General features: G+C 40.5%; 4 protein-coding genes across 5 annotated transcripts; 1 reads left to right on the top strand and 3 right to left on the bottom strand.

Annotated features, from left to right (window-relative positions):
• Positions 1 to 8,355: 8,355 nt before the first annotated feature.
• fabp2 (fatty acid binding protein 2, intestinal) lies at positions 8,356 to 9,970 on the top strand. Its single transcript, XM_061730427.1, has 4 exons — positions 8,356 to 8,513; positions 9,097 to 9,269; positions 9,462 to 9,569; positions 9,763 to 9,970. The coding sequence occupies exons 1-4, from the start codon at positions 8,447 to 8,449 to the stop codon at positions 9,811 to 9,813; spliced, it is 399 nt and encodes a 132-aa protein (XP_061586411.1). The 5' UTR covers positions 8,356 to 8,446; the 3' UTR covers positions 9,814 to 9,970.
• Positions 9,971 to 11,538: 1,568 nt separating this feature from the next.
• On the bottom strand, positions 11,539 to 54,265 carry usp53b (ubiquitin specific peptidase 53b). Its single transcript, XM_061716919.1, has 17 exons — positions 53,851 to 54,265; positions 52,440 to 52,625; positions 52,046 to 52,206; positions 50,062 to 50,154; positions 49,756 to 49,890; positions 49,312 to 49,425; positions 49,113 to 49,195; positions 44,994 to 45,099; positions 40,598 to 40,744; positions 39,761 to 39,910; positions 39,483 to 39,651; positions 35,162 to 35,284; positions 34,291 to 35,017; positions 18,609 to 18,670; positions 17,100 to 17,178; positions 14,165 to 15,003; positions 11,539 to 13,418 (listed from the first exon to the last, which is right to left on the bottom strand). The coding sequence occupies exons 2-17, from the start codon at positions 52,531 to 52,533 to the stop codon at positions 13,342 to 13,344; spliced, it is 3,159 nt and encodes a 1,052-aa protein (XP_061572903.1). The 5' UTR covers positions 52,534 to 52,625; positions 53,851 to 54,265; the 3' UTR covers positions 11,539 to 13,341.
• A 1,876-nt stretch (positions 54,266 to 56,141) lies between these two features.
• myoz2b (myozenin 2b) lies at positions 56,142 to 63,896 on the bottom strand. Its single transcript, XM_061716906.1, has 5 exons — positions 63,739 to 63,896; positions 60,762 to 60,931; positions 60,360 to 60,453; positions 56,988 to 57,150; positions 56,142 to 56,905 (listed from the first exon to the last, which is right to left on the bottom strand). The coding sequence occupies exons 2-5, from the start codon at positions 60,918 to 60,920 to the stop codon at positions 56,680 to 56,682; spliced, it is 642 nt and encodes a 213-aa protein (XP_061572890.1). The 5' UTR covers positions 60,921 to 60,931; positions 63,739 to 63,896; the 3' UTR covers positions 56,142 to 56,679.
• Positions 63,897 to 71,289: 7,393 nt separating this feature from the next.
• synpo2b (synaptopodin 2b) lies at positions 71,290 to 88,215 on the bottom strand. 2 transcript variants are annotated; one of them, XM_061716886.1, is made up of 5 exons: positions 88,126 to 88,215; positions 82,260 to 82,508; positions 81,115 to 81,441; positions 79,052 to 80,316; positions 71,290 to 72,837 (listed from the first exon to the last, which is right to left on the bottom strand). In XM_061716886.1, the coding sequence occupies exons 2-5, from the start codon at positions 82,480 to 82,482 to the stop codon at positions 72,295 to 72,297; spliced, it is 2,358 nt and encodes a 785-aa protein (XP_061572870.1). In that variant the 5' UTR covers positions 82,483 to 82,508; positions 88,126 to 88,215; the 3' UTR covers positions 71,290 to 72,294. The 2 variants fall into 2 exon arrangements, with proteins under 2 accessions (XP_061572870.1, XP_061572862.1); XM_061716878.1 differs by lacking the exon at positions 71,290 to 72,837 and having other exon boundaries at positions 76,970 to 80,316.
• Between the last annotated feature and the right edge of the window lie 32,062 nt (positions 88,216 to 120,277).

The following is a 120,277-nucleotide window of genomic DNA, read 5'->3' as shown; positions in this document are numbered from 1 at the left end:
TATTATATACTTTTACTTTGTGTGACTGTGGCAACAGACAGAGGAAGCTAGATAGAAACAACCTGTTTTTTTCTTTAACCTTAAGCCCATAACTGATGCTATTTCTGTCACACAAAAGGCATTTAAATTAAATTTCTCTTTCCTCTTTCCTCAACCATTGTCTGAATATCTTGACATCCTGGTTCAATAGGTTTAAATGATTTAGATAAACTGCCCCCTTACAAGGACATGAAATCCTGAAATCCCACAACACAATTAAATTCACAATAATTCATTAATTATTTGCCCCAAAAATTATTCGTTTTTAACAGTTTATGGTACCATGAAAGTTTTTTTTAAGTCATTCTTGCACATATATCTATATATCTTTTTTACTTCATATCCTTTTTCACATCTTTTACCTGGGCCCTGAAGTGTGCAGGCAGAAATAAAAGTCAGCAGTAATTAGACTATAATACACACAGAAAAAGCAGTGATAAGCAGCACAAAATGAAAACATGAAAAAAAGTATTTTCAATTATTGCCATTAAGTCAAACAATCTTTACCTTTAACTTGATCTGTTAAGCACCAACTCACAACAAAAATAATCTTAAGGCGCTATACACAGAAGATAAGTGCAATTCAGTCTAAACAACAACTCTTCTAATTCAGTCAATGACTTTTATCCCAGTTCATTCCAGCAGAGTCCAGTTCCAAATTTCATATAAAAAGTTATGTGGATGGTTTCTGAACTGATTATTTAAGTGGCATTTTCCATATTTCCTATTTATCAGTCCTCCATAGAATGTAGCACATTACAGAAAGTGCCATTGTGCATGCGATGGATGAGTGTAACAGCTGGACCTCCTATGTGTAGGAAGATTTAGACATTCTCTTATCAGAGCTGTGCTGAAGTTCCATACATTTATGCAGATGTTGATAAATACTACCTACCTAAATATTGTTCCTCAGCATGAATACTACATGGCAACAGTATTCCCAACAGTAGCATTTGAAAATATTTTAAGGATTTAAAGTGCTGTCTTGGCCCATTAAGTCTGATTTGATCTTCTGTTGAAAAATAAGTTGTCACTCCTTCTGCAGCAGTCAAGACATCCGTCAAGAATCCGCTGTGACGTCCAGTGCTTTGATTTGATTAGGTGTTTATGGTGGAGGTCTACACAGTAGGAGGCTGATTGCTGTTGTGGATTCACAATATTTGATGTATTTACAGGATGCAGTATAGCACTGCAGTGGCCTGTCTGTGCTGTACTCTGCACTTCACCTGAATATGATTTAGTTTAGCAGAACCTCTTGATCCTGTACAGGATGTAGAGCCTTATTGTTTCTTATTTTTCTTTTATTTAAATATATACTTATACCATCTGCTTCTATAATATATTTTAACTTTGTATGAGTGGCAACAGACAGAGAACGCTACATAGAGAGAACCTTTTTTTTTTTTAAGTTAACCTTAAGCCCATAACTGATGCTATTTCTGTCACACAAAAGGCATCTAAATGTCTCTTCCCTAAACCATTGTTTTCTGAGTGTTCTGTTTCGGAATGTCTTGGCATCCTGGTACTATAGGTTTGGAAGGAAATTAAATGATTTAGATAAACTGCCCCTTTCATCAAATCATCTTAAGGCACTATACGCAGAAGAAAAGTGCAAATCAGTCCAATCAACAATACACACTATCCCCTTCTAATTCAGTCCGATAACTTTTAATCCAGTTCATTCCAGCAGAGTCCAGCTTCAAACTTCATATAAAAACAGCCTAGCCAAAGACCCATCAGATTGTATCAAATCTTCAGCCCCCCCATCCCGAGCAAGCACGAGGCAAGCGGGAGGGAAAAAACCTGATTAACAAGGTTAAAAGAGCTCCAGCAGAGCCGGCCTCAGGGACGTCGTCTCTCTGCTGCTTTGGAGTCTCAGAGGACGAGAAAGAGAGTTTAACCAACACAGAGATAAGGCCAGCGGGATCTACCTATGAGGCACAAAACAGAGCATAGTTAACAGAAAAAGGAAGACAAAAACAGTACAGAGGGAGGAAAGAACCATAAAGTCAAACTAAAAGAATAGCTTAAGTTAATCCTAAATAAATGTTCTATCAAAAATGTAAAGTTTTAGGCTTAATCTTAATGTTATAGAGGGTGTCTGCATCCTGAACACTAATGGTTAGAGGTGGGTGCAATTCATCGATGTGTCGATGCATCGCGATGCGTCACGTGACGATTTGTAATCGATTATGGTCCAGTAAAAAAAAGATTTTTTTTTTTTTTTTTTTTTTTTTTTTTTTTTTAAGTTATCCTATCCAGATTCCAGACTGAATAAGCTGCGGAATCATTTCATTTTCAAGAATGCACATTTCTTATTATTCACTTGAAATATGGCAGATATGTTTACACTAAATAAATTTGATGGAAGTACATATCTTGTTTACTTGAATTAATGAACTCATTAAATCCAGGGCTTGACCGTTTTCAGTGTTTTCCACCAATAGAGGGCGCTCTCATGCAAGTGCAGCTTTCCCTGGTCAAAGTTAAGTAAGTCAAAGAGCAAATGTTTACAAAGTCATAAAATAAATTATTTTGTGTCTTTGAAAAATACATGACACATGTTCAAACAACCTTGTTATTTACTTAATGAGTGTTGTTAGAGGAACTGAGTTAATTGATTGGCTATTTATTTACAAATGTAGCCACAGATGAAGACAAAATCAATCTTGTATGGAAAAAAGCATTAAAAATCACAATAATCGAAGAATCGTGGCACCAATAATCGAATCGAATCGACAATCGTTAGAATTGAAGAATCGAAGAATCGAAGCTCCAATAATCGAAATCGAATCGAATCGTGAGGTACCCTTGTTTGCACACCCCTACTAATGGTCTGAGCACCTCAAGAGAGGAGCCTGGTAACTGAAGGCTCTGCTTCTCAAAAGTGAAACCCTGTTGGAATAATATGTAACAATCAGAACATTTGCAGTTTGACACGTATGCCACAAAGTCATTAAAAAAAAGTGAGAACAGTCTATTGAAGCGAGCCGTGTCTCAGTGACGGACTGTAGATCCTGATTCAGCCCGTCAGAGGAAGAAGGAATAAGTAGGTGAGATGTCAGCAGATCAAAAGTAGCTCTGTTTTTGTTGTGACAGTCACTTTAATGACCAGAAAACTCCAGATATAAACACAACAATACAAAAATGATGACTGTAGAAGCTGACTACGAATTCCTCAAAACTTTAGTTGATATGCACACATTTCTTTAGAATCCTTCTAGTGACATAATTATGAAATATATTCTGTGGTGACCGGTTAGTAGTGAATAAAACATTACATCAATCGTTTATGACCACAAGTTAGTGTTTGATCCGAATGTGTTAGTGTTTGATCCAAATGTGATAAGAGAGGGCAAGAGATAAGAGGCTAATTTTGTTAGAGCTACACTGAAAGACCTTTGTACCTTATCACACATATCACACATTAACCTTAGATCAGTGACAATTAATCTCATCTTATTGATCATCTTACGATGATTAATTGAGATGATATCCTACAGTCTTCTGCCGGTAAACTCAGTGTAATCATCAGGCAAAAAAACCTCAGTTTAAACACTCTGGCATAGTGTTTACTGATCTTACTCTGCAGCCTTTTCTTGTTTTACATAACTCTAGTTTTGCAGCCTACTACAAAGGGATGACATCATGCACTGTTGGATACCTTTGCCCCAGTTACCTTTTTAATCAGTGGGCAGAACATTCATCATGTACTTGAGCTCATTAAAAAAAACTTAACATAAGCCACACAGGAATAAGAAAAAAAAATCCCACAACAATGCAATAGTAGTTCAAAGTGTTTGTTTTTTTTTCATTTCATTTAATCGTATTTTAATTAAGAGCAGGGATCCATCAATGTCTGATCTTTACAGCACATTTTTTTGAACAAGGTCACCATCGCTAAGTCGGATCACATACAAACACGGGTAATTCAAGGTCACTGTTACGCTCGTTAGGAGTGGCCAACACACAACAAATAACTGCAGCACCAAGGTTAGTAGAGCTCTATGAGGTCACACAGTCAGGAATACATCTGCTAAATTCATTGTTAATGAATCCGGCATCTGGAGAAAACTCACTGAAAACTTTCTCCTTGAAGAACTCTGGTGCTGCCTGCAGTTTGATGAATATGCTGTGAACCAATCAGAAGCTATTGGGTGGAAAAACAGCAACAACAACAACAAAATAATAAAAAAAAAAAACATACACAAACCTCATGGTTTAAAAGAAAAGTGTTAAAAAAACAAGCCTCCCAGCTAAAAAACCTCGTCCCATGTGTAGGACACTGTCAAGTGTATTTACAGCTGCATGGCTTCCACACTGGAAAAGGGAGGACTTGACAGACTCTGGACTTCACTCGTTCCCCAAGTTTATTTGACATAAACAGGGTGAAGTTTCACCGAGGGAAGTGGGAAACATCCTCTCGATTCCTTGTATGTCTGACATGTGAAGAAACGACAATAAAGCTACTTTGACTTTGACTTTGAAGAAGTATGAATAAGTAAAAAAAACGGCAGTCCGTTTGATTTAAGTCCCTTTCCCATGCGTTTGGGTTTTCTTTAAGTTTGTTTTTGTCTGTTTCCACAGCTGTCTTCAGCGCAGTTGCACATACAGTGAACTGAAAGTGTCCCTGTCCATGCTGCCGATTAGAAAATTGCGCTCACCTGCTGCCACGGGGCAGCCCAGCCCCTGTCACATGCACGGGCATGGATCAGGCATGGATCCGCACATACAGACACGGTAATGGCAGTATCATGGTTTTAACCGGTTTTGCTGCATCTGGTTCGGAATGGCTCGCTCTTACTGAGAGAGTGATGAGTTATTAATTGGAGCAGCAACACAAGGTATTTCAAAGTGCTTTACATTGACATTAAAAGCGGCAAGACATAATTAGACAGTAAATAATTTGACATAATTAGACAGTAAATAACAAATATGATTAAATAAGATGATAAGAAAAGAAGTAAAATAATAAAAAGCACAAGCTGTTAAAAATAAGGGCAGTAGAGTACAGCAGGTAAGTTTAATTTAGGGGTACGCTTGAGTAAACAGTAATGTTGTTCGGCCTGATTTAAAGGAGCTGACAGTTGGAGCAGACCTCAGGTCTACAGGAAGTTTGTTCCACCGGTGAGGAGCAGAATAACTGAACGCTGCCTCACCTTGCTTGGTTCTTGTTCTTGGGAACCACAACAAACCAGATCCAGATGAACCTCAGGGGTCTGGGAGCTTCATAGGGAACTAACAGATCAAGCATGTATTTTGGTCCAAGACCATCCAGGTCTTTGTAGACCAGCAGTAAGATTTTAAACTCTATCCTTTGACTAACTGGAAGCCAGTGTAGCGGTTTCATGACCGGTGTAATATGGTCCAGTTTCCTTGTGTTTGTAAGGACTCTGGCAGCGTTCTGAATCAGCTGCAGCTGCATGATTGATTTCTTGTTAAGGCCTGTAAAGATGCCATTGCAATAATCCAACCTACTGAAAATGAATGCATGAATAAGTTTTTCCATGTCTTGTTTAGACAGAATACCCTTAATTCTAGCAATGTTTTTTAGGTGGTAATAGGCAGATTTGGTGATAAACTTTAGATGGCTGTTGAAGTTCAGGTCTGAGTCAATAATTACACCAAGATTTCTGGCTTGATTTGTAGCTGTCAATGACATTGAGCCAAGGTGAGCGCTGATCTTTTCCCTTTCATTTTTAGGGCCAAAAATGATCACCTCTGTCTTTTCTGCTGGAGAAAATTCTGGCACATCCACTCATTGATTTGGTGAATACAGTTACTGAATGAGAGTAGGGAACTGTAGTCATGTGGTGACACTGAAATATAGAGCTGTGTGTCATCGGCATAAGTATGGTAGGAAATGTTGTGATGTTCCATAATCTGAGCTAGGGGAAGCATAGATGTTGAATAGAAGCGGTCCGAGAATAGACCCTTGAGGAACCCCACATGTGATCTTGGTTCTCTCAGACTCATGGTTTCCTATTGAAACAAATAAGGCCCTATCATGCAAGTAAGATTTAAACCATTGAAGCACAGTGCCGGTAAGTCCCACCCACTTTTCCAATGTGCTGAGAAGAACGTTATGATCAACTGTGTCGAATGCAGCACTGAGATCCAATAATACCAAAACAGAGGATTTGCCTGCATCATTATTCAGATGAATATCATTTAGGACTTTGATGAGTACAGTCTCAGTGCTGTGGTGTGGCCGAAATCCAGACTGAAATACATTAAAGAGGTTGTTTTGCATCATAAAAGCATGGATTTGCTGGAAAACGACCTTTTCAATGATTTTCCCCAAAAATGGCAGATTTGATATTGGCCTATAGTTACTAAGTGTTGTAGCATCCAGATTAGATTTTTTTAGAAGAGGTTTTATTACTGCAGTTTTCAACGCCTGGGGAAACTTGTTTGAAGAGACGTATTTATTATCTGCAATACATCCGGAGCTATGCAGTTTAAAACTGTTTTGAAAAAGTTTGAAGGCAGAATATCAAGTATATAATATAATTCTAAATCTTAACAAAAAGTAGGTCATATTGCAAGACTATGACTCTAAGCAGAAAATGTTGCACCAAAAAATATCTATGTAGTTATTATCTATGTAGTAAGAGGAGAACAGTTCTCTAGGTTCATCCGTAGGACTAATCTGTTCTTACTCGGTATATACAATAGTCATAGCTGCACAAGGAAGACACAACAGATAATAAACATACATTTTCAGTTATGTCATAAAGCATAATTTTCTTTCAACAAGAATAGATAACCAAGAAAATAGTCTCTTATCTAAAGATGTATACGGCATTAGGTATAAGAACTATGAAATACAATAAATACAGAATCTCTATGAGGACTTTGAGAAGCCACATTACAAATGTGAATGAGAAATATAAAAGTTCGAGGCACCACATTTTCTCTAGACGTTCATACAGAAACCACGAGTTGTTTTAAGAGCCTTTCAAGCTTATCTCTTTGTTTCATCTGGATTTATTCTCCTTGTTCAAAGATCAGGATAACAACCCTGTGATTCTAAGCCTCCTTCTCACCTCATAGGAACTCTGTAACTGTTACACCTGACTGGATGCAACAGAGAAAAAGCCAGATGGCGTAATAGTGCCCGTGCAACAGCAATAAGACAACAGGGCAATACTGTATTTATTGTACGAATACACTTTGTGTCCCTCAGTGACTTGGTTTTTTCTTTCATCAACTATGTTATCATGTGCCATTACAGACGACACTACAACTCCTATAAACCTGAGATATGAAAATGTTAGAGATCAGCGTCCTTTGGACTTAATCAAGATTTGTCAAGTTTAACTGTCAGTTTCATCACTTCTTCATGGTGATAAGCTTCTGATAAGCGCTGTGCATATTGAATTGAAGGCCAAGCTTTGAATAAAAAAATTACCTTAAAAAAGAACTCAAGTGGACATGATTTTCAGGAAATTATCTTATCTGTACAACATGTAAAAGAGTTTAATATTAACCTCAGATGTCAAAGGTCTCCTTTATCTGTAAACGTCAAATTTAGGTCAAAGGTGTCAAAAGAAAAGATCACAGCTATTGTTGTTAGTTGTCAAGAACCTGTCAAGAAGCTGTGGAATAAAATACTAAGAAATGATGGCATTATTTATAGATGGTCACAACAATAAGCCCCAGGGGATATCTGCCTTTAAAACACCGTGCAACTACTTGCTTTTCAAACTTCCCCTCAGCAATCTATCAGCATTTGAACCTTTACTTTACTTAAAGGACCCCATGAGCACGATTTCTGCCACTTTCACACATGATTGGTGACTCCTGCTAAACTCTTGGGAAGAAGTGATATAAAAACAAAAAGAAATCAGTCTGAACTCAGACAAAAGATAATGGTTGCTCCAGGGAGAAAAACAGTGAGTGAAAAAATTATGATGAACTGGCTTCTTGTGAAGTGGTTGTTTCATGGAAAACTGTTGCAAGTGTGTCGTCAGAGAAGCTCTCCAGTGCTTATGCAGTGGCTCGTCTAACCCAGACTGGTAACAATGAGCCGAAACATGCATCAAAGTTCATCCAAAACGTTTTGAAGGTCCTGGAGAGCCCAAAACTCAAACTCAAATTTGGAGATTTGGACAGTTGGAACAATCGGCCGTGGAAGAATTGACGAAGAGACGTGTGCCAACTAAAATCTATTGTGCTTAACGTACGCCAACACCTTCCGTAAACACAAAGACAAAAGTTCAAAAGGTTCACGCCGTAATTCAAAAAGCGTCGACACTGGCTAAAGAAAACATGAGCTTTAAACAGCCACATCATCAGTGAGATCAATGAAGAGATAAGAGACGGTGCAGCTTAAATAGGAGTGGAAGGCACGGAGAGAGACATTCCTCTCTGCAGAGCGGTCCAGATCAACCTCACAGTCACCATGACCTTCAACGGCACCTGGAAGATCGAGCGCAATGACAACTATGAGAAATTCATGGAACAAATGGGTGAGTGCTGTTGAACGTGACATAGTGGCCTTTGTGCTGTTTAAATGTTTTAGCTGTTGTTTTTATTTTTTTTATTTTAATAACATCTGACATTCGATGCATGAGTAGGAGTATATATCTCATCACTATACATACCATTGTGTGACAAAATTACTAAAATATAATGAAAATTGGTTGATTTTAATTTAAAAAAGCAAACCAATTTTCCTCCAATTACTAGATTATTATTCAGCCATTTATAAAATGCAAGTAGGCATTATTAATATATCATATTTAATGATGACTGGTGTGTTGAGGTCAAAATAAGAGCGGGAATTGGTCATCATATTTACTTTAATTGCACAAAAAAACATTTTTTTGAAGAAGTCTTTAAATGATTAATATGTTGACTGAGTCGAAAGACAATTGAAAGAGGGTTGCATGATGACCTACTGGGCATGTTTGTGATTTGGCTTTGGCTTCTACTCACCATCTCCAAAGACACAAACGAAGGAACCACCAATGTACGAAGAGATTTTATCCTGGCTGACTTCCTGTCATTGTTCAGATCCGATTGAACATTATTCACTGTGTCTGTTCTTAGGAATTAACATGGTGAAGAGGAAGCTGGCTTCTCATGACAACCTCACGATAACCATCGAACAGACTGGGGAAAAGTTTCATATCAAGGAGAGCAGCAAATTCCGTAACCTTGAGTTGGACTTCACCCTGGGGGTCACCTTTGAGTACAGCCTTGCAGATGGGACTGAGGTGTCGGTAAGCATCCGCTGCTGCAGCATCGTGCTTTAGTATTATTTCCCCAGAGATGTATCTTAACAAGCCTTTAATGTAATTATTCTTCTTCATCTAAACATTTGAACTGTGTTTTCATTCTCTCAAGAACTGCAACGAATGGCTACTTTAAAAAAACAGTATATATATAAATTCATTTTTTTCTGTCTCTCACAGGGTGCTTGGACCATGGAGGGTGACATGTTAAAAGGGGTTTTCAACAGAAAGGACAATGGGAAAGTCTTGACAACAACCAGAATCGTCCAAGGAGATGAACTCACCCAGGTAGAGTTTTAAATTAAATTCAAATTAAAGCAACAAAATCCCAAACACTTGGGAAACCTTAATGGAGGAAAGCAGATAAATTCAGGAAACAGTTTTATGTGTCAGTTAACTCAGTTAACTTATATTGGACAAAGCTGTGTGAACCAGATACATAAACTATGACGTTAACTGTATCGGATCATCTCTCCCACAGACCTACAACTACGAAGGCGTGGATGCAAAGAGGATTTTCAAGAGGAGTTAGACCAAGCAGCTCTACGAAGCTAAACTGAGAGATGTTTGTTTAATCTCAGAATTACTTACATTATTGGGATGAATTGTAAACTACTTAAACTGCAAAAGGTGCTTGATTTGTGATGCATTTTTATACCTGCACAAATAAAGTCATGTGTCTATTTTAAGATTTTGTTTTTTTTGCATTTTGTTTGTGAAAATGATCATTCCCAGTCTCGGGAAGCTTTAGTGCAGTTTAGCATACACATCAATCTTAATTTGAGGGATGCAATGTGGAAACCTTTCTTCTTATTTGAATATTGAACCATCCAGTGTGATCAGAGCCTAAGATTAAAAGATATGTATCGATGCCAACTATCAGTGTTTACTAGACACAGGAAATTATCAATTCTTCTCAAACATGCCTCTGGAGAGTATAAAAGTTTTACATAATCACCACCAGCAGTGGGTCCAAGATAGATGGATTTATCCAAACACAAAACCTCAAATTATGTTTAATTAAATGGAGCTGTCAATCATTAAGCTTCCAGGCACAAAACAGCACGAGAAAAACTACTGAACGGCCAAAATTGCTGTTTTCAGCTCTAAAAGTCACCTCTGAAAAGGAATTCAACACAATGCAGACACACACACACGAACAACAATAGACATTGTTCAGTGTTGCTGTTGATATGTTATATTTATACTCAAAGGTTTGTGGCGTCCCCTTCTGCTGTCTTTCATTCATCTCCTCACCAGAGAGAGGTTCATTCAGAGAAACAAAGTTTCACCAAAAACATCCAACTGATGAGACAACTTTCTGAACGTTAACCAAAACATGTGTGCAAACAAGAGAGTTTTTCTTCTTTTTGCTTCAAAAACAAAAAATAAATTACAGGGGCCATAAAAGATAATGTGATTAACAATAATGTGATCTGGTCCATAAACTTGAATTTAATTTGAATCTTATCTAATATGTTCACAATATTTGATAGGTTTATAATGTGTTACTTTAGACAATGAATTTACCGATATTAAAATGACAGTGATAAATGTGTCTTGTGACAAACAGCAGTAACATATTACTCTGTTCCAGTGTAAGTGTGAACACCAAATCAGTTCATTTGAAGACATTCTTCTTCAGCGCCATTCAACCCGTTTAGTTCCTCGTGGAACTTGGAAAATTAAAAATAAATAAACAAATCATGACAAATGTTAATAGGTGCAACAATTAGCAGATAGTTAGTCATTATATATATATATATATATATATATATATATATATATATATATATATATATATATATATATATATATATATATATATATATATATATATATGTAAAACTCTTTAAGAAACAACTCAACTTGTTCGGCCTTACAAGGAGATGCCTGGATAAATGGTCCTTTTTATGCACTTTTTGTACACTTACAAAATAAAAGAGGCTTTGGTTCTGTAATAACCCTGTTCACACTATCACTTACATGGAACCACATTTTTGAGTCTTGTCAAATGCTTGAAAGAGTCATTTATATTCGATGGCCCCAAATGCGAACATTAATTCCTGTTTTTCTGCAAACACATAATCCACTCTCATTCAAAACTGCTCCAATTTACATCCGTTTGGCCCTTTTAAGAGCTTTTACACTCCTCAGCATCTAATAATAGACCCGGGGTTGTTTTAACTCCGGCATGTTCCTGCAACACAAAGACGACACACACCCACAACAGATTTATTGACTGTGTTCAGTGAGGAGAGTTGCTAAATACCTGGACAAAGGTTACTTTGAGCAGATATGACATGTGCACAAAATGTACGATTAGGAAAAGACTTAGCAGTTTAGTCAGCAGAAATTACAAACTTTTATGTACAGTATATTTGAAAGGGGAGCAACATTTATTTTTTACATTTTACATTGGAAATGCCGGACAAACGCAATACAAAGACTTAGAAAAAACACCAAAATGTGCATTTCAAGTCATTTTAAAGTACAGCAAATTTAGTGAATGCATAGCATGTCTTGAACAGTTAGGTGTTTCCCAGTGTGTTGATTCTATTATATACATACTTGAAATGCATAAACAATACTCAGTATTCTTGTGTGAGGAAGAGAAAAACATTCAAGTGTTTAAATCAATCATGGTTAGAAATTGCTACTTGATGAATTCATTTTATTACAATTAAATAGAATCCCATATAATGTTAGGTAAACTGGACTAAAAAAGTCCAGCATTTTCATGCTCATGCTCACGCTGTACATACAGCTAGTATGATCTTTAAAGGCCACATGCAGGTTTGAGATTCAGATGATTATTGTTACCAACAAGAATACCGGTGTGTTAAGTTGCACGGTTAGTAATTATGTCAGACGTTTCGGTTACATCATTATGGCATCATTATGAAAACACCTGCAAACGTAGACTTTGTTCAAATCTGTCTACTCAAAGAGGAAGACTGGAAAAGGTTTATATACTCTGACATCACTGTGAATTACAAAAGAAGGATTACAAGAACCAGCAAATCGAAGGTAGAATACACAAGGTTGTGTGACTGTGTACGGTGACATACTGAATAGCCTGAGGGCTGCCCCATCTACAGGATCACATGCTCTAAAAACATTATATTTTGTAAAATGCCATAAACTGAATGCAGCCATGCAAAAAAAAAAAGAAAAGAAAAGAATACACATTTTAATAATCTAATTTTCATATAAAAAAGGGGCATTCACTTTGCATCTCGTTTTATTCTCTTTGTCAAATCACAATCTTTGTCGACAGATTTCCGCGGCAAGACAGGGTGACTTGAGACGGCTCACAGTCATTCATTAACACAAAAATGTTATAAAACAGATAATAAATTATAGCACTTGAAACAAATCAGTAACCGAATGTGGATTACTGCTGCATTATCTATCAACTGAGATAAAGCCCAGAGTGTGCCTACTTATTAGTTTACCATGAAATAAATAAAAAACAACATTTCCAATCCATTTCCTCTGACAGGTGATCTACCTTTAATCTACCATTGATGAGGCAAAACATGGTTTTATTTTGTGTTTTTTGAACACATAATTTATAAAGACTCTTATAACATATCATTTCATCTTATAAACCTTGTAATTGTTTCGCAGACCACACCAACGTCTGCGAACCTTCATAATCTCTCAATGCTCACCTGGAATCTGTTTAGATACATCGTCGCTATGGCAGCACTTTTGCAGAACTATTGCACAAATTATAAAATATACATAATAAATATATATTTCAAACTGGACATGAGGTGATTAAAAAGAGTTAGAAAAACTAAACAACTCTTTGTGCAAACTGAAAAAAGATTTTGGTTCACAGCAACACTGTGGGACAAAAGGAAGATATGTGATAGTTGATCATCCATCAAACAAACGCATAACAGCATTTAGAGTTAGGCTTTACTGATGTGACAAGCTTGCATAAATAAATGTTACCCAGTTTGGAAATGTGGGGTACCAAACATACTTCCATTCTGTAAACTCTTTGGCATCCAGTCACACCGTCCAGCCGTGTAAACAAAGCTCACAATCATAAAAAGCCACGCTGGTCCAGTCCTTTGGCTGTCACTGGGTTCCATTTTGCAGTGGGCTTATTGCTATTATGGCCTGTAGAGAAAAAAAACAAAACATTCTTGTTAAAAGTGATTTTATGACTGTACTATGCACATTCATTGACACACAAAGGAACAAAATGAAATGGCGTGCGTCCGAAATCACATACTTCCACCCTAATGAGTATGCAAAATGAGTGTGCGAGATTTTTTAGTGTGTCCGAAACATTAAAACGTTCTCAATAGTATACTCTATCCATACTCATTCCGGAGAAATTTATTAGTGTGGATTGATGGACACTAGCCGAACAGAAACTTCCCACAATGCAATGCAGCGGCGTTTGGTTCCTAAGTGATACGTATATGTCATAAGTATAATATTAAGTATAATAATATTATTATATAATATTAATATTATAATATTTGTATTTAATAATATTATATAATGTCATCTTGTTTCGGCCAGAATAAACGGGAAATAGCGGAGCGGACCGCTGCTACCGCTGCTACCGCTGCTACCGCTGCTACCGCTGCTACCGCTGCTACCGCTGCTACCGCTGCTACCGCTGCTACCGCTGCTACCGCTGCTACCGCTGCTGTGACAGGTTAACAACCCCCCCCCCCCCCCCCCCCCAGGAAGTGACGTGTGCGCTCTTAATAGTACGTCCAAATTAATGCACACTACTGATATTTACTCAAAAGTGTGCCGAATTTAAGTATACTTTTTAGTATATACTTTTTAGTATGGCATTTCGGACGCACCGATGGTGTTATTTTGACTTTTGTTCTAAGGAGACTTACTTGTTTCAGGTCTGACATTTGGCACGTCTTGTGAGTGGGATTCTGGGGGGAGCGTGTGGCTGTTATCTCTGCGCTCGCTGGCAGTTGCTGTCCGTGGCACTGTGGCAGAGAGGACAAGAGGCCTCTGGTTGTGGTACTTGAGACGGTATGTTTCCGTCATACAGTTGTCCACGTTAAAGTATGTAGTCAGAGAAACCTCTTGAGCTGGCGCTGCCTGCTCCGCCCTGTACGCAGCAAGTCTTTCTTCACTTTCACACGATGACTGAGTACTCCTCTCTGGGTCAGAGCCCGACTTCGAACTTGCATCCGAGAAGGTCCGTAGGCATGACATGTCAGGCTTCCTGCGAGGACTAATGTAGGATGTGGATGGGAGGCGAGGACTTGATGGAAAGGGTTCTTGAAGCATCCTGGGCCGAAAAGTGGAGTGGCCTGCTTCGCCCTCGTGAGGAGGCATCCGCTGGGTGGAACGGAGGCTGGGCGACCCTGTTGTACCAAGCTGGCGCTGGCTGTTTGGCTGGAGAGGTTCTGCCGTCCCGTTGCTGGGAGTGTGGTATGGCAGGGGTGTGTTGGAGCACTGGGAATCAGATGTGACAGCCTCGCTGTTACTGGAGAGGTAAGTGCTTTCCCTGTCCTCGGGCTCGGAGAGGGCCAAATCATCAGAGCTGTTCCATTCTGAACTACTGGTTTTCATGATGTGCCTCGGAAATGTACTTTCACCACCGTGTCCTCTACAGTTTGTCAACTCCTGTTGCTCGCAGTACTGCCAGTTATCTGGACCAGCAGAGCTCTTCTCTGAAGACACCACTTTTCTGGAGCTGCTGGTGTACTTTGATTTCCGTCTATGAAGGAAAAACAGAAACGATGGAAAGGACCATTAATATTTTCTTCACATGCAAATTAATAAGTATCGAACATCATTTAAATTGTCTTAAGCTGTAATGTACCCATTTTTCAGGCTGTCTAGCTGTGATTTTTAATAGCTGGATGATTGATTAAACATTTAATAAAGGTTTTGGATTGTGCAGTCACACAAGCATTAATTGTACAAAGACTGCATCCAAAAATAAAGAGTTTATTATGGTACTTGATCATTATGAATAGGTATTCTGTCAAATTCATAACCAATAAGATGGACCAAGTTGAATTCAACATTACCTATAAATGATTGGTAGCTACCGTTGTTGATTGTCCTATCACCTCAGATCTGCTGCAGACAGCAGTGTAGGACTGCAATTAGTCATGGCTAGCGTGTGTCAGCCACAAAGTGAAGGGTTTGGAATCTTTGGAGATGGATTCTGCTGTGATGATAACCTGCATGTCACATGATGCATCTGCATATCACATCCTAAGTGATGTGTTAGCTGTGAGGCTCACTAACAAATATTTGTTGTAATTTTTTGCCCCACCTACCATTGTAATTTCAGTTCTTTGAGGGGGGTTACAAGATGTAATTGTTTATCTCATTATCTGGAGCTTTTGATTTAATTATCCTCAATTCTTTCTTTAGTCTTTAGTCTTTATTTTCTAGTTTCTTCCTGTTAAAGGAGGGTTTTTCTTTCCCACAGTCGCCTGGTGTTTGCTCTGGGTGGGGGATTGTATCATAGAAAAGTTGGTTTCCTTAGCGAAGCAATAATTAGGGCCCGAGCACTGACAGTGCAAAGGCCCTATTGTATCTGTAGGAATTTTTGTTGTTTTTATTTAAATTTTTCTTCCGTCGAAATGAGGGCCTTTTTACCCCCCTAAATGTGCCCCAAAAGTCACCAAATTTTGCATGCAAGCCAGGCCTGGCAAAAAATGTTATATTTAATGGTTTGCATTAATGGGCGTGGCCTAATGGCTCAACAGCGCCCCCTAGAAAACTTCGTGCCTCAAGCCCCACAATACGGTTTGACGTACATGCACGAAATTCGGTACACACCTGTATCATGTCACAACTTAAAGAAAAGTCTCTTGGAGCCATGGCCGAAACCGAACAGGAAGTCGGCCATTTTGAATTAATTGTGTAGTTTTGGCGCCATTTATGCCATTTTCAGGTGTCGTACTTTCACAAACTCCTCCTAGCAGGATCGTCCGTTCGACATAAAACTCGCTCAGGAGACACAAACGACGTTAACGATGAAAAGTTATCAAAATCGTGAGTTTTGGTGAAATGGCTTGGCCATGGCGCCGCGTAAAACTCCTATTTTCTGCCGTATCTTTTGAATGGTTTGACATAAAGAGACGTGGGTGGTGTCATCGGACTCGGTTTTGAGTCCTTGAACAGAATTGGTGCAAATTCTTCTGATTGGTTGATATTTGATAGTCCCTATTCTCTGCCATAACTTTTTAACGGGTTGTGATAAAGACATGTCACCTGACTCGGTTTTGAGTACTTGACCTTCATTAGCATGAATTAGCCCCGCCCCTTCTTCTGATTGGTCGATATTTGATAGTCCCTATTTTCTGGCATAACTTTTGAATGGTTTGACATAAAGAGTCATGGGTGGTGTCATCAGACTTAGTTTTGAGTAATTTATTGGTGAAAATTGCACGCACGAGGGCCTGTTCATCACTGCTTGCAGCTTTAATTACTATTGTTATTTTATTGGCTTTGTATTAAATGAACTAATTGGGAATGAGTTGAACTGTTGTGTTGAAGTGCCAGGAGATTACATTTCCTCTGATTTGGTGCTGGATTGTTGTGTTCAGTATTGGCCTGTGTTCTGTCTGCCTCAAGTCACCTTCTAAAGATGTCATGTAATCAATGCTGTTTGAGTTGTTCTTTCACTTTCTTGCATAATATAGTTTTTACACATTTATGTTCTTCATAATTACAAATCTTAAATTCCATACCATCATGAATAAAGTTAACAGATATTACACACACCTGAAAAAAATTAAATAAATACTATTCAATTGAATAGTGAATTGTATTATTAACAAAAAAAAACATTACCTTGAACTTGGACTGTATTTCAGATGTGAAAGTGAAGCTTGGTCGTACTTTTTGCCCTGAGATTTGGCTTGATGTTTACCTTTAAAAAACAGATGGAAAACACTGAGAGAATAAAGGAAACATATCTAAATAGCCATCCTCTTTTGGAAGAAGCATCTGTCATTCAATTATAGTTTGGGACATGTGAAAAGCTTTTCTTTTTTTGTCTTTTGAGCCATCTTTTTCATTATTAATTGAGGTTACTGCAATCAATATAACATACAATATATTTTGTATAATAGCAATTTTGAGACATATTTTCCCAGAATCCTGAGGGGGAAGAAGAACCTTAGAGGCAAGTCAAGCTATACTGTATACTGTATTTTCAATCCAATTAATCCTTTTTGCAATTCTGCTCTTTTTAGTCTATGCTATTATTGCTGTCAATAACTTTGTATGTCTCTTTTTTTCTGTTCATGTCGCAGCAGGAATCCCTGGACTAATCTCTTTGTGTTTGTTGGCATCTCTTTCCTGTCCTCTCACCCCCCAACCGCTCGAGGCAGATGGCCGTCCTTCCTGAACCTGCTTCTGCGGAGGTTTCCTCCTTTTAAAAAGGAAATCTCACCCTCGGCTATCGCATGCCACCTTGTCCACGCTCAGGATCAGCGACTGAGTCAAACTGAAAATTTCATACAATATTTTGGTTTCTTTAGATGGACTGATTATTGTGATATGAACAATAACTACTGAATTACATTATATTTAAGTTAAATTGTACTGAATTGGCTTACTTTCTCCATAAAGCGCTTTGAGGTGACTTATCTTGTGAAATGACACTATATTAATAACCTGAATTGAGCTGAATTCATCTCATATATCACATCATAGGAACTTTTTTTTTCTCAGAATTTTATCAATGATTAAAGCCAAAACACTTTCCCTAACTATGAGCGAGGTATTCACACATCAAATTATAAACATGGACAAAATAACAAACATCTGACGTCTGTTGTGGTCCTCTCTGGACACAAGGTGGCAGCAGCTAAGAGTCAATCTGGCTGGATTCTCTCAAAGCTGGATGAATCAGTCAGCATGCTCAGACCCTGCAGGAGCACAGCAAGAGGCAGCGTGGTGCTGAATTCCTTCCTTTTAAAAATAGATGTGTGTATATTTTTTTCTTCTTCGCTGTTGCCCTGGAGAGGACCATGCAAGGACAGAAACTTTAGCTGTTGTTTGGAAACGCTGCCTGTTGAGGCACACAGCCTTGATAAAGCGTCAAGTGCAGCAACAGACGGATATTCATGACAATGCCAGCAGCCATGTCCAGCTGCGCTATCTGAATGAGCTTTGCAGGATTATCATCAGATTAATACCAGTGCAAGGCCGGCTGGGTGAGGAGGTTAAATAAGCAAATCCAAGTTCAGAAATCAACAGACAAGTTGTTATAGTGTCCAACTACATTCATGTTATCAGTGTCAGATGCAGATTCCTCACGTTTCCTGAAAACATACATTGAATCTTGATACTTACCATTGTGTAAAGGTGAGGATGATGTACTTGATTTTGCGCTGTCTCCCTTTTGATGCAGCTCGCTAAAGGTAAAGGAACACAATTAATCACATTCTTATACGTATTCCCTTACTGCCTGATGTATTCAATTCAATTCAATTCAATTTTATTTATATAGCGTCTAATACAACAGAGTTGTCTCTAGACGCTTTACAGAGACCCATACCCAGAACATGACCCCCGAGCAGATATTACATAAACAATGGCAGGTAAAAAACTCCCCTAGTGGGAGAAAAACCTTAAGCCAAACAGTGGCAAGGAAAAACTCCCCTTTAGGAGGGAAGAAACCTTGAGCAGGACCAGGCTCATCAGGGGGGACCCTCCTGCCGAGGGCCAGACTGGTGGGTCAGGGACGGCAACAGCACAGCAGGCAGGTGGAAGCAGCAACGGGATGACCGGGGGTGGGGACCGCAGGCCAGCACACAGCTCCCGAAGCTCCGGCCCAATCAGCAAGTCCCAGGTTGGGGTGCAGGGTCAGGAAAAGACTTGTGCTCCGTAATGCAAGCTACAAGCCACCCACGGCCACCTGCAGGACAAAAGAGAGAAAAGGGAGGAGAAGGGGGGGGCAGCAACGGGATGACCAGGGGTGGGGACCGCAGGCCAGCACACAGCTCCCGAAGCTCCGGCCCAATCAGCAAGTCCCAGGTTGGGGTGCAGGGTCAGGGAAAGACTTGTGCTCCGTAATGCAAGCTACAAGCCACCCACGACCACCTGCAGGTTCCGGTGTCCGGCAAAGGATGCTGCAACATGGACAAAAGAGAGAAAAGGGAGGAGAAGGGGGGGCCAGCACAAGAAACTACAGGAGCGACTCTGACACACTAAAGTTTACACTACCTAGAGATTTACCAACACCAGCTAGAGGTTTACTAAACACTAACTATAGGCTTTACTAAACAGAAAGGTTTTAAGTTTAGTTTTAAAGGTGGAGGTGGAGTCAGCCTCCTTAACCCAGATTGGAAGTTGGTTCCAAAGTAATGGTGCCTGATAGCAGAACGCCCGCCCTCCAAATCTACATTTAGATACTCTAGGAACTACGAGTAAACCTGCACTCTGAGAACGGAGAGCTCTGACAGGAACATAAGGCACTATCAGGTCTTGCAAATAATGCGGAGCTAAGCCGTTTTGGGCTTTATACGCAAGTAATAAAATTTTAAATTGGATTCTGAATTTTACGGGTAACCAATGGAGCGACGCTAACACTGGAGAGACGTGGTCTCTCCTGCTAATTCCTGTCAGTACTCGTGCTGCTGCATTTTGGATCAGCTGGAGCCTATTCAGCAAATTACTTGGACATCCTGCTAACAACACATTACAGTAATCTAGTCTAGAAGATACAAACGCATGAACTAGTTTTTCTGCATCACTCTGTGAGAGGATTTTCCTAATCTTTGCAATATTACGGAGATGGAAAAAGGCTATTTTACAAACCTGATTGACATATGGTTTAAACGACAAATCCTGATCGAAAATAACACCAAGATTTCTCACAGTTGCACTGGAAGCCATCGCAACACCATCTAATCCCTTCCTAAGATGAAGGAATGTATGAAGGAATATACACAGAAAACCATGATTTAAAAAAAATGAATAGTGTCAATATCCATTGCAATTAAAACTACTCAAAAAATTTTTGAAAGATTTCTAATTAATATGTTTCGTAGATTTATAAAGTCATGAGTTAATTCGATTTATTTTTTCTGTTTATTGTGTTTATTTATTTAGAAATGTTTGAATTGTATAAATCTTTTTTACTATTATTGTTTTTATTCTGGGGGTGGTGCAGACATCTCATGAAGGTATGTATTAAATATGCAGCATCAGGCAGCCAGAAAGTACTTGCAAAACATGAACACAGATAAAACTAAGAAATAAAAAAATAAACATTTATGTCTGGTAATAAATGCTGTAGTTTAAAAAGGACCGGTTGGCTCAAGATGCTGGAGATTTGGTGAGAAAGAAACTTTTAAATATATAACATGTTTAAGAGTTACATTCAATTTTTACCACAAGTTAGCTATCTAGTTCCAAAAAATGTGTTTAAGCATTATATTCAGTGGGTAAAAAAGCTTTTTGTTTTTAATACCGTTCAGTGTAATATGTATGATTTAATACATGACTTCTTGACATGTCATGATCTTTTCAAAATGTAAAAAAGTGGAACTTCTGAATATTATAACCGTCATCAATATTTATGTCAATAATGTTTCAGTATTCCTTTTTAAACACATGGGATCCCAACATATTTATTCCCTCTCTTTTACATCTCACTTTCAGCAACTACTGAAAGAAAAAGTTCAAGTTAAAATGGGACCTTTTTCACCACTTTTTGAATTTTCTTTTCTAGACTCAAATGTTGTATTTCATTTTAAAGCCATAAAGATACAAACGTCAGTTACTCTATGCAACGTCAGTTACTCTATGCAAACGTCAGTTACGTCACTGCAAACATCAGTTACTCTATGCAAACGTTAGTTACGTCACTGCAAACATCAGTTACGTCTATGCAAACGTCAGTTACGTCTATGCAAACGTCAGTTACTCTATGCAAACGTCAGTTATGTCTATGCAAACGTCAGTTACTCTATGCAAACGTCAGTTACTCTATGCAACGTCAGTTACTCTATGCAACGTCAGTTACTCTATGCAAACGTTAGTTACGTCACTGCAAACGTCAGTTACATCTATGCAAACGCCAGTTACGTCTATGCAAACGTCAGTTACTCTATGCAAACGTCAGTTACGTCTATGCAAACGTCAGTTACATCTATGCAAATGTCAGTTACATCTATGCAAACTTCAGTTACGTCACTGCAAACGTCAGTTACATCTATGTAAACATCAGTTACGTCACTGCAAACGTCAGTTACGTCACTGCAAACGTCAGTTACGTCGCTGCAAATGTCAGTTACGTCGCTGCAAACGTCAGTTACGTCTATGCAAGCGTCAGTTACTCTATGCAAACGTCCGTTATGTCACTGCAAACGTCAGTTACGTCACTGCAAACGTCAGTTACGTCTATGCAAACGTCAGTTACGTCGCTGCAAACGTCAGTTACTCTATACAAACGTCAGTTACGTCACTGCAAACGTCAGTTACTCTATGCAAACATCAGTTACTCTATGCAAACGTCAGTTACGTCGCTGCAAACGTCAGTTACTCTATGCAAACGTCAGTTACGTCACTGCAAACATCAGTTACTCTATGCAAACGTCAGTTACGTCGCTGCAAACGTCAGTTACTCTATGCAAACGTCAGTTACGTCGCTGCAAACGTCAGTTACGTCACTGCAAACGTCAGTTACGTCACTGCAAACATCAGTTACTCTATGCAAACTTCAGTTACGTCGCTGCAAACGTCAATTACGTCTATGCAAACGTCAGTTGCGTCGCTGCAAACATCAGTTACTCTATGCAAACATCAGTTACTCTATGCAAACGTCAGTTACGTCGCTGCAAACGTCAGTTACATCTATGCAAACGTCAGTTACGTCACTGCAAACGTCAGTTACTCTATGCAAACGTCAGTTACGTCGCTGCAAACGTCAGTTACGTCACTGCAAACGTCAGTTACGTCACTGCAAACGTCAGTTACGTCACTGCAAACATCAGTTACTCTATGCAAACTTCAGTTACGTCGCTGCAAACGTCAATTACGTCTATGCAAACGTCAGTTGCGTCGCTGCAAACATCAGTTACTCTATGCAAACATCAGTTACTCTATGCAAACGTCAGTTACGTCGCTGCAAACGTCAGTTACATCTATGCAAACGTCAGTTACGTCACTGCAAACGTCAGTTACTCTATGCAAACGTCAGTTACGTCGCTGCAAACGTCAGTTACGTCACTGCAAACGTCAGTTACGTCACTGCAAACGTCAGTTACGTCACTGCAAACATCAGTTACTCTATGCAAACTTCAGTTACGTCGCTGCAAACGTCAGTTACGTCTATGCAAACGTCAGTTGCGTCGCTGCAAACATCAGTTACTCTATGCAAACATCAGTTACTCTATGCAAACGTCAGTTACGTCGCTGCAAACGTCAGTTACATCTATGCAAACGTCAGTTACGTCACTGCAAACGTCAGTTACGTCGCTGCAAACGTCAGTTACGTCACTGCAAACGTCAGTTACGTCACTGCAAACGTCAGTTACGTCACTGCAAACATCAGTTACTCTATGCAAACTTCAGTTACGTCACTGCAAACGTCAGTTACTCTATGCAAACATCAGTTACTCTATGCAAACGTCAGTTACGTCGCTGCAAACGTCAGTTACATCTATGCAACGTCAGTTACGTCTATGCAAACGTCAGTTACTCTATGCAACGTCAGTTACTCTATGCAAACGTCAGTTACGTCACTGCAAACATCAGTTACTCTATGCAAACGTTAGTTACGTCACTGCAAACATCAGTTACGTCTATGCAAACGTCAGTTACGTCTATGCAAACGTCAGTTACTCTATGCAAACGTCAGTTATGTCTATGCAAACGTCAGTTACTCTATGCAAACGTCAGTTACTCTATGCAACGTCAGTTACTCTATGCAACGTCAGTTACTCTATGCAAACGTTAGTTACGTCACTGCAAACATCAGTTACGTCTATGCAAACTTCAGTTACTCTATGCAAACGTCAGTTACGTCTATGCAAACGTCAGTTACATCTATGCAAATGTCAGTTACATCTATGTAAACATCAGTTACGTCACTGCAAACGTCAGTTACATCTATGTAAACATCAGTTACGTCACTGCAAACGTCAGTTACGTCACTGCAAACGTCAGTTACGTCGCTGCAAACGTCAGTTACGTCGCTGCAAACGTCAGTTACGTCTATGCAAGCGTCAGTTACTCTATGCAAACGTCCGTTATGTCACTGCAAACGTCAGTTACGTCACTGCAAACGTCAGTTACGTCACTGCAAACGTCAGTTACGTCTATGCAAACGTCAGTTACGTCGCTGCAAACGTCAGTTACTCTATGCAAACGTCAGTTACGTCACTGCAAACGTCAGTTACTCTATGCAAACATCAGTTACTCTATGCAAACGTCAGTTACGTCGCTGCAAACGTCAGTTACTCTATGCAAACGTCAGTTACGTCACTGCAAACGTCAGTTATGTCACTGCAAACATCAGTTACGTCACTGCAAACATCAGTTACTCTATGCAAACTTCAGTTACGTCACTGCAAACGTCAGTTGCGTCGCTGCAAACGTCAGTTACGTCGCTGCAAACATCAGTTACTCTATGCAAACATCAGTTACTCTATGCAAACGTCAGTTACGTCGCTGCAAACGTCAGTTACATCTATGCAAACGTCAGTTACGTCACTGCAAACGTCAGTTACTCTATGCAAACGTCAGTTACATCGCTGCAAACGTCAGTTACGTCGCTGCAAACGTCAGTTACGTCACTGCAAACGTCAGTTACGTCTATGCAAACGTCAGTTGCGTCGCTGCAAACATCAGTTACTCTATGCAAACATCAGTTACTCTATGCAAACGTCAGTTACGTCGCTGCAAACGTCAGTTACATCTATGCAAACGTCAGTTACGTCACTGCAAACGTCAGTTACTCTATGCAAACGTCAGTTACGTCGCTGCAAACGTCAGTTACGTCACTGCAAACGTCAGTTACGTCACTGCAAACGTCAGTTACGTCACTGCAAACATCAGTTACTCTATGCAAACGTCAGTTGCGTCGCTGCAAACATCAGTTACTCTATGCAAACATCAGTTACTCTATGCAAACGTCAGTTACGTCGCTGCAAACGTCAGTTACATCTATGCAAACGTCAGTTACGTCACTGCAAACGTCAGTTACTCTATGCAAACGTCAGTTACGTCGCTGCAAACGTCAGTTACGTCACTGCAAACGTCAGTTACGTCACTGCAAACGTCAGTTACGTCACTGCAAACATCAGTTACTCTATGCAAACTTCAGTTACGTCACTGCAAACGTCAGTTACGTCGCTGCAAACGTCAGTTACTCTATGCAAACATCAGTTACTCTATGCAAACGTCAGTTACGTCGCTGCAAACGTCAGTTACTCTATGCAAACATCAGTTACTCTATGCAAACGTCAGTTACGTCTATGCAAACGTCAGTTACTCTATGCAACGTCAGTTACTCTATGCAAACGTTAGTTACGTCACTGCAAACATCAGTTACATCTATGCAAACGTCAGTTACGTCTATGCAAACGTCAGTTACTCTATGCAAACGTCAGTTATGTCTATGCAAACGTCAGTTACTCTATGCAAACGTCAGTTACTCTATGCAACGTCAGTTACTCTATGCAACGTCAGTTACTCTATGCAAACGTTAGTTACGTCACTGCAAACATCAGTTACATCTATGCAAACGTCAGTTACGTCTATGCAAACTTCAGTTACTCTATGCAAACGTCAGTTACGTCTATGCAAACGTCAGTTACATCTATGCAAATGTCAGTTACATCTATGTAAACATCAGTTACGTCACTGCAAACGTCAGTTACATCTATGTAAACATCAGTTACGTCACTGCAAACGTCAGTTACGTCACTGCAAACGTCAGTTACGTCGCTGCAAACGTCAGTTACGTCGCTGCAAACGTCAGTTACGTCTATGCAAGCGTCAGTTACTCTATGCAAACGTCCGTTATGTCACTGCAAACGTCAGTTACGTCACTGCAAACGTCAGTTACGTCTATGCAAACGTCAGTTACGTCGCTGCAAACGTCAGTTACTCTATGCAAACGTCAGTTACGTCACTGCAAACGTCAGTTACTCTATGCAAACATCAGTTACTCTATGCAAACGTCAGTTACGTCGCTGCAAACGTCAGTTACTCTATGCAAACATCAGTTACTCTATGCAAACGTCAGTTACGTCTATGCAAACGTCAGTTACTCTATGCAACGTCAGTTACTCTATGCAAACGTTAGTTACGTCACTGCAAACATCAGTTACATCTATGCAAACGTCAGTTACGTCTATGCAAACGTCAGTTACTCTATGCAAACGTCAGTTATGTCTATGCAAACGTCAGTTACTCTATGCAAACGTCAGTTACTCTATGCAACGTCAGTTACTCTATGCAACGTCAGTTACTCTATGCAAACGTTAGTTACGTCACTGCAAACATCAGTTACATCTATGCAAACGTCAGTTACGTCTATGCAAACGTCAGTTACGTCTATGCAAACGTCAGTTACTCTATGCAAACGTCAGTTATGTCTATGCAAACGTCAGTTACTCTATGCAAACGTCAGTTACTCTATGCAACGTCAGTTACTCTATGCAACGTCAGTTACTCTATGCAAACGTTAGTTACGTCACTGCAAACATCAGTTACATCTATGCAAACGTCAGTTACGTCTATGCAAACTTCAGTTACTCTATGCAAACGTCAGTTACGTCTATGCAAACGTCAGTTACATCTATGCAAATGTCAGTTACATCTATGTAAACATCAGTTACGTCACTGCAAACGTCAGTTACATCTATGTAAACATCAGTTACGTCACTGCAAACGTCAGTTACGTCACTGCAAACGTCAGTTACGTCGCTGCAAACGTCAGTTACGTCGCTGCAAACGTCAGTTACGTCTATGCAAGCGTCAGTTACTCTATGCAAACGTCCGTTATGTCACTGCAAACGTCAGTTACGTCACTGCAAACGTCAGTTACGTCTATGCAAACGTCAGTTACGTCGCTGCAAACGTCAGTTACTCTATGCAAACGTCAGTTACGTCACTGCAAACGTCAGTTACTCTATGCAAACATCAGTTACTCTATGCAAACGTCAGTTACGTCGCTGCAAACGTCAGTTACTCTATGCAAACGTCAGTTACGTCACTGCAAACGTCAGTTACGTCACTGCAAACATCAGTTACGTCACTGCAAACATCAGTTACTCTATGCAAACTTCAGTTACGTCACTGCAAACGTCAGTTGCGTCGCTGCAAACGTCAGTTACGTCGCTGCAAACATCAGTTACTCTATGCAAACATCAGTTACTCTATGCAAACGTCAGTTACGTCGCTGCAAACGTCAGTTACATCTATGCAAACGTCAGTTACGTCACTGCAAACGTCAGTTACTCTATGCAAACGTCAGTTACATCGCTGCAAACGTCAGTTACGTCGCTGCAAACGTCAGTTACGTCACTGCAAACGTCAGTTACGTCACTGCAAACATCAGTTACTCTATGCAAACTTCAGTTACGTCACTGCAAACGTCAGTTACGTCACTGCAAACGTCAGTTGCGTCGCTGCAAACGTCAGTTACGTCTATGCAAACGTCAGTTGCGTCGCTGCAAACATCAGTTACTCTATGCAAACATCAGTTACTCTATGCAAACGTCAGTTACGTCGCTGCAAACGTCAGTTACATCTATGCAAACGTCAGTTACGTCACTGCAAACGTCAGTTACATCTATGCAAACGTCAGTTACGTCACTGCAAACGTCAGTTACGTCACTGCAAACGTCAGTTACGTCTATGCAAACGTCAGTTGCGTCGCTGCAAACATCAGTTACTCTATGCAAACATCAGTTACTCTATGCAAACGTCAGTTACGTCGCTGCAAACGTCAGTTACATCTATGCAAACGTCAGTTACGTCACTGCAAACGTCAGTTACTCTATGCAAACGTCAGTTACATCGCTGCAAACGTCAGTTACGTCGCTGCAAACGTCAGTTACGTCACTGCAAACGTCAGTTACGTCTATGCAAACGTCAGTTGCGTCGCTGCAAACATCAGTTACTCTATGCAAACTTCAGTTACGTCACTGCAAACGTCAGTTACGTCACTGCAAACGTCAGTTGCGTCGCTGCAAACGTCAGTTACGTCTATGCAAACGTCAGTTGCGTCGCTGCAAACATCAGTTACTCTATGCAAACATCAGTTACTCTATGCAAACTTCAGTTACGTCACTGCAAACGTCAGTTACGTCACTGCAAACGTCAGTTGCGTCGCTGCAAACGTCAGTTACGTCTATGCAAACGTCAGTTACTCTATGCAAACGTCAGTTACGTCGCTGCAAACGTCAGTTACATCTATGCAAACGTCAGTTACGTCACTGCAAACGTCAGTTACATCTATGCAAACGTCAGTTACGTCACTGCAAACGTCAGTTACGTCACTGCAAACGTCAGTTACGTCTATGCAAACGTCAGTTACGTCGCTGCAAATGTCAGTTACGTCGCTGCAAACGTCAGTTACGTCACTGCAAACGTTAGTTACTCTATGCAAACGTCAGTTATTCTATGCAAATGTCAGTTATGTCACTGCAAATGTCAGTTACGTCACTGCAAACGTTAGTTACTCTATGCAAATGTCAGTTATGTCACTGCAAATGTCAGTTACGTCACTGCAAACGTCAGTTACATTTTATTTAACCTTTATTAAACCAGGTAGTAGCCCATTGAGATCAAGGATCTCTTTCACAAGGGTGACCTGGCCAGGAAGGCAGCAGTGCACGTCAAAAAAAATAAAATCACAAGGTTAAAAGACAGAATACAAAACAATAACAGAGGAACAAAGTAGCAATAAAATGATAAAACCATGTCTTATAAAGTGCAGATGCATAGGAGGTCACAGCCAGTTAACAGTAGGTAATCACATCAATCATATAAAGTGCAGATGTTGAGGAAGACATAACTACCATCAGGTACAGAGACACTGTCCAATGCTTTCACGCTCTAGGTCCTTCAAGATCGAACCAAAGTCATTGAAGGATATCAGGTCCGTCAGTTTAAAGTCTTTCTGAAAGGTGTTCCAAGCAAAGGGGGCAGCGAATTTAAAAGCTCTTTTTCCCAGCTCAGTGCGAACACGCGGAATAATGAAGTGCAAAGCATCATGTGAGCGCAGGCCATAATGGCTTTGGCTTCTATGGAGATATGTACATAGGTAAGCAGGGACCAATCCTAGAAGGGTTTTATAAATAATGCGCAACCAATGCATACATCTGCGTACATATAAAGATGGCCGAGCAGATTTGGCATACAAGGTACAGTGGTGGGTAAGATGTTTACAGCCAGTGACAAATCTCAAGGCACAATGATACACAGTGTCAAGTGACCGCAGACACTGGGCAGATGCATTCATATACAATACATCACCATAATCCAGCAGAGGCAAGAATGTTGATGTTACCAGATACTTCCTAGCACTGATGGAGAAGCAGGCTTTGTTTCGAAAGAAGAATCCTAACTTCACCCTGAGCTTGGAGACCAGATTTGCAATGTGGGATTTGAAGGATAATTGGCGATCGAGAAGAAAGCCCAAGTACTTGACACTGATTCAATTTCTTTTCCTTGAAAAGTTAAGATGTTAGGAAGATTTGGTGGCAGTTCACTTCCATTCGATAACAGCATGAATTTGGTTTTGTCTAAGTTTAAAACCAATTTTAGCTTCTGCAGGCGAGACTGTACAACATCAAACGCAGATTGTAAAAAGTCAAAGGCCTGTACAATAGATGACGCACAACAATAAATAATAGTATCGTCAGCATAAAAGTGATACATAGCATTTGATACATTTTTGCAGAGGATATTGACATAAATAGAAAACAGTATAGGTCCTAACACAGAACCCATCTATGCAAACGTCAGTTACGTCGCTGCAAACGTCAGTTACGTCGCTGCAAACGTCAGTTACTCTATGCAAACATCCGTTACATCGCTGCAAACGTGAGTTACGTCACTGCAAACGTCAGTTACATCTATGCAAACGTCAGTTACGTCTATGCAAACGCCAGTTACAACTATGCAAACGTCAGTTACGTCGCTGCAAATGTCATTTACTCTATGCAAACGTAAGTTACGTCACTGCAAACGTCAGTTACATCTATGCAAATGTCAGTTACCTCACAGCAAACGTTGGTGACGTCTATGCAAACGTCAGTTACGTCTATGCAAACACCAGTTACAACTATGCAAACGTCAGTTACAACTATGCAAACGTCAGTTACAACTATGCAAACGTCAGTTACGTCGCTGCAAACGTCATTTACTCTATGCAAACATACCGGTAAGTTACGTCACTGCAAACGTCAGTTACATCTCCAAAAAAGTGGACCACATCAGTCCAGCTCTGAGGTCTTTACCCTGGCCAGACTTTAAATTTCTGATGGCAGTCTATAAAGCTCTGAATGGTCTAAGACAAAAATACATCAGTGACCTTCTGACCCAGTATGACCCTTCCAGACCCCTCTGGTCATCTGGATCTGGTTTTTTTATCAGTTCTCAGAATCAGAACCAGATATGGAGAAGCTGTGTTCAGCTTCTATGCTCCACATCTCTGGAACAAACTCCCAGAAATCCTCAGTTCAGCTGAAACACTCAGGGCCCGATTTACTAAGATCCTAAATAAAGAGTACTAAATTGCGTGTGCACTGAAAAAGTTTGCGCGTGCTGTTGTTGTGTGTTTTGCGGGTGATCAACTAAGATTGCGTGCGCAATTGATAACAGGTGCAAACCTCAGTATTTAAATGAGGTGTTGCACGTCTTATGGTTTGCGGTGCAAACTTTGCGCCATGGAGAGTCTGGATGGAAAGCAGGATATAGTTGCAAGCGCAAAATGAAATTTGACGAGTTGGAGTTAGAGATATTAGTGGAAGAGGCAAATTGTTGTGCCGTATTCAGCACCCCTGCCGTGAAAAGCACCCCCTCGTATATTCAATGATAAGTAGACCAAGAAAAAAAACAACACACTGACACTTCAATATATTTATATATACACACTCACACAAACACATACTTAGGAGTTTATATTATATATATTTACAAATATTATGGAAGACAACACAGTAAGCAGGCTATTAATTAATGACATCAATAACCATTCACCCGATTTTTTTTTTTTACCCGAATCCATGAGCGCATTTAAACATGAATCATTAACACAAAACTGGACGCTAAACAGAACATGGACAACACAACATGAACAGAACACGGAATGAGAATATCATTTTTGTCAGACGAGGGGGTGCTTTTCACGGCAAGGGTGCTGAATACGGCACAACACCGGGGTATGACTGCAGAACAAGTATAGGCGCACAATGAGAAACACTTTTTTCTCCATGAAAACACGTGATTTATTTATTATCACAAATAAAAAAATGAATGTGCCTCCTGTGGCAACCTTTTGCTGAATAATACTCGATTTAACATTCAAATAAAATATTTCTCCTTTTGCATGTGGAGATTAGCACCTTCCTTTCGAACGTATTAAATACAGACGCAATCACAATCCACGCAAAAACTTTCAGGCTTGGTAAATCTCATTGCGCGTGGAAAATGGACCAATTTGCATCTTTCCCTCCCAGTATTTAGCGATTTCTGGCGGGTACGCCCCATATTGATTATTCATCAGGGCAAAAGTACTAAATGGATTGCGTGTGCTATTTTGCGCATTTGAGAGACGCAGTCCTCTTTGCACGCTGTTAGTAGATCAGCTGGCACTTTGGTTTGCGGGTGCTGTCAAGTTTGCACACATTTTTACACACGCAAACCTTTAGTAAATCAGGCCCTCAGTGTATTTAAGTCCAGCTTATTAAAGACACACCTGTTGGGCTACGTCCAGTGATCATGTGAACTCTGAACTTATAAATGTTTATGAACATTTGGTGAATGTGTAAATTCAACTTTTAAACTGGTCAGCCGGAAATCGGCTCTAATGTGCCTCCTAAAAGGGCCGCCTTGTCAGAAACTACAAACCCCCAGCATGCCAAAAAAAAAAAGCAAAAATTAGGAAAATCCTCTCGCAGAGTGATGCAGAAAAACTAGTTCATGCGTTTGTATCTTCTAGACTGGATTACTGTAATGTGTTGTTAGCAGGGTGTCCAAGTAATTTTCTGAATAGGCTCCAGCTGATCCAAAATGCAGCAGCACGAGAACTGACAGAAATCAGCAGGAGAGACCACGTCTCTCCAGTGTTAGCGTCGCTCCATTGGTTACCTGTAAGATTTAGAATCCAAAAATCCAAAATGGCTTAGCTCCGCAGTATTTACAAGACCTGATAGTGCCTTATGTTCCTGGCAGAGCTCTCCGCTCTCAGAGTGCAGGTTTACTCGTAGTTCCTAGAGTATCTAAATGTAGATTTGGAGGGCGGGCGTTCTGCTATCAGGCAACACTACTATGGAACCAACTTCCAATCTGGTTTAAGGAGGCTGACACCACCTCCACATTTAAAACTAAACTTAAAACCTTTCTGTTTAGTAAAGCCTATAGTTAGTGTTTAGTAAACCTCTAACTGGTGTTGGTAAATCTCTAGGTAGTGTAAACTCTAGTGTGTTAGAGTCAGTAGTCATAGTTGCAGCACAAGACTATAATAGTTAGTCTCAAATATAGCTTTGCGGTAGATATGCTGCTATAGGCTTATGCTGCAGGGGGGCACCGACATGATCTGCCTCTCACCATTCTTCTCCTCTCCTTTTCCCTTCCTCTCTTCTCCATTTCCATTTTCATTTATTATAAATATCTCATAGCTATCATTTTTGTCCATCGTTCCTGTAGTTTCTTGTGCCGGCCCCCCTTTTTTTCTCTTTTGTGCATGTTTGCAGGCCGGAGCCTCGAGAGCTGCGTTCTGGCCTGCGGTCCCGATCCCCCCCATCCCCGGTCATCCCGTTGCTGCTTCCACCTGCCTACGTGGATGTCTGCTGTGTGCCGCTGACGCCCCCCCCCCCCCCCCGATCATCCCGTTGCTGCTTCCGCCTGTCTGCTGTGTGCTGCTGACGCCCAAGAAGTGGACCGGCCCCACACGCACCGGGACGAAGTGACAGCCTCCGCGACCGGGGGGGGGGGCACCAGCAGCCGTACACTGCACCACCGTCCCCTTTTGATTTCAGAGTCGGGAGGAGGAGCGGGAGAGATGGGAGACCGCTTGGATCCGGACTCCGACCGAAAGAACCCGGCAGGAACCCCTGACCGGCACCCGGAGACTCAGAGGAGGCGTGAGGTTTTGAGGCCTGAGTGTACTAGTTTAATTTAGAGCATTGCAGAGCTACATCTGTGTTCAGAACTGAGATTACTGCATACATGATTATCATTGCTATCATTATTGTGTTCGATTATTTTGTAGTCGCCGTTTTCTGTAGTTATTCACGTTTGAAACGCCCGCGTTTGCCATCCGGTCTGATTGCACGTGGCGAGAGCCCCGCCATCTTTAAATACCGGCCACGCGTAGTCACGTTGTTTCGAACCACAGAGGTGATCGTGTTTATTATTGTTTGAGTCCATGCATTTAACTTTCATTTCATTTTTATTGATTGTTGTTTTTCTTGTTAGTTAATGGTTTTATGTTTATCGTAGTGTGCCATCAGGATTTATTTTGGGTATTTATTTACATCTGCTGTGGTAACCGTATGTAAATAAATTCTGATTGATTTTTAATGAGGAGTTGTTTGTGTTTCATACAATTTTGGTCACATTGATTGTTTGACACAGCCAGTGCCGAACTAATTATCTTCAATTGTTATTCCGTAAGTGATAATAAGATTTGCTTTTCTGCAAAATAATCCTAATCTCTGAGACAGATTTTCTGCTGTTAAAAGTTATAATTTTCCTGGTTAAGGCCCAGATGGTGCCCTGAGGATTATTATCATTTTGATAATTCAATTTGATAAATAGTCGACTTTATTAATTATTAATAATTGTGAATACAATTATTAAGAACCTTCTGATAACTGGACAGCTAAACTACGCTGTGGCACAACACACCTATTTTCAGTTGCCTTTGAATTAAGCTCCAAACCTGCACTGATGCTTTTAAACTTGAGTTCAGATCATATCTTAACTACTGATTTTATCTTATTTTTATCTATTGTTCTTATTTCCTTCTTTTTTGTTTAAATTTTAAATCATGTTTTTATTTGTGTTTTAATGTCTTTGTAAAGCACTTTGAATCACCTTGTTGTTGAATTGTGCTGGAGAAATAAACTTGTTTTGCCTTGACTTAAACCCTAACACACACATGTAAATTGTATGCTTGTATCAGATGGTATTTTTTGTGCATAGAGTATGTGTATTTGTGTGTTATGTCTGTCTCTATGCCTGAGTTTTCTCCAGGTTTCCAATTTCCTGTCACAGACTAAAACATGGATGTTAACTGGGGGATCTACTTTGACTGTAAGTGTGAGCTGCACAGTTGCTTGCTTTGGTTGTCTTGGTGTGGCCTAACAACAGACTGCTGGACTTGGATAGCTTGGATCAAAATAAAATCTGGAATATAAAAATTATGAATGCTTGCATGCGATTAAACAGCCACTGTAGTTATTCACAGGAATCCCTACAATCTCCCTCGAAGTGAACTTATCTCTCTCTTTTTTTTTCTTCCTCCAGAATTGGCCTTAAGTGCATTAAAAATGAAGTGCATTCTGAAGCAGTTTGAGAGAGACGACACCAGCCGCCAGGAAGCTGAATAAAAGAAAGTTAACAAAACTACTACTGTATATATAAAGAAAAACAAGCCCTCAAGCTCCTTCTCTATCTGTCTGGCCTGTTCTGTTGTTTGTTGTTTGTGTCAATGTTGGCTCTGATTGCTTGTTATTTTTTATATGTGAATTTTATAAAGAATGTTCTAACCATTGTTTTTGAAATCTAAGTCACTCAAGTTCCATTTATACATTATATCCACTGAACTAATCCACCGTCTTCTTACCTTTGCAAATGTAGCTCGGGTGTGGATCTCTGTTCTGGTCTGATAGTAAACCCATCGACCCCAGGTGAGTCAGGATTGGTGGAGCCGCTGCTGAGCCTGTCGCTGCTCTCGTACCCTGACTCTGTTCTTTGAATGGTCCAGGTGTCGCTTCGCAGCAGAGTTTTGGGGCAGCCTTTGAGTCGGCCGCCCCTCTGTTGGCTGTTCTTGCTCTCCGATTCTGCAGAGCTGTGACTCTCAGTCTTGTGCCGCTGCTCATCCTCATAAATCGTCATCAAACACTTCTGCCTCCGTTCTTCTGTGGCTCTTGTGTATTCCCGCTCACAGTCTCTGCTTTGTTCAGTTCGCACTCTTTCCTGGGACGAGGACTTGCTGCACCGGGGGCTTTCTTGTTGCTGCTGACGCCGTTGCTCCAGTTCGTTCAGTACAGTGTCCACATTCAGCACTTCCCGGATGGGTCTCCAGGTAGACTTGGACTTGGTTCTGCTTCCCCCACTTCCGCCTCTTTCCCACTGTTCGTGACAGCTCTCCTGATCGTAGCGACCCGGGGAAGTGCTGGTCCTCCGGCTGTGCCCGCCACTCTGTGCACCGCAGGACTGTCCGTGTGGCTCCTGGGAACCTCGGCTTAAATGGTTAGATGGCTTTTCTGTTCGTGGATGACTTCTTGCTTTCTCAACGGGAGGCCGCGGCCCATTCTCTAGTGGAGATGACGGTCTTGCATGTATCATGTCTCAGGAGAGAGGACACAGATCATTTATAGATTGAGAGTTATTCTGATATTGAGCTTATAATTGTGTGTTTACTAGCTTTTGTCAACTAATGTTTTCTTCCTAACGAGAGTACAATACAAGTGAATGCAAACACATTGTGGTACCTTTGTGTTGTGGTGGCTCAATTCTTTGATGTCCTCTGTCTTTTTTTATAGTGTCACCAGGCCTCTGCAGATTCTCCATGAAAGGTTCCGGGAATTTGTTAGGACTACCAAACGGATGTTTCACTGCGGGGAAAACATATGTCAAAAAGTAGATGAGCAGTTGTTCCACTTTTCCTTTTATCACTCAGTATCATTTTTTGAGCCTTGGCGACATCAGCTTGGTCCCTTTGCTTGGATTGGGCTGTTTAAAATACTCAAATCATGGTTTTATTTGAATATCCAATTGCTGTTCAATCAGGATGGAGCTTTAAAGTTTTTTAAGACTTCAGTATTTTTCTATATTTCATCATAAAAATGCACCGTCTTTTTTATTTTCTAAAAGTAAAAACAGTGGAACCCAATTAAACGAAATCTGTAATCTGTTACCGAAATCTGTATCTGTAAGTGGCAAAATTACATCTGCCTTTGCTTTCAGTATCTATGAGATTTAAAGAAGTTAATGTTTCTAGGAAATGTTGATGAGTCTCGTGCAACAACTTGGAGTAACTTAAGCTCATTGTTGTTACCTGTGCATGCTACATCTGTTGCTTGTTTACCTTTTGATATATTTGGCATAAGACTGTGCCTAATCAGAAATAATGAAGGCTCACCGGGAGACATTGAATCGCATTGCCATTTAACAGGGGAAACAACATAGACAGATACACAAGCATACATTATTGACCCCGTGGCCTTCCTCTGCTCACGTTTCTGGACGCTGCAAATGACATGTTTTACTGTAAGTTAATGCAGGCTGCACGACATCCAAAGTAAGAAACTCATTCCCAGCTCTACTGTGGGTAACTATAAGATTTGCTCATTAAAAATTCCCTCACTGTGAGTCAAAATCGCATCTTCTGCATAATATGAACTACTTTTGACTTATTTATTAACAATTAAAAACATGACTATAATACCTCCAGAAACATTCAACTCTATGCTCTTAAACCTTAAAACCAAAAAAAAATTCTCGTGAATTTGACCATGTGAAGGTAAATGAATGAATTCAACCGATTGTGCCTGACAGAATGATCCTGGAAGTTAGCATGCAGGATCCCTGAAGACAGCACATGGCTTCTGTACACACGTGGTACTCACAAATTGGTAAACCACCAAAACATAGAACTCCAGAGGACTTACAATTCAGCATACAGTAGGAGTTTTTATAAGGTTCATAGTCTATAGATTCAGATCTTAATACTCTGCTTGCACAACTGTGCCATTTCATTGAGTCTGATTTCACCTTTAAAGCATCACAAATGCCAAAGATTCATATTATTATTCAGATTATTTTGCCAGCTTTTTTGCCAGTTGTAATATTGGCGCTTTGTTCCCGTAAATAATAATCAAACACATACTTTTGTCTTATCAGTTTCAAATTCTCAAAGTTTTTTTTGTGCTCTCTATATTTCTCACAAGAACCTTGCAGCGATGGTTGACGTCAGTCATTTATTACAGGTTTTGATGGCGCCACAGTGGAGCTTGCCAGTGTAACATCTCCAATCTCCATCTTGCTGCAAATGGGGCAGGAATGCAAGAAAGAAAGCAAAGTCTCCCAAAAGAACAGATGCTGCATCATTAACTTTGGTAAAACACGCCACTGCTGCTTGGTCTGCCAACCCTGCGGTGTGTTTCTTTCTCTGGTAAGCAGGTCACTGTGAGGAACGCAAACCACGTAAACTGCAAGCATCCGCCCCGAGATGTGCCTGTTCATCTAACAGCTGCTGTCTTTTACGTCACTGCCTCTTCCCCCCTGTTTTCTAATCTATTTGAACTTACTTCATGTTTTTAAAACCGAGAACAAAAGTATGTATCAAATGAATCCCTGAAGCCCTGTCTGAAACATGGCAAGAAAAACTGCAAAAGCTGCATGTATTTATGTGCTTATAAGTGTCACAACTGCCGTGATTAAGCTGCAGTATTATGGATTTACAAATATGCTCATGTAGGCTAAAGCTCACATTCAATTTCTCCTGAAGGAGAGGCCTCCAAGATTCAGACACACCTTTGTATAACTAAAGCAGCTGCCAAGTAATCAACTAATGCACACATGCGTCATGCCACCTAAAGTAATACGGAAACTGTGTTATGCAAATGTATTGCCAAGAGACAGTGGTCTTTGTTTGCTGCAGTTGTGACAGTGGACATGAGAACAATGCTCACTTCCAGCAGTAAACCTCAAAATACAATCCAATTTAACCGGCAGATGATATGCATAATACAGTTACTTACAGTGATTGTCATAAAAGCAAGAGTCCTGTCCCATGCCAAAATATCTAGGCACCACATTAAAGTAAAACAATCCATCTAAAGAGGAGAGACATCACTTCCAAAATAAATCAAAAGGGTTCTAGATAAATGGAGGTAAACACTGGAGGCATCAATGGGAGGAGGGAGGACTGCAGAACCAGAGCATGAGTGCATTTCGTCACAGGACCGGGGATTAGGGGGAAAGGCGTGGGCGGTAATCTGCACGCAACAGAGGCATCATCCTCATGTGGAGTTCAAGCCAGCATATAAGACCGGATCCAGATCGTTCCCCACGACCGTGGTTTACCAACTCAGCCCCAACTGTAACCGCGGCTGGAATTTATTAGAGCGAAATCAACGCCGTCAAAGATGCAGAAAAAATGAGACGTTAATGATACTTTTGCACAGAGTGGTCAGATGTTACAGTGGGTTAGGGTTCTAGGAAAGAAATGATTTGACATATTTAAGTCCCACAAGATTCTGATGTACATCATGCTAATATTAGTTCAAACAACCTTGTTCTGAATCCACTATTGACTCTGATTCAGGGATGTGTGTTAAAAGTACTCAGTAATTAACAAACTACGGGATTTAGAGAAAAAAACCTTGTCTCAAGCATGATTGTTGACATATAATGACCATGTAGTTACATAACATTCTTATTTGTTTTCTCAAAGCACATGGTCTTGCAGCTGGTGTTTACTACACGCAAAATGGCATGGATCATATTCATTCTCTATGGAAAGAGAGGCAGCGTGCTCAGCCCAAATGCAAAGCATCTCAGAAGGGCAGCGCATCCTGGGCTTGGCCAAACTTTATAAATGTAAATGTGTCCAAGGTCCAGGTTGAAAGTGGGGCCCCACTCTCTACAGGAAGCGTGTGACCTCCACTCTGCACAGCCCTGACATGTTACCCGGACCATAAGAGGGATTAGGGCTAGGGTAACATGTAACTCTCTTGAGTGGTTAGGGTTAGGTCTAAAGTGGAGAGCCCTACTTTCATCGTAGTCTGCAGCCAGATCCTCTTAGCTCTGGTGGTATTATCAGAATGGAGTATGTGAAAACTTTGATCCGCATTAAAAATCAAGGAGGAGAAGCTAATGGTGGGCATGGCAGGTTTTCCACTTCTTTATGATCCCTCACTGCCCATCTATTGGGACAACGAGGCTTGGATAAAGGCTGTCAGATTGTGAGCAGAGGTTCTGCTTAAATTCGTTGCTTTATAATTATGCATTACAACAAGAAGTCATCCATCCATTATCTATGCCCGCTTTATCCTTTGCAGGGTCACAGGGGTCTGCTGGAGCCTTTCCCAGCTACTTTCAGGCAAGAGGCAGGTTCACCCTGGACAGGTCGCCAGTCTATCGCAGGGCACACAAAGCCAACATTGGAATAGACAATGATCTAAATTTCGAAGTACAAGCCTCTGAGGAGCTGTTGCATCTGCATGTCATGCATATGTTTTATACACTCCCTCCTTTCATACTTATGCATACTTTTTATCTCTCATACATGAGAGATAAAACAGAAATATGTGGTACAAAACGTGGAACATTGAGCTTAGAGAGCAACTAAAAGTTGTTTTAATTAATTTAGCTTTTTTTATAATAATTAGTTTTAACTAATTTGTAACATTAACCTGGGTTCTTTTGTGACCTTGTGTACAATTTATTTGTTGGTTTATCAGTCAAGAAGTTTGCAAGCTTTGTGACTCAGAATCGTAACACTGGCTCATCTAGAGAGTAAATTCATTGTTAAATCTGATTAAGTTGAAGGACAGAGTTAAACTGAAGTCCAGCTAATTATAAAAAGATTTTAAACATACAAATGCCACCAAATCGTGGGTATTTTTAAAGGAGAAGCAATTGCCTGTTAACTAAACCTTTCACAATTAAGGATATATCTTTAACAGTGGTGTCTGTAAACACATACATCTTAATAGCTGATGTAAAGTAAATAGAAACACAACAAATTTTGATTCTCTGTGACGTGTGCAAAGGTTAGTCAAGCTGATAGCTGGAGGATGGTCTTACTAGTCATGTCACCATTGACTTGGGCTTTGTAGCGAGGACACATAGTGGTCTGTCTTGGTGCATCTTCACTGGACACGGGACTCCCTTCAGGATTGGTGTAAAACAAAAGTAACGGTTGGAAATGTCCCCTGATACATTTAGAGGCAACATCTTTCCATTTGGATCCAATCTAGTTTAAAAAAAAAACAAGAAAAAAAGTCTTAAATTCATGTAACATGCAGTTACAGATATAAGATTTCTGAAAAGGAATGAAGAAGTTTGACAGCAGAAATCCTAACCTCTTTAACGGTGGCATCATCAAAAAACATCCACTTTGAAGATTTGGTGTGGTAGGCAAAGGCTGAGTAATGTTTACTTGAAAAACAGATCATCCCAACCAGATGCAGTTCGCTCCGCTTGGCAGTTTCATCGGTGACTCGGTTGAAAAGCTGAAACGGCGTGTATTTGATCACATATGAATATGACATGATTCCCGCCAGATGCCTAATCATGAAAAATAATGTCTCTGTGTTTCATTTTTTTCTTTCCCAACAAACTTCCCAACAAACTATATTTCCCAGTAAACTTTATCCTTCAAGATTAGTTAGTTAGTTAATATTTATTTATTTCGGTCAATCACAAACAAAAATCAACAAACAAGATAACACAGGTTTTTCCCTGGTGAACATTGTGATTATTTGACCGAAAAGGTCTGGGCTTGAAGCATAAAGCTTATCTTGCCCACCTTTTAACTGAATACAAAGTATACAAAGTGTATACAAAAAAACAAAAAAAACAAATGAAGTATCATAAGTCTACACAAAATAATAATAATAATAGTAATAGTAATAGTAATAATAATAATAATAATAATAATAATAACAATAATAATAATAACAATGATGACGATGCTGATAATAATAATAATAATAATAATAATAATAATAATAATAATAGCAATAATAATAGCAATAATATTATAATAGCAATAATATGATAATAATAATAATAATGATAATGATAAGATAATGATTATCATCAATAATGATGATAAGATAATTGAATGATACACTCCCATTTGTCTTCTGGTGCTTATTAACAGAAGATAATTGACATGAGACCTTCTGAGCTCTTACCCCGCACAAGTTCAGACGTGGACCGAGGGACTTGATGACATCATCTGTGAGATCAGACTGCTCAGCATCCCATACGAATCCGATGGTCACGATCTCAGGACAGTTCATGAGAACCCGACGGATCTTGATACTCTGACCGCAGTCGCTCTGCAAAAAACATGAGTGACAGCAGAAGGAGGTGAATAATATCAGCATTAAGACATGAGACGGAAAAAGTCCTGCATACTGGAAAACGAGACACAGCCAACCAGTCTGTTGTTTTATTATACAAACTGAAATCAAGTTGACTGAGAAGCAACTTCAAAAGCTCAAAAATACATCTTGTTCCAATTAAGTCAAAGTCATCAGCTTTTGTTAGGCTCTTTGATCTCTTATTAGGATACAGGAATAAAATCTAAAGTCAAAAATCCCCACACGCAATTATTCCCACAAGATCAACAAGACAAAAGATATCACTAAAACAGATGTTAAGATGTGTGCAGAAAGGTTAAAAAAAACGAATTTCCATGTATGAAGAACATGGTGATGATTTCAGATGAATCGTGAAGGTGTGATTTGTTTTCTGGCAGATGCTGTTCTGCTAACATAAAATTTACTGAACCAAGATCACAGCTGGAAAGAACAGGGATTAAAATAAATCTTTTTATTTGAAGGTTTGGCAAAAAACTCCCAAGTACATTTCATCATATATCAGAGAAGCTCTCTTTGTGTAAGACTGACTGAAATACATCACAAACAACATTTCACAAAAAGTTGGGAAACTTTGTATATATTGCAACAAAAGAAATTGACACAAGCTGACACAATGCTTTGGTCGAAATATAATAGATTTCCCTTTTATTTTTCCTTTTTAAAGGAGCTTGAGGCTCCTTTTAAGAAATGAGACTCTCTAGCGCCACCCTTCACCACGACGGCCGTCGGGGTTACTGCAGCCAACATTGAAGCCGGCACGGGAGAACGGGGAGAACGCGCATGCAGCGTCATGTGACGTCACATCCGCAGCCCAGCGTGGGAAATTCGGGACCGAATTGCAGCACATTTTGCAGCACACAGCCTGTTCAAGGCAACGGAGAGATACACTAGAGGGCTCATTCTTTTGGGTTTGGAACGCTTCATCTGACATTACTAGAAAACTTAAAACGTATACGGATTTTTTTCATAAATCTTGCCACAATCCAGCCTCAAGCTCCTTTAAAGAAACGTCCACCTTTTTTCATAGTGACCACCCCCACAATCCATTCAATTATCTTTGAAGGACATCATCCATCCATCCATCCATTTTCTGCCGCTTATCCGGAACCGGGTCGCGGGGGCAGCAGTCTCAACAGGGATGCCCAGACTTCCTTCACCCCAGACACTTCCTCCAGCTCTTCCGAGGGGAGTCCGAGGCGTTCCCAGGCCAGCCGAGAGACATAGTCTCTCCAGCGTGTCCTGGGTCTTCCTCGGGGTCTCCTCCCGGTGGGACATGCCTGGAACACCTCCAGGAGGCATCTGATACAGATGCCCAAGCCACCTTAGTTGACTCCTCTCAATGTCCGAGCTCCTCCCGGGTGACCGAACTCCTCACCCTATCTCTAAGGGAGCGTCCAGCCACCCTGCGGAGAAAACTCATCTCGGCCGCTTGTATCCGCGATCTTGTCCTTCACCACGATGGTCCGGCACACCGACCGCATAACTGCGGACGCTGCACCGATCCGTCTGTCACCGCTCCATCGTTCCCTCACTCGTGAACAAGACCCCCAGATACTTGAACTCCTCCACCTGAGGCAGGACTTCTCCACCCACCCGGAGAAGGCACGCCACCCTTTCCCGGTGGAAAACCATGGCCTCGGTTTTGGAGGTGCTGATTCTCATCCCTACCGCGTCGCACTCGGCCTCAAACCGCCCCAGCACATGCTGAAGGTCCCGGTCCGCTCCTGCTCCGATCATACAGAGACCGGACAGCCTTTAATAGAGGGCCCCGGACCCCCCACAGAATGGCACGAGGGGCACGGTCAAAGGCCTTCTCCAGATCCACAAAGCACATGTAGACTGGTTGGGAAAATTCCCATGAACCCTCGAGCACCCTGCGGAGGGTATAGAGCTGGTCCAGTGTTCCACGACCGGGACAAAAACCAGATTGTTCCTCCTGAATCCGAGGTTCAACTATCGGCCGTATTCTCCTCTCCAGTACCCTGGCGTAGACTTTCCCCGGGAGGCTGAGAAGTGTGATCCCCCTATAGTTGGAACACACCCTCCGGTCCCCCTTTTTAAAAAGAGGGACCACCACCCTGGTTTGCCACTCCAACGGTACTGTCCCCTTCCTCCATGCAATGTCGCAGAGGCGTGTCAGCCAAGACAGCCCTACGACATCCAGAGACTTGAGGTACTCAGGGCGGATCTCATCCACCCCCGGTGCCCGGCCACCGAGGAGCTTATGAACCACCTCAGTGACCTCGGCTTGGGTGATGGATGAGCACATCCCCGAGTCCACACTCTCTGCTTCCTCAGTGGAAGGCATGTCAGTCGGGTTGAGGAGATCCTCAAAGTATTCCTTCCACCGTCCGACGATGTCCCCAGTCGAGGTCAACAGCTCCCCACCCACACCGTAAACGGTGCTAGCAGAGTACTTCTTCCCCCTTCTGAGGCGCCGAACGGTTCGCCAGAATTTCCTAGAGGCCGACCGAAAGTCTTCTTCCATGGCCTCACCGATCTCGTCCCACACTGTACCTAGGCTGGAAGCTCAAACCTGCACACGCAAATTATACCAGAAATACTTGACAATTGATCTGGTGCGGGTGGTGACAACATGGGACCACAGATAGGACTGCTGAAGTAAAATAAAGCCCTCCAGCAGGTTTTATCAATCAAAAATGTAATTATAAATCTTCCGCAATATATGGGCTTGACCCACTTTGTTAATTTAGAAGTGGCATTTCCTTGCTTCAGACACCAAAATACATTCTCTCAAGCACAGAAAAAATGTGTTCATGTCCCATTTTAAACTTTTTTGTCACAATATGACTCACCAAACTCTGACAGAGAATAATCCATCAGCAAAAATTCTAAAAGTAAAACGACAAAAAATGTTTATTGCTTATATTATTTATTTATCTATTGTGTGTTGCACTGGTAGCACGTTCGGGGAGTCTAAGCATGTTCAAGGACAAAAACCACTTGTATGATGGACATGCCCTCAGGATGTGCGAGAACCCATCATGCTACAAAAGCTCAGGAGGATGTTGAAAAATAATAGTCACTGAACACAGTCTGCATCTGGAAGTGGGACCTGGAACTGTGTTATGATTTTGTGTCTGTTTAGAATCTCTGCTGTTCATGGAGCACTCGCTCATTTCAGATGGACAGAATGATAGTGGACTCCCGTTCTGTGGTCAGACAATTCTGCAGATGGAAGGTTCTACATACCAAAGATGACAAAGATCATGCAGCCTGTTATCTGCTTATGAAGAGCATGGATGTGCAGCTATTCCCATGGCTTAAGTGATGAGTAAGAGGTGAATGCAGAACTGTACAGTATACTGGAAGATTGGAAACCTGACTGGCCTCATTCCACATCTGTCTGTTACTGATCATGAAGGAAATAATCAGATGAAGACTGCAAACCTTTGAGCCAATCAAATCCTTTATGCAGCAAAAATGGACACAAATCCGTATTGTAAAACTGCAACAATTAGTATCCAGAGTTTCCAAACGACTGAAAAGCATTATTTAAAATATGTTTAAGTAATAAAAAGGTGAACATATCTCCCTCTCAGCTTTTTTAAAGGTGTGTTGCTAACTTCAAATTGTAGATATGTTTATCTATATTTATATGTTTATTTTCCAAATAAAAAAAAGACAAGAAAAAGAAAAGTCATAACACCAATCACTCAGAATTATCAACATTAAGTATATTGCAACAAGCAGAAAAGCACCAGCAAGCTTATATCACCAAGCCAGTTCTGCATTTGGAAGGGTTTCAGGAAGATACATGGGTCAACAGGAACTGAATGCTGAGCATCACTAAACTCATGCACAATAAAAAGGAAGAAAGAGGTAGCAAATACAGATGAGAGGAATAAAAAACTGTGGATAAGCCCCTTGCTGCTATTTATATCCTTGCACTAGTTTGGCACCGTCTCTTTCCGGCCGCTTCAAGTGCAGTGCCACAGAGGAAACACAGAGTGTACAATACACTATTGCAAGAATAATTTCTGTGTCCATCTGATGGTAACATGTTAACCGTTAAACCAGTCCTCTAAATTATTCATTAATTGTTGCATGTGAGGAATGAGCTTTTACTTATGTATGAACTCAACCGGTTGTTTGACAAAACGGAGCAGGAAAGAGTACTGAGCTGACAAGTAAACAAGTAAAGTCTTGGGTTAAAACAAAAGACATTATGTGCATCACCTACCGGGCAGCTTCGGAGGTCGCCTGTGTTGTTTGCAGCTTGCAGCAGTTCTCCAAACATGTCTGGCCTGAACCTCTCGTTCTTTCCCAGCATGCGATCAACCTGTTGGCTGTGCATGAAGAAAGGCAATGTGCAGATGAAGATGATTTTTCAACATCTAAATTTACTTGATATTTTACAGCAACACTGCTGAAACATCCCATCACAACGGAAACATCTGTGAAACATCCGCTGTGATACCAGTGTAAAAAACATAATAAAATCACCTGATAACAGTAAGTCTTAGTATAAGGCAAATGCAAATGCAAATGTGGATTTTGGAGTAACCAAACTTCTTTAGCAGTAATGGAATTTGTAGAAAACTTAGCAACAGCTATAGATGATTAACTATATGTAGTAGGTGTTTTTGTTAATCTAATTAAGGCGTTTGACAAAATTAATCATTCTTTACTTTTGCGAGAAAATTTCAGTATGTAAAACTAATTAATACTGTGTCACATTTTAGAAAAGTTACCTGTGGTGTTCCACAAGGTTCTGTATTGGGACCCAAGTTATTTACATTATATGTAAATTACATTTGTACAGCATTGAATGAGTTGAAATTTATTGCATTTTGCAGATGATACAAACCTATTTTTTTCAGGACCAGACATTAAAGAATTGTTGAAAACAGCATGAAGGGAGTTGATTATGTTAAAAAAAATGGTTTGATACCAATAAATTGTCATTAAATGAAAACAAAACAAAACAAAACTTATGGTGTTTGAACTTATTGTGAAATAAAATTGAATTGAATGGGGTTGAAATTGAAAGAGTCTATGAAACGACATTTTTGGGAGTAATTATAGATCATAAACTGGAAGCCACATATATATTATGTTAAACAGAAATTGTCTAAATCTATTGGTATTATTCACAAAACAAGAGATCTGTTGGACAGAAAATGTCTGAATATATAGTATATATATTATATAATAATAAATAACGTTTTGTATCGTGACAGTACCAATACATTATTGATAGTCATTAGACACATTCAAATTCATAGATATTGTCTATTTAAAAACATTGAAACATAGAAATATTGTTTCAAGTAAAAAATAAAAGCTTTCATATTTCTCTTCAACTTTTTTTCAAATTTAGAGAAACAAATTATAATTTAAGAAGGCTGTGGGTTTTTTGAAACATGTCACGTGAGGACTAATGTTGAATAAGGTGTGTTTCATTTTTAGGAGTCATATTATGGAATGGTCTGAGTGATGAATGGAAATTGAGTAGATCTTTGTTGATCTTAAGGAAAACATTAAAAGGTAAAATAATTGGGGATTACAAGATGAAATGATTAGACTATAATTTGACTAAGCAGAGTCATTTAGAGTAAATTTTCTTTTCTATTTTTCTTTATTTTGTATTATGACTGGTAGATTGGGTTATCTTTTAGGAGGTTTAATTTATTAATTTATTTATATAATTTATTTAATTATTTTAAACATGTTTGTGAATTTTGGATATAAGCATATTTATCAAACAGAAAGGGTTATTAGAGGGGGAAGGGGTATGAATAAATACGTTTTGCTTCTTCATACCCCTTTTCAGACAGTTTGCATCAAACAATACGCAAAACTTATGATTAAAAGAGAAGGGTCTAACGTTGGCACAACTGTCAGTTACGTCTAAAACACAACTTTAAATCAGCCATAAATTTTCCATTTTAAAAGATAAAACATAACTATGCATTCACTAAAGTAAAATGTTTGCACTGAGTTTGTCCAAGTCAGCATTAACTGTGTCAAATATTCTTACCTCTTTTCTCTTTTCAGACTGTAAAAAATATCTAATATCTAATACCTATGAATATGCATTCCCTTTCATTTTTAACAATTAACTTTAACTGGACATAACTACGCTTAATTGCAGGACAGACAAATGAATGACAGGTCTGGAGTAGCTTCTGAGATTAAATTTAGCATAACTAACCCTGTCAATCAAACCTGAACTCCATCCATTTACTCATCTTAGTTGGGGTCATGGAGGCGGCAGGCTAAGCAGAGAGGCCCAGCCCTCCCTCTCCACTACCACTCTCTCACCCTATCTCAAAGGGAGAGTTCAGCCACCCTGCAGAGGAAACTCATTTCAACCACCTGCATCTGCAATCTGGAATCTGTCAGTCATGGCCAGAGCTAAAGATAGGGACGTAGAGCAACTTATAAAGAGAAAGCCTTGCCTTTCAGCTCACTTCACTCTTCACTTTTTGGCCCAGAGGGAGAACCATAACATCTCTCATCACTACAAAAGAACCATAAAGAGTACTATTACTATAGACGGTTCATCTATCGACGGTCAATCTCCCACTCGGCCCTTCCTTCACTCATGAACTAGCCCTGAAATACTCCTCCAGTTGAGGCAACACTTCAACCTCTGAGGTGAAGACTGTGGCTCAATTAAGGCAACAAGACAACGTCATCAGCAAAAAGACATACAGTATAGCCTCATCCTGAGACCACCAAAACGAGTCAGGAACAAAACCTCCTCCATTCTTTGGCTGTGCTTAACCTGGACTCCTTTATGTTTATATTGAGCAAGAAGTCATCACTGATCATATTTACTTTGTAGCATAAAAGGTGTGCATGGCCAGTGGTATCTGCATGTATTTCACAACTACCAGCTGGACGTCCTTGTGTTTTTCTTTAAGTTTAAAAACACAGAAAATGTCTTGACTAACAACAGCTGGGAAATTAGGCCAAAAAAAATAACACCTTGGTACTTTTGGGCAGCTTTGGTGAAAGTAAATAGACCCAATGACTAGAAGTTGTTGATGTGTGGGGTCCAGCTAGGTAGGAATGGTAGTCTACTGGCTACAGAGGTGGGGTTGGGTCTGGACCCGGGTTAAAGCCCCAGAATGGCAACTAAGATGAACCAACTTGGGCCCCTGAGCAAGGCCTTTAACCCTAATTGCTCCCCCGGGCGAAATGGTGTGTTTGTTCTCTCAGATGTAAGTCGCTTTGGATAAAAGCGTCTGCTAAATGCCAGTAGTAGTTTTTCGCAGAGCACTCTGATGAAGGAGGAAGTAACCGCAGAAACATGTCAGGTTACTTCATGTCAGGTATTTAAAAAACCTAAACAATGTTAGACTTATGATGTTAAACTGAGGCCACTATGATGCTCATTACCGCCACACATGGCATAAACTGGTATTACTGGACGGACAGAAGTTACTTATGGCGCTTTTCCACTAGTACCTACTCAGCGCGCCTCTACTCGCCTCACCCCCGTCTTGCGCTTCTCCACTAAGGGCCGAGACGGGTAGAGACCGGCGGAGTAGGTACTTTTTCTGTACCTATTCTGCCGAAGTTCTAAGCGGCTGAGTCGGCCCTGTATCTGACGTCATCACACTACACGCCACCAATTGGTCGGGGGACGTTTGAATCAGGAAGCGGGGAGTCAGCGCGAGAGCGGCCCGCTTCCTCATTTTATCAGACAGGCAATGGCAGCGCAAAAGTCTGTTTCGTGATCCAACTCTGAGGTGCAGATGTTCATAAACCTGGTGGCTGAGGAGAGAATTAAAAAGGGATCTAGACGTTAAGGAACGACCAGATCTACCCGCACTCGGTCACTTCCCAGCCGCTCGCGGCTCTCAGCTGATTTCTCATTAGCGCCGACGAACAACATTTTTAAAAAAAGCGTCGCCGCTTGAAGCTTCTTTCACTCTCATTTTTTAACTTGATATCGAACACAAGCCACAGACCCAGCAGCACATATATCATCTCCTCCAGGTTCTACATCTTTAGCGTTGTTGTCTTCTCTGTTTAGATCACACAATCAAATACGTCACAGCAGCTTCGCTCCAACCCGCCCACTTCTCACCTGGGTGTTGAAAAACAAACGAGGACGAGGCATGCGGAGTCGGGGCGCGCTGAGTAGGTACTAGTGAATAAGGGCCATTATTTACCACGTTAACTCATTTGATTTCTCAGCAGACAAATACACAGTCATCATTTTTGTGACATGACTGCACTTATTTTTTCTCGCTCTCAATCTTGATCTTTCTAGGTTATTTGGGGATATTTTAACCTACAAATCTTACACATTGTTCCTTTAAAGGGCAATCAGTTGAGTACTCACCATAAAGAAGTGGTGGAGACATAATGTACAAATTCTGTGAAAGGATGTGGGTCTGAGGATGCACCGCAACAACGGCACACAAACTGCAAAAGAGAAGCAGTGAGTTGTTTTACTGTGTACATGTTGCATTCACACGCTATTAAATGACATGCGTATTTCAGAGACGTGCTAATTTCATGTTTTGGAACATGTTTGCTACCTGCTCATAGAGCATCATTGCAAACTTCTGATGGGTAATGCAGGATTTGGATGAACAGGCATCAGTTGACGTGTCAGAAACTATGTGCAAATGGATCCGCTCCAGGATGTTCTCCTAACATGCATGAAACAAGACAAAAACCATGCCAGCATTCAACATTTTCTGATAAAAACATTACAAATCAGAACAGAGTGATAGCTACACAAATACAGCATAAATTATTAGTTTCTGAAGTAATTATATCTTCCCCATTAACTCAATAAGAAGAAACAAAGATAAAAGCCTTCAACCATCTTAACAAGAAAATGCATCTGCACACAATGTTATTACAGTGCTCAGTGTTGCTATTCATTGCAAGAGTGGTGGGAGAACCATAACATGAAGCAATCATGGGAAGGGTTCATTAAATATTATTTTTGACTAAAAGCCAAAGCCATATCATACAAAGCACTCAGCAGCGTCATCCATCAGACCGAGCTGGAAACGCTGCTCATCCTTAAAAGTTTCAGCGAGGGCGTTACGCAGGCTGTCGGAGGGAAGCACACGCTCTCTGCTCTGCTGAAACTGGCTGAATATACTCTGAAAAGGAAAAGCAATTATCCATCGATGAGATGTCTATTCGTCTACAAGCAACTCCATTTAATTGCAGAAATACATGACCAGTTCGATCAGGGTGAAATTGAAAAAAAATACTGACTTATTGAGACAAAGTGAAAACTTTTTTTTAGAGTAACATTCTGCGTATTGTACCTTCAGTGCGCAGAATATGCAGGCATCACCGAGACAAAAGTGACCTGAGAGCTGCCTCAGACTTCTCCTGAAAATGTCCAGCTGCCAGAGCACCTGTGAACGTTTGACAACAAACACCCTTCAAGATCTGAAACTAAAATCTTCTCATTCAAAGACTTGACAAGCTCTATAATAATGATACTTAATAAAATTGCCTCTATGAGAAAAGTCTGCTGAAGATATTAGACAAATCATTTTTCAAGGATCAAGATTACGTGTATATGTGGATGGTCTCGTAAACCTGCCAGATGGTTAATCGTTTGAATCAACTTAAAACCTTCTCTTTGCATGTTCTATTAACTCTTTCCTCTGATCTGCATGTGATTGGTCCTGCCTTTAGAGGGTCAGCTAAAAGGTTAAACGGAAAATGACTTCCAAATCAAATCAGAGGAAGAGCCTGTTAAGAATGTCATGACTCAAAGAAGACTCATGGACAAAATGAACTCAATCACAGAACTAAAACAAAATAAAATGAAAACATATCTGGTTAACTGGACAGATTTGTTTGTACAAATGCTACTTAAAACAGCTATAGCTAGTGCTGCTGCATTGTGGCTGAATCTGGGCCCATTCACTAATTCAGCGGCTTTGCCTTTCCTCATTTCTTCTAATTCAGCAGCAGGATGATGCTGTTTTAATTGTGTGATTAAGTTAGTTCTTTTGAATCATAACCCAAACTCTTTCAAACACTGCAAGCCTTTGTGGATCTCTCAGCTGCCAATCATGACTGTAAAGTCGCCAGAGCTGAATACGACTTTTGCTCACTGGCTGATCAGCAGTCATGGCTGATCAAGCAGAAGATCAGCTGATTCTCCTGGTCACTGGTCAATCGATCTGTCCACCTAAGCTCTTTTATAATGTGTAAGGTTTGCAAGTGGGGTAAAATCCACCGAACCTGGAACACAGGAGCTTAATCACAGTAGCTTTTACTAATTTACTACACACACCAAATCACAGCCTGCCTGATAAAAATTACTGCTGAACTACTAATGAACAAAGTCAAAAACAAGCCACTAAACTGGAACCGTGCTACAGTTTATCATTTGTTTTCAGATTAACACTTCATCTTTAATCAAGTGGTTGAATACTGCGGAAGACATAAATGCTAAAATGCTGACTTACAATTCATTTTACATTTGTAACTACATGAACTAAACTCAAACTTTATTTATTTATATAGCACCAAATCATACAATATAAATGCAACACATGGTGCTTTACATGCAGAATAAAATAACAATCAAAAACACAATTTAAAACATCCCATACGACCCCACCGCCCACGCGTACGTACACACACACTCACTCACACTCATACACAAGTGCACACACTCACACGCCCACACACACACACAGTAAGTGGACTGGTGACATGGCTTAGCACTAACGATCCAGGTGAGGAAAAACACTACCTATGGGTGGCGGTCCACACTGAGAGGCATCACCGACCACGACCACAAGGAGCATCGCCACAGAGACCCCCCCAACCCGGACAGACCAGGGCAGACCCCACACAGAAGGTGGAGTCCCACCCCCAGCTACCCAGGCCTGAGGGATCCCCATGACGACACCCCCATGGGCGGAGCAGGCACACCTCCCAGTATGGAGGACCCCCCTGAGGAAACACTGGAGCTAAAAACTAAAAAAGAAATCTATACAAAACTTAAGATGAATAATAAATAACATAAAATAAAAAGTCACTAAAATGGATTAAAGTTTTAAAAATAATAACAAAGCTAAAGAAGTAAACACAATAAATAGCTGAAAAGACTAGGTAAATGAGATCAGATAAAAGCCAAACTAAAAAGGTGTGTCTTGAGCCTCCTTTTAAAAATATCAACGTTCTCTGCGGCCCTGAGGTTCTCTGGCACTAAGTGAAGCACTTTTTTATTACTTTAATTTCTTCATTTATTTAGAAAGTATCAACGATTCCAGCGGCCCTCACCTGAACAGCGCTGTTCAGGAAGCAGCTGTTCTGCCCCGGCTCGTTCAGCAGACCCTTGGTGAGTGCGAGAGAGAGCATGCTCCCAGGCTGGTAAGACTTCTTCAGGCCTCCTCCTGGTCTCTTGAAGATCTTCACCCATGCCATGGAGTTAGAGCCTGCAGCTAATGAGGGAAAACTTTCAAAATGCATCACCTGTGTGTTAATGCTGTTTAACGTAACTATTTTCAAGCAACTGCACATACAAATATGCAGTGTTCACTTTCATGACATTAACTGATACATTCACCACGCAACTGAGGCCCCACAATTAATCCGTTCCTCCTCAACACAATCCAATGCATCCTTTAGCCCTATGAAAAGTGCAGCGAGATGCCAGGCAGTTGTTGACGTCTACCTTCTCCAGAGTCGGGGGGAGACTTGCTGCAGCTGGACATGCTGGGACATGGGAGCTGGTGCGTTGGTCTGGCCATGGGCTCCATCCGCTTCATCCCCACGCACCTCCACAGCGGTTTGTGGAAAGCATCGTCAGGATCAGCCACAGGGCAGCCTCAGGCATATGTTTCTAGACATTGAATGGAACCTGGTCCAAAAAGGGAAGGAAGGGAGAAGATGAAAGTGTATTACGATCAAAATTATTAGCTGCCCTAACCAAAAATGTTCATAGTTTGGTTCCAAAATTAAAAAAAAACACATTGTGCCATTCCCAGAAGATATATATATATATATATATATATATATATATATATATATATATATATATATATATATATATATATATATATATATATATATATATATATATCATATATCATATATTATTGATGTGTTAATTCGATACACAACAAAAAAGTATGCAATGAGTGAAATTATTAACCCTCTTGCAATTCATACTCAGTTGTGAAGCCGTTGTGACTTAAAACTGACAGTTACAATAATAAACATTGAATATTGTTTTACTGTGTAAAATCTTTTAAATAATATAATCATTGCTCAGTTTCTTACAGAAATCTTCCATATCTTGTGGGGCTAATATATTTGACAATATTTAACTTCACTGTATGAATGAAGCTCTTTTAGACCTGTGTATATCTGTACAACACCGAAGGACAAAATAATAATATAGCCTACATACAGTATATGTTAAGATGAACGTGGGTATTTTTATGGCTTATAATTAACACAAACATTAGGTTACATGATAACTCCAGACGCAACCTTAAATGTAAACACGCTGCTCATTCCTTCCCCGCAAAATCAAAACATGGCTTGAATCCTGTCGTCAGTCCAACATGATGGCACACATGCACGTGCAAAAAGGTTTCACGCTTAACAGTAATTGAATGATCTTATCGTCTTGCACTTTATGCTTTTTCGGTTTCTCTACATGTATGATGTTCATATCTGCATGTATGTTCATATTCAAAGGATTCACCTGCGTCTGAGCACAAGCCACGTGACCTACAGCCATGCAACATAAGAGAGGGCAATTTTGTTGTCAGGTTCAAGCGGAGAGCATGCACGTTTTGGCAGAACGGGACTTGATGTCCCGATCCGTGTGTTTGCCTGCTTTAAAGCTGATTTATGGTTCCGCGTTACACCAACGCAGCATTCGCCGTATGGCTCTGCGTCGATTTAACGCGGAACCATAAATCAGGCTTTAAAGCCCGTGCAGGCTCCGGCCAGCGCGCTCCCACAGCAGGGGAGACACACGCAGCCAGCGCTGCAGCATCCTCAGCTCAGCAACACCGCACAGAAATGCCGCAACTTGCATTCAACACCTCGAAAAAAACAACGACTCCCCTCACCTTTAAAGATGGTCTGCAACTGGAGGTTTCAGGGCGGTCCAGCTGTCAACGCGCAAATCCCTCGACCTCCCCTCCTCCTCCTCCTCCTCCACCTCCTCCTCCTCCTCCTCCAGATCCTGAAAATTCAACTGGCTGGAAAGGACTGCAGATATGTGAGAAACGCACTATCCGAGCAGCGCTGCCAACTCCTGCGACGCGGACAGCCACAGTCTCAGTGGGATTCCTCGCAGACTGCGCTGTTTGGGTGGAAATGCCTCCCCTTTTCCACACACGCGGCTCTGATGAGGATGATGAGGATGATGATGATGATGATGATGGCCTGTACTAAACTGAACGTCCGACGCGGATTAGTGATGTTTTGGGACTTGAGGGGTCAAACTCCGCCCCTAGTGTAGCCTGAAGTTACTACTGCTGCTGGACTGTAATCTTCCATGCCTGCATGAGGAAGGTCATGCTTCCAACTTGTCCTGATGATGATGATGATGATGATGATGATGATGATGATGATGATGATGATGAAAGAACACATCACATGACTCGACTGGTTTCATAATCATGCAGCACTGAGGGGACTAACCCCTTCCTGATTTTTTGTATTTTTTTTATTTTTTACCTGTCACAGTAATGTCATATCAACATATTAGTAGGAGTTTGGCCCACAAAAATGTTAAGTTAACACTGCATAAAAACATGTATTGCTTTCACAGTGATGCCCAATGTCAATCAGTTACTATACAGGTTTTTTTCATGCTGCATTTCCAAATTATAAGACCTCTGCCTGTGGAAGTTCCTGCTGCAGTAAACAAGATGGGGAATTGAAAGAAAATTTGGGCAGATGGAAGACCTGGCAGGGGAAAGGCTGCAGTGCTTAGCAGGTTAGAAGTGTAGACAGGAAGAGTGAAACGGGCTGATGCAGAGTGGAATCAGCAGAAAGTAGCACTAATTGGTACGTCTTTTTCACCTCGACTTTAGCTCATCTGCTGATAACAGGGGACCGTTTTGATGTGATGATGCAGTACATACACTGTTCTTTGACCAAAACGTGCCAGTAAATGAAAAGAAAAGGCAACTGAGATGAGCGGTAAATAGATAAAACTACCACCCATCTGATTTTGGTTGACCACAGCATTTAATTGGATTTATTAAAGTCTGTTTGCATGTGTAAGGTGTAAATACGGCTGCATGATTATGACACTATTAGAAACAGTATTATGCATATTTGTAATCTTTCTAAGCAAATGTCCTTTGGGAAACTAACAGAATTTCTGTTTCTATTTTTTTTTAAACAAAAAAAATGAAGCTGCTTCATGTTTCCCCGGCTGAATCTGGCACGGCTGAACTTTTACAGATAAGCTGTCAAACTCAACGTTAATGTTCTTAAAGTTATTTTAGGAGATGGATGTGTCTGTTTTCTTTCATTCCAGTTCTCTTTGAAGTATTATGTCTCCCTGCTCTTGTGAGTCTGTGTATTTACACCTTAATAAACAGCTTTACAGAAACTTCAGGCCAGTTTCCTTGATCTGAACAAGCTTCCTCTTCTACAAACTTCAATCGGCTGGAAAAAATAAATAAATTCGCTTTCAGATCAGTGTCACACACTGACATCTGTAAACACCATCTACAATCCCTAAAATATCCAGCAAAAAACATAAAACTTGTGTAATTTATTTACCATGTCTGTTTTTCTCTGTTCGTAAACTGACTGAAACATAATATTCCTTTCATTTCTTTTTCTGTCGTGAAATACATGTATAGGTTGGATTAAACCAATTAATCATAACGTGTGAGGGCTGCATGTGGGATATAAAAGCCATTTAATTCCATGTATCAGACGTAACTGCAGTGCACAGTTTATGCAACATAGCTTGACAGTGATTCTTTGGACACCCCCCCCACCACACACACACACACACACACACACACACACACACACACACACACACACACACACACACACACACACACACACACACACACACACACACACACACACACACACACACACACACACACACACACACACACACACACACTCCACAGAGTGTATTGTATATCATGCAAAGTGTTGCTGTCTTTTAAGTGGAGACAGAGCAGAGCAAGTTTTGTTTTTTTCCCACTACAGTCTATCCATGCTATTGTGTACTCTATACATAATTCTGATGAAGAGAATTTGACTATTTATTGTTATGCAGTATGTAAAATATAAATTTGAAGGATGTCATGTAGTTGCTGCCTGTAAATGAAGGCGGGTTCACTGCAAATGCTTGCTTTTATAGGTCAGAGTATACAAATAATTCAGGTTATTTTATTGTTTTTTTTTGTTTCTAGTCATAAAACATACAGTGCATGTGCATTTGTCTCTAATATATTTATTACACAACATTTATTACACAACACAAAAAAATAAATCATTGTAAATTCAAAAGTCTATGGTTGGGAGAGGCAGCATTTCTCTTATCACTGAAAAAAGATATCTCATCAGAACGTTGTTCAGGGTCGTTCTGGCATATTTTCACCAGATACGATTCCCTACATGTTCCTGTTTCTGTCTTTTTTCATTAATAAATATGTGTCATTCTTTCTGTACATTATATATGCATCACTTCTTTTAAATATTGTTAAGATTTACAGCTTCATTTTTGATTGTTGTCTCATAATTGTCTCCAGATACATATTTTACAGAGTGTAGTAAACATACTAATTTCCTGCAGAACAAACACATTACATCTTTCGTCCATAGTGAGAGATTAATTACAGCTGCACTACAAACTGAAAGTTTTGCTGTTGCAGGCTGATTCAAACCGCTACTTCAAGATCCAGTCAAATCATCTACAGGTCATCGGACTCTGGGGCATTGACGGGCTCCAGGGTAATGGTGGGTAAGATCAGATGGGAGCCCTCGGATATCCATCCCTGGGCTGTCCTGTTGAAGGTGGGCCGCTTCATCCCCGGATCGCCGAGCTCCGGATACTCTGGTGGATTCAGATCGACCTCGGGGAGCTTGAATGTGATTCCTCTGGGAGCTTTGCAGAAGCCACCGTAGGGAGTGGCACTCCTGTAATCAGATCAACACATGAACCACACTCTGGTGTTACACCTTGTATTAATCCACTCAGCTACACCCGTAGGTTCCCCACCGGTTGAAGCTTCTGTATTCAGGCTGATCTGCTTGTGGTTCTGGCTCCGGCATTCTGAGATTGACAGTTTCAGCGAGGCCGGGGTCACGGAGGATGGCCTCCTCCCATGGGGAGTGATAGGACTTGTGCATAGTGGTGCTGTTTGACTTTTCCTCAGTTGCGCCTGATGAGGGAGGGAGAAGATAAAAACGAATATATCAACGAGAGATTAGACTGGGAAACCGGGTTCTAATATTAAAATGCTGCGATCTGTCAGCTTGGCTTGCTGTTAGGATCTTACAGTTGTTGCAGAGCTGTTTTCCTTCTTTTTTAACCAAAGCGGGCAAGATTAAGAATAGATACTGCACTTTGAAAACACTTAACACAGAAAGACTGAGATGTCCGTCATGATGATCTGAGGACTTAAAATAGCATTTAGTATCTGTGCTCATCATACACCTGAAGCATTTTAGAATAAGAATGGGGGTATTTTTTGCTGTTAAATCTTCTGAAAAACACAATGAATTATAGTGGACAACATCGTCATAGAACCTGAAATAAGTCCCCACCAGGGGCGTCACTAGACTTAAGACTGTACTGGGGCACAGCTGGGGCACAGAGAATTCATGCGAGTGCGCGGAGCGCACGAGCAAAAATTTTTTAGCACTTATTTATAATAAAAAAGCTGAAATGGTGCTTTAAATCAGTGTTTCCCAACCCTGGTCCTCGAGGCAACCCTGTCCTGCATGTTTTAGATGTTTCCCTGCTTCAGCACACCGTGATACAAGTAACTGTGTCATCAACAGAAGTGTCAAGACCTTGATGACGAGCTAATTAGGACCATTAATTAGAATCAGGTGTGATGATGCAGGAAACATGTAGAACATGCAGGACAGGGTTGGAGACCCCTGCTGAATACAATCATGTATTGTCCTAGTGGCGTTTCAACTTTATTCAGAGGCTGTAAATCTCCAACATTGTAGTGCATTATCAATTTGTCTATACCTGTTACTGGGAAATCAGACCTCTTGGTCTTTCTGGGAACTTTTTTGATTGTCAAGGACTAGCAGATATTTTCTCCCACTGGACTGATGCTTTAATTCCACATGACGTTTCAAATGTGAAGTTGACGAGGCAGACGTTCAGACTTGTTTTCTCAGACATAATCTTCACAGAAAGGTTAGTTTCCTACCGTCAGACTCTTTGGGAGACGATGTGTAAAATTCCCGCAGATAATCAGTACTCGAGTTGTAAAAAAAAATCAGGGGGGATGGTGGATTTTATCATATGGGGACAGATAATTTTTGCTCATTACAAATAATATAATATATTACAAATAATAGCACTGACCAAAACACCTGCAGGAATGACATAGCAGCAGTTAAATGCAGCCTTCTGTAAGCTTTAAATATCCACTGGGCTTACATCAAATACATCAAAACACAAAAATAAAAAACAGTTTTCTGAACTTATCAATATGACTCTGTCCTTCACAGGATAAGTAATAATGGAGCACTGCAAAAACTCAAAATAAGAATATGATTTGTTCTATTTCTAGTTAAAATTTCTCATTTCAGTAAAAAATCTTATTACACTTAAAACAGGACTCATCACTGGAAAAAAACAACAATTTTCACCTGTTTCAAGTAGATTTTCACTTGAAATAAGTAGAAAAATCTGCCAGGGGAACAATATTTTTTTTGCTTGTAATAAGAAGATAAATCTTGTCCCACTGGCAGATTTTTCTACTTATTTCAAGTGAAAATTTACTTGAAACAGGTGAAAATTGTCAAATAAGTTTTTTTTATGGTGTTATTTTTCTGGTGATGACTCTAAATGTTGAAATAGCAGTAAAACCACATTCATTGATGAAATTACATAAGGGATGGAAAGGGGGGATGACAGTTTTACAGGGGGGATGATTTTTACTGTTTTTATTTCAGGGGGGATGCCATCCCCCCTCATCCCCCTTCAACTCGAGTACTGCAGATAATGACAAGCGGATCATCATCTGACGGCTCGCTGACGCTGCGTCTGCAACGTCTCTCTCTTCACTGGTCAAGGCTGATTTATGGTTCCGCGTTAAATCGACGGCGCGGACTACAGCGTAAGGTACGCGGCGACGCGAACCATACGGTCCGCACGCCGCGTATCCTACGCCGTAGGCTCCGCGTTGGTCTAACGCGGAACCATAAATCAGCCTTCATTCGTAAAGACTGCACCGGGCTTGTCGAGCATTTTAAATATGCGCGCTGCCCGCTGGTGAAATGAGAAGGATTATTCGTTCATTTGAATGCGTTCATGCACAACACTGGTGTATTCTATGTGGAGTTAAAACTCCGAAATTCATTTTTTACTGGTGAAATTTTTACTGGGGCACTGCAGATCAATACTGGGGCACGTGCCCCAGTAAAATCTGTCTGGCGACGCCGATGGTCCCCACCCGCATTAAATAAGCAAATAAGAGCCTCACAGTAATGTTTAATAGTAAAAGTTGAATGATTTCCATATACATAATGCAAGATAACTCAAACAATTGGTTCTACACAGCTTTGTTGCTTAAAAAAAACAAACTCTGATGGACAAAGTAATCGGGGAAAAACCTACTAGGAAGACTGGACTCAGGGGCAATGGAAAAAGATCGTGCAGTGAAATTTACTCTGGTCAAGAGTGACTAGTACATCATGATAAGCAGAGTTGCACATAAAGTGATGCATCCATCATGCCATTGCCTATCCTGCCCACCTGCATGGGTAGTATGATAATCTGGGGTGCTTCAGTTGGTCAGATCCAGGCTCACCAAAGGCAGGGTCCCAAAAAAATGTTATCTGAATATGTTGTTTGTTTGTTTAGCATAAATACATCGCAAGATGACAATGCTGGAAAATGGTGAAATAATGGCTTGGATCACATATTTGAAAACATGGTTTGGCCACCAGACGCAGCGCCAGTCTCGCTGGACGTGCTGAAGAAGAATCCTCACAGTGGTCCAACTCTTTCATCGTCAGAGCAAGGTCTTGGTAGGAAATTAAATTCTTGATGGAACCAAATGTTGTGACACGGCATATTCCTCTTTAGATGATAAAATACTAGTGTGACTTTTCTTTGTCTTTTTTAGCAAGGCAGTGCAGTTGCCAAACACGTCAAAGCAGCTGTCATGACTGTGTGATGCAAGTTGTCAGTTTTATAACCGCATGCCATAAACAGTACCTGTTTACTGCTTGTATGCTGCAGCATACAATCTTATGTTCTGAATAATAATACCCACACAGGAAGGTAATGAAGTAAATCAGTGTTAATGTTGGCTCATTACATTTTTACTATATGATTTCTCACTAATGTAGTAAATCCTAATGTTCCGTGTTGGATTAAACAGCCTTAAAGAGTAATTACCTGAAGCAGTATTTTGTGCATTAGCAGCGTCTCCGTCGGCTGGTGGCTCCACTTTAATTTCAACACCATGTGTATTCTGATTCAGAATATCATTCTGTAAAACAGAAAAAAGAACAACATTTTAAGTGCATTTGTACGTTTGGCTACAAGAACAACAGGCAAAATGATATTGTTTTCTCTAGATTTTTACAGACACACGCAAACACGAGTAACAGCACCACAACACTTCAGCATATGCTGATAAATGGAGGGCCGCCTCCTCCACAAAGGGCCTCAGCAGCCTCTCAGAAGATTTGGTGCTATCACTCATGCGTCGTAACACTTTTATTTATTTTTTTCAAGAGCACACTAGCTGATAAGTTTTCTGAACATAGAGTGCTCAAAGTAGGTCAGCTGACTTACACTCAGCAGTGCATTGGCTTCATTTTGAATACTTTCAAATGTGTATTTCTCAGATCTTCTCTGACGCATTTTGAAAAGCCGGGAACCTCTGTTGGAAAGCAGAGACAACTCCTCTAACATGATGTCTTTTGGAGTGCAGAGTTTCTTCCCGAGATCCATGATGGCGTGTCCTGAAAGGCAAGAAAGTATAAAGTTATGTGAACTTATAAGGAGGGCTAGGGGCACGGTGGCGCAGCTGGTACTGCAGCCGTCTCACAGCAAGAAGGGTTTCCCGGGGTTCAATTCCCGCCGGGGACGCTGTGGGTGCTGAATGCGTGTTAAGTTTCCCCATGACTTCGGCGCCCACACCCTGGGTGGGGTTGGTGAAAGGGCCTTTCTGTGTGGAGTTTGCATGTTCTCCCTGTGTTCCCTTGGGTAGCTAATGTGAGCTACCCTCACAAAAACATGCAACAGTCCTGGGCTATACATGCCCCCTCTGGCCAGCCGGGGGGCCAGATGGGGTGGGGAGGATCCGGCCGGAATAACGTGATCCTTCCACGCGCTACGTCCGGCCAGAGAAACCCCACCCTGTCTGGTGAAAAGAAGTGGCCTGCTCACTCCTCAGGTTAAGGAGGAGACCTGAGCTCAGTGCAGGGCCCTCCCGGGGTTGGTAGAGGGAGCAATGCCCAGGACTGTCACTTAGGTAGGAGCAGGGGTGATATAATGGGGAAAAAATTGGGATAAAAATATTTGAAAAAAAAGGATGGCTAGAAGAACTTGAGGGGATGGTCTGTATTATCAGTTTATATTATCGACATATGTTTAATGAACAAACATGCACCACAACATATCTTCCAGTTAAAGTGTAGCCAGAAGTGTATCAGTTGTTAAACCCAAATGGCAAAAAAATGCAACCAGTAAATAGAAGAAAAAGGTATATTTCTCCCCAACCATCTCTGGGCCTCGAGAGGCTCATGCGTCAAAAATGATATTCAGTTACGGATTCTATGTGTAGGGAAGAGGATTAGGGCCACTGAAGAAAAAAGAAGAAATTTCTGAGAAAAAAAGTCATAATTCTGACTTTTTCTTTTAGGAATGACAAAAAATCCTCCCTAACAAATTATTTTTTGTTTCAGGTTTCTGAAAAAAGTGAGAATTCTCAGATTAAAGTCAGGATTCTGACTTTTTTTTAGAAGATTAAAGTCAGAATTCTGAGATTGAAGTCAGAATTATGACTTCTTTTCTGTATCCGTATATGTGACACATGTGGATTTAGCTCTTTGTTTGTTGACTGCTGTGTGAAAGTTTTTGAAATCAGAGGACAAGTTCAGGGTTTAATTCAAGATCAAACAGTTGACAGACTGGTCAATAGTTAACATTTCCCCCCCTAGCTATCTGGTGTGTCATCCTGATTCAGATTTTAGAGCTGGATATTACTAGATAGATGGCTTAAAACTACCTACTGATGCCCTCTGATTTACTGCTATAAGTTCTGCAAGTTTAAGAAAAATTCATAGATAAACTCAAAGGAATTGCTAGCGTCATCTATTGACCTGCTGTGGAAATGGGTTATCATTGCAATAGGGATTTATTTATCGGTACGGGATGTTTCCACATGCAGAGACAGAATGTGCACCAGCTGTCGCAGACCTTCACGTTACAGAAACAGCCTTACAGTTGGCCTGCACTGCTTCCCGCCCCTCTCCCTCCCACCCAGAAATAGACCTTAGAAAAAGGACAAAGGATTAGTCATCCTTGGTAGTAAACCATCATATTCTTTATTTATGGCAGGTGCTGAAAAGCAGCTTTGACATTTTGAACTTAAACCAGAATGGATATTCTCTGGCTGCAGTGTTTTTGTATGTCTAGCTTCAACAGTTTACACCGTACTGCTTGTATCAAGGACCGCTCTGCATATAGCTGCTGCTATTTCTTCCCCTCTACAGCTGCCATTGTACACAGCTGTGACATTGTGACTTTGGAGAAGTTGGCGGAACTCGGGAAGACTGGAAACACTTAGGACAAAGGATGTAGTTGCTCCAAGAAGTTATAAAGAGGCTGTGAACCAGTAGGGCAGTAGTGTATTGCTAGTTTATCTGTCGATATGGTTGCTGCTAATCACAGGGTTCGCTGTTTGTCAGAGAATGGGAACCTCCCCCTAAATTTGAACATTTGAATTTATATCAACATGAAACAGAGACTTCAAAATGACCAAACGCAGAATGGCTTTAATTGTGCTATTCCTGTCTGTGATATTATATCCCAGTTGTTAAAACTCTCTCACTATCTTTTTCAGCACGTCTTAAAATTGAAATGATGATTTTGACAAGGCCTTTTCCCGTTTGCAATAACTTTGCAGGTGTCACATTTAACGCTTACAGTGTCTTGCATAATCCACGGAGCCTCATTTAAGTTGGTTTCCCTGATGTGTTTTGATCTCTGTTGCATCACTTTTAGAGCGTGTGATCTAATGTTAGCGGCATCTCTGTTGAATGCTTGTCAGGATAAATCGCTGGTGTAAAGGTCAAGGATGCATTGTGTCACAAGTTTGTATGATTTCCTGGGGTAATGCAAGTGCTTTACTTCAATGACAACTGTGTCAAGGAAACGGCTCGAACATGTCTAGAAAAACTCAATTATGTTGTTTTTTGTTTTTTTCCTTTGTTGTTAAATGCAAAACTTGATGCAGGTTGTACGCCTGCATTCAATGTTGAAATTTCAATTGTGCTCTGAGGTGTTGACTTTGCAGGAAACGTAGTTGTAAAATGTCTTTCCATCCAAAAATCACCAAAAATGTTAAGTTATATAAAAGGTACCTGATGAACTGATTACATCTACCGTCATATGAAAGTTTACTCCCACAGTTTTTAGAAAGATTAAATGTTATGTACAGGCAAATATGTTTTATCACCATTTACTGGCCTTCTTAAGTATTATAACATAAAGTCAGTATGATAATCAGATAAAACCAATGCACCTGGACGAGGCTGGTTCATACCTGTGGTGGTGTCCCTGCGGTGCTACCTGTATCCTTGAAAGGGGAGACACGGAAGACTCCGGGGTCAACCCACGATAGGTAGTGTGATCTTTCCTGATCTTCACACTCCCGGACACTAAAGCCAAACTGTGAGTGTGTCTCTGTGTCTGTTGTGAGAGGAATGTAGCTTACATCAATAGGCTAAATTTAACCTGCCAAACACTCACAACCACTCTCAGACACCATGTGGCGCGAATAGCAAAGACAAGAGACGATGGGCAGTGCGTACATGTGTCTACGCTGATGTTGTCGGGGACGAGGAAGCCCCTCCTGAGAAATATTCCACTCCTTCTCGTATGAATCCTCAAAGTCAACAGGTCTTCTCTCTCTAATTTGAAGGAGTTGCACTTCTTATGCCATGTCAAACCCCCAGTTAACATGGTGTAAGGAGTGCAACTCCTTCAAGATAGAGAGGTCATTTGAACCAGGCACAGCTGCAGCTTCTCTGCTAGGTTCCTGATATTGTTTGTAATTACTGACTTCAGATAATGATAAACAGATAAGTGAGGGGTGATAAAGGGATGATGGCAGACCACCAAACAGATATGGCAGTCATTATTCTGGCAGTTAACCCCTTTAATCATGCCTAAAAGGAGCAAATGGAAAGAAAAACTACCTCCCTCTGCACTTTAGAGCATAGTTGGGTGTCTTGAATATACACCAAATCGAAAACTGTGATTAAAACACAACTCTGTCACTTAGTTTAAGTCAGTTGAACTGGAAAATGTTAGTTTTATTGAAGTGTTCACATGTGCAGGGCTGAGTGACATCACAGACCCAGATCAGAGGAAAATGACCCAAGTTCTGCAAGTTCTTTATTTCCATTCAACTTGACATCATGCTGGATTTGCTGTATCTCTGAAGTGGAGGTGAAAATACATAACAATGTTTCTGGTCATCCTGTTGGACACTTTAGTGCTTATAAAAGAACAGTCATAGTCAATATAGATAGTATTTAGATCAAAAGATGACACAGTACATTATTTACCTTTGGGAGCAGATGATTAATAACAACCCCGCTGGGAATGGCATATTCCTTTGGTGGTACAGCAAGCTGATAAAATGACATGATTTGTGAAAACGACAACAGAGGACCATCTGAATTAGGTAGCTGACAGACTAAGACTATACCTTTTATTAAACCAATTGTATTCCGCTTTCCCTTCTTCACCATTGAAAACCTTCAATCCCAACTTTGAACCCTTTTTGGGTTAATGTAGATCAATCAACTCTTGTTAAGTTGGAAGGAGAGACCGTGTTGAGAGTCTGCTTACGGCACTGTCTTGCCGGTACCACCAGGGTAGTATAAGCATAGAACATTTTAATCTGGGTCTGTGATGTCATAGTATCCAGGGGCCTTATTTATAAAAGCGTGCGTAGGATTCATACTAAAAGTGTACGTGCGCTCAAAAGCCGAAAATGGCGTGCAAACAAAAAAATCCTGATTTATAAAGCCGTGTGCACGCACATCTGCACGCAATGTTCCCTTTATAAATCACAGTCCATCTGGAATGTTGCGCACGTGAATTCGCCTCGTATCCCGCCCTCTACATGCCCACTTTATACCATGAATGGTCAATGCAAAGTACTTCATGACTGTATTTGCATATAAATGAGCCTGCTGATCATGTGCATCGGCTTCCTGCAGTCTGTTTCTGCGCCAGGATGAATGAGTCATGTGTCGAGCAACCGTGCCACTAAATTTCATGGAGACCAAGATCGAGATGTTGTGGATGAGGTGGAGTCCAGGAAAACAACATTATTTGGTGGTCACAGTAGTGGCACCACTAACAAAAAGAAAGCGAGTGAGTGGCAGCACGTCGTTGCTGCTGTAAACGCCGTGAGTGCCACCGACAGATCTGTGGCAGAAATAAAAAAGAAGTGGTGCGATCTGAAGGTGGAGGCCAAAAAGTGATTGCCTGCCAGAATCTGATTTCTCCCCTGACAATGGGTCTTTTTACCTGCCAAAAATTGATTGAAGGCCAAATACAGTTAATGAAAGGTTGTTTCTACCTAAATATGATTTGATCTCATTCTTGAGCTTCATAATATAAACACTAGCGCTCACAGGATTGCTTTTAACTCTTTTAAAGGACCATTACAACACAAAATAGGCATTTTCACCTGCCAAAAATTGATTGAAGGCCAAATACAGTTAATGAAAAGTTGTTTCTGCCTAAATATGACTTGATCTCATTCTTGAGCTTCATAATCTGAAAATCTGACGTTTTAGCGCTATCGCTCAACGGGCTGCTGTGCGCGCTCCCGCGGCCAGCAATCAGATTCTGGCAGGCAATCACTTTTTGGCACGACACCGGCACGGCGTGTCCTGGCACCTGCAGCACCAGCAGCACCAGAGAGTCCCAAGCGCATGGCGCAGCTGGAAGTGGCCGTGTCCTGACTGACGCTGTGCTTCAAACACAGAGGGACACGATCAGCGCTATTATATCATAAGTCTGATATGTGATGACATTAAAAGTATGACATGAATCTGGCTTCATTTCACCACCTCACCGTCTGCGTCGCCAGTTCCCCATATCTTCAAAATGTTCGTTGGTTATGGAGGCAAGTTCAGCCAATCCGGTCTCCCTGAAAGCCTTAGTGCACTCCCCTATCCAATCCTCCTCTTTCCCCTACACCAAAAATGTGATAGTTAAGACCTCACTGAGGATCTGGGTCCAGTTTAAGCGCTATTTTGGCCTACAGACTCCCTCTGTTTATGCACCACTAGCAGCTAACCATGCTTTTCCTCCTTCCCTCATGGACAATGTTTTCTTAAAGTGGGCACATTTTGGTATTCATAACTTTAAAGACTTGTATATTTATAATGTCTGCTTCTTTTCAGCAACTTACAGATCATTTCTCACTTCCTAAGCATCATTTCTTTAGATATTTACAAGTCTGCAGCTTTGTTCATGACTCATTTCCTAGCTTTCCTAATTTACCCTCTGACTCAGCTTTGGATAGTTTCCTGACACCAATCCCAACTCTTAAAGGCTCTATCTCATATATCTATAACCAAATTAATCTTTTACAATCAGAGCCCCATGGCTTAATAAAGTCACTTTGGGAGGAGGATCTGGGGCTCGCATTATCAGAGGAAGTCTGGACAGAGATCTTGAGACTGGTACATAAATCTTCTATTTGTGCAAGACACAGTCTTATTCAGTGCAAAATTGTACACTGTACCTACTATACTAAGGCTCGACTGGCTAAGATTTATGATAATGTAACTCCGTCTTGTGATAGGTGTCAGCAGTCTCCTGGGAACTTAATACACATGTTCTGGAGCTGTCCTTCCCTTTATAAGTATTGGACTAAGATTTTTAATAGCCTGTCAGAGGTAGCTGGGGAAAAATTAGAGCCAGATGCTTTAAGTGCACTATTTGGGGTTGTTTTTTTTTTTTTGTTTTTTTTTTTTAAATTTAAATAATAATACTCATTACATTTTTTATATATATATATATATATATATATATATATATATATATATATATATATATATATATATATATATATATATATATATATATATATATATATATATAGTTTTTTTTTGCAATTGTCCATTTATGTCTTGGTTTTATTTATTTTATTTATTTATTTTTTTTATTTTTTTTATTGTGGTTCTAGTTTTATATAGGTTGTTCGGGTATGCTGCAATACGTAAGTGACCACTGTATTTTTCTGTTGTTTTTTCCTAAAAGAAAAATGTGTGCTTAATTTGCTAAATGTTTTGATATAATTGTATACATCTGCAAAACCCAATAAAAAAAGTTGGAAAAAAAAATGTTCGTGCGCTAGGATCAAAGTTTGTGTAAGGATACGCACATTTTCCCGTTACGTTTTTTTTTCCCCTCCTTGAACCGCCACCTTACTGTGGTGGAGGGGTTTGTGTGCCCGAGTGATCCTAGGAGCTATGTTGTCGGGGGCACTTTCGCCCCTGGTAGGGACTCCCATGGCAAACAGGTCCTGGGTGACGGGCCAGACTAAGAGCGGTTCACAAGCCTACCATGAGAAGAATGCAAGCAAGGACCGTAACGTCGCCCGGATCGGCGTCACCGGGGCCCCGCCCTGGAGCCAGGCCTGGGGTTGGGGCTCGTAGGCGAGCGCCTGGTGGCCGGGTCTTTGCCCGTGGGACCCGGCCGGGCTCAGCCCGAAACGGCGACGTGGGCCCGCCTTCCTGTAGGCCCACCACCCGCAGGAAGGACCATGGCAGGCCAGTGCAATGTGGGCTGGGTAGCAGTCGTGGCGGGGTGCCTCGACGACCCAATCCCTGGACCAAAACCCTCACAGTGGGGACATGGAATGTCACCTCGCTGGGGGGGAAGGAGCCAGAGCTTGTGCGTGAGGTTGAGAGATACCGGCTAGAGATAGTCAGGCTCACCTCCACACATAGCTTGGGCTCTGGAACCCAGCTCCTTGAAGGGGGCTGGACCCTCCACTACTCTGGAGTTGCCCAGGGAGAGAGGCGGCGGGCTGGTGTGGGCTTGGTTATAGCCCCCCAGCTCAGCCGCCATGTGTTGGAGTTCACCCCGGTGAACGAGAGGGTCGCCTCCTTGCGCCTTCGGGTCGGGAAAAGGTCTCTCACTGTTGTTTGTGCCTACGGGCCGAACAGCAGAGGGGAGTACCCGGCCTTCTTGGAGTCCCTGGGAGGAGTACTTGATAGTGCTCCAACTGGGGACTCCATTGTTCTACTGGGGGACTTCAATGCTCACGTGGGTAATGACAGTGATACCTGGAGAGGCGTGATTGGGAGGAACGGCCTCCCCGATCTGAACCCGAGCGGTGTTTTGTTGTTGGACTTCTGTGCGAGTCACAGTTTGTCCATCACGAACACCATGTTCAGGCATAAGGGTGTCCATCAGTGCACGTGGCACCAGGACACCCTAGGCCGGAGGTCAATGATCGACTTTGTTGTCGTTTCAGCTGACCTTCGGCCGCATGTCTTGGACACTCGGGTGAAGAGAGGGGCTGAGCTGTCAACTGATCACCACCTGGTGGTGAGTTGGATGCACTGGCGGAGGGAGAGGTTGGACAGACCGGGCAGACCCAAACGGATTGTGAGGGTCTGTTGGGAACGTCTGGCCGAGCCCTTTGTCAGGGACATCTTCAACTCCCACCTCCGGGAGAGCTTCTCTCGGATCCCGGGGGAGGCGGGGGACATCGAGTCTGAGTGGACCATGTTCTCTGCCTCCATTGTCAACGCGGCGGCTCGAAGCTGTGGACGCAAGGTCTCCGGTGCCTGTCGTGGCGGCAATCCTAGAACCCGGTGGTGGACACCGGAAGTACAGGATGCCGTCAGACTGAAGAAGGAGTCCTACCGGGCTATGTTGGCCGGTGGGGCTCCTGACGCAGTAGATAGGTACCGGCAGGCCAAGCGGGCCGCGGCTCGGGCAGTCTTGGAGGCAAAAACTCGGGTCTGGGAGGAGTTCGGGGAGGCCATGGAGGCACCGTTTATGGTGCTGGTGGGGAGCTGTTGACCTCGACTGGGGACATTGTCGGACGGTGGAAGGAATACTTTGAGGATCTCCTTAACCCGACTGACATGCCTTCCACTGAGGAAGCAGAGGGTTGGGGCTCGGAGGCGTGCTCATCCATCACCCAAGCCGAGGTCACCGAGGTGGTTCGTAAGCTCCTCGGTGGCAGGGCACCGGGGGTGGATGAGATTCGCCCTGAGTACCTCAAGTCTCTGGATGTCGTAGGGCTGTCTTGGTTGACACGCCTCTGCGACATTGCATGGAGGAAGGGGACAGTACCGCTGGGGTGGCAAACCGAGGTGGTGGTCCCTCTGTTTAAAAAGGGGGACCGGAGAGTGTGTTCCAACTACAGGGGGATCACACTTCTCAGCCTCCCGGGGAAAGTCTACGCCAGGGTACTGGAGAGGAGATTACGGCCGATAGTCGAACCTCGGATTCAGGAGGAACAATGCGGTTTTCGTCCCGGTCGTGGAACACTGGACCAGCTCTATACCCTCCGCAGGGTGCTCGAGGGTTCATGGGAATTTGCCCAACCAGTCTACATGTGTTTTGTGGATCTGGAGAAGGCATTTGACCGTGTCCCTCGTGCCATTCTGTGGGGGGTGCTGAGTGAGTATGGAGTCCGGGGCCCTCTACTAAGGGCTGTCCGGTCTCTGTATGATCGAAGCAGGAGTCTGGTTCGCATTGCCGGCAGTAAGTCAGACTTGTTCCCAGTGCATGTTGGACTCCGGCAGGGCTGCCCTTTGTCACCGGTCCTGTTCATAATTTTTATGGACAGGATTTCTAGGCGCAGCCAGGGGCCGGAGGGGATCCGGTTTGGGAACCTCAGGATTTCATCTCTGCTTTTTGCAGATGATGTTGTCCTGCCCTCCAGCATGTGCTGGGGCGGTTTGCGGCCGAGTGCGACGCGGCAGGGATGAGAATCAGCACCTCCAAGACCGAGGCCATGGTTCTCGACCGGAAAAGGGTGGCATGCCTTCTCCGGGTGGGTGGAGAAGTCCTGCCTCAGGTGGAGGAGTTCAAGTATCTCGGGATCTTGTTCACGAGTGAGGGAACAATGGAGCGTGAGATTGACAGACGGATCGGTGCAGCGTCCGCAGTAATGCGGTCGATGTACTGGACCGACGTGGTGAAGAGGGAGCTGAGTCGAAAGGCGAAGCTCTCGATTTACCGGTCAATCTACGCCCCTACCCTCACCTATGGTCATGAACTTTGGGTAGTGACCGAAAGGACAAGATCGCGGATACAAGCGGCCGAGATGAGTTTCCTCCGCAGGGTGGCTGGACGCTCCCTTAGAGATAGGGTGAGGAGTTCGGTCACCCGGGAGGAGCTCGGAGTCGAGCCGCTGCTCCTTCACATTGAGAGGAGTCAGCTGAGGTGGCTTGGGCATCTGTACCAGATGCCTCCTGGACGCCTCCCTAGGGAGGTGTTCCAGGCATGTCCCACCGGGAGGAGACCCCGGGGAAGACCCAGGACACGCTGGAGAGACTATGTCTCTCGGCTGGCCTGGGAACGCCTCGGACTCCCCCCGGAAGAGCTGGAGGAAGTGTCTGGGGTGAGGGAAGTCTGGGCATCCCTGCTGAGGCTGCTGCCCCCGCGACCCGGTAACGGATAAAGCGGGAGAAGATGAGTTTTTTTTTTTTTAATCCCAACCTTTGCGTAGAAGGTGGTGTGCGCATCTTTCAAGCCCTGTTTTGTGCGCACGCAAGCTTTATAAATGAGGCCCCAGGTAATTTGAAGAGCTCACTAAAGGACAACTACTCTGACACAGATAGCCCCAGACAAGCTGGTGGGATTATATTATGCCAAGGTTTTTGATTTGTGCTTGCAAGGAAATGAATTTAACCGGTTTAATCAAATTACCCCTTTAATCATTACTGTCAAACCAGTTTTTTAAAATGCTATTTAAAATGGTAATACTCAAAAAGTTTTGAATTGCAATTGTATGTATTCATACTGTGAAATACCCAGCTACCTACAACCACAACCAGCCAAACAAGAAAATCACCAGTCTTCCTTTCTTTTTTCTTGTATTTAATTTAATTTGAGTTTAACGTGCAAAAAGCAGCAAACCAGGAAAACCGCACAGGGTTAAAGCCCTAGTCTTTTCTGAGCAAGGAGCATATGTAGTTCTGTGTAACACCACACACAGTATATATGCATGCAAGATTAATTCTTGTTAACTTGAATACACACATTATGATAAGGATAACCTCACAAGTGGTTCATCATGGATCATCACAGATGCGCAGGTTCCTTCTGGGTTTTCTCTAAAGCGCTGTAGCACGAAGCATTAAAAAAATAGATGTTTACATGACAGTCTACTACCCACTGCAGCGAGAGAGGCAGATTCATACAGAGGGCCAATTTGGCTTATTTTGTAGGATGATGTTGCAGATAGATAGAGAGATCAACAGGAGTGTATGCACACATTATAAGTATGGCATCAAACATGTTGATATAATAACTTTTTTTTTTCTTTCAACCATCATCTTAAAATCCCAGAATGGGTCAGGAAAAGAAATGTTTAGAAGTGAAATATTATCCTTGGTGACAACTTAAACCTAAAGTGACTTTACTTACTGCCTCCAAAATGCCAGTTTTGCGCTATTTCTCCCATCCCTACACTCTTTTTCGGGTCTTGTCACACCTGCTATCAACAGTCTTAAATCATTTCCATGTGATTGTCTACATTTGTTCTAAGACAAGTCTCTCATCAAAGTGGTTAAAATATCTCACAGCAGCAAAAGCGAGTTACCATGCTTTCAAACCAACACATGTCACAAAAAGAGCTACCATGGCTGATTAAATAACACGTCATAAACTGATTAAATAGGGCCAACATTTCAGACCTTTTCCATTAAAGTGCATCCTCTCATTTTCATTACTCCAGAGAAAACGTGGGGCATCTCTGTGATGATTTTGTACACTTTACTTAAGCATCTAAACCCTAAAGCATTATGTGTGTGTGTGTGTGTGTGTGTGTGCTGGTGGGTCTGTAATTATCTGATGCATGCCTGACTTCATCTAAGTGGTGTTATCTTGGCTGCACTGCACTGAGCCAGTGGGAGTACTTTGTTGGACTTGAGCCCTGTGCTGCGTTCCCAGTACTGGCCCTGCTGGCAGGCCTCAGAGGCTGGCCAGGTCTGAAGGGAGGCCCGTCAAATGCTTGCTTCTCAGATGAAAATGTCCTGCTCATGGGCAGAGCTTGAGAAGCCGGGACTGCAGGAAGATAATGATTCCTCCTGACTGCAGCTGCAGAATCAAGAGACACCCTGCGTTTCCATTCATCTGGCGGCTCTGGCAGAGATCTGTGGTGTGCTGCAGCTTTAACAGTAGAAGCAACAGATGATGGGAAGCTCTGAAAACCGAAAGCTTCCTCCACGGAGCCGAGGGGGCTCTTTGACGCAGCCTCCCATGGTGTCGGTGGCTTGCAGACTTGTTGTGGAAATGATGTTTGCCTCTGAGTAGACAGAAAAGACGGCTGGAGTCCCAGTGTGCTTGCAGGTGACAAAAATCCGGGATAAGGCCCCGAACTCGGCCGCCGAGGCAGACTCAGGGAACAGCTCCTGCCAAAACCCTGAAACAAAATGCAAGTATTTCTTTACTACTTCACCAGCAACTTTTATAGACTTTGCTGCCACCCTGTGGATTCATGGAAGCTGTATCAACTAATACTAGTCTGGTTTTCAACGATTTATTATGAAACACAATTGATGAAGAAAAGAACACAATATCATATTGTAACAGTAATTAAGTTACTTTAAGCTAATGGCAAATATTTTTAGACACTTGTGTGCCACTTTGTGCATTAATTATTGTGGATCTTAAAAGCCTGTTCTGCTTTTGTTGGGTGAAATGTTTAGTGGTTACACTGACATGATCTAAAACAAATTTCAGATTTATCAACAATTTTGACGATTGAGTTTTCGGATCCAATTAAAATGTTTGTGTGAAATATTGGTAAGATCCCAAAATTCAAGTTGTAAATCAGCATGTGTGACAGTAATGACAGTAATACACAAATGGTAATGACACAAATTACAACTTACCTGCAGTTGATTCAAACACCTTGAAATAGGTACAATAGGAATGTTTGAATGTTACAACTGTCCCTTCTCCCCCAGAAAAACTGATAAAAGTGAAGCTTGTGTGGGAGTTTAACTTATTTAGTTTCACTGTGAGTTCGAGAATAAAAAGGATTTTTTTTTTTTGCTGTTGATTGCTATTAACACTCAGACTAGTAATGTTTTTGATACTGATTAGATTTCTACTCTGGTGAAGGACTGATGAATCATTTTTGGTATATGACTATTTGTCCACTGTGGTTGTAGTGATAGTGTTGCCATTACATATTCAAATAAAATGTTAAAAATCTAAACATACGCATTCACCCTAGAGGAATTTCAATCAAGGTTCAGAAAATATCACAGCACTGAAACCGCTCTCACTAAAATAATCAGTGACCTCAGACTGAACTCTGATGAGAATAAGGTCTCCATCCTTGTCCTGCTAGATCTCAGTGCAGCAATTGATCATGACATTCTAATCAATCGTCTTGAAAAGCTTGTTGGTCTCTCGGACATTGTGCTGAAATGGTTCAAAACGTACATCAGAGGGAGGAAATTCTATGTTAGACTAGGAGGCCGTATGTCTGAGAAATATGACAACTACTATGGAGTTGCACAAGGAAGTTGCCTAGGTCCATTACTTTTTTCCCTTTACATGTTACCTCTGGGTGATATTATCAGAGAACACAATGTAGGTTTCCATAGCTATGCAGATGATACACAACTGTACATATCCGCAGAACCAAATTATACGGCAGCTACAAACTCCATTACTAACTGCCTATCGGCAATAAATAAATGGATGAGTAATAACTTCCGGAAACTAAATGAGAACAAAACTGAAATTGAAGTGGATTAACTCCTTGGATTAAATCCGAGGTCACAAGTCTTGGTGTTATCATAGACTCAGAATTGAATTTCAACTCCCATGTAAACAAGGTGAGCAAAGCTTCCTTCTTTCATCTAAGGAACATAGCAAATAAATAATACATCAAAATGATGCTGAGAAGCTAATTCACGCCTTCATATCTAGCCAGTTAGACTACCGTAATGCACTTTTCACAGGTTTCCATAAAAACCACAGGGAGACTTCAGCTCATCCAAAACTGCAGCTCGACTGTCAACAAAAACCAAAAAGAGAGAACACATTAGTCCAGTCTTATCTACCCTGCACTGGCTCCCTGTAACATTTAGAATTGACTTTAAGGTTCTGGCTCCTTACATACAAAGCCCTAAATGGACAAGGACCAAGCTACATCACCAACATCCTAATGAAGTACGGTATGTTCCAAAAAGAACCCTGCGGTCATCAGCTGCTGGGTTATTAGAAGCTCCCAGAAACAGTCAAAAGAAGATCGGTGATGCAGCGTTTGTCAACTACGCCCCAAAACTATGGAACACACTGCCCAAAAACATCAGGGAAGATATCTACCGACATCTTCAAAAGACAACTTAAAACCTATCTCTTCACTCAAGCATTTAAGCATGAGATATCCGGGTGACAAACCGCGCCTTAGTTGCCACTTTCCTTTATCTATATATCATTGATTTTTACTGTCTGCATTACTTTTATACTTTTAAATGTTTTTATATGATAATTTTTATCTTGTACTCTTATTTGTTGATATTTTTATGTTTTTATTTTTCATTTGCCTACAACTCAGTGCAGTATTTTTACCTTTTTATATTCAACATTGCTTTTATCCAATCTTAGTAGTTGTTCTGTGGAGGAATTTCGAACTGAATTTTGTCAGGGTTATGTATTATATCACTGCACTTAAGTAATTGTGTTTTTTGTTTTTATTTGCTGTTGTTGTTTGTTTCTCTATTTCTCATTGTTCTTGACATGTTTGTATTGTTACTGTGAAGCACTTTGAGCTGCGATTTTCGTATGAAAGGTGCTATAGAAATAAAGTTTATTATTATTCAATTGCCAGGCTTCACTTGGATAAGGGATTTTAATCTCAAGTGAGATTCACACCTGGTTAAATAAAGGATATAAATAAGTAACTAATGTACAGCTCACCCAACCTCCCTAGTTCATGTTGTGTATGTCTTTTCATTTATTTATTTAGTTGAAGATAAACTTTGTGATGATGTTGATAAAACCTGAAAATACAAAACTTCATAGCAGAGTGTTGGCTTTGGGTTGAATTACATTTCACAGGTTTATTTGAAAGTGGTGGCTCAAGCACCACAGAGAGGGAGAAAAGCACGTGGTAAATGTATAAAGCTAGTTTCATGACAGCCATGACATAAATGACAAAATATACTACTGTAAAAATGTAAAATATTGAAGTAACGTTTTACTTAAACATTTTGACCAGGGGTCTGCTGTCCTTCATGTTTTAGATGTTTCCCTGCTTTAACACACCCTGATACAAATGTCAAATTAACAGACTGGAGTAAACCCTGATGACAAGCTAAGGATGATCATTAATTGGTATCAGGTGTTAGAGCTGGGAAATATCTGAAACATGCAGGACGACGGACCTCGACGACCAGAACTGAACACCTCTGATATAGAGTTATCAGCGAGAATAATTTTTCATTATAATAAAAAAATGTTTTTTTTATTCAAAAAATGTTGTATAATTCATTATTTTGATTATTACTTTTTTAATATACAGACACACTGTGGACTTTAGAAAGTTAATAATGGGCTTTTTTTTCTTCTTTTGAGAGAGGTTCTTGGTAGAAAAGTACTCATTGTTATTAATTACTGAATTACTGTAATACATTTAGCAACACCGGTTTAGTTTTGAAACAAGTTTTCTTTCTTTTGGGGAGGGTATTCAATACAAATTTATATCCAATTCACTGAAAAAAATAGCATTTGATTCTACTCACAAAAGGTAGTAATTATTATTATTTTAAATGTAAGAGCATTTGGAGGATGGGGGATTGGGGAATGAACTTTAATAACATATTTTTTGTCAGTGAGACTTTAGGCAAGGAATGAAATAGTTTTGTGAGCTGGTGAGGAATTAACCGAAAGTATGTTTTCTTAACACATTTTTGGCACTTTCCTACAAGTACCGGTATGTAAAAAAATAAAATGACCGAGTTTCACACTTTTTAAATTCAGAACCAAACATGGCTTTTCAAAATGCCATGAGACAAACATACACACGTGAACATTCAAATCTGAAACAAGGACTAAAGATGAAAGGAGCAAGGTCAGCCATATCCGTTTACTGTGAAAATTCTCTCATCAAATGGATCTGACACCCTTTGCATTTTTAGCCATTTCCACTGGTACAGAATGGACCGAACCAATTACAACAGGGTCGGGGTGGTGTTTATGGCAATAGTTGCTCCACAACACGTCGTTTTAGGACTCTTCTGACGATACTAGTCAGATTGTCACTGTGCCTACATCACAATTTCAGTTTTTCTGACTAACTTTATGCCCACCCAGTGGCTTCCAATGGCAGCTTCTTGTACTTATGTTGGTCCTGTCTCCTGGGAATCAAAGTTGGGACCAAATGATTAGGATGGCTGACCAGGCTACCTCTAAAAGCTGATGGTGGAGTAAATGTGAGCAGACTGTATGGAATTGTGAGAAAGATAAACAACAGAGCACAACAACCCAGAACAGTTGTAGGAAATGCTGAAACACAGATAGAAAGTAGACAAGTGCAGTGGGACGAAAAAGAAATTTAATAGCATGACTGTGCTGAGTAGAAGAAGTGCAATAACAATGATATTTTAGAAAGACAAAGACATAGTGACAACAACAATACAGCAGTTTTTCTTGTTTTAATCTTGAGTCTCTAATAAAATTGAGAATCAGTGGTGGAACATTCACATTCATGTCATATTTAACTGATGCTTTACTGATGTTTTCCATCGAGGATGAGGATGACTTTACTCACTTGGAGTAAGCGACTTTAACAGATGGTTTCAGAAAATATATTAAAATTAAAAATAATAATAATAATGATAAATAAAGTCACCTGGGTTACTGATCACAACAGTGATCCTTGTATCTTATCAAAGTCTGGAATGAGACTGAAGGCATCTAAAACTGTATACACACAAATTAAGTGCATAAACAGGTTTCCCAAATGCAATAAATTATTAAAAATATTCTGTAAATATGACTACAAAAATTAGATATTTTTAAGATAGAATTTCAACTGACTTGGATTTAAGTGTAATAATAATTTGTATTATTAATTTTGTGTCTTTGGTGTTGTATGAGGTTTATGTGATAGCTAATGCTACATCTTATTGCTTAGAAAAAGAAAAAGAAATGCAAGAGGCATCAGTTTATTACTGTAAACCTCTCCACATGATTGCACATGTAATGGTAATTCCTGAGAATCACTTTTCATTATTTTATCTCACTTTCTTAACTTTTCAAGTCCACAGAGCTCCTTCCAAGTTTCAGGAAAATAATGTTTAAAGTAATTATTAGTATTTTCCAGATAATAGGAACTCTGTCTATACGTCTACATTGTCGTATCGCATTCTTTGAGACGAGTCCTCAACCAATCAACTCAAACCAAAATAAACTCAACTGCAATTTAAATTGCATTTACCTGACAATTTTATGCATGAAGCTGCGTATTTTAAATCACATTGAATGAGGCCTGCATTTAGTGCAACAATATAATAGTTTCAACCTGTTAAGATGTTTAAAGTCACAGATGTAAGGATGTGTTTGTCTCAGGCTACTCCAAAGCATGACCATATACAGTCTTAAAATGAATTAAGCATAGCGACCGGCTTCCACTGTTTGCCTGTCACTGCTGGTTTCTTGGCAGAAAACTTTGGCCGCGGAGCCATTTGACGTGCGCCTCGAGCAATAAGAGATGCAGGAGAGAAAGCTGAAGCTATGCTGTCGCCAAAGGATGAGTGCTTGGAGGATGTGCTTGCAGGTCGGGGGCTTTGTGCTTGCTTGTTGCTTACGCGCTGAGCTGCAGTCGTGACTGTGAGCTTTTCATCCAAGTGCTTGTCTGTCGAAAGCAGCTCAGGTGATCTTGTGATTGGGGCAGAGGAAATATGAGGACTTACCCGTCCAGAAGACTTAGCAGGAGCCCCTGCCTTGTTTTGAACAGCTATCTCAGAGGTATTATGAGAAGATTGAGAGGAAACAGATCGTTGTTTGCGGCTTTTGATAACATCAAATTTCGACACTGGTTTAGTTTTGGGGCTCTGAACCTCAGGGATTGCATCATACTTGAACAGTGAAGAGTCCAACTGATAAGGCTGATGTTGCATAATTTCTAAGGCATTGAGCTGCTTCGGAGCTGATTTTGGTTTCTCTTTGGTCTTGAGCTTTGTATGGGGGCCTGTGGAAGGGGGCTGCTTGGCTGCTGATGGAGGGTAGAAAGGAGCAAGAAGAGGATTATATCCCACTGGAGGAGGAGCTCGAATATTTGATGAATATCTCCACGAATTAGGGAGGGACGAAGACGGGGAGGGGGATCTTGCCTTATTAGCCTGTACTGTTTCAGCGTCAACAACAAACTTCTGCATTCGGGACTGTCTCCTGGCAAACAATGCTGCACCCTTTCCCACCAAGGCGGAACCATCAGCAGACTGATACATATCTCTATCTGAGACTCTGCCTTTTAGAGACGCTTGCAAGGCCGTTGTTGCGTATAGCTTCCCTGGCTGTGGTGGGCAAGAGACAACTGAGTTTGGAGCGCTGCCTGACATATCTATCGAGGGTAAACGTGGGCTGTAAGTCGGACTGTGGGCTTGCATACTCACAGGGGATCGTGGCTGTGGTTGACCTGAGCTATTTGTGGTTGGCGGAAGATGAAGCTTAGAAGAAGAACTGAGCGGAGTCCAGACGTTGGCCGGTGTTTGAAGTGATGCCTGAGTCTGATCTGATGCCCAGTGGTTAGCCATCTGTTGCGGCTGAACCCAATCTTGCTTCTGTAAATAATGCTGACTATGAGCTGCTACAGGACTATGGGAGGGCTGTGAGATTGGACTTCTTGGGGGAATATAGGGCTCATTGGATGTACTCCTCATCCAGGGGAGGGAGGCTGGATTGATGCTTGGTTTTGGGGCGACTGGAGGGGGATTCTTGAGTTTCATCGCCCTGGGTTGCATGAAGTTACAAGCCTCAGCACCCAGACTGAAACAGTCATCCTCTGACTCAATGTAGGACCTCCTATCCCCTTTGTTTTGAATGTGAGAACCTGATTTCTGCGCTGACGACTGTTTATTAGCAGATCTCCGTTTTGACTCCGGCAAAATGCCGGTCTTGATGGCCGGCACAGATATTCGCTCATCCCTTGAGGCTATGATGTCTCCAGTTGGGGACCAAACTTTTGGGTGGGTGTTTATCGGGACAGGTACCTTGAATCTTGGCTCGTGCTTCTTTTGGACGGGATCTATTCCATCGTGAAGTCCCAGGAAAGGTTTTGCAGTTCTGTTTGGCACCAAGGGTTTTGGCATGTTGGAAACGTTGTTCATCTGTTGAATATCTTCATGGTATTCTAAATACGTCTTGAGATTATCATCCATGTATTTGGTCTCTTCAGCATGCACATACATTTCTTTAGCATCATAGATATTCTGCGCTACTTGACTTTGTTCTTCGCGGTCTGACACAAGTCCATCCATTCGTTTTCGTCTTTGGGCAAACATAAAACCTCCCTTTCCCTTTATCTCTGGTAGTTCTTGCATTTCTTGAAAACTTTCCCAGTTCTCACTTAGATGACGTTGCTCGTAATAAAGACAACGGTGCTCCTCTGGGTCAGAATCCCCCGAAGCCTCAACGTTGCACCCAGCCCCTCTACCTTCGTCAGAGTTCCCCTCTACTTGATCTTCGCTGTCACTTGCAAGAAAACCAGTTCCATAACTCACGAGTGTGTAGTTCTTGACCCTCTGGCGGCGTTTTTTAAACAGCAGGGCTCCCTTGTTTTGGGGGTTGGGTGCATTGGTTAGGAGCTGGGCAATTTGTTTGCATTTAGACTTGGTCTCCTTTACATGTCTCTCTGATTGGCTCTCGTTCCGTCTGAAACCTGAGACAACGGGTGAGAAAAAGAGCGACAGAAAAAGAGAGAGAAGGGAAGGAAACATGAAAACATAAAAATAAATACATTCAATTTTTACCAAGCATTGTTTTTATTATTTCTTTTAGACCGTTAAAACATTCCCGCAATTCTATAGGTAATCGCACGGTGAAATAACTAAGTTACAGTTAGTTTCCCTGTAATTATTATTTGAAACTACCATGACAAGTAAAAGAAATTTTAAGTTTCCCCCTGCTGAAGCAAGCGCTCTAATAAAAGCATCATATTTACTTACAGCTACCCCTGGGGGGCAAGGAAAGTGAGGAGCTCACTTTCCATTGCAGTCAACCCCTACGATTGGAAAAGAGATCGGGTGACAGGCCAGGGTGACACATGTCGGTGTCTGTCAAATCTGCTTCTGCCTGCCTCATCATATGGTCATAATTTATTCTTATCCTGTCAGACTAGACCTGTCAGCCATGGGAATTCTCCCTCTAAGTCCACCTCAAATAGACTCCATGCTACAGCATGAAAATGGCTCCACCTGTGTTGTTACACACACATTATTCATCAGTTAAACCAAAGCTCTTTGTTTACGAAACACCTGCAGAACATACATGAGTAAAAAACATTTTTAAGTTAATTTTTATCTAAGTGGCTGCACAAAATAACCACAAAAAAAAAAAACGAATCTAAATCATACACAATAATTCAAATTCAGAAAGAAAAACAGCCTTCACTGTATGCTGTGAAGCGTGCTTTGCTGGCTTCATTGAAATTTAAAGAGAGAAGAAGATGGGTACTTACGTGTGTGCCTTACTCTGTGCCTGCCGGGTCTGCACGGATCTGTGTCAGACCCTGACTTCTTCTTCTCTGCCTGCTCAGCACACTCGTCTGAAATTCCAGAGAAGACAGAAGCAGGAGGTGCTTCACTACTCCCTCCTTCCTCTGAGGACTCGACCCTCCTGCTCCCAGTCTGTGGGTCCTGCCTATTCCTGGTTCCCTGGGGCTGTTCTGCGCACAGGGTCAAGGCCTGGGTCACATCTGCACCGCCAAGAGAGGCGGAGGAGGAGGAGAACGATCGGGAATGCTGCCATGATGTTTGTCCAACGTGAGGTTCAGGTTCTGGGGGCTCTGTGTTTGAGGACATTAACAGTTGTAAGGGGTGGATTTGATTAGGTTTTGTAGTGAACGCAGATGATGCATAAAGGTATATTTTAACTTCTCCTTGGTACAAAAAACATGTATTCAATCAATTTTCATTCTGTAAAAAAAGAGCCATAAGAATAATCAGTAGAAAACGATATAGAGATCCAACAAATCCATTATTCTTTCAGTTAAAATTGTTGACATTTCATGAATGAGTAGTATTCTGCAAATTATGTTTAAAGCTCATAAAAAAACTTTACCAATCAACATTCAGAAAAGATTTAAAAAAAAGAGAAAGCAAGTATAACTTAAAAGGAACAGAGATTTTTTTTAAACCAAAATTCAGGACTAAATTGATGGAACGTTGTGTTTCTGTGAAAGGAATCAGTTTATAGAACAATCTGAATAAAGAAAACAAAGAATCCAAATCAAACATTACATTCAAAAGAACAATTAAAGCCTGTATGTTAAGTAAATATAATTAAATATGTTAGTTAAGTTTGATTGACATAGACGGCGGTCATTTTATTTTATTTTAGTTTTTTATTCACTTAGTTGTTGTTTTTTTAATTTTTAATTTATGTTATTTGTGAAGTTATTTCTTGGAAAAAGGGGCAGATTAGATAAGATTCTTCTTCTTTCTGCTCCCTTTTCATTCACAATTTATGAACATTTGTATTTGTATTTGTATTGAATTGTTCGTTTTATTTTTTGAATGAAATAAAGAATAAAATGAAAATGAAATGAATGAATGAATAGAGTTGTTTATATCCCATTGTGTCATAGGAGGGACTCTTGCTTACCTCCACATTCCCAGTCTTGTAACTGAAGAGCCTCTGGAGACTCAGGACCAGACGTAGGGTTGTGAGGAGACTGCGGCTCTAAGTGGTACCTATCGTCACTGTCATCATCTTCGCCATACGAGCCTGCCAAGGACTCTGAGACACAAAGTTCCTGAGAGGCATCTGAACCCGAGGGGGGAATAATGTTTTCACTGGTGTCCAGGCTGTCTTCTCCTGGTTCCATCTCTACGACCGTTTCACTGCAGATACCTTTGTGAAAACAAAGACAAATCTAACTTAAATCCCAAAGAACATCCTCTCAAACATCCTCTCAATCTTATCCAATATTTTGAGGAAAACATAACCCATTTAGCAAAATGTATAATAGATGAACAAGAATGCAGGCTACAATTCACAAAATAAACGCTAGAAAGGTCAGATCCCATGATTATTTTTTTTTTCATTTCTGTTTAATTTTTCCTTTTTTTTAAGCGTTTAGCAATCCTTTTTCATATTAGAGGCAATTCCCTTAGTTATTACTCTCCCCAATAGGAAGTGCAGCTATGCCCAGACAGTTTCATCAGCGCTGCAACTGCTCTACATGGAATGGTATGTAATGGCATGCCATGGGGAAAACAGCATTCACGTCCAAAAGCATAAACAAATCATTTGGGTGTCTGTTTTCCGAACTCCTGCTTACACAGTGGGGTTTCTTCTACTCCACGGTTCCCATTTGTCACTGCAACAACCTTCAGCGCTGCAGCGGCTGTCAGCATGTCCATTTAAGTCTTGCATTTCGGGTGATATTTTTTTGTTTATATGTATTGCATTGATTCCCCCTCTTCCCTTCTGCAAGGTGATGTTTTTAAGCAACATTACTCCAGAAAGTCATTTATTCGCTTAAAGTGAAAAACTGTTTGGCCTGAAGTCAGATGGGAAAAAACTGAAGAAAGAATCGAAGGGCAAAGGAAATGCCTTTTAACGACTTAAGGAGTCTTGTATGCAAATAGACATGTCTGCAAATCCACCAGTAGATGGTGCAATTTACCTTCAAAACAACATAAACAGTTGGTGTTAACTGGATTTTTGCATATTTTATAATCTGTTTGAAACATTACTTGAAACATATTCATTGTAACTTTGACTTCTGACTTCATTATATATATTATAATGAGATATATATATATATATATATATATATATATATATATATATATATATATATATATATATATATATTATTATGATAAATATATTTACAAAACCCTTTTTTTTATCTCCCCTAAACCCTCCACATTAAGAAAGACAGTCCATTAGCTGTCTACTTCCTTTTATCACGTGCATAAAATGTGTTTTTTGCATTGCAGTGTTGTAAAATGCATTTCCCTGGAATGGATGCCCCCTTGAAAGCAGCATATGTTGCATACAAGTCTCGGTGAACATTGCAGTCATCATCACAGAAGTGTAAATGGTCTTGTCACCACCACGTGTTTTCGCCATGATGAGTGATTATTTTCACCTGTGCTCATTACCACACCTGTGGCTATTTATACAGGTTCATTTCTCTGTATTGCTTTAGCCCTGATGAAGGCCAGATAGGCCGAAACGTGTTGGCAGCCGTCTTTGAATAAAGGCTTTTTTATCTCTTATCTACCTCATCTCGAGTGCCTGGATCTCTTGCTTCTATTTTTCCACATTGTCTCCCGGGTCCGATCCAAGAGCACCATTTTACAGCGGTCACACCCTAACGAGCACCCGGTCGACTCTTTTTCTAATACTCGGGTATACCACAATTTATATATATAAAATTCTTAATATTAATTTGTGCAACCTTTAACTATGTCAAGTTTTTCCTGTTTTCTTTTCTTTCATATTAAATAACAAGGGTCCAGCTGAAATTTTTTTTATTGAGTTCAAGGGGTAGGAGTTCATAAGTTTTTTAGTTCTTCCTACTCCTTTTTTTTTTTTGAGCATAACACATTTGCTATTATATTTATCTATTCTCGTCTACTTTGTATACGATGGTACATTTATTAATTAGTAATTATTATTGTTCTTTTTTATGTTATTTATTTATTGTTCTGCTGTTTTATTTATTCTTTTATATTTTGTGCTTATGTTCGAAATAAAACGTATCAATCAACAAAAAAAAAAAGTCCAAATAGTTGTTTTCGTCTTCGGTCTGAAGCAGAAATCCTTCCATTTGTCATCATCCATGTTTTTCTGTATTGATTTGAGATTCATTTTTTTGGCATTTTACTTTGTTCTTTAGTTTTTGTATTGTTTGTGACATGTTTTTTTTTTTTTAGTCTGTGTCCTTGTGTGTTTTGTTCTTTCTTGACTTCCCATGATGTTGATTGTTTGCACCTCTGTCTTGTCAGCCCCTGTGAGTATATATTTTCTTGAGTTTCCCTTTCTTCCCACTGGTCCATTTCGTCTTACCCTTCCATTTGTATGCTTGTCTCCAGTCATCTAAATAATCATTTAGCGTTTTGTTGTTTTCAGTTCAAAGCCTTTTTGTAATAATTTTCTGTATCCCTGTCTGAGCAGTGATTTTTGTTAAAATAACAGACTGTACTTACTCTTACGGATCTCCTGCATTCGGGCCATCTCAAGTCACATCATGACAGCATTTCTTCCAATGATCTTAAATTCTGATTTATCTGACCCAATATGCCTGTGGCGTAGCCACGGGTGTGCCAGTGCCACACACAGAGGCAACTGGCACACAGGCACACCCAAAAATTTAATGCATTTTTTGTTTTTGTCTTTACTAATATGTTCGACTAGATCAATCAATCAATTTGTAAAATGTGCCGTCTGGCTATGCGTTATGACGCGATGACGGAGCCTATTGAGCGGGTATTTCGGACTTGGCTTGGAGGACTCTGAATTGACTGTGTTTGGGAAACTCACCAAACTGAAAGTTATTATTGAAGTCTTAGACTCCTGCTACAAAGATGTTTCCCCCCAACATGAACTGCTTCGTATTCTGATGATATTGCCCCTTACAAGCTGTGGAGCGCCTTTTTCCAGTTATAAACAGGATTAAATCCATGAGCTGCTGGACGGTTGAATTTCCCTTTGGGGATGAATAAAGTTCTATCTATCTATCTATCTATCTATCTATCTATCTATCTATCTATCTATCTATCTATCTATCTATCTATCTAAATCCATCAGCAGAACTGCAATGTTCACAGAAAGACTGAATAGGATCTCGTTGCTCATGTTTGAAAAAGCGCTTGCGGAGATACTGGACTCTGATGAAATAATTAACGCGTTCAAGGCCAAGCCTCACAGTCTTGCCCTTTTTAAATTGAGACCTGCGCAGGCAAACAGGTAAGCAACAATATGATTGTCTTTTACTCTACTGGTTGGTTTGCAATACGAAACCATCAGGCCAAGCTGTTACATAATCATATGTGATGAATGATAAACCCAACAGTTCTGTTCAGATGGTTAAATAGCGTTGTTCTTGCGTAATGTGGATACCTACGACTGTATGAGAGTGCGCACATGAGTGTTTTATATTTTACCATGTTCATCTCAATGGGTAGCCTACAAAATGTTTGTGTGTGGTTTTGTCTATGTGATTTGTTTTGAAAACACATGAAGTGTGGGTTTTTTAATTACTTTGTTACTGATCCATTTGAGAACACATGGTATGTGTGAATATGTTGACTTTTATGTTAAAGCAGTGCTAACATACTGTATGTTCTTTACTCAGCGTTGCATATAGATAAGTATGATCATGCAGGGAGCCCAAGCTATTATGTGCAGCCTGTCTGTTGCTAGTTCATGGCCCATGGCTTGTTAAGAGACACTGGTTTGTTATTAGGCTACTGACGAGAATGTTTTGTGCTGTTAATTATGTTGGAATGGAGAGAGATACATGTTTTTGAATGTTTGTGGGGTTGGAACGCTCAGTTTGTTGAAAATAGATTTGGCACACCCAGTCTTTGCTGGTGCACACCCACCGTCTTTTTGCTGCAATATGCTTTTCCATTGATCTATTGATCCTCCCAGATGCCTTAACTGTGGACAAACTGAACGTCTGAACAAGCTGATCTTTTTGGAACACAAATGTTTTAAGTGACACTTCTGCGTTTACAACTCTATAGCGTGCAAAAAGGTTTCTTAGAGTAATCTCATTTGCATGATTTGATGAATGACAATTCTTGATGCAGACATCAGAAAAAGGAAGAATTAATCTGACAACTCCCTTTGTGGATTTGTGTTAAAATATAGTAGCTATGATTTCCAGCTGGTTCTTATTTTTGTCATGAATGTAATCCAGTTTACACTGAAAAGAAATTAATTTGTAGTATTATGAATCGTATCTAACTTTCTCTCTTGCACATTATTGTGCCCAGTTGTCAGGATTCACCTCGCACCGCTGTCTTTCATTGATTTCAATTCTTTCATTTCTTAAATTATTCAAAGAACCCTTAGAGAATATTATTCACTCTTGAGGGAGAATTTTGCAAATCTCTTTGAATATTTCTTTGAGGAACCTACATTTTAAAGATGATTTTCTTAATTATCAACACAGAGGAGATTATTTTCTCATTTTTGCTCTTTAATATCTATTTCCTACATGAACAGCCCTTTTGTGATTCAAATCTGTGGACAGCCCCGCTTTGAAATGTTGTAGTAAATCTCATTACATTCCTTAAACTGCCCTAGCCCCAACATTTTGTTGGGAATGAGTTGCATCTCCTAAATGCTAAATTCTTTCTTTCTTTCTTTCTTTCTTTCTTTCTTTCTTTCTTTCTTTCTTTCTTTCTTTCTTTCTTTCTTTCTTTCTTTCTTTCTTTCTTTCTTTCTTTCTTTCTTTCTTTCTTTCTTTCTTTCTTTCGCAACTTTTTCTGTTTTAAATAAATCATTGAGGAATAGACAAAGTATAGGTCTCATATACATTATAAGTTCCTTTGACAAATTTGACCTTGACTGTGAGTTATTGTTATTGTTGCTCCTATTTGAAATAAACGACAACAAAAATAACATCAAACACTCATTTGCAGACGCTGCATTTTGCATAAGACAACAGAAACTGCTGGACTAAAGGCTAGAAAGAAATACTATTTAATATTTTTTTTGAAGTTGATAAATTCATTGATATGAAATAAAATTCAAAGTATGATGCTGCCACGCAGCTGTGGGGTAACTAAACAGTGAGGCCGTTTGAAACATGGCCTTGTTTAATTGCTCCAGGTTTCTCGTCACACTTAATTCCCCTTCATTTTAACACTTGACCAGCATCAACTCATCCGTTGCTGCTGCAGCAGTTTCTCTCTCCTAGTATGGCTGCAACTCCAGTAAGTTGACTCATTGCCATGGAAACGGAACCAGTATCCTTGACAGATGAATGAACTCTTGCTCTGAGGCATGACCCTCAAGAGAAATGAGCTCCAGGGGATTAGATGTTTCCAAAGAGATTTTTAGACTTTGCTATCTAAACCTATAACATGAAACATGAACTGCTTCCAAATACTAATCTATCACATCAGGAGCCTTAAAACTCAAAAAGGGATTGTCTGTATAGCGGTGATCAACATGGATCCACTTTAACCCAGACATTTACGTCATGCTGAATCACGTAAAAGTACGGCAGGATGTAGAAAATGTAGGTCTTTATTCAAATGTATTCTAATGCAAAGAAAGATCAGAGTTTCAGTAAGCTATGTTACTAAGATTCAATTATAAACCTTGTAGAGGCTGGAGTTAGAGTCCCAATTTCTGATCCTTTGCTATAAGTCATCCCTCTCTCTATTTCCCCTGCTGTTCTGTCCACATACCACCAAATAAAGACCACTGGAGACCAAAAGTATAAAAACATGTAGAGAAAGACAACCAAATTATTTGCCAAACATCAATTACTTACTGTATTTATTGCAGATGTAACAAAAACATTCATCCAAAAATGGTATTGTGAGTTGATATCTGTCTTCATATCCGGCCTGCTTCACGAGACGAGCGAGAACAGGCAAGTCTGAGCTCTTGTTGTGAATGGCAGAGGGTCAGTTTACTATCCAGCTGCTCATAATGTAACCCTTTTCATTCATGTATGCCGCTCTATTTAAAGAGAGACAAGAAAAGGTGTCCCCATCCACCTCCCACCCACAAGCCTTGACTTCATCAACTGTGAAAGTATTTTTAGAATCATTTTAACCTTGCCTTTACCTCATCGTCTGATCTTCAGTAGTGACAATTATTGGATTTATTTCAGAGAAAAATATAAAACCAACAATAACACCATTAAACAATCTACTTTGATGTGCTGCATATGACTTTTAGACTGGTAAATGCAAATAATAGTCTGGTTTCAGTTGAGAATAACTTTTATTCCAAAATGGGCATTTATTTTACAACATTTTGAGTTTGGTCATAAAGGTAGATACATCTGCTTACATGATATGATTTACAAGAATAGATCAAATAAATAACTTATCATTGCAGGATATTTATTGCACTAATGTGGCAAGAGATTAAAATTTGACATCCATTATTACATATTACAAGATTACATCCTTCTGATTACACCTTTGATTTGGCACAGTCTGTGAGTATTGTAATATTCAAATGTTTTTCTATACAGTACACTGATCATTTTGATTAGTATGTTTGTTCGATTGTCACTACATGGTTTATGATGAGGTAGCACATGGTTGTCAAATGGGTATCTTGTAAAGATGATCATACTGCAATTGGTGTTAATGTAACTACTTTGGCTGACTTTTATTGTTGTTTCTGTTGCTGTTTCTGTTGCAGTTTCACTAAAGTACTTCAACTATACTTAAATTATCCTTATTGCGTCAGGGTCTTTATTGGAGTGCGTTTAGCTCGCTGTCTTCACTGGTCAGGGCAGAAGAAGTGCTGACTGATTACATTTTGAGTTTGTACAGAATGCATCAGTCATCTCAAGGAATTTAAGTCTTTTTCTCTTTCCTTACAGAAACATAAAGCCAAAGAGAGAACCACAAGTTACTGCTGTGATAGGAGGGATAAAGTCCTCACCACTTCACCAGGTCTGAAGGTCCGAAAGAGGATTCATACTGAAGAGAAGCTGTACAGCTGTGAACAGTGTGCATGAGCTTTTACCACATCAACTGTTTTAAGGCGTCATCAGCGTATCCACACTGCAGAAAAGCTGTACAAATGTGATCAGTGTGGGGCAGCTTTTATCCACCAAGGTAATTAAGGCGTCATCAGCATTTTTTCACTGGATAAAAAATTGTCTGTGATCAGTGTGGGGCAGCTTTTACTCGGAGAGCTCAGTTAAAGGTACCAATTTAGACATGTTATGTTGTTATGAGAAAAAAAATCTGGAGTTTTGTTTTCAGTTTCAACTGAAAAATGTGTTTAAATTTGATTTTTCACCAGTTTATGTTCCATTGTTCCATCATTTAAATAAAAAAGTTCTTTGTTTGCCTGCTGGATTTCAGTTTCCTGCTCACTGCAAACTCACAACAAGACATCAGTGTCAGAATATTAGAAAAGAGTCACACAGTAGTGCGTTTTTCATGTGGTTTTTATCATACCATATGTACCATTCGTGATGGATTTAAATTACCTCTGGACCTGCAATAATTCTAAAATGACACCATGACATCTGTATTTCGTTCAGCTGATTCACACTAGATAAGTGAAGTCTGTGTTGTACTGCCCTCATTCTGTTGAACAATTCAGTTTATTTAACACTACATTTTAATATTGAGTCAAAACCAACAGAGCATTCTTTTTTTTTTGCCTAGGTCATTGTGCTCACCTCCTAATTTTTCTTCTTAAATATTATGAATAGATACTTGAAGCTGGTGAGCTGGAATGTTAAGGGTCTGAATCACCCTGTTAAAAGGAAAAGGGTCTTCTCACATCTAAAACATCTTAAAACAGAAATAGCCTTTCTACAAGAAACTCATATTCGCAGTTCTGATAATAGCCGCCTGTTCCCGAGGTGGTCAGGGCAGGGATTTCACTCCTCCTTTCAAGCTAAGGCCCGAGGAGTTTCAGTTCTGATCAGTCAGGATGTTTCATTTGAGCAGCACAATGTGATTTCTGAGAAGTTTGGTCGCTACGTGATCGTCTCTGGGAAATTATTCAATACATTGGTCATACTTGTGAACGTTTATGCCCCTAATTTAGACTGTTTTCACTGCTCCCTGACCTTAATACATATTCTCTCATACTTGGTGGTGATTTTAATTGCTGGCTCGACCCAGTTCTGGACCGATCCTCTACCAACCCCGGCACAGCAAGTAAGTCAGCCCGTCTTATTCAGGCGTTCCTTTCTGACTACAGTGTTTGTGATGTGTGGCGTTCTTTACATCCATGTGACAGAGAATACTCTTTTTTCTCACAAGTGCATCACACATACTCGAGGATTGATTATTTTTTTATTGATAATCAACTGATTCCCCTGGTTCATTTCTGTGCTTATCAGAGCATTGTCATTTCCGACCACGCTCCTGTTGTCCTAACCATGTCCCTTCGTGACCTACCTCAAAGAGACAGACAGTGGCGATTCAATTCAACTCTGCTGTCGGACAGAAATTTTGTTAAATTAATGGAAACGGAAATAGCCTTTTTCCTATCCACGAATATGTAATGACTCCAGGAATGTCTAGTCTAACTGTCTGGGATTCCCTCAAGGCTTATCTCCGGGGACAGGTTATATCCTACACTGCTAGGGTGAGGCAAAAATCTTATAGGGAGCGATCAGACCTTGCCCGCCAAATCAAAGAGGTCGATGAAGAATATGCTCGGACTAAATCCCCAGATCTTTACCAAAAGCGGCTAGAACTTAAAACCAAATCTGACCTGCTTACCACTCACTCAATTGGACAGTCACTTCTGAAAAGTAAAACCAGGTTTTATGTTTATGGAGACAAATCTGACAAATTATTAGCCAACCAACTTAAAGGCTCTAAGGCTAAACAAAATATTTCTAAGATTCGATTACCAAATGGCCATGTAACTACAGATCACTTACTCATAAATGAAGCATTCAGGGATTTTTATACCGAGCTATACACCTCGGAATCTCAGACTGATCGAGATGAGATTGCAGACTTTTTAAATAGTCTTAGTATTCCCAGTCTTTCACCCGATCTAAGGAAGACATTAGAAGAGCCGATATCCCTGATGGAGATAACTCGAGCCATTTCTTCAATGCAGTCGGGTAAATGTCCTGGGGCCTCATTTATAAAGCTTGCTTGCGCAGAAAAAGCGCCTGAAAGTTGCGGAAGCCACCTTCTACGCAAATCCTCGGATCTAAAAAGAAAAAACTAACCGAAAAATCTGCTTATCTTTACGGCAACCCGGACCCTCCCGTAAGAATCTACTTAAGACACGGGGAACTGGCGACGCAGGGATTGAGGTGGTGAAATGAAGCCAAATTCATGTCATACTCTTAATAATGTCATCACATATAACTACATATGTCAGGCTTAAAATAATAAAATAATAAAATATAATAAAATAGCGCTGATCGTGTCCCTCTGTGTGTGAAGCTGTCAGTCAGGACTCTGCTGCTGCTGGAGCTGCAGCCTCCTCTGCACCGCTTTAGGACAGAACAAATGAGGGGCTGCGTTTAGGGAGCCCCGCGGAGCCCCTAAAGGGACTCAGATTTTTTTTCATATATATGAGTTTTGCGCGCGCGTGAAACCTTTAGGTGCTGCTTGTATATGGTGCCTAAATTACGGTCCCGCGTTAAAACGACGCAGAGCCTACGGCGTAGGGTACGCGGCGACGCGCACCTACGCCGTAGGGTCTGCGTCGGTGACGCAGAACCATAAACCCGCCCTGAGCAGCTCTGAGGGGAGGGAGGAGGGGGAGCGGGGCTGCGGGGCCGTTTTCGTATCGCTTTCATACAGTGTCTTGATAATTTGCAATTTAAGGCTGAGCCTACCGTTAGTTTTTAAACTGTAAAAAGTAAGGGGAAAAAAAACATGATTTTGAAAAGACGGGGGGACGTGTGTCCCACTGTTGCGCCGGGGAACTCACGGCGTTTAGCGCAGCAACGGCGTGCTGCCACTCACTCGCTTTATTTTATTGTATACTATTTATATACTTATTCTAACTTTTACTGTGACCACCAAATAATGTGGTTTTCCTGTCCTCCACATCATCTACAACATCTCTGTCTCCGTGAAAGTCAGTGTCACGGTGGCTGCTACTTCTAGCTTCTAATTCATTCTGACGCACAAACAGGCTGCAGGAAGCAACTGCGCATGCTCAGTAGGCTCATCCATATGCATTTATGGGCGTGTACAGGGCGGGGATTCAGCTACGCAGCCTTCCAGCTGGACTGTGATTCATAAAGGAACGTTGCGTGCAAATCTGCGTGCACATGGTTTTATTGATCCGGATTTTTTTTTGCGCCCGGCATTTTCGGCTTTTGAGCGTACGTGCACTTTTAGTATGACTCCTACGCAGTCCATTTTAAATGAGGCCCCTGGCCCTGATGGCTTCCCGGCAGAATTTCTAAAGAAATTTTCTACTCTGCTTTCCCCATTGCTATCTACAGTTCTTTCCGAATCCTTCACCCACGGTTCCCTCCCTCCTTCTTTTTCAGAGGCCTGTATCACCCTCATAGATAAAAAAGGGAAGGATCCAACTGAATGCGCCTCCTACAGGCCCATCTCCATCTTAAACACGGATGCTAAAATCTTAGCTAAAGTCCTAGCTCATAGGCTGGAGAATGCCCTCCCCACAATTATATCTGAAGACCAAACTGGCTTCATTAAAGGTAGGCAGTCTTACTTCAACACAAGGTGACTGTTCAATATTATCTACTCTGCCTCTGATGCTATCCCTGAATGCGTTGTCTCTCTGGATGCGGAGAAAGCATTCGACCGCGTCGAATGTGATTATCTCTTTGCTGTGCTGGACAGGTTTGGTTTTGGTCCAAACTTTGCTCTGTGGATTAAACTTCTCTATTTGTACCCAACAGCCTCAATTCTTACTAACTCTCAATGGTCAAGACCATTTAATCTGCATCGTGGAACCCGTCAGGGGTGCCCCCTTAGTCCCATGCTTTTTGACATAGCTATCGAACCGCTTGCCACAGCACTCCGATCTTGTGGGGATGTGTCTGGTATCTGGAGAGGTGGCAGGGAACATAAGGTCTCGCTTTATGCCGATGACCTCTTGCTTTTCATCTCTCACCCTCTGGCCTCATTACCCCCTGCGCTGTCACTTCTCAGTCAGTTTGGGAAACTCTCAGGCTATAAACTGAATCTCAGCAAAAGTGAGCTTTTCCCTACCAATCTTGAATCGCATGCTTTAGACCTTTCCAATTTTCCCTTTAAAATCATAAATGACAAATTCTCCTATTTAGGCATATCTGTGACAAGGAAACACAAAGACCTGCTCCAAGAAAATCTTATGTCATTGTTAAATAAGACCAAACAAATCCTCACACAATGGTCACCCCTGTCAATGTCTCTTGTGGGTCGCATCAATTCAGTTAAAATGACCATTTTACCTACATTTTTGTACCTTTTCCAGACCTTACCACTCTTTATTCCTGGTTCTTTTTTTCAGTCCCTTGACTCAGTTATATCTCCATACTTATGGCGGGGTAAACGGCCAAGTTTGAACAAGACTCACCTTCAAAAAATAAAGTCTGCAGGTGGTCTGGCCCTCCCAAACTTTTGTTGTTATTATTGGGCTGCTAACCTGCGCTGCCTTGCATTCCTTCCTTCTACTGTGACGGCGCTGACCGCCCTGACTGGGTGGCGATGGAGTTACATCCAACTGACGATCTGTCAATTCCTGCTCTACTCGGTTCCTCTCTTCCACTTCCTTCACTTAAATCAATCAAAAACCCAGTGGTTAAACATTCTCTTAGAATTTGGGCCCAATTGAGGACGTTTTTTGGTTTTCACAGCTTCTCTCTTCTGAGCCCCATTGCACTTTTTCAAACCATCCCGTGAGGACCCCACCTTCCAGGAATGGCACAGGAGGGGTATAATTCGTTTTAGAGATTTGTTCATAGACGACACCTTGGCATCTTTTGAGCAGTTAAGTAGTAAATTCAGCCTTCCAATATCACATTTCTTTAGGTATCTTCAGGCTAGACATTTTGTTCTTTCCCAGACACCCAGTCCTGGTGTATCAATAGGCTTGACCACAGTTGACAAAGTTCTTGCAACAGACCCACTTAAAAAGGGGCTCATTTCATCTTTCTATGGCATGTTGCTGGATCTTAGGAGTGCCCCTACAGTTAAACTCAAAGCAGCATGGGAGAAGGACTTGGGGCTTCCTTTATCGGAGGATACCTGGGAGTCCATACTCAAACTGGTTAATACAACCTCCCTGTGCGCACGTCACTGCTTAATTCAGTTTAAAGTGGTACACAGGGCTCATATTTCCAAAGCAAAGTTATCCTCCATGTACCCAGATATTAGTCCATACTGTGTAAAATGTAAAGTAGCAGAAGCCTCTCTCATCCATATGTACTGGTCCTGCCCATGTCTAAACAAGTACTGGAGGGAAGTATTTCATACTTTCTCTCTGGTGCTTAAAATCAGATTAGAACCAAACCCACTGACTGCCCTGTTTGGGGTCATGGAGGGAGGAAGGAAGTTAACCACTGCACAGAGGCACACTTTGTCTTTTGCCTCCCTTTTGGCTCGTCGGGCAATTCTGTTCAGGTGGAAGGATCCCTTCCCTCCTACTCGTGCACAATGGCTGGAAGACATCATGTCCTGCTTAAAACTGGAGAAAATTAGATACTCGCTTCAGCATTCAAATAAGTTCCAGAAAGTGTGGGGACCTTTTCTAGAAGCATTCCAGACCCTGTGAACTATACTTCATATTTCTTTCGTATTCCTAGTGCAGGCTTTTGATGTTAGAATGACCTCATATTGTGATTAGTATTCTGGCAGTGACAGGGGAGGGATTAATTTGGTCTGTAGTTTGTTTTTGTTATTGTTCTATTTCTTTTCATACTGTTTAATTGTTTTTTATATTTTGTACACTGGTGTATGCTATGATCAACATGCCCATGCCTACTCAAAATCTTTGTAATTAACATTCAGCATTTCACCTTTGTTACTTTGAAAATTTCAATAAAAAGATCTTCAATTTAAAAAAAAAGCAACTGAGCAGACACTTAAGCATTAGATTTCAGTGAGTACCATGTCACATTCTGAAAAGGGAAAAAAGCGTTATTGGCATACAGTATGTTTTAAGTTACTATGCTTACGGTAAACTTACCGGTAATGGTAAATGTAATCAGAGCTTCCGATGAAGCGTATAAGTTTTGGGCTGCTTTGACTTTGAAGAAAGATGAAAAAGTAGTTTTTTTGTGGGGGGGGGGGTTTATACTGCATGATGCAGCCACGTGTCCTCTCGTTATTCTGCTGATCTGGATTTCTTCAAAGACCCCGTGTGAAGCTTGATGTTTGTTAATTTCTGTATGATTATCATCTACAAATATCAGATCACTACACTATATGGGGTGCATATAGACTAATGTGGTGTTCATCTGAAATGTACATAACATGTAGATATGAAGATATGTGAATGATGTATGCAGATATGAGTATGTATCCATGATTTATATGTAGCATGAGATATGAGCATGACTGTGGTGTGACAGAGAATCATTTAATTCTACATATCTACTCGCATATCAGAAAATATATTTTCCCTTATTCCATTCCACCCTTTCGATCATTATACTATCGCTCAAAAGAATAGACTAATCACTCTGCAGCAATCACACCAGAATATCTGCAAATGGAAAATCATCAGTCTTCTCCACGGGGGGGTTCAACAGGTAACTTCCTCTGGTAAACTTTAGTCAGGGACATTTCAACCAAGCAGTGGAAGACCGGAATAGTGACATAATGTATGTTTTCCAATGTCCAAACCAAAAGAATAAATTTAAGGCAAGGCAAGTTTATTTGTACAGCACATTTTAGCATCAAAGCAGTTCAAGGTGCTTTACAGAATAAAAATATGAAAAAAATAGTGGCAGAATAAAGAAAAGACTTAAACTAGAGTTACAATTTAGGACCAAAATTAACATTGTTTAAAGGTAAATGAAGTATAGTTTACAAAGGCAGTTGTAAACAAATTAGTTTTTACCATCGATTTAAAGGAATTTAGGATTTCAGCATTCCTACAGTTTTCTGGAAGTTTGTTCCAGATCTGTGGAGCATAGAAGCTGAATGCTGCTTCTCTATGTTCAGTTCTGGTTCTGGGGACACAGAGCAGACCTGAACCAGAAGCCCTGAGAGGTGGGGATGGTTGATATGGCAGCAATAAGTATTTTATGTAAAACTAATAGAAGTAACCCGTAAAGTCTGTTCTCTGAGCAGCCAGTGTAAAGATCCCATAACTGGAGTGATGTGATCCACTTTTTTAGTTGAGAACCCGTGCAGCAGCTTTATGGATCAGCTGTAGCTGATCCAGATTAACTTTTAAGCAGACGTATGTTGCAGTAATCAATTTAACTGAAGATAAACACATGGATGAGTTCTTCAAGGTCCTGCTGAGACATTAGTCCTTTAGATATTCTTCAGATGATAGAAGACCGACTTTTTAATTGTTTTAATGTGTTTCTGAAGGTTCAGCTCTGAGTCCATGACTGCACCTAGATTCCGGGTCTTATCAGGGGTTTGTAGCTGTGTGCTGACTCTTGTTCAACTGAAGAAAATCATGGCACATCCCCTCATTGATTTGTTCCCTGCATCTACTCAACGCTTGTATAATGATGAAAAAATAGAAGCTAAAGATCCAGGCACTCGAGACGAGGTGGATAAAAAGATAAAAAAGCCTTTATTAGAAGAGGGCTGCCAACATGTTTCGGCCTATCTGGCCTTCATCAGGGGAAAAAGCAATACAGAGAAAGGAACCCATATAAATAACCACAGGTGTGGTAATGAGCACAGGTGAAAACAATCACTCATCAAGGCGAAAACACAGGTGAACCATATAGCAACATTTAAAGGTGGTATGGGGAGTTACACTCATCACAATCAATAATCATTGGAATAAAACATCCATATAGTCAGAGGTGGACAGAGTACTCGACCCCAGTACTTGAGTAAGAGTACAGATACTACTGGTCAAAATTTACTCCGTTACAAGTAAAAGTAGCTCAGTCAAAATATTACTCGAGTAAGAGTAGAAAAGTACTTGCTTTTAAAGGTACTTAAGTATCCAAAAGTAAATGCTTTTAAATTGACTTTAAGTAAAAGTAAGAGTAAATTTCTTACTTTCCACATCAGTAAATTACTATATTTTTTCTAAATTAATTTAAGGATCTTTTAACTTTTGTTTCTGAGAATTCGATGTTGAGTTGTTGAAAGCAGAGAGGTAGTTCTGCTTCGGCAGACACAATAAACATTTGAAAATAAATGTCTGTGGTTTGTCTGTGCCCTCGTTCTTTATTCGGTCGAACTCAAACATTGAGTTAAGATACGGCCAAGGAGTTTGTGAAAGTCCCTGCTCCGAGTCCGGCTCATTATCAGACTCAGACGACTCAGCGGATTGTCTTTCTTCTCCTGACGCTGGCGTAGCCATTGTTGCAGCTCTGTCTTCACTTGTTGCGGCTCTGTCTTGACAAACGCAGGCTACTTTGGCGGTATCGTTTTGAGGAGGCTTGACGTATTTCCGCTTTACGTACATCCCAGTGGAGAGCGTGCACTGTGATAGGTCTCCTCCTTTGACAAAAACAGCTTGTGTCCAATAGGATTTTAGGGAAGAAGAAAAAAGAGCAGACCTGAAAGTAACGAGTACTTTTCAGCCTTCCTAGAAATTTACTCGAGTAAAAGTAAAAATATTTGTCTTGGAAATGTATTCAAGTAAGAGTAATAAGTACCAAAGAAATCTAATACTCAAGTAAAGTACAAATCCTCTGGATATGTACTTAAGTACAGTACTCAAGTAAATTTACTCCGTTACTGTCCACCACTGCATATAGTACACAAAGAAAGCGCGACACATATGAGCAAAAAATGTCTACAACCTGTGTACAGGTCTGAAAAAGAAAAAAAACACTACACAATATGAAACCAAAATCAAAGGAAGGAAAGAACATGACAAGCAGACAAGCGACGGCATATAATTAAAATAGGCTACAGTAGCCATGACCACAAGGTAAAGGCTGCATAGCAAGCAAGACTATACCGATGACAGGGAAGCAGTAGGCTACATTGTACAGTCAGATGTAACAATAGACATATAAAACAAAACGACCTTTACACCAAGATTCATAGGAAACAAATTAAATCGATATCTTCGTACTTAGGTCACGGGCACCTAAGCAGCCGTTTAGTTCGCTTATGCCTTGGGTCGGCTCTGGCTGTGGAGGACAAATATGGTCCAGCAGGTTTTGATCTGGAGAAGCTGAATAACATTTGGACTTTTGTTTTGGTGTCATAAAAAATCCAACACAATTTTTCCCTCCACTGTTGCAAGGCTGTAGCGGTGATTTGTGGGTGGATAATATTAGACCAATTCTCAGAAGAGATTACAATTACCAGTTCAGTTTCCCATTTTATATTTATATAGTTTGTGGTGTGACCCCGTAGGTCAACTATATACCTGTATAGCTCACCAATAACTTTTCAAGATAATTTCAAGTTATAGGCCCTGATGAATATCTGAGTTGCAAATTGAAGCTCTTATGCAGCATAGGTAGTAGTTCCATCATTGATTTATACCATTCTCATGGGAACCCGTCAGTCCCTGGAGATTTTCGCCGCATTTCAGCCTTATCTATTTCTGCAGTTGATATTTCTTTTATTCATTTGTCGTTATGTAATTTCCCCCGTGAGGGCAAATGATTCAGAAATTATTTGACCTTACTGGAATCAAATGGTGTGGGCTGAGACTGATAAAAATGTTCAAATGGTTTTTTGTATCCCTTCTAATTCATGGGTAGTCTTTTTGGAAATAGGATTTCTAATTCTACATACTGCATTTTCTGAAACGTTTTACTAGTTGGCTGCTATGAATCAGGCCAAAGGAAACTGAAGCAGCCTAAAACTGGAGGATGCCCCAAATATGTTTTGGAACCGTGGAGCTGGAAGCTGTTGCTGCAATTTGATAGTGAGGTCAGTTGGAGCTCTGTTGGAGCAGAAGGGTGCGATGGTGACACCTGACTATTATTTATTTTCTCTGGAAGAAAACACAACACAAATTCTTTCAAAATGATTTTCACAGCAGTCGAAGCACGTTTCCCAAATCCATGGCAAAAGTCTGCAAAGTCACAGGCAGCCTTCCTTATGTCTGCCTTCAATGTTTTTGATGCAGTTTTGACTTTTTCATTTTTAGATGACTATCATTATAGGGAGATGATCACCATACTTTTGAGGGAGTCAAGGGAGACTTTGTTTGGGCATTCATTTCCAGACACACTTCTTCCCCTTAACTCCAACATAACCACCAGGGTTACTGTCAAGTCTTTAACAAAGGGGGAATCTGGGAACCTGCCTCACTCACCTGCCAGCTCCGCTTCCTCATGTCACTATGGTTTCTCCCGCCTTCCACACCTGCTCCGCATCTGCAATCAGCCCTGGGTTTCTACTTAAGCACTCCACTCCCAGCCAGGCGCTGCCAGATTGTTCTTGTGTCATGCATGCCTGACTTTCCAGCGGTTTTCCCCGGACTGATCACCTGTCTCCATGCTTGTAACCACCTCAGCCTTCTGTCCCCGACCACGAGTTCTGCCTGAGCATCTCTGGTTTCTGCTTGCCTGCTGCCTGGCGATTCCTCTGACTGACCAGCATTTCAGGTCCCGTGTTAAGGCTTCCAGATCTGCTCAGCAATCACACCAGTTGCTTTCTGGTATTTGCTCTCCTGCCACTCTGAGCGTTACCACGATCCTGAGAACCAAACTCTGCTCTATGATACGTGTTGTTAATTATTATCCATTATTTATGTAAGCTTTTAACTGTAGTTAACCAAATGAAATAATGTATTCATGAACTAAACCCATGAAATAAAGATACAACACCTACACTCAAAGATACTAAGCACATCCTGGATGGCAGGTGGTAATAAAAAAATATTTTTTAAGCATGTTTTATTTGACTATATGCATCCAATTTTTTTATAGATGGTTTGAAATTTAATTATCTCTTTAAAAGGATACCTGAAATGGTGCTGAGAAGTTACATAGCATTGCTTTAGTTTCAATATCCAAAGGTGTCAGCAATATCACCTTGACTTCAGTTGCGCAGTTGTTTCCAGTGGTAGGTTTTGTCATTATCCACATTCAACGAGATGCGTTATTGTTAATGACCTGAATTGAAAATAATAATTTTCAAATGTAATTTGGCTTCTTGTATTTGTTCTGTATCTGTTATTAAGCTTGATGGAGATGTATGGAGCTAGAACAGTCTCATAATTCACAAATGCACAGGACAAGTTTTACAAATGCACAGACCGATTTGCAAATACACTAACAGTTTCACACGTGCACAGGACAAGTTTTACAAATGCACAGACCGATTTGCAAATACACACACAGTTTCACACGTGCACAGAACAATTCACACGTGCGTAGGACAAGATATACAAATGTATTTTTGATGCACACACAAATATAACCTGATTTACAAATGTTTTTTTGTCTGTGAGCTGCGCTGGATTTGCGTGTGAGTTTTGAGACTCTCCTGACGTGACTCGATCCACAAATATGTTTTTTTTAACACGGAAGGATCTGCAACCAATCAGATGTCTTCCTTTGTTCCAGCCAATCATAAGAGCGCACCCCACGTGGGGGAAGCAGAGCAGTGGATAAAACACGATTTACTCTAAACCAATCAGATTAAAGGGGCGGATACACCTGCTGTTTGAACTGCGTTAGCGCCGTTCACTTAGAAAAGTGATTAATATTTCGAGTTGGTGGAGTAAAGATAAATAAACAGCAACAGGAGATAAAAGATAAATAAACAGGATGGAGAGGAGATCACTGTTCTGATTTTCTTGTGATCTCGAATGCGTCCCTGAATGAACTGTCGCTTTTATTTTGAAACGTATCTTTATGGTTCTTATGTCCATCATTTGCAGAAGTGAAAACAGAGGCAAACTAGTAGGCTAACCTTCAAAGAAACTGGGGTCTCTGAAAGTGTGCAGGCTTGTTTGCGTGAGCGCAGTGCAGATCCACCGATATTAACATAACACACACTATTTATTTCTCTCTCTCTCTCTCTCTCTCTCTCTCTCTCTCTCTCTCTCTCTCTCTCTCTCTCTCTGTGAGCATGTCGGAGTGAGTGGGCGGAGCCGAGCGTTTGAGTGAGTGTGACTGTTGGCAGCTGTGCCAGGGACAGGGCTTTTCTATCTTTTTGCTATCTTTTCTATCTCTTTATTTTGATCTTTTTTCATCTCTTCTCTATAGTGTTAAGGTTTGGTTCTGTTTGGGTTAGCAACACTGGCGTTTGTGTTTGTGTCTTGCTTTACCTGGACGTCTGCTTCCCGGGTGTGGTCGCAGCCGCTCAGGTATGGAGAGTTTTGAAAAACTCACGCGGCGTCATGCTGTTAAAATAGCATCGAATGCCAGTGTAAAGGTTTGCAGTTTAGCAGCAGGAGAAGATGTAGGGCATGGCAATATTCTGTCAGTGGCCCACATGAACAATGCCATTGTGATCTTTTTGTGCACGGTTGAGATGGCTAATGAGCTGGTTGAAAGGAGTTTGGTGGTTGACGGCATTTTTCATACTGTCCTTCCTCTCTCCATCCCATCAAAGAAAGTGACTTTGTCTAACGTTCCCCCTTTTATCAAAGATGAGGTTTTGGTTGAAATTCTTTCAAGGCATAGTAAACTGGTTTCCGCAATTAAAAAGATTCCAATTAGAAGCAAATCCCCACTACTGAGTCAGGTAGTGTCGTTCAGGCGATCCATATTCATGATTTTGAAAGACAACAAGGATGATTTGGACCTAACTCTAAAGGTGAAGGTGGATAACTTCAGTTATGTCATCTATGCTTCAACAGGTGTTATGAAGTGCTTTGGTTGTGGGCAAATAGGGCACCTTGTTCGTGCGTGTCTTAAGGAGAAAGAGAATTCTAGTGATGTGAAAAAAAATCACGGAAACACTAATAGGACTACGCCTAATGGAGCTGTGGTGGTTGAGCAGTCTGTCCAAATGGGTGCGTCTGCTGTTGCGGCACCCGCTGTATCCAGTGGGACTTCGTCTGCCTCAGCCGAGTCGGCAGGGGCAGATAATGCGTCCCTTTTGCGGGAAGACGTTAACGGGGTAAACCCGACTGATAAGCCAGTAGGCTTACATACAGAACAAAGTTCTTCCAGATGATGCAGTGGTCGCGGAATCTGAGAGTCAATCCATACAAAACTCGCAGAGCAGCATCTCTGAGGCCAACTTTGACCAAGTTCTTGCGTCTCTAGATGACTCCCTCATGGATACAGAGGAAACTGTTTTTAAGATGCCCCCCAAAAGAAAGAGACCTAAAAGGACTAAAAAGAACGATGTTTTGGCTGACCTTAGGGGCACAGATAACGAATACGAAAGAGATTTTTCTGACTGTAGTGTTAACTGCAGCTTACGTCAGAGTGGTTTTTCTTGTTGTGATTATAGTGTGGAAGACATAAAATCCTTCTTGGAAAAAACAAAACATATGAGAAATGTTCAGATTGACGACTACTTCCCTGATGTGGAGCAGTTCCTCACGAAAACTAGATCTTTTTTGAGTGAGGGCTGCTTTACAAATCCAGAGTGCTACCGTCTAAAAAAGATAATGACCAAGATTAATGTCTTGTTGAATAGTGATGTCTGATGTCTAGTCTATCTTTCACATGAATTATGATGATGGCATGCACACAACTCGTGTATTTTTTTCTTCTTATGATGGGAGAAATCAGAATTGCTTCTTTAAATTTAAATGGGGCCAGGGAAGGAAGTAAGAGGGCCTTTGAAACGATTAAGAAGAATAGTTTTCATGTGTTTCTTGCTCAAGAAACTCATACTGATGACTCAATTGCTGCTGACTGGGCAAGTGAGTTTGATGGCTGTCTATTTTAAGTCACAACACATCCAATAGTGGTGGTGTTGCTATTCTGTTCTCTAGGACCTTTACTCCTATTTCCTACCAGACTGAGGAATTAGTCAAGGGTAGACTCCTAAAAATCAGAGCCCAATTGGAAAACAATTTCTTTGTGTTTTTTTGTGCTTATGCACCCACCACGCCAGTGGATCCAACTCTTCCATTGTTTGGCAAACTTTACCAAAAATATCCTCCCCTGTTGTCGTATCTGTGAGACTGTGTAATGCTGCCAGCTCCTCGGTCACTTCAAAGTTGGAATTTACTCCCCGAATAAAAATGAACAGTTGTGTTGTGTCCTGCATGTCGTTGCTCTCATTCAATGACAACGAAAAATACACAAAATCTTTAGCTTTCTCTTTCAGCTGGGAATGTACATTACCCCCCATTTCTTCATTCCGCCTGGTGACTGTAGATGTGGACAGACTCACCGCGTTTAGGACATCTTTCTTGTCCGGACACACCTCCTCCGCAGCAGTGCTCCAACACTTTTTAATAAACTCCTTTCCACAGCGTGGTATCAGTTTAGCTACCTTGAAGCTGGCCCGGACGGACGCCACGTTCCTCTGCGTCTGACGCAGTAATGTGATCTGTTGGGGTAATCCACATTTTAGCTGAGTCACCTTGTCTCTCCTCACTTGGCCCTGCAGGCTAGCAAGCCCCCCCATGGCGGGTTTCATAATGTCGACGAATGTTAAATTCTTTGAACACTGCTACCGTTTCTTTGCAGATCAGACAAACTGCCTTTTCCTTGCACTGAACAAAAATATAGTCATGCTGTTTGAAAACTGTTTGAAAACTCTGCACTCTGAATTTATTTTTCGTTTCCCCAAAACTTTCGGCATTTTGTCGTCTTCTTCTTTTTTTTTTATAAATTTTTCCCCCATTTTATCACCCAGTGCTCCTACCTAAGTAACAGTCCTGGGCATTGCCATCCTCTACCAACCCCAGGAGGTCCTGCACTGAGCTCAGGTCTCCTCCTTAACCTGAGGAGTGAGCAGGCCGCATATCTACGCCAGGGGTGGGGTTTCTCCGGCCGGGATTTCTCCGGCCGGACGTAGCGCGTGGAAGGATCACGTTATTCCGGCCGGATCCTCCCCACACCATCTGTTCCCCGGTTGGCCAGAGGGGGCAGTAGAGCCCAGGACTGCTGCATGTTTTTGTGAGGGTAGCTCACATTAGCTACCCAAGGGAACACGGGGAGAACATGCAAACTCCACACAGGAAGGCCCTTTCGCCAACCCCACCCAGGGTGTGGGCACTGAAGTCATGGGCACTAACACGCACTTCAGCGCCCACAGCGTCCCCGGCGGGAATCGAACGCAGGACCTTCTTGCTGTGAGACGGCTGCACTACCAGCTGCGCCACTGTGCCCCTTTGTCGTCTTCTTCTATCAGCTCACCACTCGCGCGCTTGACGCGCGGTCACGGTAAAAGTCACGTCAGTATATACCATTGTGTGATTTTAATTAGAATGCCAACATTTAAAGGGGACCTATTATGAAAAACACGTTTTTTCTTGTTTTAACATATATAAAGTGGTCTCCCCTCACCCTGCCAACACAGAAAAAGATGAAACCCCATGAATTTCTGCAAGGTCTGTACCCCCGCCCTGCAGAATCTTCCAGTGTCATGTGACTTTCTACGGCCCATTCTGAATCTGCGCCTATGGTGACGTCACCATAGGCGCTTATTTCCATAGGTCGGCCTCCGCTGCTGAAACCACGCTCACAACCAGCTCTCTCCGCCGGCTGGAGCTTCAGCCAGTTTAGAAGCGGTGACTGTTTCCACCGCGAAGGAGAGTTAAAATGAGGTTTTGCATCAACATTTTCCCGTCATAAAAGGATCAGTGCCCACAGTACGGACCCGGCAACTGCACACGAGTCAGCGGTAAGTGACGTAAATTTTTTATGTTATTTATATTTGTATGATCTTTGCATGGGCTAAGTATTTAGCTTAGCTCCGGAGCACCAGGGCCGCATACGGAGCTGCCGGAGCTGCTCACGGACCGGACCGTCGAGGAGCCCCGGGCCCGGAGCTCCGAGCCCGGGGGCTCCGGGGGAGCTCCGGCAGGATGGCTGCAGCTCTCTGCAGCCATCCTAACAGATCTGCCCGCCCCGCGTGTGTGAGGGATATTTATTACCCTTAGAGAAACGGGGGGGGGGGTGGCCCAAACTGTATAGCTGGCCCCCCCTTATCTCGTGCCTGGTACAGCATGGTGAGAAGTCAGAGGAATGCACCTCAGTTTCACATAGAGAAACATTTAGTTAACAGCACATGGAGTTTACATATTCAGTTTGATTTTAAATTATTCTTTATATAACAATCATAACAATCCCCCTTTTGATGTCTAATCAGAGATCACCCTATGTATCTTCTTTCTTCTTTATTCTTGCTCTTCAGGGTCAGAGGTAGACTATTCTGATCACCCGGTGGACCCTGCTCAGGGGATTATTCTGCCCCTTTCTTGAGAGCTAAGGCCTTTATTAACGCTGCTGTGCCAGATCCAGCCGGATCTGGGGTCCTAATCTTTGTGGGGGGGTGCAGTGTTGCCCATTGCGATCGTTGACACCACGTGTCACCTTTCCTGTGGAGTCGGATGATGTGGGAGGTCCGTTCTGGGTCCTGTCCACCTTGGCTCCGACCACTGTCTCTTGATGACTCACAGGGGAACCCATTCTGTCTGTGAGGTCCGTGTCTGTCCGTCCGTCTCCGACCTGTTTGGAGTAAGCAGATACCAAACTTTGCAGTTTGGAGAAGTGAGCTTTCTGACCAAATTGTTATTCGTCAGTCTCCTTCAAGTAGGGTGCATTCTGCGGCCCTAGAAAAAGTCGTCCAGTCTGTAGTTCGTACGGGTCAGTCCGTGGCCCGCGTTCACCCATGTCATTTTGGTCTGTGCACAGATTTTTGTCAATTTAGTCTACATATTCGCATGTCCCATCCAGCGATTCCCAAACACCTTCATGATGATTCAATACATTATCCTACAATTTCATACAGATAGATGTGGAGCAATAATTGTTTCTTTATGAACATTACTGATTTCTTTCCCTTTGGGCACTGTATGTACACCCACTTAAAGAATCCAGACATGCAAATTACTCTGTTAAATCCTTTACGCGTTCAGGGGGTACTCAGGGTTGTCCACACGATTAACATTTCCTTTATGGAAAAGTGACATTTCTACGTAACAAAAAGTAAAAATCATTCACTCTCATGAAACTATGGCATATTTGCCCCAAAATACTGGTTAATGATCAAATGAATTATTACAATAACTGAAAAACATATTCCTTCTTATTAAGCTCCTCCGTAGTTCACTGTTGAATGTTACATAAAGACATATCTTCGTACAGAATAAAGTTGAAAATTATCTGCCTCAGGGGCTAAACACTGACATGTTTTCTGGGAATACCAAGTGAAACAACCTTTCTTGTATCACATAACAACATCCATGAAATTCAAAATCTCCTTAACAATGTGCTTTCTAAGGTGGATATTTGGATCAAAAATGAACAAAACCTCTCTTAATATTAGTAAACAAATTATATATTGGTGCCCTTACTGGGAGAAACGAGCGGCCCAGATCTATTATTGTCCGTTTCCCAAACTACACAATGAAGCAAATTGTGCTCCAAGCCGCCTGGTCCAAAAAGGACATCAGAGTGAAAGACTGTAGGATTTACTTTGATGAGGACTTTACAACTCGGGTGTTCAAAGAGCGTGCAAAATACAGACAAGTGAGAAAACAACTACAGGAGAGGAGGATCAAGTTCCGCATACTTTTCCCGGCGAGACTAAAACTATACCATCCTGATGGAAAGTTCAAGGTATTTGAAAACCCCAAAGATGCTGCGAAAGGCCTGTCCGAGTACGGAGTTAACATGGAGGTCCCTGCCGAGGAGCTGGATTTGGAGACAACGCTGCGCGCAGCAGGCTGGGAGACGCACCGCTCCAAGGGCAGAAAAAACCCTGCAGCCGATCTGATCTGTGATATAAAGACACTACTGGACTCTCTGGGTCAGCATGCAGGGCGAAAGGACAGAGGTATGTGCGCTGATACAGATGCGTAAAAGATCCAGATGTTGAATAATGCCTTTTGCAGCTGCATGATGCTGCTCTAAATGAACAATGGGTGAGCAACTGGACACTCATGTCTTCTCCAGAACTGATGTTTCAGAGTATAAAATATATGATTTTGAATGTAATGTTGACCCTGAGAGCCATGTCTTCAGTCGGATTAATGATACGTGTGATTATTTTACTGATGACCAGTTCAAAGATAATTTTGAATTAAATAAAAGATTTTCGTTGATACACTTTAATTGTAGGAGTCTGTACGCCAACTTCACTAAGATTAATGAATATTTGAGTTCATTTCAAGGCAAATTTAAATTGCTTGCCTTATCTGAGACATGGTTAAATCAAGAAAAAGGAGTTGATTTTTATATTCAGGGTTATGAGTTATATTATATGAACAGAGGTAGTAAGAGGGGAGGAGGTGTGGCCTTGTATGTAAGCAGTGATCTGAAATGTAAACTAATTGAATCTATGACGATGGCAATTGATGAACTAATGGAGTATATAACTGTGGAAATTGAAATGGAAACTGTAAAAAAACATTGTTGTGACTTGTGTGTATAGAGCACCAGGAACAAATATAGCAACATTCAAAGACAAATTGGAAGAGTTAATGGACAAGCTAAATGAGAGGAAAACATATATTATTTGTGGAGATTTCAATATTGATTTATTAAATGTATCCAAACATAATTATACGTCAGATTTTTTAGATGCAATATACAGCAGAGGTTTATTCCCATTGATCACTAAGCCTAGTAGGATAACATCACAAGGGGCAACATTAATTGATAACATTTTTGTAAATGACTTGCAGAATTCGGTCAGAAGTGGGTTGCTAATTAATGATATAACTGACCACTTACCAGTCTTTGCAGTGTATGATGGTAAAACAGGGGGAAATGAGGAAGAATCGTGTACTAGATATGCAAGGGTAAGAAATGCTGATGCAATCGATACATTTCGGGATGATTTACTTAAAGAGTGTTGGAGAGGAGTTTATGTAGATGATGTTAACTCTGCATATGAATCATTTTTGAATAGTTTTTTGTTACTGTATGACAAACACTGTCCATTAATGCCAAATAAATCAAAAGCCAAGTATATTGGAAAACCATGGATTACAAAGTCCTTGCAAAATGCGTGTAAGAAAAAAAATAAACTTTACAGAGATTTTATTAAACTTAGAACCGAAGCATCTGAAAATAAATATAAAATATATAAAAATAAGTTAATAGTTATATTGAGACAGGCTAAAAGAGATTATTATAATAAAAGATTACTAGAAAATAAAAAAGATATAAAAAATACCTGGAAAATTCTTAATGAAGTAATTGCCAATAATTTACAGCCCACTAGTAAACCTAGTAACTTTTATGTTAATGATAGCCAGGTGGTCCTAAAAAATATGAAAGAAGTGGTGAATGAATTTAACTCCTTTTTTGTAAATGTTGGACCAAATCTTGCAAAAACTATTAAACAACATAATAATGGACAAGCAGTAGGTAGCTCGAAAGGGGGAAGTAAAGTATTGCAATCTATGTTTCTTGGAGAAGTAAAGGAGAGTGAAATTATTTCTATTGTAACAAAATTTAAAAATAAGACTTCAACGGATAGCGATGGAATTGACTTGACCATTATTAAAAAAACTATTGATTGCATAATTAAACCTTTAACTTATATATTTAATCTTTCCTTTTGTACGGGTATTTTTCCAAATAGAATGAAAATTGCAAAAGTTATTCCATTATTTAAAGCAGGAGACAAACATAGTTTCACTAATTACAGACCAATATCATTATTGTCACAATTTTCTAAAGTGTTGGAGAAGTTGTTTGTAACAAAATTTGATTATTTTATTGAAAAAAATAAACTGTTAAGTGATAATCAATTTGGTTTTCGAAAAAATCGGTCCACAACCTTTGCTTTAATGAATTTAGCAGAAGAGATTACTACAGCAATAGATAGCAAGAAACACACAATTGGGGTTTTTATTGATTTAAAAAAAGCGTTTGATACCATTGATCATAAAATTCTTATTTCAAAATTATATACATATGGGGAGTTTTTTGGTAACACATCCAACTATATGAATATTGTTTGTGGAGTCCCACAGGGCTCTGTTTTGGGACCAAAACTTTTTAATTTATACATTAATGATATATGTGAAGTGTCAAAATTATTACAGTTTGTGTTATTTGCAGATGATACAACTTTTTTTTGTTCAGGACATGATTTGGAAACTCTTGCTAAATGTATAGAAAAATAAATGGTAAAATTAAAAAAATGGTTTGATGAGAATAAGTTGTCTTTAAATTTGAAAAAAACTAAATTTATGATTTTTGGCCATTCAAGAAGAGAAACAAATGTATCACTTAATTTAGAAGGAGTACCAATTGATAGAGTATCACAATTTAGGTTTTTAGGGGTTATTATAGATGATAAATTGACATGGAAAGCTCATATATCTCATGTAAAATCAAAAGTGTGCAAAAATATTTTTGTTTTGAACAAGGCTAAGTTTGTGTTAAATTATACAGTAATGAGAATCTTATATTGTTCATTAATTTTGCCTTATTTATCTTATTGTGTTGCAATCTGGGGCAACACATATCCAACCAATATGAATCCTTTATTTTTATTACAGAAAAGAGCACTTAGAGTTATTTTCAATACACATTACAGAGAACACACCAACAGATTATTTTTTGAATCAAGATTACTGAAACTTGAGGATTTGGTTAAGTTACAGACACTCACAATCATGTACACAGCTAAATGTAAATTATTACCAGAAAACTTACAATACATGTTTACTTTCAGTTTAAATAACGAAGATAGTCGCAGAAAATTTAATTTTAAACATTTATTTGCCCGAACAACCTTAAAGCAGATGAGCACTTCAATTGTTGGAATTAAGTTATGGAATTCATTAAATTATGATTTGAAGTGCTGTATAAACATATTTCAGTTTAAATATAAATTTAAAGAGAAAAAAATAGCAATGTATGTATGAAATAGTCTAAATATATAATATATGCGTATGGAGACAGACAATTTATTTTCTTGTTTTTCTTTTCTTTTCTTGTGATATTAATTAAGTAATTGTGCAGACCATCTGTTATTATTGTTCAGTTTTCTTTTGAGGGAGGGGCAGGTATAATAAGATTTTCTTCTTCCTGCTCCTTTCTGGTTCTGGAATATGTTTTTGATTGCGTTGTCATTTTACTTGCTTGCTTATTTTCTTTGCATATTTCCATGACCAGAATAAATAAAAAATGAAATGAAATGAAATGAAATATATCATTAAGTTTCAATAAAGAACAAAAGAATACGGAAAATCTGGCCTTTCAGATCAAAATAAATGATAAAGAAATAAATAAAGTAAACTATACAAAGTTCCTTGGAGTCCTCATTGATGACTGTCTAAACTCTAATCGTCATATAGATCCTTTTTGCAAAACTAAATATCTAAGAATCTAAAAAATGTCGGTCTGCTTTTCAAACCGAGACGCCTGCTTCCACGCTCTGCTCTTCTTATTCTTTATAAACCTTTGTTTGGACATCTAAATTCCTGTACTATTATTTACTGTAATACTTATCCCAGCTATCTAAAAAATTTTTGACCTTTTACAAAAAAGAAAAATTACTCGTGCCATTCCTGGACTGAATTTAATTCACCTAATCGCCATCTGTTTGCCATTCTGGTATTCTTTACCTTAAAGAATATAACTACTCCCATAATGCTTTTACAATATATCAGGTGGTCTCAGGTTTAACTCCACTCATTCCAATCTCCGTTTCCCATCTCAAGGCCACTTATTATTTATATTTCTTATTAAGAGCTGTCTTTACCATGTCTACCTCTATACTGTTACACCTTTCACTTTTTTAATCGTATATATTTTAATACGTGCCACACTTTTATCTACTGTACATTTGTTATTTACTGTTGCTACTTTCAAATCTGGGTGGTAAGTGAAACAACCGGAGTCAAATTCCTTGGGCAATGTTCAAACTTGACTAAGCAACCTGATTCTGATTCTGATTCTAATTCCTTCAATCCTTCTAGCATCTACTTTTACCCATGTTTCGTCTTCCTCGTTTACTATCGCATATGCTAATTGTAACCCTTCGTTCCAGTATTTAAAACAGTATCCGTCTACAAACAAATGAATCGCTTTGTCAAATGGTGTTTTCACTAAGTCTTCCCTGACTTTGTTGTCACGAACGATTCTTTGCATGCACTTGTGTGGTTTTCCCCCTATGATATCCTTCGTGTGTGTACGAAATATTTGATGCTTCATTTTCTTAATTTCTTTTGATTAATTTCTTTAACTGCTACATGCTGTATACATGTAGGGTCGTGTTTACACGTCACATAATTACCAACCTTACTCCCCCTTTTCTGAAACAGGGTCACTTGTTGATGATCCTGTTACAGAAAATTCTAAATCCTAACGCCTAGTTGTTTCACCATGTCGTACAACTATTGGGTGGTGATTATAATTTTGTTTTGGAGGCATTAAATCCTTAGCCTGATGGCCTGGGCGCAAAGCCAATGATACATGAGGGCAAGCCTCATCCGTCAGTTCATACCACCTTAGTCGTGTCAATAATGTGAGTGCAAGGCATAATGTTACCATTGGGTGTATCGTAAAATAATGTGATATGTAAAGGATTAGGGGAACCAGCGTAAGGACACCAGGTGTCGACTCAGGGGCGCCACTGTTGATAGACCGTATATCGGGCCAGGAGTAACCGATGTTTCTGGTTCAAACAAAGTCCAACATACTGTATTGCTGCAGCCAGACCTGGCTGAGGAGATAACATGCAATGTCCGCTGGATCGATAACCCACGCATTGTTGTGTACCTCCGTCCAGAAAGGTTAGCGTCAAACCATCGGGACCACAGTGAATCGTCATAGTATCTCTCTTCCCATCAGGTCACAGGGAGCTTGTGTGACACGAGAAAAAATGTCTCAGGGTTTGCGTCCCGCCCTCATCCTGAGGGGGCATGTGAATGGTAAAGTCTGTTTTTTTCTCCAAAGCAGCCAGTCCCCTGGTGTCTCTTTGTGGGGCGTGTCTCTCCTGGGCCTATCTGGCAACCCCCCTCGTCCACCCCTGGGCCTCCCCCTTCGTCCACCCATCCCTCTGTGTGCATAATGGTAGTGGGGGTTTTTGGTGCTCAAGGTGGTTCATACAATTTGTGTGTGTTTAAAGCCTGATTTACTAACAGTACCTCTTGGCCTGACCCCAGCCACGACCCCGCGCCTGGCACATAGTTTCCCCTCTTTTTTTTTTGTTTCTGTTTCACCCGACATGTTTACGACATGGTTTAGTGAAGAAAGGGAGTCATTTTGCTTTTTACGACTGGTCTGTCCGTACCCTTACATTCCTTCGTTATCTTTTCCGACCCCCTCCTGTTTTCCACGTCCTTAGACTTCTTTCTTGTTCAAATTAATCTGAATTTATTTAAAAAGTCCTTGGTTCACTAATGGAGGACTAACAAATGCTTGTCAAAAGAAAATAATCTTTATATATTTTACCAAGGAAGCCGAACTAAGATATAAAATCTACCAAAATATACTAAGAGATATACTAAGACCTAACCTAAAGCTATATTATAAAAAGTTATTACATGAAAATAAACATAATATAAAAGGAACTTGGGACATCCTGAACAACCTACCGGTAATTAAACAAGGATAATGGTGTGAATCAGAACTTGAAGCAAACTATTATAGAGAAGGCCTACTCATATATATTTTCCTCTCTCAGCAACAGATACAGTAAACAGAAAGTGACAAACCCTGTTCAAAAATGTAAAAGTAAATTATCCACTGACTGTCCTAATATTAATAACTGTAGAAAAGTCCTAAATAACATTGTAAAACCTCTAACCCATATCTGTAATTTATCATTTCAATCTGGTCCTTTTCCTAAATAAAATGAAAATTGCAAAAGCACTTCCACTTCCAAAAAATGAGAGTAACCTCAACTATACAAAATACAGACAGAATTACAACATCCGTACTATCACAGGTTCCAAAATCTGTATTCATCAACACTTTATATCAACTAGGACGTTAATATTATTATGCCCTCACTTGAAATTTAAGGAATGTGAGCCGCCCCTAACCAATTAACCATATTTCGCTGAGGGGGGGCGCTCCAGTAAACAGACAAACATTCTTGACCTAAACAAACAAACTCCCAAAAAGTCCTCTCTCGAAGCTCATATATGCTTTATCAAATAAAGTATTCTTTATTAGACACAGAATGCATAATTTAAAGAAGCTCATTGTTAATGTTATCTTAAAAAATGTCAACAGAGAAGCTGAAGCTCATGTATTTTTAACAGATAAAAAGTCTCCTTTATAGACACAGAATGTATCATTTAAAGAAGCTCATTGTTCATATTATTTTAACCAAGTCAACAGAGAGAGGCTCATATGAATTTAAACCTTTTACTTCTTAACATTTTATCTTATAATATCCAAATATATTCTAAAATTTGTCACCTATTCAACCCCTAAATAAGATTATTATCAGCATAATCTCTAGCTTTTTAAAGCTTTACTTGGTCTGGTCCCTGCTAAAAAGGCCCAACCAACCCCTCCCCTTTTTCTAAAACAGAGGAGGAAAGGAGTGGACTTTTACGACCATGTCATCTGAACCTGCAACTTTTCTGTCTTTAACCAATTTCCGATTTTAAAGCCAACTACGAAGTCAATTAAATCATACTTTTCTTTCTCTTAAAATGACAGAATATATTTCAGCTGTTCACAAAATCTCATGAGTGCACATACAGTACACAGACAGCACACACATACTCACAGCCCGTCTCTGTCTCAAACACACCTTATCTTTCACTTTCTCTCTGTCTCTCACACACACACATACACACATACACACACCAGCACACACACATAATCACAGCCCCTCCTCTCTCACAGCAAGGCCAGCAGCCACTGCTTAATTTTTACATATATTTCACAATCTTACCATCTCTATTTCTATTTTTCAGGCTCATGTCAACATAGAGTCTTATAATATCTTCACGAAGCCAAATACCCTCAACATTTAAAGTTTCTCGGGCATTTTAAAACCTCTCTACAGTTTCCAAAATCCTATTCCATCCTCAATGCATACCATCAACTTTTTTTTTAAGTTTCTTTGGCAGCTCTTAGAATTCTGAGGTGCCAAATCCTCAGGGCCTCTGACCCAGCAAAAAACCATGCGCCCGTCGACGTCACGGTTGGAGTCGCCCGACTCTGACTTTAGAATGTCTACGGTAACAGGATTCTCCCATAATCCTGTCCCTCTAAAGGGATTTTAACCCCGACATCCTGGGACTTAAAACCTTAAAAAATATTCCTCTATGGGCCTCAAACCCTTTCTAATTATTTCCTCTTAATTTCTATTCCAGCTTTCATCCTTTTTTCATTAAATTTAGCAGTTGTCATTCCTTAAATTTAGTAGTTATTAAATTCAGCAGTTATCATTCCTTAAATTTAGCAGTTATTAAATTCAGCAGTTATCATTCCTTAAATTTAGCAGTTATTAAATTCAGCAGCTGGGTGTTTACTTAAGACTTTAGACACGGTCTTGTTTTGAGTGATATCCAATGCAGATAAACGGTCTGCTTACCCTGAATTTGCCGCGGGCCGTGTCCTCGCCTTTTTTGCAACCAGCTGTTTTTTCATAATTACCTCTTCCTGTTTCTCAATCCCGGACGAGCCCCCAAATTGTTGTGATCGAATTAATTACCCCGGGTTCTTTGATTGAGCTGGAAAAGGTAAATAAAGGCACAAAAGACGATGTTTTAAATTGTGTTTTCTGATTGTTATTTTATTCTGTGTGTAAAGCACCATGTGTTGCATTCATACTGTATGATTCGGTGCTATATAAATAAATAAAGTTTAAGTTTAAGTTTAAGAGACGTGGCCCACTGGCTGAATTTCTGATTTATGTAGAAAAAACTATACATAACAAGACATTCAAGGCCTTTTTAAAATATACATTAAATGCCATAATATGTCCCCTTTAAGTACGGATATCTTATGATAGGAAAATTATGTTTATAATGGAGCCAAGGAAATTCACAGTACCACTTCTCTTGATTTTAAGGTTTTGTTGCTGAGATGCTGTTCTACAATCAGAGACGAGTCCAGGCTAGGCGCATAATGGACACCCAGCCGGGTAAAAAAAGAGGAAAAGGCGGCGCCGAGAGGGACAGTGAGAAAAAAAAAAAGGCGATGGAGGATAAATATGTAGCCTATAAGTCCTGGCCTTGAAATTAAAATAAGAATTGAGGTTTTAAAATTACTGATTTACAAGACATTTTATTATAATTATTATTTACTGATTTTGAAATTATTTATTTGTGCAACAAATGGGATATAATCATTCCATTATTATGTATATGAATACAAGGCCAAATCAAGTGAGACATAGGCTACACTATCTTCCTGTATGCACTATAGTGTATGAAAAATCACTCTAAGCATATGTTAACTATTCAAAGGTGGTGATGGTGATGACACCAGTCCTGCTGTTGCTTCAGGAGAAGCCAGTGCAGAGCAATTGGCAGAAGGTACAGAAGCATTTCTACAGTAGAGCAACAACATGCAAAAGTTGCAGACATATGAACACCACCAGACATGGCCTTTTGACATAAACGGCTCTCATTCGTAATAATAGCTTTCTTTACACTACAGCATTATTCTATTAAGCGATTGTGTTGTTGAATTTTTCTGTCTGTTGCTGACTTTCTGTTATGTATCCCAGCACAAACATGAAACCTTGGATTTACTGTAGGTTGGGGTTCATTAGTATGACGATGTGCCACTGAGGCAGTTGATATTCTACATGACATGGCTATTTATGTATAGCTCTAACCTTGACACTACTTATTATATAAAACCTTTATTCTCTTCTATTAAACTAGTACCACCACAAATACAGCAGTAAAGTTACTCTATATTCCAACCTTAGAAATCACAGTAGGTCCTATATGTGGACTTCTTTGGTGGGTCAACACCTCCACAGTTGAGTCCTGGCATGAAAATGTCTATGTGACATTAGGGTGAGTGTTTTAGTGGCTATTGTTTTTATATTGGAGTGCATTTTGTTTTAAATCAGCCAAAAACATACTAGTGTGCGCGTGTGGGCAAGGCCAAGGTGGCCTGGTTACATGACTGACTCCTGGCCTGAAAAAGTTTCCCAGTCTGGCCTTGTTACAGATGCAGTGGACAATAACATTAGTTAAAAAACTCAACAAAAAAAAAACATACCGAGGCTCGCTGGTTAGTTCAGACAAACAAAACTAACTTACCTCTGTGTTTATCTTCCTAAAGCCACAATTCTTCAGTCTGAATCCCGTTGTGAACAAACTCTCCATGAAACCCTTCAAAGGTTGTGAAAATGTTTCAAGTCTTGTGATATTAAGGACTACTGAACAGACAAGTGAAACATTAGCAGCTGGCTTTTCATAGCTGATCTAATTTGAAAAAATAAAATATATATATATGTATGTATGTATATATATATATATATATATATATATATATATATATATATATATGTATATGTATATATATATATATATATATATATATATATATATATATATATATATATATATATATATATATATATATATATTGAAACCCTTAAATAAATAATGATGAGGGGGAAAAATATTGCAGTACATCATAAAGTTAGAATTGTGGGAAAAAAAGAGGCTCTTATTAAATAATTTATCATCAATGTTGTTGAAGGGAGCTAGTTTATAGTGTGTTGCAGGGCTCCCTCCTGTGGTGACGCAGAGCACTGCAGCTCAGTTAGGAGGAAGTTTCTGTCTGCAGGTGGACATACCTGTATAACCTGCATGCTGCTGTGTTTTTATATGTAAATTGTACATATGTGTGTGTAAAATCTTTCTTATTGAATTCTCTGTTCTTCATACCCCTTTTCAGACAATTTGCATCAATAAATGTCATAAATACTTACAAGTTTATTCAATTGGAAGTTTTGTTTATATTATTTTTCTATTATGTACAAATTTATATATGAATAAACGGTACTCTACTGCCCTTAGTTTTCAGCAACTTGTGCTTTTTATTATTTCACCTTCTTTTCTCATAATTTTATTTCATTTTATTTGATATTTACTGTCTAATTATGTCTTGCCGCCTTTAATGTTGATGTAAAGCACTTTGAATTACCTTGTGTTGAATTGTGCTATATAAATAAACTTGCCTTGCCTTGCCTTGTGTATGTTGTTTGGGATTGTTCTTTTGTAAATACTGTTTACCAATCTATTTTGTGGTAATTGTCTGAAATAAATTGAATTAATTAATTAATCCTTCATTCATCCATTCATCCATTCACTCAGTTCAAATGAATAGCAAAAGCTCCCATTACTCAAAGCCTGGGGGGTATTCCAAGAAGGAGGTTTACTGGCTAAACTGGGTATGTTAACCTAGGGTAAATGGTAAACCTGTGTTTTCCGTTCCAAAATGGTCAGGTAGTACGGTAAGTCACCATGGTAACATAGGCTCTGAACATAACCTAGTAGGGGGTAGGTTTTGTTCAGGTTTTGTTCAGATAACCCAGCTATGTTCGGGTTTTTAAGCGCAAGTTCAGGAGCTGCTGCAACTTGTTACACATAGAAGGCCAAATTGTCCGTGCAATTCACCGTGAGAGGGTGATAAGACCACGGTATGACATTTTATCTTTCCCCGATGAGTATTTGCGAGAGCGCTATCGTTTTTCAGCAGAGTCCCTGATTTATTTGAGTAACCTTCTCCATCCATACACTGTAAACCCTAATAAGTTCACAGAACTAAAAAAAAAATTTGTAACTGATTACCCAAAAATATAAAAATATTTTTAAATGCTTTAAGTTGATATAAAATAAAAATTACACTTACAGCTGCCTTAAATTATCTTTAAAAAAGTAATATTCCACAACTTATAGTTTGGGAGAAATACACTCAAAATGTTCAATATTCCTCAGCTCATAGTCTGTGGGAAATACACTCAAAATTAATTCTAAAATCAAATACTGATGCCAGCCCACTACACATATAATCAGCTAATAATGTTAGAAAAAATGAAAGCGACACCACTGTTACAATTCAACCATTTTTAACGTTTAACGTTTGCAATGTATACATTGCAAACGTTACCCATCGTGGGTCTGCCCTCTCTTCGCTGCAAACAATGTGCATCCCTCTCCGTTTTTTGCATCTGGGAGTTTCTGTACAGTATTGGAGACGCTGAACATATCGGGAAAGCAACTGCCTGTCGGTCGGTGCGTAAAGTGTGCCTTACGCTAAAGCGCTTCATTCACAACTTTAATCGTTTTCCTGGCCACAAACCTACGAGGGTCATTAAGACGGAGTTCCACCAACTGGCAGGTCAGCATCGCTTAGGTTTCTCAAATATGCACAGAAATCTTTGCTGGTGAGATTACATTTAATGAGCATTGGCTATATTGCAGGCTTTCCAAACGTTATTAGATGCATCGATGGGATGCATGTGCCAATTACAGCACCATCCCAAAATGAGGCTGACTTTGTTAACAGGAAAGGTTTCCACAGAATCAATGTCCAAGTAGGTATAATGGAACCGTAAGTTGCCTTTATTTTTGAGCGCTCTCTTAATGATGTTTTAAAACGTATTTTTTCAATTGCCAAATGATATGTGGTGCTGCAAATCTAATATCCAACGTGGAGGCGAGATAGCCAGGCTCTGTGCATGATGCCAGGATGTACAGGGAATCAAATTTGAGCATCAAATGTCTACAGAGTGCGTTATATTTCTAATATTATATATTAGAATTAGAATATTGATCAGTTTTGCAAATATTCATGTGTCTAACTTGCAATTGCGGGAAAATTGGATGGCTATCTCCTGGGGGATAGAGGATATCCGTGCCTCCCCACGCTCATTACCCGGTACCCCGATCCGGATGCTGGAGCGCAAACACGCTTCAACGTGGCTCACAGCAGAACCCGGGTCAAAATTGGGATGACTTTTGGGATTCTCAAGGAGAGGTTTCAGTGCTTGTGCAGGCTGAGGGACTGCCCAGACAGGGCTGGGATACAATTGTTGCATGTGCCATATTGCACAACATTGCCACATTGCGCAATGAATTGACTCCAGTCATTGAGGAGCCGGTACCGGAGGAACCCTTTCAGCAGCAGGTTGACACGGCAGATGGTCATAGAGTGCATGATCAAATCTGTCTCAATCATTTCAATTAATAAAATACAGTTGACAGAGTTTTCACTTTTTTTTATTCTTATTTTTTCAATTCATTTGCCCATTGTTTGCTTCATTCATTTAATATAAAATTCACATAATGGCCTAAACTTACGCATTGACGCGATCAGTAATTCTCTGCCAAGCCATATCACGTGCTTTGGCAGATGTATTAGTGTGGTGGAGGACTTGCTGCTCCATTTTTTGACCCTCGATAGATGATGTCTTTATAGATTCACCGGGAACTCGCACAACTCTGGGTTAACCAACTCTGGGTTACTTGAGTTAATTCATAACCGGTGTGTTGGAACCAACTGAGCGCGTTTAGTCGTCATGGGTTCAAGTAACCTCAAGATGAGACTTTAACTCAGTGTTTGTTAAACCTCCTTCTTGGAATACCCCCCTGGTCCTGTAAAATTACAGCTGCTGCTAAAACTGAAACAACTAGAAAGTAACAACAAATGTCATGTGCATTTGTAAGTAAGAGAACTGGATGACAGCTCAGTTTCATGTCATATCAGAGGGGTATTCCAGGAAGCGGGTTTTGTGAAAACTCTGAGTTTGTTAACCCTGAGATGAGGGAAACCCGGTGTTTTCAGTTCCAGAAAGCGATGTAACTCAAACTCTGAGTCAGTTACTACGGCAACTGACCCTGTGAAC

Source organism: Cololabis saira, chromosome 1, assembly GCF_033807715.1.
Source record: "Cololabis saira isolate AMF1-May2022 chromosome 1, fColSai1.1, whole genome shotgun sequence".
Lineage (NCBI taxonomy): Eukaryota > Metazoa > Chordata > Actinopteri > Beloniformes > Belonidae > Cololabis > Cololabis saira.
This window is presented reverse-complemented; position numbering and strand designations above follow the sequence as displayed.

What these genes read in the sequence shown, in the direction of transcription:
- fabp2 (XM_061730427.1), top strand. Translation starts at nt 8,447, where the DNA reads ATGACCTTCAACGGCACCTGGAAGATCGAGCGCAATGACAACTATGAG. An exon ending in GAAATTCATGGAACAAATGG is followed by an intron (nt 8,514 to 9,096) that starts GTGAGTGCTGTT and finishes GTCTGTTCTTAG; the next exon opens with GAATTAACATGGTGAAGAGG. An exon ending in CAGATGGGACTGAGGTGTCG is followed by an intron (nt 9,270 to 9,461) that starts GTAAGCATCCGC and finishes TGTCTCTCACAG; the next exon opens with GGTGCTTGGACCATGGAGGG.
- usp53b (XM_061716919.1), bottom strand. Translation starts at nt 52,533, where the DNA reads ATGAAGCGGATGGAGCCCATGGCCAGACCAACGCACCAGCTCCCATGT. An exon ending in ATGATGCCACCGTTAAAGAG is followed by an intron (nt 39,652 to 39,760) that starts GTTAGGATTTCT and finishes TTTTTAAACTAG; the next exon opens with ATTGGATCCAAATGGAAAGA. An exon ending in AAATGTCAGACCTGAAACAA is followed by an intron (nt 13,419 to 14,164) that starts GTAAGTCTCCTT and finishes TTTTCTCTACAG; the next exon opens with GCCATAATAGCAATAAGCCC.
- myoz2b (XM_061716906.1), bottom strand. Translation starts at nt 60,920, where the DNA reads ATGGATCTCGGGAAGAAACTCTGCACTCCAAAAGACATCATGTTAGAG. An exon ending in AAGCCAATGCACTGCTGAGT is followed by an intron (nt 60,454 to 60,761) that starts GTAAGTCAGCTG and finishes TCTGTTTTACAG; the next exon opens with AATGATATTCTGAATCAGAA. An exon ending in TGCACAAAATACTGCTTCAG is followed by an intron (nt 57,151 to 60,359) that starts GTAATTACTCTT and finishes CTCCCTCATCAG; the next exon opens with GCGCAACTGAGGAAAAGTCA.
- synpo2b (XM_061716878.1), bottom strand. Translation starts at nt 82,482, where the DNA reads ATGGAACCAGGAGAAGACAGCCTGGACACCAGTGAAAACATTATTCCC. An exon ending in ACAAGACTGGGAATGTGGAG is followed by an intron (nt 81,442 to 82,259) that starts GTAAGCAAGAGT and finishes CCTCAAACACAG; the next exon opens with AGCCCCCAGAACCTGAACCT. An exon ending in GCACAGAGTAAGGCACACAC is followed by an intron (nt 80,317 to 81,114) that starts GTAAGTACCCAT and finishes CCGTTGTCTCAG; the next exon opens with GTTTCAGACGGAACGAGAGC.